At 38.5% G+C, this 129,308-nt stretch overlaps 8 protein-coding genes, 1 long non-coding RNA gene and 3 pseudogenes across 23 annotated transcripts; 11 read left to right on the plus strand and 1 right to left on the minus strand.

Moving 5' to 3' along the window:
* Window positions 1-771, plus strand: part of LOC149118232 (neuropeptide receptor 22-like) — a 1,435-nt pseudogene extending 664 nt beyond the window's left edge.
* Window positions 772-4,723: 3,952 nt separating this feature from the next.
* On the plus strand, window positions 4,724-7,050 carry LOC149118233 (galanin receptor 2a-like). The gene is made up of 2 exons (XM_089292266.1): window positions 4,724-4,794; window positions 5,006-7,050. Exon 2 carries the CDS (start codon window positions 5,154-5,156, stop codon window positions 6,159-6,161), a length of 1,008 nt encoding a protein of 335 aa, XP_089148392.1. The 5' UTR covers window positions 4,724-4,794; window positions 5,006-5,153; the 3' UTR covers window positions 6,162-7,050.
* Window positions 7,051-11,276: 4,226 nt separating this feature from the next.
* LOC149118234 (uncharacterized) lies at window positions 11,277-12,920 on the plus strand. 2 transcript variants are annotated; one of them, XR_016208063.1, is made up of 4 exons: window positions 11,277-11,362; window positions 11,566-12,043; window positions 12,441-12,557; window positions 12,816-12,920. It is a non-coding gene; the product is annotated as an uncharacterized LOC149118234 (long non-coding RNA). The 2 variants fall into 2 exon arrangements; XR_016208062.1 differs by lacking the exons at window positions 11,277-11,362; window positions 11,566-12,043 and adding an exon at window positions 12,057-12,188.
* Window positions 12,921-22,207: 9,287 nt separating this feature from the next.
* Window positions 22,208-23,842, plus strand: LOC149118235 (galanin receptor 2a-like). Its single transcript, XM_089282404.1, has one exon. It carries the CDS (start codon window positions 22,541-22,543, stop codon window positions 23,558-23,560), a length of 1,020 nt encoding a protein of 339 aa, XP_089138530.1. The 5' UTR covers window positions 22,208-22,540; the 3' UTR covers window positions 23,561-23,842.
* Window positions 23,843-38,453: 14,611 nt separating this feature from the next.
* LOC110049110 (galanin receptor 2a-like) lies at window positions 38,454-44,709 on the plus strand (annotated as a pseudogene). The gene is made up of 3 exons (XR_016208065.1): window positions 38,454-38,554; window positions 38,880-39,017; window positions 43,444-44,709. The product of XR_016208065.1 is annotated as a galanin receptor 2a-like (transcript).
* An 11,950-nt stretch (window positions 44,710-56,659) lies between these two features.
* On the plus strand, window positions 56,660-58,044 carry LOC110050296 (QRFP-like peptide receptor). Its single transcript, XM_020756213.2, has one exon. The coding sequence runs from the start codon at window positions 56,848-56,850 to the stop codon at window positions 57,793-57,795; it is 948 nt and encodes a 315-aa protein (XP_020611872.1). The 5' UTR covers window positions 56,660-56,847; the 3' UTR covers window positions 57,796-58,044.
* Window positions 58,045-58,300: 256 nt separating this feature from the next.
* Window positions 58,301-62,162, plus strand: LOC110049243 (QRFP-like peptide receptor; annotated as a pseudogene).
* A 971-nt stretch (window positions 62,163-63,133) lies between these two features.
* LOC110049252 (QRFP-like peptide receptor) lies at window positions 63,134-65,017 on the plus strand. Its single transcript, XM_020755039.2, has one exon. It carries the CDS (start codon window positions 63,195-63,197, stop codon window positions 64,200-64,202), a length of 1,008 nt encoding a protein of 335 aa, XP_020610698.2. The 5' UTR covers window positions 63,134-63,194; the 3' UTR covers window positions 64,203-65,017.
* Window positions 65,018-68,615: 3,598 nt separating this feature from the next.
* On the plus strand, window positions 68,616-70,435 carry LOC110050286 (galanin receptor 2a-like). Its single transcript, XM_020756201.2, has 2 exons — window positions 68,616-68,695; window positions 68,957-70,435. The coding sequence occupies exon 2, from the start codon at window positions 69,168-69,170 to the stop codon at window positions 70,215-70,217; it is 1,050 nt and encodes a 349-aa protein (XP_020611860.1). The 5' UTR covers window positions 68,616-68,695; window positions 68,957-69,167; the 3' UTR covers window positions 70,218-70,435.
* A 2,010-nt stretch (window positions 70,436-72,445) lies between these two features.
* On the minus strand, window positions 72,446-81,598 carry LOC110049651 (heparanase-like). 2 transcript variants are annotated; one of them, XM_089292292.1, is made up of 8 exons: window positions 80,887-81,598; window positions 78,751-78,925; window positions 78,013-78,060; window positions 77,035-77,235; window positions 76,078-76,189; window positions 75,733-75,845; window positions 74,753-74,896; window positions 72,446-72,923 (listed from the first exon to the last, which is right to left on the minus strand). In XM_089292292.1, exons 1-8 carry the CDS (start codon window positions 81,431-81,433, stop codon window positions 72,764-72,766), a joined length of 1,500 nt encoding a protein of 499 aa, XP_089148418.1. In that variant the 5' UTR covers window positions 81,434-81,598; the 3' UTR covers window positions 72,446-72,763. The 2 variants fall into 2 exon arrangements, with proteins under 2 accessions (XP_089148418.1, XP_089148420.1); XM_089292294.1 differs by lacking the exon at window positions 78,751-78,925 and adding an exon at window positions 78,532-78,703 and having other exon boundaries at window positions 80,887-81,597.
* A 3,468-nt stretch (window positions 81,599-85,066) lies between these two features.
* Window positions 85,067-110,448, plus strand: LOC110050078 (substance-K receptor-like). Of its 11 annotated transcripts, none has more exons than XM_089292312.1 (6): window positions 85,067-85,336; window positions 91,239-91,303; window positions 97,453-97,546; window positions 104,626-104,773; window positions 107,573-107,630; window positions 108,543-110,448. In XM_089292312.1, exons 5-6 carry the CDS (start codon window positions 107,597-107,599, stop codon window positions 109,802-109,804), a joined length of 1,296 nt encoding a protein of 431 aa, XP_089148438.1. In that variant the 5' UTR covers window positions 85,067-85,336; window positions 91,239-91,303; window positions 97,453-97,546; window positions 104,626-104,773; window positions 107,573-107,596; the 3' UTR covers window positions 109,805-110,448. The 11 variants fall into 11 exon arrangements, with proteins under 11 accessions (XP_089148438.1, XP_089148452.1, XP_089148446.1 ...); XM_089292320.1 differs by lacking the exon at window positions 85,067-85,336 and adding an exon at window positions 88,002-88,536; XM_089292324.1 differs by lacking the exon at window positions 85,067-85,336 and adding an exon at window positions 88,547-88,778.
* Window positions 110,449-114,243: 3,795 nt separating this feature from the next.
* On the plus strand, window positions 114,244-126,243 carry LOC110050044 (G protein-coupled receptor 83-like). 2 transcript variants are annotated; one of them, XM_089292347.1, is made up of 4 exons: window positions 114,244-114,356; window positions 121,244-121,406; window positions 123,072-123,122; window positions 123,865-126,243. In XM_089292347.1, the coding sequence occupies exons 3-4, from the start codon at window positions 123,089-123,091 to the stop codon at window positions 124,956-124,958; spliced, it is 1,128 nt and encodes a 375-aa protein (XP_089148473.1). In that variant the 5' UTR covers window positions 114,244-114,356; window positions 121,244-121,406; window positions 123,072-123,088; the 3' UTR covers window positions 124,959-126,243. The 2 variants fall into 2 exon arrangements, with proteins under 2 accessions (XP_089148473.1, XP_089148476.1); XM_089292350.1 differs by lacking the exon at window positions 114,244-114,356 and adding an exon at window positions 115,870-116,369.
* The last annotated feature ends 3,065 nt before the right edge of the window (window positions 126,244-129,308 follow it).

Consider the following 129,308-nt stretch of genomic DNA (forward strand, 5'->3'; position numbering starts at 1 on the left):
AGACAGATTTATTATGGTATTCATGCCGTCTGTTTCTTCGTCGTTCCTCTAATTTATATGATTTATGCCCAGAGCACCATTTTTCTCACTTTACGGTCGAACGTTTTTCTAAAGCAAAATGCCTTCTCAACAGCGCATTCTAAACGGCATCTCAAGGCCGCCAAGCCTCTAGTGGCCCTCACTATAGCGTTTGCAATATGTTGGTCACCATTTACAATTGTTCGAACGCTGATTTACTTCCACCTCACTGATGAAGGGTATGTCTGGAGGTTCTCTCAAATATTAATTCTCTCGAACACGGTCTGAGATCCGATACTGTATGGAATTTACGGAGGAAAGCTAAAACCTTTTCTTAAACGTTTGCTCCCTGAGAGGCTTCAGACTACAACACGAGTCGCGAGAGTTACACCGCAGAACAACGACGAGACTAATAAAAACAGCCAGGGGTACCACGTGACATGAGCACGTGACATGAAAAGTCAGTTGATCACATCCGAATTGCCTGTGGCCTTTATGGCAAAACAAGTCCATTGATATGAAAAGTGCCCAAACTCAGATTGAAGTGAAAAGTTTTGCAGGAGGACTCGTTTTGAAACAGAGGCACAAGACAACTCGGAAATGGCGTATTCCTAGAGGAAAGCACTTAAGGTGATTACTCAGTAGTGCATTGCGCATCCCTACTGCGCACGGTTTTCATGTCATTAGCGCGCGCACATGAGCGCATGCGCTTAAAGGAGATTTCCCTCAAACTAAGCTCGACAGCAAAATAAATGCTCGTTTTCTCTTAAACAAGCACGGTGACCCCACTTTTTAATGCATGAATTTAAATTACACGAGGTTATGTACAATATATCTCGATTTGAAAAAAGTTTAAAATTCTGCTTAGAAACATTTTGATTTTAATACCGTAAAGAACAAGTATTTAGGTAGTGCTGGGTATGAGTGCCCGCAGAGAATTCTTAAGTTTGTACTATAATCATAACTCCTGTTTAACTAACGTCGTTTGAAATGTAAGTTCAGGGTCTATTTTGTTTAACTTCTCCAATAAATTAATCCAATAAGTGTTTTTTTCTTTAGAATTTCTAGTGCCCCTGTCTGATAACTAAGGTTAAGCAATGACGACCTCGTTGGTCACAAAGTTGCTACAAAGGCCACCCAAGTTGCGCGAAAACGAGCACGGTGACACTATTTCTTACTGCATTTTTCTGATATACATAACATGATTACCAACTGGATGAAATACGCCTTCTTTTTAACCGTAGTGGAATCACCTTAACATGAAGAGAGGTCGGTTGAATTGCCATTGACAGTGGTTAAACTTAGCTTAGCAATTGTAGTAATTCCCTTTTTGCTATACAACAAAGCGATATGTGTGATTGGATGTTCAGATTATATACACTAAGAAAATAAAATAATAATAACTGCATTAGAACAAAGTAAATAATGTGCTGTTCAGAAAAATTCTCCCTTCAAATGGTTTATTACTATTTTGCATTGTTAAATTTGATCACTTTAGCAACACCCTCAAAAGACATGAAAAAACTCTTACATTTTGGAATTAGGTGATAAAGAACCGTAACATGTTCACTTTAACAAATTAACCTCTCTATCATTAAATTAACAAAATAGTGTTAAAAAAAACAAAAAACAAAAAAACAACCACAACAACAACAACAAAAAAACAAACAGTAAACAACAAAAATCTAAAAGAAAACAAATTACATGCATGTGACATGGAAAATCCCTGGGAGATGATCCAACAATTGACGGAATATTTTTCCTCTTAAAAGGTGAAGATGAACAGTCAAATATTCGTCAGGCAATATATAACTGTATCTTGCATGATTTATTCAACAATATACAGTCAACTCTCGTTATAGTGGACGCGCTCGGGGACGTCGTTATGTTCAGTGTCCTTAACAGCGAGGGTCCGTAAAAGCGGTGTTTGAGATAAAAAGTGCCCTTAACATGCAATAAATAACTTTGACAATGTCTATGAAGTTATCTGAAATCTTTAAGGTGTTAAATGTGTCACTTACGCGAATAAGCAATGCGGTTCTTCAATTTTCGCGCTGAACAACAAAACATAACGGAGTGAACTGAAACTGTAAGTATTAAACAATTCATCAAAAACAATGTCCGCTACCACATTTAGAAATGGTCTTCGCATAACTGCATGTCCGCTGAAATAAAAAAAAAATTGGCCACAAATTATTTTTTACATACTTATGTTATACGAGAAGTACCTGGTGTACGCTTTATCGAGAGTCAAAGCAATAAAATTGTCATTTTGGTACCAAGAAAGTGTCAGTATTTCCGTAACAGCGAGAGTCCGTAATAGAGGGAGTCATTTCCAGTTAAACTTCTATAGCTTTCGCCGGGGATCTGGATATTGTCCGGAATAACGAGAGTCCGTAATAGCGGGGTGTCCGCAAGGCGAGAGTTGACTGTACCAGGAAATGAATGGTTTGCGTTGGTTGGTTTCGAGTCGTTGTTGTTCGATTGTTGATTTGTTGCCCTAGTTTTTCGTTTTTCTTTTTTTCCGGAAGAAAAGCAGCCAAAGTTTAAGTGAATTCACGTGGATACATAACTCGTCTGAAAAGAGTCACCGAAAAAGACCAGGGGAGGGGAGGGTAATAAAATAAGTAAGAGAGCGACAGGTGGTCAACAAAAACAAAAATAGAGCCAAGCGAACAACAAACGAATCCACGTGGTTTGTTTTGTCAACACTTGTCCACTGGGGAGCAATTTATCAGGTGAATTGCGTCAGCCAACCTTCGAACAACTGGGGCCAGACCGACTGTAAAAACGTATTTGAAAAAAAAATATTATAAATTGGATTTGAAAGAATCTAACGAACCGGAGCATACCAACTTGCGATCGAAGAAACGAATTAAGAACAAGAAACCAAAATAACGAGTCAACCGACAAAACAGAAACAAATCCGGGGGGGGGGGTTACTCCCAGAAAAGTTGGGTGGGGGTGTGGGGCACGCTTCCCAAAACCCTTACCCTATTTATTACCAAAATCTGTGATATTCCCTACCCTATTTATGACCTGACCATGAAATCAAAACCCTGTTTCAGACCTGCGTTATAATATGTTCCCTAGTTCAGACCAATGTTAAATTACCGTAAACATAATTTGTGAAGGGCTTTTGTTAGTTTTCTTTTCGATAATGACGAAAAAGTGGCTTGTTCTTAAAAACACACCCATATCAAGGCTAGAGTGCAAAAGCCATACCCTATTTATGACCAAAATGGCCAAAATAGACTAAAATCGATACCCTATTTATGACAAAAACGGCTGAAAAACCATACCCTTTGGGGCCGCACATATCTATATAGCTCATATAAGGGAGTACCACCCTCCTCGGGAAACGAACCAAAGAGTGAAGAAGTGTAGGAAAAAGGAAGACAAGTTTCCACTCATAAACATAAACATAAACATAAACGTCTCTGACTTGAAGACGATGCTTATAGTTCAACAATATGTATGTACTAACACAACACTGGATCGTGAAAGGAAAATTCACAAACTGTCATTTTTTACAACGTACATGTATGTCCTGATGTAGGCTGCAATAAAGAGCCACGAAAGCACGATCAACTCATTTTTCTGCTGTCAAGAGAAAACAATCAGGCTCTTCAGGAGTCACGTCAAGAGAAAATCGATAATTAATCTTTTCAGTTTCATTAATATCACTCCATTTGGCCGAACAAAAGTCACATATTTTGAACAGCTTCAAATTAATTTTTAATTGAGTAAACCTGATGATGCCATCTAAAAAAGAAAATAATTAAACACGTTTTAACAAAGATATTTATCTACGTTGAAAAATTTAATCTTCCGATTGTCAATTGGGCAAAACAAACCATCATACGTGCACAGAATACCTAATGAACACGCAATCGAAATCTCAAATGACTTTTAAACTGAGCTTCAATCAAGATAAATGATCTCGGTAAACTGACTATAAGATGCAAATAATGCGCCTGTCTTCATTAAAGTTGCTCTTTATTTACTCTCTTCTTTACGCAACCAAAACTTTAAACCATCTTGAAATTAAGCTAGAAGAAAATTGACAGCAATACCTGGAGTATTAGTGGAAACAATTTATTTTTTGATTTTACCACGAATCAAAAATTTGGAACCCGTGTTTACTTTTTTTAACACTGGCAGGCCACACGCTCTTTCTAACTCTCTCAGCAATGAAGCCACATAAACAAACTAAAAAAACAGCTGCACGTCTGAGAAACAGATGGAGAAAACAGGGAAACAAAGATACCAAACACTCTCTGTTGAACCTAAATTTACATATGGAATGGTTTCTTTGAAAATCAAGAACCAATAAAATAACAAGCAAATTGGATGAAGTTTTAGTTTATTTTTTGTTTTGTTTGATAATTTAACCGGTCTACCTTATAAGTTGCCTGTAACTGACCTGCTATAACATGTATGTAAATGAACGTCTTTCTAGATGAAAAAATGTTTGGTTCGCAATTATCCCCCAATTTTGCACAACATATGTTCTTTTGCTATAGAATGAGGTTGAACACAGTTGTATTCGTTAAAATACGTATTGTCGATGGTTTGATAATCTGATATCTCGTTCCGTGTAGCTAAAATCTGTGATTCTGAATTCAGGTTTCGAATTTCGCAAGTGTCACAACCGAGTAAGACATCATTCTTTAGAAATGAAAAAGTTATAAATATTTAAGTAGGTGGTTGAAGGCAAAGTTTGACGACGCTCAAAAAATTATTGCCACTGAGACAAGTTTTGATCAAAACTAGGTAAGGGCTTTCACTTCTTTGAGAGAATCCATCAAGTAATCTACTAAAGTTGTAATTAAGAACTTAGATGACAAGCGTTATACTGGTCGAATTCGAAGTATAAATTAATACATCTAGTCCACCGCGAAAAACATGCCAACAACAGATGGAAGCAGAGCTTAATGCTGCACTTGATGCGCTGATGTCTTATTTAAATGTTTGCTTTCGCCAGAAATAACCTTTGAAGAAGCTGACTGAGGAAACAGAAACTGACGTGCCTTGGTTAGACACTGATTAGTGCATACAGGTGTTCCAGGAAAAGAAAGAAAAGTTATCGTCGACAAGGCTTGGAGACTCACGTTAAACTGAAGGAGCGAGTTATGGCAACAAGCGATGGATTTCCAAGAGCGATAGTCGTCTCATTCGTCTTCTTTTACTTTCTGGTGTTCATGTTGTCAACAGTTGGAAACTGTTTGGTTTTGTCGATCTGCTACAGAGCAATAAAGAGAAAAGCCTCTTCACTGAAATGGTTCATCGCCAACTTGGCCATCGCTGACCTCACATTCACGTTTCTGTCCATATTAGACTTCATAACTTTCATATGGACTTGGCTTGGCGGTCAGGTCACTTGCAAGCTACAAAGTTTTGTAATCGAAGCTTGCTACACTGCCTCAATAACGACTCTGGTTGTTATCAGCTTTGAAAGACTCAAGGCTGTGGTTGAACCATTCAGTACAAGAACCAGCGCTCCAGAAGGCGTCTATCGAAAGCTGGCGGGCTTGTGGTTTGTTAGCCTTGTTGTAGCTTCGCCCTTGCTTTATGCCTATCAAGCACATGAAGATAGCACAGGTGGGGTGTCCTGCACAAACATTGGATTAACAGATTTAGGACGACAGATCTATTACAGCATCCATTCCATTTGCTTCTTCCTGGTTCCTCTAATCTATATGATTTATGCTCAGAGGTCCATCTTTGTAACGTTACGCTCTAGCGTTTTTCCGGCGCAAAACATTTTTTCAGCTGCGTGCTCTAAATTACGGCATCAAAAGGCAGCCAAACCTCTAGTAGCCTTAACGGTAGCATTTGTAGGATGTTGGTCACCATTTGTAATTACACGAATGTTGATGTACTTTCAACTCGCAGATGGTGGGTACATCTGGAGAGCATCCCAACTTTTAATTTTTGTGAACACGGCGTTAGATCCAATACTGTACGGAATCTACGGAGAAAACTTGAAGTCGTCTCTTAAACGTTTCTTTAGATGCACGGTTTCTCAGACTTCTGCAACAGTGGGGACTCTCACAGAAGAAAGAATTATGAGGCGAATTGGAAAAAATACATGCAGCTCTACAACGCTAAGAGTTAACAACGATGCTGGCTTACACTGATCTCAGTGATGTTTAAACATAATTTAGCGACCTCACTACGTGTTAGGAATTTCTGATAAGAAGAGTTTATATCCGAAAACAAAGCTCTTCTCAAGCTGACAACCGTAAATACAAAGACATTCTTGCCGCAATCAATAGGTATTACTGTTCTGAAAACAATTTCCGATAGAACACTGATTGTTTAGAATAATAATCAAAGGAGACCTATGGCCAAACTCGTGGATTAGGTAATCTAGAGATGAGACATATTGGTGAACTTGCAATTACTGGTGTATTATTAAATGCTGTTAAAACAAGCCGGGTTTGTACCATGCAAGGTCGCACTTAACTCACAAAGTGCAGGTTTTTTTCGTTAGCTTTTTTCTGCACACATATCACAAAGACATACGTCCAGAATAGCTAGGGGGGCAAAATTGCAGCATAACATGGAGTGGTAAAGGCTAAAGATTCTTGGGTCACAGAGGACACTCCTGTCCAACAAATCATAGAGTACTCTCCCCACTCCCCCCCTTCCCTCACACCCAAATCTTGGTGTTGATCTGCCCGCTGGAAAAATTTGCATGTATTCAAGTCGTACGAGCTCACAAACGTTTTTCATTGCATTTCATTCAAGGTTATAGGTAAGGTTTCTTATGAGACGGCACTTCTTTTCCAATGTGGAACCACTTGTCTCTATATATATTGCACGTAAAATACATCAAAATAAGTAGACTCTTTTGCAAGCATTTTCAGTGTTGATCCGACAAATCTGTCGACCGTAAATATGTGTTCCAACAGTAACAATAACAGCTTTATTGAAGTGTCAATGTATTTAGTATTAACTAATAATTGGGGACAAGCTCACAGGGGGTTTCTTTCCCTTTGTTATCTTTTCAATCAGGAAGCAAAAGTGTAAACAAAAGACAGGGTTAAAATCATTTAAGCTTATCAAAATCAAGTATTTGGGAGTTTCTTTCCAAGTTTATGTGCATTTCACATCCCACTTAGAGTTCAAATCAATGTACTAAAACAAACAAGACAAGTATAGAGACCACAACTATAATCTAAACTTAACTCGATGCTGGTTTAACATGGACATCTCAACATGAAAAACTTAAGTGTTTAAACTGTAAAGCGGTGAACGACGGTCCTGCTTGATTGAACGTTGGATCTCACAGCAGATCTAATCAGCCAAACTTGAAAAGTAAAACGATAATACGTCACTACTGCAAGGTTGAAACAACGTCGTAGAGTTAAAACAATATTTCGGCTGGCCTCAGGTTTAGATGTTACTAAATTATAAAAATGAAATTACAATATTATACAATGGAGCCAATGTTTGCCTTATATTCAGTAGCTGTTTCGTTCATTAAAAGTTGTTCGTTTCACTCATATAAGCTCATTAAGGTCGAGGAATAAGACACATTCTCATCAAAGCTTACCACGTTAGCTTTTCAGGTCACTTTCCAGCAAACAAATGCACATCTCCTGGTCATTTTGAGCGCCTGGACGACTCAAATGCTCCTGAAATTCAGCCTTCAAGTTGGCCATAGTACTAATTCGAACATTCGAAGTCAACTCCACTTCAATTTAGCGAAACACCTAATATTAATTGTCGTGTAAATGCTACAAAATCATCAATATTCGGGCTGGCACGATGCACGCATTGAGTAGTAGGTTCGCACTGACTGCACGGCCACTATTCCAATATGGCTTCGGGCTCGGTTACTATTCCAATATGGCTTCGGGCGCGGTTACTATTCCAACATGGCGTCGGACTCGGGCGCTCTCGTTCGGGCCGACTAATTACGAGCAGTGTCTACACCTCAGTGAGTGAGTGAGTGAGTGAGTGAGTGAGTGAGTGAGTGAGTGAGTGAGTGAGTGAGTGAGTGACACATTTGCATATCGGAGTCCCCGCAACAAACACGTTTCTACGCTTCGCGTATCCACGAGTTTAAAAAAGGACGGTAAGATATTGGACATGAAACTGAAAATACTAGAAGAAGGTTAATACAATATCATAGAAAAATCCCAAATTTCTTCTGAAGAATTCTAAATTTTGGAACAGTGGCCTGCCAAAGCGTGGTTGCGATGCATTCTTTAAGCCACCGTAATAGACACTTGATGTCTCTCGAACAATTATTTCTAGAAAATGAAGTTGATCGTAATTGTTTGGATATGTCTAAATTCACAGGTGAAACAACTTTCTAGCCGTCGTTCATAAAACGGACAACAATGAACAAACTTGGGGTGTATCGGTTACGAGCAAAATTGTTTACTTTGAGGCCGACAACAGACAGGATGAAGTCATACGGACTTGGGATGACGTATTAATTCCTGAATGGCCGCCTTTAAGATCCGCCAGTTTGGTTTTCTCGATGTTTTCACGCGAGCGGAAAACCACCACGCTAATAGTAACAAGATAGATATAACAAAACAATACAAGATGTTGAAATCATCCAAAAATTAAAAACAAATTTGGGAACAGAAGCGTGTTTGCGATGCATTTTTTAAGCCATGAAAATAGACACTTGATGTCTCTTGAACACTTATTTAATTTCTAGAAAAAGAAGATGATCATATTGAATATGTCTAACATAGGTTGGTTAAATTCACAGGCAAAGGAAATTTACAGACGTCGTTTATTAATCGATAGATAACTTTAAAATCAAAAACAGACTAGCTTTTTAAACTCAAAGAATATTCTGAAAGCCACGATGATTAAACTTGGGTGTATGTGTTACGTGCATATATGTTTACTTTCAGACAGACAAGAAGACAAGCTGACAACCGTAAATTCAAACACACTGACCACAATCAATATGTATTTTTACAGAAGACTGATTGTTTGTATTAATAAAAGGCAAGGGAAGATATCGACCATGAAACTGAATTCACCAGGAGAAAGTTAACAAAATATCATAAAAAATATCCCAAATTTCCCCTGAAGAACTACAAATTTGTAGCCTGCAATTTCTCTCAAACAATCGAATGATAAGAAAAGAAGTTGATCATTATTGTTCGAATATGTCTAGCATAAGTTAGGTAAATTCAAAGGTGAGGGAACTTTCTAATCGTCGTTCATAAAAGGGAACTTGACTTTTAACAACCGCTAGAAAAATTTAAACCTAAAAACAGACTAGGCTTTTTTAACTCAAAGAATATTAAAGCCACAATGATTTAATTTGGGTGCGTGTGCTACGTGCAAACATGTTTTACTATGCGGCCGACAACATTGACAGTATGTCGTCATACGGAATTGGAATGACGTCATAATTTCCGATTGGTCTTCGTTGAGATGCAGCATTTTAGATTTCTTGATTTTTTCCATGCGAGTGGAAAACCACCTACGCTAACAGTCACAAGATACATAGAACAAAATAATGCAGGATTTTAAAATGATTTAACAGATGTTACGACTCTTGCAAGAATGTTAAAAATTCCAGAAAAAAGAAAACAAAAGCAATAAATAAAAAACTAATTTGGGTGTGGGGTCGTCACCATCCGAGTGGGATCGTCACGATCCGTCAATATTTAAATAGAAAACGCTAGATCACTCTGGACCAACGATGGCTCGATGTGAAATCTGAATCTAACATTGAAGGCGAAAATATCAGGACACTGTAGTGGGGGACATTTTAGGTACTCGGCTTAACGCGGGGGTACATCTAAAAATTCTGTAAAAGATCGAATTTTTGTTTTTTACTTGAATTTGAATCTTAGGTATTAAAGTTTTATTTTGAGACAAATTTTTGCTACTGTAAGTTCAAAACTCGTTTTTTCAAAACGAATTAGTTTTGCTTTTGAGAAACGATATTTTGAGAAGGATTTGTCCAATTGAGCTGATATTTTCAGGATTTGTTGTTCTAAGTAAGTTTTGTGTTTTAAGCTTAGCACTTTTCCATCCCGTGCATTTTTTCGAAGTTATGAATTGAAATGTATGCTGATCTATGCTGGATTTTCTGTATCAGATTTGACTGGTCATCATTTCATGTGTTTTTAACTTTTCAAAAATCTCTAAGCTTAAAACAGTAAGCTATTTGTCGTCTTTTAAAAATATAAAAATTATTTATTTTGATCAATTCGTGTAGGGGTTATCTTTTCTCAAGTAAGCCCTGGCACTCCCCAGCAGTTGGCAGATTTAATCAGCCGGTGTCAGGGTACAATACAGTTCTAAAGTACAAAACAAATATTCATAATCTTTGGTCTTTAAGCTTTCTAAAAATGTATACTTCGCCATTGTTTGAAATTAAATCTAAATCATGAAAAAAGTTTGAATCGAAAAAATGGTGTGTTCTTAGGTTGATCCCCACCTTAAACTCTTGCCAAAAGAGAACTTTTTCGTAGGTTTTACGCAGGATAAACACAAAAAATGGCAGGCCGAATGCTGTAAAATTCCGGAAGTTACGATCCCCCAAAATGGTGATCCCCTGAAAGTAAAGTCAAATAGTGGTGGCTAATATATCTCGAAAAAGGAGAGTTACTTTTGGTCCCCCGTCCCCCGCCGAGAAAAGCGATACCAAAATTCAATGGTATATAGTCAAGTGAAATTTACGAGCGTTAATTTGATAATGTAATCAAAAGCACTCTACTACAAGGGGAGGTATTGCCTATGCCTCTATCAATGTTAAGTCGGCGAAAGGGGGGTGGGGAAAAGAAGATATTGAGTCGGGATTGATAGTCATTCCTAGCCCTTGGGTAGTGTTTTTAAATGATCTTTCTGTCTCCGGTGAAAGGTTATTTAAATTTTGTGGTGGGTGGGTGGTGGGGGTATTTTCGAACATCGGTCTGGTTGAAAGAGACTAGAACTGAGATTACAGCTGCCGTGATATTGACCCCATCTCTATACTTATTTAATAAGCGAAACACCACTATCGGGCTTGTAGGCCACTATTAATTGGCCTCCTAACCAAATGCAGACTATGGCATAATCAATGGTGGGTTTGTTTATATGGCTTACAATCCTCTGTATCTGTATCTTGTTTTCTGTAGTAATATACACGTGGCACTGGCCCAAAATTTTAAAATGCTAGACTAACTACTAGACACATTGTCCAATTAATCACTAGTGCAAATTTAAAATTCAGTTATTTGACATCAGTTTCAGTTACTTCTATTAGTTCAATTAGTTGTTTTGAAGATGGCGGTTGAAGACCAGCGTAAACGATGTAAAATGCTACTCGTAAAGTGAAACAGCGCTTGCAATTTTGCATCCAAACCAGGTATGCTTTTCATTTTGTCATTAGATTTAAGTTACTTGGAGATTTTTGCGAAAATAACAAAAAATATGTCGTTAATCTTCACGCCATATTCTTGGGATTTAACGTGTTTGTAGTGTTGTGCACGATCTGTGAAAAAAGTGCGCGGGGGTATTTTGATTTGCGATGTGTTGCCATATTTACAGCTGTAATTGATGTGTTCCTAGGTATTGAGATGGCGGATGCTGGTACCCATATAATCAAAATAGCAACTAAGTAATGTAAGTAACTTACATAAATCATCTAAGCCCCTTCAGAAAAAATTATAGCTCTTAGTGAGTCGCTCGATTCATGGTACGGCAGTCCAGGTGGTCGGGAAACCACTTGCGAATCTAACATTAGTTGTTTATTTTCTTTTGAAGGGTTACTATGAGTTCAAAATCAAGGGGCCAGAAGGAACTCCTTTTCATGTCCTTCCTGAAAATTGGAAACAAAGACCCGTTCGCACTTCGTTGTGTTTTGCCAGAAATTAGAGAAATACCCGAGACACTTCTAGACGTGCCACAGTCTGGTATCCAAGAGCGCTAAGCAAAATTACACTTCGAGAGAAGTTGCTGAAAGACAGATAGGCCCGGTGCAATACTTCTTAAACAGGGAACTAAAACACCTTTTGGACTGCCGGAAAATCGGCAATCACATTAAAGGGTAAGTTGCCTATATTTTAGAGTCAATTTCAACAACTCGCGGTCCTGAAATATTTTCCGGAAATGCCGGCCAAACTAGGTCAGTTTTCTGGCACACCAGTCGTTATATAATGAAGCTTATTGTTGGATTTAGCGAGTGAACTATGGTACGAAAACATATTACGTGAATTATAGTTTCTTTTATATGAATCGGTCATTAAAAGCTTTTTCCATATCACCGAATGCACAACAATAGACTACTGATCTACAACTAAAACAATTTTTTTCCGGAAATGCCAAGACTTCCAAGTTTACTGTCACATCTCACGACATAAAGTGCTGCATGTACCCATCCACTGAACGGAGGTGTATCACGAATTAAAGTAAATATACCTGCTATATTTTTGTTGTTGTGCCAGAACCATATCAGGCGAGCCCACAACGAAGATGGAAACGAAATGTACAGCACGGCGGAGGGGATTGAATTAGCAATCGCAGAAATGGAATTAGGCGAGGGATGGGATATGGCCATCGAGGTAAGCTATTCTATCTTCAGTATATCTGGACAGAGAGTCGACAGAGGGAGGGTCGCGAACTGTTTCGATACTGTTATTTCCATTTCATAGTGATGACTCATAGTAGGAGATGTTTCGGTCCTAACCCCGCTTCGCTCATGCAAATTGAACGAAATTCAGTTACAGCTCTCCGCTTGGAATATAGAAGCAACTTGTTCAGTGTCAATTTGTGAACTCAAGATGTATTTACTGTTGGTGTTTCGTTTATATTTTATACAGACTGTTGAACAGCCAGCTTCACCAACTACCAAGAAAATGAAGACTGAGTGAAATTAGAAGCTATCATATTAGTATCAATAAACAACGCTTTTGTGAACAGAATAACTGTTGTCTACCTTCGTGTGTTTTTACTCGGAACAAATATTATACGGTGTCGATCTGAAAATGAAACTTTTCGCAGTAGCTTTTGGACAAAGGCAGTTTTCTTCCATACATCTCTGTTTCTATTCCATAATCCAGTAACCTATTGTGAAGCAAACATACAATTAATTAAATGAAATTGCATTGTGATGTTGTCAAAAAAGTAACTCCTTTCATCGCAGCGCCCCATCGACCGCCATATTGAATTATACACTGTTGCAACCAAATAATGTCACGTGAACGAAAACTTGTGCAGCGATTGGTTAATGGTTTGTTTTGGTCGAGGTTATCAAATCTGATAACGATCCCGGACTGATAGCACCTTCATAACTCTTCATGGAGCTCATGAACCAGAATCACTGTTTAATGATTCGCTGAAGAATTTTTTTAATTTTTTCCTCCTTTATTGAATGTCTTCTTTAAAAGCTATTATTGTATTACAGTTTCTTTTTTATACATGATGTGTGGACTTATTAAACTTATTACATGTAAAGTTTTGTGTATGTCCTTATTAAAATTACTTACAAGATAAATAATCCATAGTTAACCAGAAATGAAGAGTTACTTATCACCACTAATTAAATTACTTGTATGCATTATTTTTATGTATGTTTGTGAATTAAATTACCTACAAGGTAGTTCCATATAGTTGACTAAGAGTAGAGAATTAATTATCGCCACTTAAAGACAATTCTTCGTAGGATTTCCATTTATTACGGAAAGAGATAATTCTACTAGATTTGAAAGCAATATATTTTTCAGTTTCGTATTTGTTTATAAGAATTCTCCTAAAGTGACTAATCGACGGTTTAATATCTTTATGCCTACAACTCCATAAATAGCTCTTACCTAGAATTAGTACATAATTGACCAGATCCATCCCCTCCTTCAAGACTCCTATGACAACGTTACTTAGTAAGAGACATCTGCAACTACTAATATTATTCAAAATGTTGGCAATAACATCCATCCAAAAAGAGTACGAAAAGGGACAAGTAAATAATACATGATTTCTAGTTTCTTTGGTATCTTGACAAAAGGAACAGTTAGGGCTTGGAATATAGCCTGTTTTAAAAAGGATTTCATTGGTAAAAAGAATGGAGTTCAGTACTTTATATTGAAAAGATCTTAAGTAGGGTTCGCTCGTAAAGGCTTCTGAAATACAGTTATCTTCCAAATCTTATTCTTCCTTGGCCCATTTCTTCGGCTTTTCATACTTAAACTTTATCAAAAAGTTATAATAGTCATGGCATTTATAGTTCTCCGGATCAAGAACGACGGTAAACGAAGGTGGATGTGTACGTAGATTCAATGGCACTGCGTGTCTCTATCCTGTCCAGGTCAAGAAATTAAAATTCAAAAACCTTTCTCCTTCAAAAGTGTTAAAGGAGTCAATATTTGTCTTATCATATACCAGATCTTTGGTATGCTTAATACCTTTTGAGAAGTACTGTTTATAAAACACACTTTTACCGTCAATCCTAATTTCTCTGTTATTCCATATAATATATTTACATTCGCCATCACAATCAACAAGGTCTCGTAATTCTGACCACCATAATAACAATTCATGATAGAAATCTGGTAGAATATTTAATTTATCAACAGCATAGTTACAATTAAATACAAATAATCCCCCGTGACTACTTAAGATATCATTAAGATAAAGTTTCCAAAAACTGTTACGGCTATCAAAAATTATTCTTTTTAACCAACTTAACCTTAATGCTTTAACCATGTTTTCATAATCAACCATGTTGATACCGCCAGAATCGTAGGGCGCATAAGTGGAGCGTCTAGTAAACTTATCTTTTCCATTCCATAGGAAATGAAACACCAGAGTATTAAATTCCTTTATAATTTCGGGTGGAGTAGTTAACACAGAACTCGGGTATATCATTTTTGAAAGCAAAAAGGCCTTGATAATCGTTACTTTACCATGGATGGACAGCCCTCTGACTTTCCAAAGTTTAATTACATTTTTGATTTTCTTTAATCTTTGTTTAAAATTCTTATCAACTGACAGCTTGATATCATACGGTATATGAACCCTTAAGAATTTAATACAGGTTTGCCATTTAACTCCGAATGGTTGATCTTCACAACTCTTAAGAGAACCAATCCACATTGCTTCGGTCTTTTTAACATTCAGTTTTAAACCAGAAGCCTTCTCAAACTCTTCAAGTAAACTAAAAAGTGCGTTAGCGGAGTTCAAATCCGATAAAACAGCTGTTGTATCGTCCACAAACTGTAATAGTTTAGTCTCCAAATCATTAATTTCTATCCCTTTGATACTATCTTTATTTCTAATGGCAATAGCTAAAATTTCAACCGCCGTTACAAACAGGTAAGGAGAGAGCGGGTCTCCTTGTCTGACTCAACGCTCTATCTTAAAATAGTGGGAGCACAGACCATTATTTATGACGCAGCTTTGAATATTTTTATAGAAAATATTAACCCATCTTATAAAATATGGTCCAAAATTAAATAGTTCTAGACATTTATTAAGAAAGTCCCATTCTAAGCTATCAAAAGCTTTTTCAAAGTCAATGAAAAATAAAATACCGGGTTTGTTGTTATCTTTTGTATATTGCATTATGCCAATGATTGAGCGAAAATTGTCAAAAAGATTTCGACCTGGGATGTATCCTGACTGATTCTCGTGTATTAAATCCGGCAGCACACGCTTCAGTCTTTCAGCAATAACTTTGGAGGCAATTTTTGCATCAACATTTAGCAGGGAAATTGGTCGCCAGTTTTTAAGATCACAACGGTCTTGATCTTTTTTCTCAATCAGTGTAATTACGGCCTGTCTCTGCGATGGACTTCTCCTTTTATAAAAGACTCATTGAAAGATTCCACTAAAAGTTCTCCAACCGAGTTCCAGAAAGTTCGATACAATTTTATTGGCAATCCATCGTTCCCAGGAGTCTTAAAGTAAAAGAATTCAAGACCTTCGCGCATTCATCTAAGTTAATAACTCCTTCACCAAACTGTCTATAATCTCCTGAAAGTTTTAGTATTAGAAGATCGTCATAATTAAAGGAGGCTTGCATTTTGTTGTGCATAAACACAGTGAGATTTATACAGACCTTCGTAGAACTCCTTTTCAGCATGTAAAATTTCGAAAGGGTCTGAAGTAATAACGCCACTCAGTCGAAGTTTCCGAACGTGTTTCTTAACATGATTTCGTTTCTCCAAGTTAAGAAAATATCTAGAGTTCTTTTCTCTATGTTCATGTCAGCGTGCTCTGGATCTTACAATTATACCTTCCACTTTTTCTTCGTACATTTTTTCCATTCTTTCTTTCAGGACATTTAAAGTCACCAAATTTTCCTGGGATGGATCATTTTGAAAAACTAAATGAGCGTTCTGAAATTGTTCGTTTAGTTGTTGCTCTTCTCTTCGTCTTTGCTTGTATTTATTCATAGAGTATTTTCTAGAATGCTTCTTAACGCTATATTTAACCCAGTCCCGTACTGAGCGGGGATCAGACAGGTCTATTCTACCTTCATGTATCCAGGTAGGATCATACGATATATTTCGTCAACGTACACTTCATCTCTTAATAAAGAGCATTTTAATTTCCATAGTCGGCCCTTAACACCATCACTAACATCTTTAAATTCTATTTTGATTGCCGAGTTATCTGTTTTAATAGATGGTATGATATCGACATCACAAACATTATCTGATACCGAGTTCGAGATAAGCCAGTAATCTAATCTAGACAAAACCGATCTGGTTGACTCCACGTAAAACTACGCTCTGTGGGATTTTTAATACGCCAAATATCATGCAGATCAAGTTCCCATTGTAGACGTTCTATGGCGTTGATTACACTTTGCCCACTTTGTTATCACGATTTGGACCGTATATGTTAACTAAGATAGCTCGTTTACCTTTCAACAGAACTTTGAGTATAATATAACGACCATCTGTGTCCGCGACTATTTCTTCAACGGAGCAATCAAAGTTATTCCGTATTAAAATTGCAATCCTACGAGAGTTATTAGCCCCATGTGAACAAAAGAAGGGAGCGTCCCATTCCCTTTTCCACAATAACTCATTATCTTTCGTGGAATGTGTTTCCTGAAGAAAAATAACATCCGCTTTCTGCTTTCTACATCATGTAAATATTGTTCTTCTTTTACGAAAGTTGCTGATGCCTCTTACATTTAAGGAAATAAATTTACCCACTGCCATTTGTAAATATAAAAAAGAACGAAATATAAAGGCAACAAACTTGAACTGACTACCAGGGGAGACGGAGCTAGAATAAATTTTGTAGGCATGAACTAGAGATGCATTAATTATTGTAGACATGTAGTTAACGCTTTTACTAAGATTTATTATTATTAAGATTCTCTGAAGAATGACACTTGAGCTGAGAAGATATGTACAGTGGAACCCCGTTTATACGGTCACCAATGCGACACAAAAATTTGGCCGTATTAGCGGGGTAGGATCAAATTTCATGACATATTTGAATTGGGTGACGTCTTAACAGATATATTACACTGATTGCACTCCTAAACAACTGTTCTTTAATAGGCATCCGGAATGCAAAAGCAATTTCAAAAAATTGAAAATTCATTCATTTTATGCAATATTGACATCGGAAGGGTGAAAATAAATGTTTTGAGAGGCCGCTTAGGCGGGTGACCATATCAACGAGGTGACCGTAAGGCGGGGCTCACTGTAATTGTTTTGTTTACGCAAAACATTACAGGGTTGTGTTGCAAAGCATTTTTTGCAATCTTTCTTGGGCGAGACCAGAGGACACTGATTTCATCAAAAAGCGCTGCCCATGGTATGAGCTGAGATATTGTTAAAGGAGACAAACGTAGCAATTCGTCATGAAGTAAAAACAATTTACGTTATCTGATTAGCTTTCCTGACGATCACTGAGAACACTGTTTACACAGGAAGAGTCCCCCGATGTGGCAGCAACATAAATTTAAACTGGAACCGGCGAAGAATTTCAGCTCGTCTTTTAAGGGCGGCTTTTACGAATTCCCGTCTTTTATTGAAGAGCTCAGTCACACCAACTATGTAATATATTTGGCTCCCCGAGAGTAGCGAGCCCCAAAGGCCGCCCTATCGAAAGTAATGACGGTCGTTACTTTCGGAGTTGTACGGTGGTAAAAACTAAAACAACAAGAAGCCATTTCTCAGAAAGAAATAGTGTTTCGTTTCCGGAAAGGTATGCAAAGGCTGAGAAAGGCCGGGGGTGAGGGGGATATGTGTTAATGCGCCGCTTTGCACCGCACTGATCTGCTCAGTTGCCAGAGCCTGGGGTTTTTCGTCCAGGTGAGGTTTAGTACTAAACCTAGTGTAAAAGAGAAAGGGCTAATTAATTTAAGTTGACTACACATGTAGCAGTTATTACAGTCAACGCGCTTCGAAATGTATTTACTTGTGGTACTTCACTTTCACTCTACCCTAGATAAGGGGGTCCCTTATATCGGCTATATAGGTATGTCCGGCGTCAGAGTGAGATGTTTTTTCACGACATTTTAGTCAGAAGTAGAGTATCGATTTTGGTCATTTTGGGCTCAAACTGGGTATAGTTTTTGCACTCTAGTCTTGAATTAGGTATGTTTCCTAGAAGCTACTTTTTTCGTCATTATCGATAAGACCAGCAACTAAAGCCATTCACAATACCTTTAACATCTGAACTAGAGAACTACGGCAGGTCTGAAACAGGGTATTAATTTAAGGGTCAGGCAATGGTTAGAGAAATCGAAGACTTTGGTCTTAAATAGAGTAAGTGCTTTGGCAAGCGGACCGCACAGCCCCGCCAAATTTTTCAGAAATTCAAAGTATTGTGTGTGAGGCTAAATAAAGCTAACACGCAAAAGCATTTGACGCATAATTTTTCCATTTCTGTGCCAGACAGTCCTTGATTCGAATGGATGCGGCACTCTACGTTTCGTTGTCAGTGACGCAAAATATTTTTCTCTTCAAAAAGGACGCCTCATATGTGACGACAGTTGTACAATTATTCCTTCACTTTTGCTTGAATATTATGAAGCTAAAATACAAATGCTCTCGGTGTTTTCGTGGAAAGCAGTCCTTGAAATTTCGCGGCATGTCAAAATACAAATTTTCTTATTTTTAAAAGCGCGCTCTAAGAAGTAAAGCTACTGGAATTGTGGCGGAAAATTCGAGAAGTTCAACTAAATCTGGAAAATGTCGACACCTACGATCATGATGAAGAAAACCTCATAAAAAAGCCATATTGTGCCTGTTTTGCAATATATCAACGTCAATTAAATTACAATATGATGAACTAGTTACCTTCCACAATATATCGTATCTGTAGTATCGTCCAAACGCTCCAAGTGCGTGTTCTTTTCCCGTAAACAGCCACAGAAAAGGGGCGGGATTGTTATTCCTGAGAAGTGTTCTGATTGACCAAATTATGTCGCCGTAGTTGTGATCTTAATCACATTTAAATCAAACACGGAAACAGATATCTTCGTTTCTCTAGAATACATCGTTTCAGTAAGACTTAGGAACATTTAAGTCGCCAATTATTTCTACGTGACCTGCATGACATTTTAATTTCCTTTTCTTGCCGTGTCACGAAATAAAATTTAGTTTCGAGAAGTTATTTTTGCTGAACATGTAAACGTTGTGAATTACAAGCGTTTACCCTGATAACATTCATACTCACTATGTCAATAAATCACTCTGAAACGGAAAACAGTACCATTTCTTTGCTGAACTAAACAAAACTAGCTGCTTCTATCGGCTTAAAATATCGCATTGATGGATAAATTGCGTGGTGTGGCGGTGTCTCTACTTCGAAAATATATTTCTTTTTCACTATCACTATCAAGTCCAGTTCGCAGTTTTCTTGTGTAAGATAATACCAAGAAACGAGAGTTTCACTGAAATGTTGCAAATGACATATTTTGTTGCGATGCACCGAGTTTTGGCCGACATTTTGCCGCCGTATTTACATTAACAATTACGAACTTTACTCTGATTGGATATTACAAATCACTATGTAAATAGTTCACCCCTGAACTGGAAACAATACCGTTTCGTTTCTGAGGAAACGAAACAAAAATGACTAAATGTTTTTGAAAAAAGCATTATTTCGATAATTTTTTTTTTCAAATAGCATGGTAATAGGATCGAGTGGAGTCCAGTTCGGTCTGTAATCGTACGAGTGATTACAGTCAAACCAATTGAAGTGTACCCCTCAAGAATACATTGATGAATTGATTATTTGAATACTGAACCCGCTAGTCGTTTCAGGAATGCAATGATGAATTGATTATATGACTACTGAACCGATGCCGAAGTCGAAGGCTGAGGCTGATAACCCTTACGAATCTAATAATAATTTTATTATGTTTTGAACGAAAAAAACAATGAAACTGAAGTCATGTTTTTGCTTCTTCACTGACGGCAAGCAACACAAAGCGCGCGAACGTGACATGATTACCCTTAGAAATCATGCACCGCGGTCATACATGACATGATTACCCGTGACCTTGACATGATTATTGTATAATCTGCAGTTGGATGACGTCACAGGCGCTGATTTCGAAAGCTCACTGTACCCTTTCGGCCAATCAGAAAAGAGATAGTGAGTTCAATGTATAATACAGGTTGTAATCGGAAGGAATTTAAAGAAAATTACGTATCGGTTGAAACTATACTCGTAGTACATAGAAAAAATACCTGACACCTGCCGGAGACGGATCCAAAGAAAAGTCAACGGATGTTCCTGTAAACTGACAAACGCTCATTGCACCACTTTATCACCGGAGACACATGTACAACAGCATTAACATAAACAATAAAACGAGAACCATAACAAGACATAATTTTGATCGCGGACGTGACTACTACAGCAATGGGGCATCCCACTTGAGTAGAGTAATTCCTCTTAATCAAGATAGTTGCTGGTAATAATTTGTTCACCTTCGCTGTCTCTTTTTTGCGTTTAATTTAACTGTGATCTGTCTCAGTCAAAAAATTAATGGCCGCTGTTCGTTTTATTACGCAAATTTTGAGGCGGTGCTTTAAAGCAAATAAACGAATGCTTATCATCCTTCCTTCTAAACGTAAACAAATATACTGTAGATCAGAAGAACCGTAAAAATGAATTAAATTCATTGGATTACACTGGTTTCTTTAAGGGAATTGAAACAAAATATGGCAAGCAGCCGTGGTAGACCAACCATAATAGTTGTTTCATTTCCGTGTTTTATGTTTTTAACTTCTCCATAGCCTGGTCCCAAGCTCAGGATAAAAAAGGACGTGCGTTGTGCGCAATACCTGCGACCCTGCCATGTAAAAAGACCGCATGATACACAGAGAAACGTTACGGCCTTATGTGCAACATAGACACGGAGAGGATTATATTATGTAAGTATGTTTCATGTTTTTACTCCATGGTTTTCTTGTTATCAACACTGAGTGGGGAACTCTTTTGATCTTTATGTCTGCTACAGAGCGTTAAAAAGACGAGGACCTTCGAATGCGTACAAATGGTGCATCGCCGAACTGATATTTACACAATTTTATCCATAATGAACTTGATACATTTTCTCTAGATCTGAATTTGCGGCCACGGGCCCGTTTCTCGAAAGCGCCGGAAACTTTTCGGGACTGCAAAGCCATTTTTACATGTCTAAGTTAATGTGTATCTAAAAACAGAGGGGTGGATATATACACCTGAAACAAAGATACCAAACAGTCTCTGTTGAACCTAATTTTACATGTGGAATGGTTTCTTTGAAAATTAAGAACCAGTAAAATAACAAGCAAATTGGATGCAGTTTTAGTTTATTTTTTGTTTTGTTTGATAATTTAGCCGGTCTACCTTATAAGTTGCCTGTAACTGACCTGCTATAACATGTATGTAAATGACCGTCTTTCTAGATGAAAAAATGTTTGGTTCGCAATTATCAGGCAATTTTGCACAACATATGTTCTTTTGCTATAGAATGAGGTTGAGCACAGTTGTATTCGTTAAAATACGTATTGTCGACGGTTTGATAATCTGATATCTCGTTCCGTGTAGCTAAAATCTGTGATTCTGAATTTAGGTTTCGTATTTCACAAGTGTCACAACCGATTAAGACATCATTCTTTAGAAATGAAAAAGTTATGAATATTTAAGTAGGTGGTTGAAGGCAAAGTTTGACGACGCTCAAAAAATTATTGCTACTGAGACAAGTCTTGATCAAAACCAGGTAAGGACTTTCACTTCTTTGAGAGAATCCATCAAGTAATCTACTAAATTTGTAATTAAGAACTTAGATGACAAGCGTCGCACTGGTCGAATTCGAAGAACTAATTAATACATCTAGTCCACCGCGAAAAACATGGCAACAACAGATGGGAGCAGAGCTTAATGCTGCACTTGATGCGCTGATGTCTTATTTAAATGTTTGCTTTCGCCAGAAATAAGCTTTGAACAAGCTAACTGAGAAAACCGAAACTGACGTGGCTTGGTTAGACACTGATTAGTGCATACAGTTGTTCCAGGAAAAGAAAGGAAAGTTATCGTCGACAAGGTTTGGAGACTCACGTTAAACTGAAGGCGCGACTGAGTTATGGCAACAAGCGATGGATTTCCAAGAGCGACAGTCGTCTCATTCGTCTTCTTTTACTTTCTGGTGTTCATGTTGTCAACAGTCGGAAACTGTTTGGTTTTGTCGATCTGTTACAGAGCAATAAAGAGAAAAGCCTCTTCACTGAAGTGGTTCATCGCCAACTTGGCCATCGCTGACCTCACATTCACGTTTCTGACCACATTAGACTTCATAACTTTCATATGGACTTGGCTTGGCGGTCAGGTCACTTGCAAGCTGCAAAGTTTTCTAATCGAAGCTTGCTACACTGCCTCAATAACGACTCTGGTTGTTATCAGCTTTGAAAGACTCAAGGCTGTGATTGAACCATTCAGTACAAGAACCAGCGCTCCAGAAGGCGTCTATCGAAAGCTGGCGGGCTTGTTGTTTGTTAGCCTTGTTGTAGCTTCGCCTTTGCTTTATGCCTATCAAACACATGAAGATAGCACAGGTGGGGTGTCCTGCACAAACATTGGATTCACAGATTTAGGACGACAGATCTATTACAGCATCCATTCCATTTGCTTCTTCCTGATTCCTCTAATCTATATGATTTATGCCCAGAGGTCCATATTTGTAACGTTACGCTCTAGCGTTTTTCCGGCGCAAAACCTTTTTTCAGCTGCGTGCTCTAAATTACGGCATCGAAAGGCAGCTAAACCTCTAGTGGCCTTAACGGTAGCATTTGTAGGATGTTGGTCACCATTTGTAATTACACGAATGTTGATGTACTTTCAACTCGCAGATGGTGGGTACATCTGGAGAGCATCCCAACTTTTAATTTTTGTGAACACGGCGTCGGATCCAATACTGTACGGAATCTACGGAGAAAACTTGAAGTCGTCTCTTAAACGTTTCTTTAGATGTACAGTTTCTCAGACCTCTGCAGCAGTGGGGACTCTCACAGAAGAAAGAATTATGAGGCGAATTGGAAAAAATACATGCAGCTCTACAACGCTAAGAGTTAACAACGATGCTGGCTTACATCTCAGTGACGTTTAAACATAATTTAGCGACCTCACTACGTGTGGTAGGAATTTCTGATAAGAAGAGTTTATATCCGAAAACAAAGCTCTCCTCAAGCTGACAACCGTAAATATAAAGACATTCTTGCCGCAATCAACAGGTATTCCCGTTCTGAAAATTATTTTCGATGGAACACTGATTGTTTAGAATAATAATCAAAGGAGACCTATGGCCAAACTCGTGGATTAGGTAATCTAGAGATGAAACATATTGGTGAACTTGCAATTACTGGTGTATTATTAAATGCTGTTAAAACAAGCCGGGTTTTGTACCATGCAAGGTCGCACTTAACTCACAAAGTGTAAGCTTTTTTAGTTAACTTTTGTTTGCACATATATCACAAAGACGTACGTTCAGAATAGCTAGGGTGGCAAAATTGCAGCATAACATGGAGTGGTAAAGGCTAAGGGTTCTTGGGTCACAGAGGACACTCCCGCCTAACAAATCATAGAGTACTCTCCCCACTCCCCCCCTTCCCTCACACCCAGATCTTGATGTTGATCTGCCCGCTGGAAAAATTTGCATGTATTCAAGTCGTACGAGCTCACAAACGTTTTTCATTGCATTTCATTCAAGGTTATAGGTAAGGTTTCTTATGAGACAGCACTTCTTTTCTATATATATTGCACGTAAAATACATCAAAATAAGTAGACTCTTTCGCAAGCATTTTCAGTGTCGATCCGACAAATCTGTCGACCATAAATATGTGTTCCAACAGTAATAATAACAGCTTTATTGAAGTGTCAATGTATTTCGTATTAACTAATAATTGGGGACAAGCTCACAGGGGGTTTCTTTCCCTTTGTTATCTTTTCAATCAGGAAGCAAAAGTGTTAACAAAAGACAGGGTAAAAATCATTTAAGCTTATCACAATCAAGTATTTGGGAGTTTCTTTCCAAGTTTATGTGCATTTCACATCCCACTTAGAGTTCAGATCAATGTACTAAAATAAACAAGACAAGTATAGAGACCACAGCTTTAATCTAAACTTAACTCGATGCCCGTTGAACATGGACAACTCAACATGAAAAACTTAAGTGTTTAAACTGTAAAGCGGTGAACGAAGGTCCTCCTTGATTGAACGTTGGATCTCACAGCAGATCTAATCAGCCAAACATTCTCATCAAAGCTTACCACATTAGCTTTTCAGGTCACTTTCCAGCAAACAAATGCACATTTCCTGGTCATTTTGAGCGCCTGGACGACTCAAATGCTCCTGAAATTCAGCCTTCAAGTTGGCCATAGTACTAATTCGAACATTCTAAGTCAACTCCACTTCAATTTAGCGAAACACCTAATATTAATGGTCGTGTAAAAGCTACAAAATCATCAATATTCGGGCTGGCACGATGCACGCATTGAGTAGTAGGCTCGCACTGACTGCACGGTTACTATTCCAATATGGCGTCGGGCTCGGTTACTATTCCAATATGGCTTCGGGCGCGGTTACTATTTCAACATGGCGTCGGACTCGGGCGCTTTTGTTCGGGCCGACTAATTACGAGCAGTGTCTACACCTGAGTGAGTGAGCGAGTGACACATTTGCATATCAGAGTCCCCGCAACAAACACGTTTCTACGCTTCGCGTATCCACGAGTTTAAAAAAGGACGGTAAGATATTGGACATGAAACTGAAAATACTAGAAGAAGGTTAATACAATATCATAAAAAAATCCCAAATTTCTTCTGAGTTCTAAATTTTGGAACAGTGGCCTGCCAAAGCGTGGTTGCGATGCATTCTTTAAGCCACGGAAATAGACACTTGATGTCTCTCAAACAATTATTTCTAGAAAATGAAGTTGATCGTAATTGTTTGGATATGTCCAAATTCACAGGTGAAACAACTTTCTAGCCGTCGTTCATAAAAGGGACAACAATGAATAAACTTGGGGTGTATCGGTTTCGAGCAAAATTGTTTATTTTGAGGCCGACAACAGACAGGATGACGTCATACGGACTTGGGATGACGTCTTAATTCCTGAATGGCCACCTTTAAGATCCGCCAGTTTGGATTCCTCGATGTTTTCACGCGAGCGGAAAACCACCACGCTAATAGTAACAAGATAAATATAACAAAATAATACAAGATGTTGAAATCATCCAAAAATTAAAAACAAATTTGGAAACAGAAGCGTGTTTGCGATGCATTTTTTAAGCCGTGAAAATAGACACTTGATGTCTCTTGAACACTTATTTAATTTCTAGAAAAAGAAGATGATCATATTGAATATGTCTAACATAGGTTGGTTAAATTCACAGGCAAAGGAATTTTACAGATGTCGTTTATTAATCGATAGATAACTTTAAAATCAAAAACAGACTAGGCTTTTTAAACTCAAAGAATATTCTGAAAGCCACGATGATTAAACTTGGGTGTATGTGTTACGTGCATATATGTTTACTTTCAGACAGACAAGAAGACAAGCTGACAACCGTAAATTCAATCACACTGACCACAATCAATATGTATTCTTACAGAAGACTGATTGTTTGTATTAATAAAAGGCAAGTGAAGATATCCACCATGAAACTGAATTTACCAGGAGAAAGTTAACAAAATATCATAAAAAATATCCCAAATTTCCCCTGAAGAACTACGAATTTGTAGCCTGCAATTTCTCTCAAACAATCGAATCATAAGAAAAGAAGTTGATCATTATTGTTCGAATATGTCTAGCATAAGTTAGGTAAATTCAAAGGTGAAGGAACTTTCTAATCGTCGTTCATAAAAGGGAACTCGACTTTTAACAACTGCTAGAAAAATTTAAACCTAAAAACAGACTAGGCTTTTTTAACTCAAAGAATATTAAAGCCACAATGATTTAATTTGGGTGCGTTTGTTACCTGCAAACATGCTTTACTATGCGGCCGACAACATTGACAGGATGTCGTCATACGGAATTGGAATGACGTCATAATTCCCGATTGGTCTTCGTTAAGATGCAGCATTTTAGATTTCTTGATTTTTTCCATGCGAGTGGGAAACCACCTGCGCTAACAGTCACAAGATACATATAACAAAATAATGCAGGATTTTAAAATGATCTAAAAGATGTTACGACTCTTGCAAGAATGTTAAAAATTCCAGAAAAAAGAAAACAAAAGCAATAAATAAAAAAAACTAATTTGGGTGTGGGGTCGTCACCATCCGAGTGGGATCGTCACGATCCGTCAATATTCACTCTGGACCAACGATGGCTCGATGTGAAATCTGAATCTAACATTGAAGGCGAAAATATCAGGACACTGTAGTGGGGGACATTTTAGGTACTCGGCTTAACGCGGGGGTACGTCTAAAAATTCTGTAAAAGATCAAACTTTTGGTTTTTACTGGAATTTGAATCTTAGGTATTAAAGTTTTATTTTGAGAAAAATTTTTGCTACCGTAAGTTCAAAACTCGTTTTTTCAAAACGAATTAGTTTTGCTTTTGAGAAACGATATTTTGAGAAGGATTTGTCCAATTGAGCTGATATTTTCAGGATTTGTTGTTCTAAGTAAGTTTTGTGTTTTAAGCTTAGCACTTTTCCATCCCGTGCATTTTGTCGAAGTTATGAACTGAAACGTATGCTGATCTATGCTGGATTTTCTGTATCAGATTTGACTGGTCATCATTTCTTGTGTTTTTAACTTTTCAAAAATCTCTAAGCTTAAAACAGTAAGCTATTTGTCGTCTTTTAAAAATATAAAAATTATTTATTTTGATCAATTCGTGTAGGAGTTATCTTTTCTCAAGTAAGCCCTGGCACTCCCCAGCAGTTGGCAGATTCAATCAGCCTGTGTCAGGGTGCAATACAGTTCTAAAGTACAAAACAAATATTCATAATCTTTGGTCTTTAAGCTTTCTAAAAATGTATACTTCGCCATTGTTTAAAATTAAATCTAAATCATGAAAAAAGTTTGAATCGAAAAAATGGTGTGTTCTTAGGTTGATCCCCACCTTAAACTCTTGCCAAAAGAGAACTTTTTAGTAGGTTTTACGCAGGATAAACACAAAAAATGGCAGACCGAATGCCGTAAAATTCCGGAAGTTACGATCCCCCAAAATGGTGATCCCCTGAAAGTAAAGTCAAATAGTGGTGGCTAATACATCTCGAAAAAGGAGAGTTACTTTTGGTCCCCCGTCCCCCACCGAGAAAAGCGATACCAAAATTCAATGGTATATAGTCAAGTGAAATTTACGAGCCTTAATTTGATAATGTAATCAAAAGCACTCTACTACAAGGGGAGGTATCGGCTATGCCTCTATCAATGTTAAGCCGGCGGAAGGGGGCTCGGGAAAACACGATATTGAGTCGGGATTGATAGTCATTCTTAGCCCTTGGGTAGTGTTTTTAAATGATCTTTCTGTCTCCGGTGAAAGGTTATTTAAATTTTGTGGTGGGTGGGTGGTGGGGGTATTTTCGAACATCGGTCTGGTTGAAAGAGATTGGAACTGAGATTACAGCTGCCGTGATATTGACCCCATCCCTATACTTGTTTAATAAGCGAAACATCACTATCGGGCTTGTAGGCCACTATCAATTGGCCTACTCTATTCAACAAATACCCATGGCGAGTTACCAAGTTCCACCACCTGAAAATGGTCCCGTTGGATCAAGCGTTTCGAACGATTTCGAAAAGCGACTGGACTCGACCAAAAGGACGGCGAGAGCCAAGTGAATACTTTGATCTATTCAACAAGATGGTGAGTCAGTGGATAATTTCATAACAGATTTGTATTGTCTTGCTGAATACTGCGAATTTGGAACACTAAGAGACGATCTCATCCGAGATAGAATCGTGGTAGGGATAACAGACAAGAAGCTCTCTGAACAACTGCAACTGGATTCCAAGCTGACTTGAGAGAAAGCAATTAATATATAGATTTAGGCCAGCCTAAAAGCGTAGCTCCTGGGCCGCGTTGTTCAGAGTCAAATAACCCAGGAGAAAGGTAGAATTTTGATTTCAGTTTTGTAGCTTTGCGGCGCGGTTCTCTGTATATTGTTTGGCCTTCTGTTTTGAGCTTTAATAATAACTGTATACACAAAACAAAGCAGCCAAAAAACATTTGTATAGAAAAAAAAGTTATAATTCGGTTACCTTTTAATCCTTGGTTAGCGTTAACCGGCTTCCGAACAATCCTGCCCTGTTTTCAACAGGTTAACCTGAGATGAGCCCGCAATCCAATCGAAAACCAGCACTTGGTGAGCGGTCAACTTAAAAAAAACACGCGACCTCGATAAGTTGTAAACTTGAGCCCGCGATATGGTCACGTGATACTGGTCAGCGGATACCTTGTTTTGACAGGTGTCAATTGATCATAACATGGATGTCCAATATCAAAGAAGTACACGGTAAACCAAGACTGCATGTCTCTGTCAACCTATTATTTGGAGTATGGCGGCCATGTTGCGCGACTCCGTCGTCGTCGCCGTCGTGCGTACGCGCCCACGAGCAATACCGCTAGCCATGATGACCATGAGAAAATCAACTCATGGGTTTCCTTTTCTCTCCTATATGAGTATGGGGCTCCGCTTGGCGGCCCTTCGGGCCGCCGGAGCTCCGCTACAAAAACCAGGCAGTCGGAGACAGTTAAAAAGCAGCAAACGTTCCTACAGGAAACCAAATCTGACCCACCACCAGCGCATGTTGATCGTTTGTCCAAAGGAAAGGGAAAAGATTCTAAAGAAGATATGAAGAAGAAAAAGAAACCACCCAAGTTTAAAAATGGGAAGACTCCTGAAGCACAATGTTCAAGGTGCATGGGTCAACTACACCCAAAGAGATTATGTCCAGCCAGAGAATCGAAATGTAACAAGTGCTCCAAAGTAGGACATTGGGCGAAGGCCTGCAGATCTCAATCAGACAAGAGAGTGGGTGAAGTGAATTTTCCTGGGAGGCAAGAAGAAGGAGAGTTCTTCCTAGGTGAACTTACTGAGCTATCTGCTGCCCAAAGAAGTACAGAAGATTCATGGAAAGCTAAAGCTTCATTGAATGGATTGCAAGCAGAATTTAAATGGGATACCGGTGCGGATGTAACAGTAATTCCACCTAGTCTGTATCACAGTTTGCAACCAGTTCCATCACTTAGCAGGACCACCAGGCTACTCATGGGTCTATGTAAACAGAAACTGAGCTGTCTAGGAACTTTCATAGCAGAGTTGCAAGTGCAAGATAAGATTGCTAAGGAGTAAGTGTATGTAATAGAAGATTTGGAGCGACCTTTGCTAGGAAGAAAGCCAGCTGAACTTCTAAAGCTGATAAGCGGACTTGACAGCCTGAGCAGTGATGACTACAAGAGTAAAGTAGCAGACAAATACACCAAGTTGTTCGAAGGACTAGGTGTCATGAAGGACAGTTACCGTATCACACTCAAAGAGGATGCTAAACCTTTCCAAGTGTCAGTTCCAAGGAAAGTACCCTTCCCCTTGTATCAGAAAACAAAAGAAGAGTTAGACAGGATGTTGGAGACAGGAGTCATATCCAGAGTTGACCAACCCACTGATTGGTGCGCTCCCATGGTGGTGACCCCGAAGAGCAATGGCAAGGTCAGGGTCTGCGTCGACCTGAGCAAGCTGAATGAGTACGTCAAGAGGGAGAACTATCCACTTCCAGCAGTAGACACAACTCTCGGAAGATTGGTAGGTTCCAGAGTGTTCTCTAAACTTGACGCCAACTCAGGATTCTGGCAGATAAAGCTAGCGTGGGAATCAAGACCACTGACAACATTCATCACTCCATGGGGCCGTTTCTGTTTCAATGTGTTGCCCTTCGGAATCAGTTCTGGTTCTGAGAAATTCCAGAGGAATATGAGTCAGATCCTCCAGGGATTAGATGGCGTGGAATGCAACATAGATGACGTTTTAGTCCATGGCAAAGATGAGACTGAACACGATCAGAGGTTAGAAGCAGTACTCAAGCGTCTGGTTGAAGCTGGCGTGACACTCAACCTAGACAAATGCCAGTTCAGCACAGACAGAGTCAAGTTCCTTGGACACGTTATAAGCTTCAGTGGAATTGAGGCAGAACCTGAAAAGCTACAAGCAATTGCAGACCTACCGCCACCTCAGAACGTGCAAGAAGTGAGGACATTTCTTGGCATGGTGAACCAACTAAGCAAGTTTTCCGAGTACCTCGCTGACAAGACAAAGAGCATCAGAGACCTTCTTCACAAAGGGAACCAATGGACATGGGGAAGTGACCAACAGAAAGTATTTGAGCAGATCAAATCTGACCTCACACGAGCTCCAGTACTGGCTCTGTACGATCCAAACAAGGAAACCAAAGTGGCAGCTGATGCTTCATCCTTTGGCCTAGGTGGGGTAATTCTTCAACTCCAACCTGACAACTCCTGGCGACCAGTCTCATTCATATCGCGAGCGATGACGCCCACTGAAACCAGATATGCACAAATCGAAAAAGAAGCTCTAGCGCTCACATGGGCATGTGAACGATCCTGGGAGTACATTGTGGGAAAATCAATCTCCGCGGAAACAGACCATAAAGCCCTGGTGCCACTCCTGAGTACTCACACACTGGATCAACTTCCACCAAGAATTCAAAGATTTAGAATGCGACTGTTGAGATTCCACTTCAAGGAGATCAAGCATGTTCCTGGAAAGAAGATGTACATAGCCGATGCGCTTTCAAGACTCCAACCCCGAAGCCAAACAGTGAAGTCAACAATTGACGATGACGAAATGCATGCACACATTGGAAGCGTAATCTCATCACTGCCTGCCTCAGACGCACGATTACAGCAGATCATAGAAGCACAGGAGGAGGATCCTGTCTGCAGGCAGATCAAAGTGTATTGCTGTGAGGGATGGCCTGACAAGTATTCATTAAACGATGCAATGAAACCTTATTGGTCAAGCAGGGGTGAACTGTCTGTGGTGCAGAACATTCTGCTCAAAGCATCCAGGATCGTGATCCCTTCTTCCATGCGCCTTGAGATACTGGATAAGATCCACGAAGGACACCAGGGAATCACTAAGTGTCGTGAGCGGGCCAAAAACTCTCTCTGGTGGCCAGGACTCAGCCTAGAAATCCAGGATCTGGTGCAACAATGCAGAGTTTGCGCTCTTCAAAGGGACAGCAAGCCTGAACCGCTTATCACGACACCCTTACCTGACCGTCCCTGGCAAATCGTAGCCACAGACCTCTTCGAGCTGAAAGGTGTTGACTACCTTATTGTTATAGACTACTTCTCAAGATACGTGGAAGTAGCAGCCATGCAGAAGACTACAAAGTCAAGTGAGGTCATTAGAGCACTTAAGCCGATATTTGCAAGACATGGGATCCCAGAACAAGTGCGATCTGACAATGGTCCTCAGTTTGACAGTGCAGAATTCTCTTACTTTGCTAAGGAATGGGGATTCAAGCATAGCACAAGTAGTCCTCGATTTCCCCAAGCAAATGGAGAAGTTGAGCGTGGAGTTAGAACTGTGAAAAATCTTCTAACAAAGGAAAAAGACCCTGCTAAAGCATTACTAGCCTATCGCTCAACACCACTAGCATGCAAGTTCTCTCCCGCCCAGTTGCTGATGGTAAGGCAGATTAGGAACAGCGTTCCGTTATTCCACACCCAGCTGAACCCACAGTGGCCTGACTTGGATAACCTGCGTGCACGAGAAAGCATGAGCAAATTGAAGCAGGAAACAGTGTTCAACACCACGCACAAAGCCAAGCCCTTGCCTTCAATTGGACCGGGTACTGAAGTTTTCGTCGAGGACCTTCAGCGGTCAGGAAAAGTCATTGAAGCAGCATCAACACCTCGGTCGTATAAAGTTGAAACACCGACCAGCAGGATAAGAAGAAACCGTATTCACTTTACTCCACTGCCAAATCAGCAGGAGCAACATGAGCGACCGACACCAATGGTGAACCAGGTTCCCGCAGAGGACAAAGCGGCAACACCTGTTCGGAAGGACATTCCCGTTACAAAGGGAGACATTCAAGTACCCCCTGTAACACCCATTCTTGCTACTAGGCCTAAGAGAATTATAAAACCATCGCTGAAAGTTAGAGAGAATCTAGGTTTAGTTTGAGATGATGCTGTGTTATAAGATTCCGTATTGTTTGTCAGTCTTCTCATGCTCAGTTCGTTCCCTAGATACTTTTGAACAATGGGGGGCAGATGTTGTGTTAGCTTACATGAAGTATTGTTCAAGTTAGTTACGTGCGAGATGCATGTTAGTTATTAAAGATGGCGTCTTGAAGTAAACACGTGTTGTTCACTGAAGACTATCGTAAGCCCAAATAACTCGACAGTAAGGAGAGACCGGGTCTCCTTGTCTGACTCAACGCTCTATCTTAAAATAGTGGGAGCACAGACCATTATTTATGACGCAGCTTTGAATATTTTTATAGAAAATATTAACCCATCTTATAAAATCTGGTACAAAATTAAATAGTTCTGGACATTTATTAAGAAAGTCCCATTCTAAGCTATCAAAAGCTTTTTCAAAGTCAATGAAAAATAAAATACCGGGTTTGTTGTTATCTTTTGGATATTCCATTATGCCAATGATTGAGCGAATATTGTCACAAAGATTTCAACCTGGGATGTATCCTGACTGATTCTCGTGTATTAAATCCGGCAGCACACGCTTCAGTCTTTCAGCAATAACTTTCAATAACAATTTTTGCATCAAAATTTAGCAGGGAAATTAGTCGCCAGTTTTTAAGATCACAACGGTCTTGATCTTTTTTCTCAATCAGTGTAATTACGGCCTGTCGCTGCGATGTACTCACTTCTCCTTTTATAAAAGACTCATTGAAAGATTCCACTAAAAGTTCTCCAACCGAGTTCCAGAAAGTTCGATACAATTTTATTGGCAATCCATCGTTCCCAGGAGTCTTAAAGTAAAAGAATTCAAGACCTTCGCGCATTCATCTAAGTTAATAACTCCTTCACCAAACTGTCTATAATCTCCTGAAAGTTTTAGTATTAGAAGATCGTCATAATTAAAGGAGGCTTGCATTTGTTGTGCATAAACACAGTGAGATTTATACAGACCTTCGTAGAACTCCTTTTCAGCATGTAAAATTTCGAAAGGGTCTGAAGTAATAACGCCACTCAGTCGAAGTTTCCGAACGTGTTTCTTAACATGATTTCGTTTCTCCAAGTTAAGAAAATATCTAGAGTTCTTTTCTCTATGTTCATGCCAGCGTGCTCTGGATCTTACAATTATACCTTCCACTTTTTCTTCGTACATTTTTTCCATTCTTTCTTTCAGGACATTTAAAGTCACCAAATTTTCCTGGGATGGATCATTTTGAAAAACTAAATGAGCGTTCTGAAATTGTTCGTTTAGTTGTTGCCCTTCTCTTCGTCTTTGCTTGTATTTATTCATAGAGTATTTTCTAGAATGCTTCTTAACGCTATATTTAACTCAGTCCCGTACTGAGCGGGGATCAGACAGGTCTATTCTACCTTCATGTATCCAGGTAGGATCATACGATATATTTCGTCAACGTACACTTCATCTCTTCATAAAGAGCATTTTAATTTCCATAGTCGGCCCTTAACACCATCACTAACATCCTTAAATTCTATTTTGATTGCCGAGTTATCTGTTTTAATAGATGGTATGATATCGACATCACAAACATTATCTGATACCGAGTTCGAGATAAGCCAGTAATCTAATCTAGACAAAACCGATCTGGTTGACTCCACGTAAAACTACGCTCTGTGGGATTTTTAATACGCCAAATATCATGCAGATCAAGTTCCCATTGTAGACGTTCTATGGCGTTGATTACACTTTGCCCACTTTGTTATCACGATTTGGACCGTATATGTTAACTAAGATAGCTCGTTTACCTTTCAACAGAACTTTGAGTATAATATAACGACCATCTGTGTCCGCGACTATTTCTTCAACGGAGCAATCAAAGTTATTCCGTATTAAAATTGCAATCCCACGAGAGTTATTAGCCTCAAGTGAACAAAAGAAGGGAGCGTGCCATTCCCTTTTCCACAATAACTCATTATCTTTCGTGGAATGTGTTTCCTGAAGAAAAATAACATCCGCTTTCTGCTTTCTACATCATGTAAATATTGTTCTTCTTTTACGAAAGTTGCTGATGCCTCTTACATTTAAGGAAATAAATTTACCCACTACCATTTGTAAATATAAAAAAGAACGAAATATAAAGGCAACAAACTTGAACTGACTACCAGGGGAGACGGAGCTAGAATAAATTTTGTAGGCATGAACTAGAGATGCATTAATTATTGTAGACATATAGTTAACGCTTTTATTAAGATTTATTATTATTAAGATTCTCTGAAGAATGACACTTGAGTTGAGAAGATATGTACAGTGGAACCCCGTTTATACGGTCACCAATGTGACACAAAAATTTGGCCGTATTAGCGGGGTAGGATCAAATTTCATGACATATTTGAATTGGGTGACGTCTTAACAGATATATTACACTGATTGCACTTCTAAACAACTGTTCTTTAATAGGCATCCGGAATGCAAAAGCAATTTCAAAAAATTGAAAATTCATTCATTTTATGCAATATTGACATCGGAAGGGTGAAAATAAATGTTTTGAGAGGCCGCTTAAGCGGGTGACCATATCAACGAGGTGACCGTAAGGCGGGGCTCACTGTAATTGTTTTGTTTACGCAAAACATTACAGGGTTGTGTTGCAAAGCATTTTTTGCAATCTTTCTTGGGCGAGACCAGAGGACACTGATTTCATCAAAAAGCGCTGCCCATGGTGGGGAGTTTCGTGTAAATTTGAGTGGAAACGTTTGCCCGCGGTAAGGGAATTTGACAACAAAATATTGTAAAATGTCAAATCCCCGCTCTATGCTGGAAATTTGTTTCTTCAAATCAAAATGAAAGACTCGACCAGCGCACTGAGATATTGTTAAAGGAGACAAACGTAGCAATTCGTCATGAAGTAAAAACAATTTACGTTATCTGATTAGCTTTCCTGACGATCACTGAGAACACTGTTTACACAGGAAGAGTCCCCCGATGTGGCAGCAACATAAATTTAAACTGGAACCGGCGAAGAATTTCAGCTCGTCTTTTAAGGGCGGCTTTTACGAATTCCCGTCTTTTATTGAAGAGCTCAGTCACACCAACTATGTAATATATTTGGCTCCCCGAGAGTAGCGAGCCCCAAAGGCCGCCCTATCGAAAGTAACGACGATCGTTACTTTCGGAGTTGTACGGTGGTAAAAACTAAAACAACAAGAAGCCATTTCTCAGAAAGAAGTAGCGTTTCGTTTCCGGAAAGGTATGCAAAGGCTGAGAAAGGCCGGGGGTGAGGGGATATGTGTTAATGCGCCGCTTTGCACCGCACTGATCTGCTCAGTTGCCAGAGCCTGGGGTTTTTCGTCCAGGTGAGGTTTAGTACTAAACCTAGTGTAAAAGAGAAAGGGCTAATTAATTTAAGTTGACTACACATGTAGCAGTTATTACAGTCAACGCGCTTCGAAATGTATTTACTTGTGATACTTCACTTTGACTCTACCCTAGATAAGGGGGTCCCTTATATCGGCTATATAGGTATGTCCGGCGTCAGAGTGAGATGTTTTTTCACGACATTTTAGTCAGAAGTAGAGTATCGATTTTGATCATTTTGGGCTCAAACTGGGTATAGTTTTTGCACTCTAGTCTTGAATTAGGTATGTTTCTTAGAAGCTACTTTTTTCGTCATTATCGATAAGACCAGCAACTAAAGCCATTCACAATACCTTTAACATCTGAACTAGAGAACTACGGCAGGTCTGAAACAGGGTATTAATTTAAGGGTCAGGCAATGGTTAGAGAAATCGAAGACTTTGGTCTTAAATAGGGTAAGTACTTTGGTAAGCGGACCGCACAGCCCCGCCAAATTTTTCAGAAATTCAAAGTATTGTGTGTGAGGCTAAATAAAGCTAACAGGCAAAAGCATTTGACGCATAATTTTTCCATTTCTGTGCCAGACAGTCCTTGATTCGAATGGATGCGGCACTCTACGTTTCGTTGTCAGTGACGCAGTATATTTTTCTTTTCAAAAAGGACGCCTCATGTGTGACGACAGTTGTGCAATTATTCCTCCACTTTTGCTTGAATATTATGAAGCTAAAATACAAATGCTATCGGTGTTTTCATGGAAACCAGCTCTTGAAATGCCGCGGTATGTCGAAATACAAATTTTCTTATTTTTAAAAGCGCGCTCTAAGAAGTAAAGCTACTGGAATTGTGGCGGAAAATTCGAGAAATTCAACTAAATCTGGAAAATGTCGACACTTACGATATGAAGAAAACCTCATAAAAAAGCCATATTGTGCCTATTTTGCAATATAATAAAGTTAATTAAATTACAATATGATGAACTAGTTACCTTCCACAATATATCGCATCTGTAGTATCGTCCAAACGCTCCAAGTGCGTGTTCTTTTCCCGTAAACAGCCACAGAAAAGGGGCGGGATTGTTATTCATGACAAGTGTTCTGATTGACCAAATTATGTCGCCGTAGTTGTGATCTTAATCACATTTAAATCAAGCACGGAAACAGATATCTTCGATTCTCTAGAATACATCGTTTCAGTAAGACTTAGGAACATTTAAGTCGCCAATTATTTCTACCGTGACCTGCATGACATTTTAATTTCCTTTTCTTGCCGTGTCACGAAATAAAATTTAGTTTCGAGAAGTTATTTTCGCTGAACATGTAAACGTTGTGAATTACAAGCGTTTACCCTGATAACATTCATACTCACTATGTCAATAAATCACTCTGAAACGGAAAACAGTACCATTTCTTTGCGGAACTAAACAAAACTAACTGCTTCCATCGGCTTGAAATATCGCATTGATGGATAAATTGCGTGGTGTGGCGGTGTCTCTACTTCGAAAATATATTTCTTTTTCACTATCACTATCAAGTCCAGTTCGCAGTTTTCTTGTGTATGGTAATACCAAGAAACGAGAGTTTCACTGAAATGTTGCAAATGACATATTTTGTTGCGATACACCGAGTTTTGGCCGACATTTTGCCGCCGTATTTACATTAACAATTACGAACTTTACTCTGATTGGATATTACAAATCACTATGTAAATAGTTCACCCCTGAACTGGAAACAATACCGTTTCGTTTCTGAGGAAACGAAACAAAAATGACTAAATGTTTTTGAAAAAAGCATTATTCCGATAATTTTTTTTTTCAAATAGCATGGTAATAGGATCGAGTGGAGTCCAGTTCGGTCTGTAATCGTACGAATGATTACAGTCAAACCAATTGAAGTGTACCCCTCAAGAATACATTGATGAATTGATTATTTGAATACTGAACCCGCTAGTCGTTTCAGGAATACAATAATGAATTGATTATATGACTACTGAACCGATGCCGAAGTCGGAGGCTGAGGCTGATAACCCTTACGAATCTAATAATAATTTTATTATATTTTGAACGAAAAAAACAATGAAACTGAAGTCATGTTTTTGCTTCTTCACTGACGGCAAGCAACACAAAGCGCGCGAACGTGACATGATTACCCTTAGAAATCATGCACCGCGGTCATACATGACATGATTACCCGTGACCTTGACATGATTATTGTATAATCTGCAGCTGGATGACGTCACAGGCGCTGATTTCGAAAGCTCACTGTACCCTTTCGGCCAATCAGAAAAGAGATAGTGAGTTCAATGTATAATAAAGGTTGTAATCGGAAGGAATTTAAAGAAAATTACGTATCGGTTGAAACTATACTTGTAGTACATAGAAAAAATACCTGACACCTGCCGGAGACGGATCCAAAGAAAAGTCAACGGATGTTCCTGTAAACTGACAAACGCTCATTGCACCACTTTATCACCGGAGACACATGTACAACAGCATTAACATAAACAATAAAACGAGAACTATAACAAGACATAATTTTGATCGCGGACGTGACTACTACAGCAATGGGGCATCCCACTTGAGTAGAGTAATTCCTCTTAATCAAGATAGTTGCTGGTAATAATTTGTTCACCTTCGCTGTCTCTTTTTTGCGTTTAATTTAACTGTGATCTGTCTCAGTCAAAAAATTAATGGCCGCTGTTCGTTTTATTATGCAAATTTTGAGGCGGTGCTTTAAAGCAAATAAACGAATGCTTATCATCCTTCCTTCTAAACGTAAACAAATATACTGTAGATCAGAAGAACCGTAAAAATGAATTAAATTCATTGGATTACACTGGTTTCTTTAAGGGAATTGAAACAAAATATGGCAAGCAGCCGTGGTAGACCAACCATAATAGTTGTTTCATTTCCGTGTTTTATGTTTTTAACTTCTCCATAGCCTGGTCCCTAGCTCAGGATAAAAAAGGAGGTGCGTTGTGCGCAGTACCTGCGACCCTGCCATGTAAAAAAACCGCATGATACACAGAGAAACGTTACGGCCTTATGTGCAACTTAGACACGGAGAGGATTATATAATGTAAGTATGTTTCATGTTTTTACTCCATGATTTTCTTGTAATCAACACTGAGTGGGGAACTCTTTTGATCTTTATGTCTGCTACAGAGCGTTAAAAAGACGAGGACCTTCGAATGCGTACAAATGGTGCATCGCCGAACTGATATTTACACAATTTTATCCATAATGAACTTGATACATTTTCTCTAGATCTGAATTTGCGGCCACGGGCCCGTTTCTCGAAAGCGCCGGAAACTTTTCGGGACTGCAAAGCCATTTTTACATGTCTAAGTTAATGTGTATCTAAAAACAGAGGGGTGGATATATACACCTGAAACTTCTTGTTTGAAGGTACCCTCTGTTCGTATCATGTTAAGAGGATGTGAATGAAACCGCTCTGTAATCATAAGCCTTTAGAGTTTGCTAAGGATTTCCAGGTGCTACGGATTTTCGAGAAACGGCCGTTATGAAACCTGAGAATTTCTCCCCCGATGAGAGTTAATAGTTAACAACGTTACTAGCCTGCGAACAGGCTCCCGGCGAGGGCGGAAAAAAATTTTGGCGAGCGCGAAACAGAAGAATTCGGAGAGCAAAGCGATCGTGGCGGGGACGGCGTTACTCGAAACCTGAGACGTAATCGGAGCGTCATAATTACAAAGCGGCTGACGAGATAATATGGTGCGGTTAGGCAGTAGTACGGCGGCTAGCCTGCGTAGCAGGCGTATAAAGTGGAGGGGTGGGGGGGGGGGGGGGGGGTGGGGGAGAAGGAACAGAATTCGGGGAAAAAAACGGAGTGGAAATGTCCTCGAAATCTCTTCCCCTCCTCCACCCCATCCCCTTTATACGCCTGCTACGCAGGTTATACGGCAGCAGATAGTGAAGATCGCTTCCGGTGACGGCATGACGCGCGTACCAGTACGGCTTTCCCGCCTTAGCCTTGCTTTCTACTACGGGAAAGTGCCTGGTTTCACCTACTCTTCACTACGTGCATACAAGCCCGCTGTTCACATCTCATTTTAACGCTTTTTATCACTGTTTGAACAGCCTAGTTTGAAGATAAAGTTCTCAATCATAAAAATCAGTTCTAACTTAGATCATTGTTTCTTTGTCATTCGTACAGGAAACAATTCAGTCATATTAGTGTCGGGCCGAATAGCCGTAGATAAGAAAGCTTCGTATGTTCTAATCTGAGATATAATTGTTTATTACTGTTCAAAATGTATTTTATTATAATCGAAAGTTTTGTATTTTCGGGCTTATCACGTAATCGTTGTACGAACAACCTGTCCGTGTTGAAATCGAGCTTTTTTACATGAGAATTTATATTTGTTTTGTGGTTGGAATTACAGGCGGTTCTATCAAGTTCTTAAAGGCAAATCTGAGTTCTGGGAGGTGTAAGACGGTTACAGGAGAAGGAAATCATTGTCATTAATCAAGCCTTTTTCATATGAAAGTAGAATAATCTCTGGTTTCCTTGAATATAGTCATTTTTGTAAAGACACGTAGAGACTGCACATACCGTTGCCGTACAGCAAAATCTTAATCAGTTGAGTTTGGCGGGTAAAACACCGTTGTCAGCCTAGTCCCTCACGGCCAAAGTAGTCGTAGTAGCACCTCGACGTATCGTATCTTAAAGTCCCTAATATTCGGAAATGTAAACTGCCTTCGCTTCATTCAAATCCCTTCTAAACGACTCAAAAAGACACAGGGACACAGGTAAATAACTACATTTATTTTTATTGTTGATAAAGCGTTCGGGTCCCCTGTGCAATTTGGGATAAATTAATCCACTTCTAACCAATCAGAAGCCAGTATTTACCGATAGAAGTTTTCTCCAGTAACAATAATATTTAAGACGAAATCCGATAGAAAATCGAACAATTTCAGGTTTGTGGACAAAAATCTGGTACCAGAATAATTTAAAGTATTTTACAGCTATTTTCACATTTTCTTAAAGCTAAATACATAAATAATTGCCTGAAATAACATCGAAAACAATTTCCCATGGGAATGAGAGAAAATAAATTTCAAAGTTCAGAGAACTTGTGCAAACACAGGCACAATTTCATCATCAGTTCATTTCACCAGTACTTTCAAGTGTTTGCTATGAAGTTCAAGATTCGTTTTCGACGTTTGGTGTCGCTAGAAATGAATTTTTTGTTTTGGGAAGATATTTAAAACAGTCGTACAGAAGTTTGCAATGCGAAGTAAATAATCTTGGTACTAGGTTTTTGTCCACTTGTTACTCGAACTTCTGGTGGATTCCGTCTTAAAATCTTTAAATTAGTAAATCAAGAACTTACTACTTGTGGCTTAACTGCAGAATACCCTGCCATTCATTACTGCGCATTTCTCGTCCTAACTTGCATTTACAAAGTAGCAGGTTGACTTAGAACGGAGCTTTCCTATAAGGTCAAAATTTAAAAGCATATCGTTGGTGAAGTATGCTTCATTCCCGGTCAAAGGATTCTATTAAAAACAACAAAAAATATATATCTGTCTCTATTTTTAACGGTTATAATCATCAAGTCATCAGACTGTATCAGAATAAAAATTGCAATTTATTTTCATATTTGTTTTCAGCTATATTATAAAGGTAAAGGCTAATTAAAGTACGTAAAAAGTGGCGTAAACTTTGTCTATTTGCACAGGATTCACTATCAGGAGGCGATTTGCATGATGGCGTCAACTGACTACAAGTACCAGAATCCTTTTCCTCACACCTATTAGCGAATTGAACACCACTGTGGTTTACAAATTTAAACAATAAAGGAGAAACGAAATGTGTTGGTATATGTTGAACCGATATGTTATCATGTGATGGTGAATATTAACAGTTTTTTCTGGTGAAATTTCCCTTTGAAATATTTATTCGCAACCGGCTTTATTGCGGAACACGGTGGGCAAACGACTGAGAAAAGACACACAACCAGGATACCCCGGACTGGATTTGTTGTTTTAATTAAATTGGGCATAATGATCTGGTGAGTCTAGAATTTCACCAGTACAGATAAGTACAGACTGGCTTAAAAGACGAAACTGTCACAAAAACTAGAAGAATTACATGTGCAAATTGGATTTGAAAGGGTCTAAGGAACTAGAACATACCAACCAGCGAACGAAGAAACGAATTAAGAACAAGAAAAAAAATAACGAGTCAACCGACAAAACGGCAACGAACCCAAGAGTGAAGAAGTGTAGGAAAAAGACAACACAAAGACAAGTTTCAACTCATAAACAAACGTTACGGACAGAACAACACTGCAGAATAGTATAGCAAGGGAAAAGAAGATCGTGATAGGAAAATACACAAACTGTCATTTTTTACAACGTACATGTATGTCCTGATGTAGGCTGCAATAAAGAGCTACGAAAGCACGATCAACTCATTTTTCTGCTGTCAAGAGGAAAAAAATCAGGCTTTTCAGGAGTCACGTCAAGAGAAAATCGGTAATTGATCTTTTCAGTTTCATTGATATCACTCCATTTAGCCCAACAAAAGTCGTATATTTTGAGCAGTTTCAAATCAATTTTTTATTGAGTAACCCTGATGATGCCATCTTTAAAAGAAAAGAATTAAACACGGTCTAATAAAGATATTTCTCTATTTTTTCTAACACGAAAATTTATTCTTCCGATTGCCAATTGGGCAAGAAGACGAACTATCATACGAGCACGGAATACTAATGAACACGTAATCGAAGTCTCACATGATTTTTTATGTGATCTTCAATCAAGATAAATGATCTGGGTAAACTGACTATAGGGTGTAAATAGCACGCTTGTCTTCTTTAAAGTGCTCTTTATTTACTCTCTTCTATACCCAACCAAAACTTTAAATCATCTTGAAATTAAGCCGGAAGAAAATTGCAAACAATACCTGGAGTGTTCGTGAAAACAATTTATTTTTTGATATATTTTACCAAGAAATAAAAATTTGGAATCCCTGTTTCCTTTTTTTTAAGAATTGCAGGAAAACACACTCTTTCTAACTCTCAGAAGTGACATAAGCAAAGTAAAATCTGACTGTTAAACAGCTGTATGCCTGAGAAACAGAGGAAAAAAAACAGGAAAACAAAGATAGCAAACACTCCCCATTGAACCTAAATTTGCATGTGGAGTGTTTTCTTTGAAAATTATGAACCAATAAAATAACAATCAAATTGGATGAAATTTTACTTCACGTTTTGTTTTGTTTGATAATTTCGCAGGTCTACCTCAACTTTATAAGTTGCCTGTAATTGACCTGCTATATCATGTATGTAAATCTCAATGACCAGTCTTTCTAAAGGAGAAATTTATGGTTCGTAATTATCAGACAATTTTGCACAATATGTATTCTTTGGCCACAATGAGGTTGAACCCAGTTATATTCGTCAAAATTAGTACTGCAGCTTGATGCTGCACTTGCTGTTCTCATGTTTTATTTAAATGTTTGCTTTCGCCAGAGATAGCCTTTGAACAAGCTGACCAGAAACTGACGTGACTTGGTTAGACACTGATTAGTGTATACAGGTATTCCAGGAAAACAAAGGAAAGTTATCGTCGACAAGGTTTGAAAACACATGTTAAACTGAAGAAGCGAGTTATGGCAACAAGCAATGGATTTCCAAGAGCGATAGTCGTCTCATTCGTCTTCTTTTACTTTCTGGTGTTCATGTTGTCAACAGTCGGAAACTGTTTGGTTTTGTCGATCTGTTACAGAGCAATAAAGAGAAAAGCCTCTTCACTGAAATGGTTCATCGCCAACTTGGCCATCGCTGACCTCACATTCACGTTTCTGTCCATATTAGACTTCATAACTTTCATATGGACTTGGCTTGGCGGTCAGGTCACTTGCAAGCTGCAAAGTTTTCTAATCGAAGCTTGCTACACTGCCTCAATAATGACTCTGGTTGTTATCAGCTTTGAAAGACTCAAGGCTGTGATTGAACCATTCAGTACAAGAACCAGAGCTCCAGAAGGCGTCTATCGAAAGCTGGCGGGCTTGTGGTTTGTTAGCCTTGTTGCAGCTTCGCCCTTGCTTTATGCCAGTCAAGCACATGAAGATAGCACAGGTGGGGTGTCCTGCTCAAACATTGGATTCACAGATTTAGGACGACAGATCTGTTACAGCATCCATTCCATTTGCTTCTTCCTGGTTCCTCTAATCTATATGATTTATGCTCAGAGGTCCATCTTTGTAACGTTACGCTCTAGCGTTTTTCCGGCGCAAAACTGTTCTTCAGCTGCGTGCTCTAAATTACGGCATCGAAAGGCAGCCAAACCTCTAGTGGCCGTGACAGTAGCATTTGTAGGATGTTGGTCACCATTTATAATCACACGATTGCTGCTGTACTTTCAACTCACAGATGATGGGTACATCTGGAGAGCATCCCAACTTTTAATTTTTGTGAACACGGCGTTGGATCCAATACTGTACGGAATCTACGGAGAAAACTTGAAGTCGTCTCTTAAACGGTTCCTTACATGCACAGTTCTTCAGACCTCTGCAGCAGTGGGGACTCCAACAGACGAAAGAATTATGAGGCGAGTTGGAAACAATACATGTAGGCCCTACGACGCCAAGAGTTAACAACGATGCTGGATTTCATCTCAGTGACGTTTAAACATAATTTAGCGACCTCACTACGTGTGGTCGGAATTTCTGATCAAATGAGTTTATATCTGAAAACGAAACATACTAATCACAATAAATATGTATTCCTATAGAAGACTGATTGTTTGTATTAAAACAGGCAAGGGAAGATATCGACCATGAAACTGAATTTATCAGGAGAAAGTTAACACAATATCATAAAAAAATATCCCAACTTTTCCCTGAAGAACTACAAATTTGTGAACAGTATCCTGCCAAAAAGTGGTTGCGATGCATTCAAAAAGGCACAGAAATAGACACTTGATGTGTCGCAAACAATTGTTTGAATCAATGTTGAATCATAAGAAAAGAAGTTGGTGATCATTATTTTTTGAATATGTCTAAAATAGGTTAGTTAAATTCAAAGGTGAGGGAACTCTGTAAACGTCGTTCATAAATGGGAAATTGATTTTTAACAACCGTTAGAAAACTTTAAACCTAAAAACAGACTAGGCTTTTTTAACTTACGTATTAAAACAAAACCTGTTGAATTTTCATCAATTAAGAGGCTGTCTCTGTAAGAACCGACCACTGATTTTACTTCGAAAATTCGATTCTTCTCATAAGCTGGGATTTCGAAGCCCTTACCTAGTCAATCACTAAAATGAGTTTTATTTCATTAAAAATTCGAACTGAAGTCTTCTAGGATTGATTGGAGTTCGGTCCGCTCGACACAAGTTTCATGCCCGCCGAAACTGGAAAAATAGCACATATTGCCGGCGCTCTAAAAAAAAAATAATATTCGCTCAAAAGTCCCAATTCTTTTTTTCAACTATAGATATATCATAGCAGTTTGTTTAGCCATGTTGCAATTATAATTCAATGTTGTTCCTTCAACGGTTAAAAGAAGATTTTCTACCCGTTAAATCGAGTTTTGAACCAAACGCGAAAATAGCTCTACTTTGAAGGCACGTTTTAAAAATGTGGCACCTGTTTAAAACTGCTGAACTATATGAATAGAAAGTATAAATGTCCCTTAAGTTAAAACAATAATTAAATTGGTCTGTCCACTAGGTTTTCAATTGCAACATGGCTAAACAAACTGCTATGATATATCTATAGTTGAGAAAAAGAATTGGGACTTTTGAGCGAATATTATTTTTTTTAGAGCGCCGGCAATATGTGCTATTTTTCCAGTTTCGGCGGGCATGAAACTTGTGTCGAGCGGACCGAACTTCAGTCAATCCTAGAAAACTTCAATTGGAATTTTTAATGAAATAAAACTCATTCTAGTGATTGACTAGGTAAGGGCTTTGAAATCCCAGCTTATGAGAAGAATCGAATTTTCGAAGTAAAATCAGTGGTCGGTTCTTACAGAGACAGCCTCTTAAAGGTAACGTGCTAACAGGAGCTTTTCTTGAAAACTGAAAATTCTGTAGTCATTTTCAACAGGAACGTATTAAAAGGATCGAGCGCTTGTTTCTTCAAATCAAAATGAAAGACTCGACCAGCGCACTGAGGTATTGTTACAGCAGTCAAACGTAGCAATTCGTCATGAAGTAAAAACAATTTACGGTATCTGATTAGCTTTCCTGACGACCACTGTCAACATTGTTTACACACGAAGAGTACTAGTCCACCCATGTGGCAGCAACATAAATTTAATCTGGAACGAAGAATTTCATTTCATTTAGGGGCGGCTTAAATTACGAATTCCCGTCTCAGTTATTTCGTCTGAAGAGCTCAGTCACATCAACTCTATCTAATATATTAGGACCGAGTAAAGTGCAATTCGGTCTGTAATCGTACGAGTGATTAACAAAATCGGAAGACCGGGAAGAGGGAGTCCGATTTGTTAATCACGAGTATGATTACGAAAAGATTTGGACGACACGATGTTCTGCTGACAATTAGTCATAACCATTACAAATTCCTAAAAAAACAAAAACTTTCACCTGAAAAAGGCTTTTTATATGAAAAATAGCTTGAAAAACAATTACAGTTTGAAGGGTAAGTTGTTGTTGCTATAGTGATTGTAATCAATGTGGTGACTGGTGGATTTAGCTGAGACCACAACTGTCCGATTACAGCCAACTGTCCGATTACAACTTTGCAGGTTAATTAGTGCAAAATACAGCAGTTTATATTAATTATGCACCAATCACATTTGAGAAAATTGTAATGGTTATGATTAAGGTTGTACTCGGAGGGAATTTAAAAATTTCGTATCGGTTGAAACTATATACGTAGTAGATAAAAAATATACCTGACACCTGCCGGAGACGGATCCAAAGAAAAGTCAACGGATGTCCTTGTAAACTGACAAACGCTCATTGCACCACTTTATTACCGGACACACATGTACAACAACATTAACATAAACAATAAAACGAGAGCCATAACAAGACATAACTTTAAATTTTGATCGCGGACGTGAGTACTACGGCAATGGGGTATTCCACTTGAGAAGAGAAATTCCTCTTAATCAAGCTTTTCTATCATCTTCTTAACGTAAACAAATACTGTAGATCAGAAGAACCGTAAAATGTATTGAATGCATTACATTATACTGGTGTCTTTACGGAGAATACGAAAATGGTCTATTAGACCATTTTTGTATTCTCGGTTTTGGACTGGTCAAAAAGAGATCATTTGCATTTGAAAAGACTCCCCGCATTGGCCTCAGTTGTAAGTTAGTTCCGGTCCAATATCGAGAAGACTGAGAATACGAAAATGGTCTATTTAAACAAAATATGGCTAGCAGCCGTGGAAGACCAACCATAACAGTTGTTTCATTTCCGTGTTTCTTTTTTTAACTCCGCCATTGCCTGGCCCCAAGCTCATTATGCAAAAGGAGGTGCAAAATTTCATTGACTAACTTTAGAAAGCAACAAAGTCAACAGAGTTTTCTAACTTTCCCAGAAACAACGAGCAAGGGATAAGTTGACAACAGGAACTGCTTCGTGCAAACGTTCTCGCGACTGTTAAGTAAGATACAAAATATGTCGTAGCATGTTGATGTTTACAAACGACCTATGCAGAAGGCAAACAAACCCGACGAACGGAAGTGACTTAAAAAAGAACGTTTTATTTGACTAACAATGGAGTAATCCAAGCTTTCTAGAGCTGTCTTATCACTGTTGACAAACTTTTCTCGAGAATTCAGGATAGCCAATCAAATCATGGCATTACGAAAAAAGCTTGAGTTGTCATTAAAAGTAACTGTTACCGCAACAAAAGTACAATTTTTTCATTAAAAACAGGAAAATGCAAAAAATGACAAACATGCCAGTCAAAATAAGGTTTCCCCGACAAGATCAAGTTCCTTAAGCTATCCTACCAACTTGCACCAAGTTGTTCCCAGATAAAGATCAAAAATGTGACCAAGTTTGGAGTCCATTGCTTCGATATTTTCATTCGTGTAAAGTTGATGGTCACCTGAGAAGTCCCGAGGCTGAATAGAGTTAGCGTCTGGTTACCAAAAACGCCAGTGAGTAGGTTTAAATTGTAGAGGCTATATATGTAAATGGTAGTTTAATCAACATTCGTAGATGTGTAAAAAATAGATTGTATTTGTTTTTTAAATCTACTCGTTTACCTGCAAATATAAAAAAAATATGCGCTACCGATGCAAGGTACCGAAATTTTTATCGTCAGCCATAGTTCCTTATTAACCGATCAGTACATATAAACTGTCGCAGAAACAAAACGCAATTTTTTGCACCAACGTAAATTGCAGAACTAGTATTCTCGCCCACTCGCTAACGTCGGGGCAATGGTTATTACAAGAATTGTCGACTCCCTTCTTCCATTTAGAAAATTCGGTAAGAATTTCATTCAAAGGACACGAATATTGCGTAAACGCTTGGTCAATACCTTCAAGATCAGGTGTCGTTGGTAGACGCTATGTAAATGATAGTTTAATCAGCTTTCGTAGATGTGTCAAAAATCGATTGTAGTTGTTTTTCAAGTCTACCCGTTTACCTGCAAATATCAAAAAAATATGCTCTACCGATCGAAGGCACCGACATTTTTTATCGTCAGCCATAATTCCTTATTAACGGATCAGTACATATACACCTTTTGCTGTTCATTTACAGAAAATAAACATTCATTTGTGTCCAAATTTCTTTCTTTATGGTGAATAAACTCTCATTAACACCAATATGACCTTCATTTGAGCGTAAGGAACGTTCAAGAATAACATTTACATATGTATTAACATTCAAAGTCATCAAAAGATAAACAATACCTTCATTTGACACTCATTGACTGTAAATGTATTTTCATTTTGGTTGAAATAAAATTCGTTGTCTCGAAACGACAATCATTTACACTTTAGGACAATCAGTTTTCAACAAAAGACTTTCAATAACACAATTTGCATGAGAACTCACAATCAATTGCATTATTATGCAACCATATCCATGAAGGTAACAATCTTTGGTGCGGTAAGACAAACATTACCGTGTTCTCACCAAACGTTAAGAGAAAACAATCGTTCATTCGCGCAGGTCTTTTGAATAGAGATATCTCGCCCAATTTTCCTCGAAATTTTGATTATAGAACAAGGGACCATATGTACTTTTTTAAAAACATATTGTCACAATCCTCCCCTTCCAGATATATGTAAATTCGGCCACTTATGAAACTTTTTGCGCACAACTCAGAGGGCGCACTACGTGTACATGTACAGTATACGTGTGTTATAGTGACAGTTAGATTTCTCCAGAAATGCCACGAAGAAATAGAATCCCATTTGAACACCGCAAAAGGATAGTCAGGGCCTTTGAAGATGTCAAAAGAGACGAAGCAAGACGTCAGGGAATTGCTCTGTGAAATTATCGCACGCAGCTGTTGCAGCAAGCTCTACAACGAAATATTGGTACCATTACGGCAGCTAAATGTGGACAGTGGTTTCGTTTCATGCAAACGTATTTGCCACGATGCCTCAATAGTGAGGCAATTGAAGGATAAATCGTTCAGCGAATTTGATATTCTATCTTTCAAAAATAAATGTTATTGTGGCTGTAATGTTTGTCTCGCCGCATTAAAGATTGTTACCTTCATGGATATGGTTGCCTAATAATGCAGTTGAATGTTAGTTCTCATGCCAATTGTGTTATTGAAAGTCTTTTGTTGAAAACTGATTGTCCTAAAGTGTAAATGATTGTCGTTTCGCGACAACGAATTTTTTTTCGACCAAAATGAAAATACCTTTACAGTCAATGAATGTCAAATGAAGGTATTGTTTTTCTTTTGATGATTTTGAATGTTAATGCATATGTAAATGTTATTCTTGAACGTTCCTTACGCGCAAATGAAGGTCATATTGGTGTTAATGAGAGTTTATTGACCATAAAGAAAGAAATTTGGACACAAATGAATGTTTATTTTCTGTAAATGAACAGCAAAAGGTGTGAACTGTCGCGGAAACAAAACGCAATTTTTGCACCAACGTAAATTGAAGCCTTTATCAAGAAAACTAGTATTCTCGCCCACTCACTTACGTCGGTGCAATGGTTATTGCTAGAAAATTCGGTAGAATTCCATTCAAAGGACACGAATATTGCATAAACGATCAGGTGTCGTTGGTATATTGAAAGTTTGAGTTTTAAAGTTTGAGTTTAAAAAGTAAATGGTAAACCGGCGAAGTCAACAAAAATAGAACCGCGCAATTAGGTAACAGGAGATTTAGGATTATATCAGTTTCCTAGCGGTTTTCATCAACACTTGTTTCAATAAATAGTTGAGGATTAGGCAACGTTTTGGCTTTTGGAACAAAACATCAGAAAATCCAGAGTTTTGTCACATGGTGGATATTATCGTTGGTAAGGGACCGTTCATTTTTACGAGGGAGGGGGGGCTGGTGGGATTTGGGAAGCACCATTTGAAAATCGCATGATCCCCCCCTCAGCTTACCAATTTTTTCACATGGCCCCCCCTTATAGCGGTCATTTTTTGGGATGACCCCCCCTAAAAGAAAATTAAACAAACAATTCCTAGATTTCAACTTTTTTAATATTTCTCTATAATCCCCCTACTTCACGTTATTGTGCTCACTATGAAGACAATATTTACAATCCCTATACTACAGAGAGCTGTTGTTTTAAAAAACAAATCAAAAGAAAGAGAAGTCAATTTCGGATCTCCTAGTTATGGCTCGCCCTGAGCGTGTGGCATTTGGCCTCTCATTGGCATCGTCCTCATCTGAATTAATGAATGCAAGAATGACGTCACCTGAGTCATCTTCTCCCCCAGAGTCAATGGCATCACTGTCATACTCATCATTGTCACTTTCATCCATTTCACTGCTGTCAGCACTTGCTCTGTTGTCATTTTGTGTCAATGTCCTGGCATTTCTCAATGTTGGTTGGCCAGCTCTGAGAGGACTCTTCTGCTGCAAGCATGAATGTCTTACAATTGCCTTTACTTTCTCACTCTTGCTGCTTTTCAAATGCTGCTTCAGCCCGTGGTGGTTCAAGTACTTGTTTAGTTCTGGAACACGTAGCCTTTTAAGCTTGGTTAGATCTTCGCACAACTCAGGCCAAGGATAATCCTCATATGATTTATCTTTTGCGTCCCTACTTAACTTTGCCTTTTCTTCTGCTCTCTTTTTCCTTTTAAATTCCAGCACTTCAAGATGCTGAAGATAATCCACCACAAACTTTGATTTAACAATAAACTTATCTGCAAATAGAGCAACGCTCTCTGGGTGAGAGCACAGAGCAATGGTGGAAAAGTTGAATGTCATATTGAAAGATGTAAAGGAACACGATTCCACACTCTTTCAGTCCAATGGGCTTGCTTTAAAGCAGGGCGAAGAATTTGCCCACAGTTTTAATGTAAAACAGATCAAATGTATAGAAGCTAAGTTGACGAAGGTCACCCAGGACATGGAAGCACTAGAAAATAAGAAGAGCAATTATAACAGCATATTCAAGGGCATACTCAAACAGCACATCAACAAAAGGAGAAGGAAAAAAGAAAACCGCAGAAAGTCAAATGAAAGAAAGAGGAAGCGGACTGAAAACAAGGTCCAACGAGTTTATGGAATCTGTGTTGGAAACCCGCTAGGAAATGATCTTCCACAATGCCTTGTGTACCCTCCTAGAACGGCCGTCCCGGAAGAGTGTATTAAAGTTGAGGATGTTGCCACGTCGTTATTTAGAAGAGATGGGCCATACATCGCACAGCTCTTGGAAGGGAATTATTTCACCAATGCTGCAAGAAGCAGAATCACCACCAACCTTGAGCAGGAAGTCAGAGATTATGTTTACACCTTCATGTACCCTGAAGAGTACACCCTGACGGAAAGCATTGCTGCTTCTTACAGCATTGGTGAAAGAGACTCCCATAGCAGCACAAACGGCGACGAAGAACTCGACGACAGCAAAGATGAAGATGAGTGCCAGTGAAAGTTGCATTCGAAACTAACAGTGTTAAATACTTCTTTTCAGTAGCTACAAATGCTTTTTGTCGCCAAACGTTTTTTTAAAGCAGAAGGAAAGTTTGTAATAAATTTGTATCCTGCCTTCTATGTTTATTCTATAGCAATTTTTTTGATATTCAAACATTATGCCATTTTAAAGTTTTACTAAAATATTTCACGCGACCCCCCCTTTTTCCCTTATTTTTTTGGGATGGCCCCCCCTCGAAAGCCATTTTTTTCGCATGCCCCCCCCCCAAATCCCACCAGCCCCCCCTACCTTATAAAAAATGAACGATCCCTAAGGGGATTTTTTCTGTATTTGGTATATATTTTCTTATTTAACTTTATATCAGAAGAACGCGACAAAATTAAAAATACAGGATAGGAAATCGGTCTGTTTGAGAAACAATTAGGGATTAATTGTGCGCGTGAACAGATCGGACTTTTCAGTAATTTCCACAAGTGGCTGCCACAGCCCGCACAAGTGGAAATTGTTTTATTGCTTCGAGAAAAAAGATTGACTTCCTTTTAATAATACTACAACCGGAATTACAAGCTACTTCTTCGTTAGCCCACGTACCTGTAGAGTCAAGTTTCGGTTGGTTTTTTCGTGTTTTTGTTTAACATCTATTTGTTCGGCTATCGATACAATTTGGAATAAATTGATCCGCTTCTAACCAATCAGAAGCCAGTATTTACCGGTAGAAGCACGTGTTGGTATATGTTGAGCCGATACGTAATTATATGATGGAGAATATTTACAGCTTTTTCTGGTGAAATGCGCCTTTGAAATATTTATTCGTAACCGGCTTTACCCCGGACTGGATTTGTTGTTTAAAATTAAATTGGGCATAATGATTTGGTGAGTCTAGAATTTTACTAGTATCCAAATTCTGCAAAACAAGAACCAGCTTAATTTCTAAAGACAACTAGACTGGATCATAATACTCACTCGACAGATATCGTCAAATATGGTAATAAGTGACAGTTTTTCGACTTTCGCTGTGGTCACATTTAGCTTATTTTATGGCGCTGTTTTTGTCTTGTCGACCATTGGTAATGCATGCGGGTACAAGCGTTGTACTAATAAGTAATTTGTTTATGAGGAAATCAAATCAACGGTACAGGAAGGCTGCAAAGACACTCGCCGCTTTAACTATAGCAATTGTGTTATGTTGGTCTCCTTTTATGATCACCCGACTAATTTATTTTCACATGGTTTCTCCTGGAGTTGTCTGGAAAGCCTCTCAACTTTTTATTTTTCTCAATGCCGCACTGGATCCGTTGTTATATGGCTCTTTCGGTAGAAATCTGAAGTCTTCATTGCGAAGAGTTTTCTTTCGCAAGAACTATATATCATGTTATCATCATGATCGAAGTGTCGCCAGAATACAGCTTAATTAAAAATAAGCTTTATTCGGTAAATGCACTAACAATGCGACAGAAACAACAGTAAAACTTCATGAGAGCTCTCATAGCATGCTTTAATTGCAGAGTTAATCTTCAGTGATCAATCGCTGTCCATAAGCATAGTCTGACCTCTATGTAGCCAGTGCTACGTAGCCAGGGTCTACATTGTGAAGAGTGCTATTCTGACAAGAGAACGTTACATTGCTGACAGAACAGAACTATACAAGTGAATATATGAAAGACCATATATTTGAATTGCGGAGAAAGATATGAAGACCTGGTTGATCATGAAAGTTATAATCACAACTTCACAGCTGCTTTTAAAGTTGTGAATATAACTGCCATGATCAATCACGTCTTCAAAACATCACTATGTTGAGGTACACTCAGCAAACTGCGTGGTAAACTCCCTAGTGAGGAAAGTCTATAAACATGTTTTTGAACTTTGGAGACACAACTGGGGTAGTTGCAATAAACAACTATATACACTCTGCGAAATTATTCCAGCATTTTGAATGGTTCTTAATTTTGATCAATAGACTATTTTACAGTTGTCTGCTCTATGACCTGGCCTTCGGATGGCAGCGAGGCTGGCGTTGACCTTGTTTTGATACAGACCTCACTGCTTTTGTTGCGTAAAACAAGTTGTTCTGATGCTAACTAGGCGCATTTACATGACAAAAGCAGTGAGGTCTGTATCAAAACAAGGTCAACTCCAGCCTCGCTGCCATCCAAAGGCCAGGTCACTGAGCAGACAACTGTAAAATGGCCTATTGGAAGACAAACACATAGATGACGTCATTGATATTCTTCTTTGCTGCGATCCTTTGGGATGATCTGGATCATTTTTTTAACAGTTGTTATATGAATAACTGCATTGCCTATCGAGGAGCCGTCATTTGGAACCTCCTTTCACCTGTTGCAAATGGCAGAGGAATCAAAGCCTTCATAAAGAAGGCTTGGCAAAAAGAAGGCTTGGCAGTCCACAGAACTTAAGCTTTTCAGCCGAGTCGCCTTTTGTCATGCAACAAATAGACTCAGATTTTTTTTATTGTTAATATATACTGATCGGGGAGGTACGGGTGGGAAGGGAGTGGAATATGAACTAAATAGATTAGGGGGGGGGGGGGCGGGAGAAAGGGACGGTAAAAAGAAGATTTGCTAATTGTGGATAGAAGGTTTAATTGTATGATTTTTAGAACATATTTTTGAATTAATTGTAATAGTAGGTTATTTTTTCTTCTATTTTAGTGTACGGCCCCATAAGCTTATAGCTTTAATCTCACCGTGGATAAATAAAGTCTTGAGTTTTTTTTGATCAGGATCAATGATCCAAGATCGTTGTGCATCAAAGGAACCGATGAGTCTACGCTTGGCAAGGATTTAATGGTTCCTTTGAAGCATCATGATCCGGTGATCTTGCAACTCTTGAATCAATGATCCTGCTCCGAATCAACCCAAAGGAACGAACCCTTACAGAAGCATTTGAATAGCTGAAGGTGACCATTTCTCTTTCGTATTCGGCATATAAACGTACGGAAATATCGCTTAAAACAAAAATTTAAAAATGCACCTGTAGCTTTCAATGCAAAATGTTTACAAATGCAGTGGACAAAATGAAATCCAAATTGTCGACAGTAATTGCTGTTTGCTTCAAAATACATCTTTATTTAGTAACAAGTGCGTATAGTATCAGATCAACTTATAGCTTGCTGACGTTACTAAATAATAAAAAGATCTGTAGGTATTGTTTTTCAGCTGTTATGAATAATCCATCGTCTAAACTGGCCGGTCAGGATTATTTTTGAATAAGTAAATTGCATGTTTTTATTGCTCTCTCTTTCTTGTCGATTCCAGATGTACAACTTTGTAATTGTAGGTTAAGCGAATCTTTTTTCAGTTTTTTTTTTAGGTTTCGTGAATCTGTTTTGGGTGAGAGGAAAGCATAATATTTTCTTGGAGGTTTGAAAATCAAAGACTCGCTGGACCGCTTGTATTTAACCTTGTCTTTTCCTTTCCGCTTGACGTAAGTTGTTTTCAAAAGGCAGTGCAAAATTACGGCCAGTTGCATACATGGGAATTGGCCGTAACGAACATTACAAGTGTGTTCGATTCATTTATTAATTTAGAGGAAAAATCCTTGATAGAACTAACTTTTTATACATAACAAATGTGCTTTGTCTTGTCTGGAGACCATATCATGGTAAATTAAAGTTTGCTTAGTGATTGATATAAAGCCCCTTTCAGATGAATGATTTAATAAACCTGTGCTATACCACTGTGTTTGAAAATTTTACTTCTTTCCTTTGCAAGCTGTATTTAGTCGAGGTGAGTTCAAGATGTTGTTGAACCATTTATATTATGCAGTCAATCGCAGAGTGCGTTATACGAAGCCGTTATACTAAGCTCAGTGCACCCACTCAGGAAAGTAATACAAAAAATATTACTTATAACTGTTTTACTAGCGACAAAGAGGGAAAAAATCATGGTACGAAACCATCATTTTTCCGCTCTCTCGCTGACTTCGAATCACAGTTGTTGAGTTCTATGCGCGTCTGTCATCAAGAAAGCATTATTGGCGTTAAGTAAACAAGAGACAAGGTGTCATTTTTAAACAAAAAAGTAAAAATTCACAATAATGAGCACTTTGAGGATCACTTCATACTGAATTTTGGGTGCCAGCTACCTTATCGTTTTGAAAACAAAAAAGTCAGTCAAGTGGATATCCAACAACATACTAAGAATATACTTAAACTCAATGAACTCTTCCCAAATAGTTGTGTTCAAGAACATCGATGTCGCTGAAGGCTTGGTGCAATGAATGTTCATTAGACATCGGGGGGCAAGAAAGTTTTAAATTCAATTTAAAATAAAAAAGTTGCTTCTTTAAAGACGTAACAAAGACTTCTCCTGAAGACCGTCTCCGAGACGCCTTTTTGTCAAAAATAAATTAAGAGTGCTATGTGAGGCCAAATGAAAGTCTTATGAAAATAAAATAAGCTTGCGGATGTCAAGATCAACGTAAAGCTGACAAAGAGTAAATGAAAAAGCGAGAAATAATAAAAAGTTCAAGACTGTTTGTAAAGAAAACAGGAAAAATGTACATTAAACCGTGAAACCAGAAGTCGCTCCCACAACTGTTGATAATTCTTACGCTATTTGGATTTCCGGTCAATCTTAGTGAGTAGATATCATTATTTTGTTTTCTTTTTCTGAAGACAAAGCATGCAGGACACCCCTGAGATAATCAGTCGAACGAGAACGAAGTGAAATCAATACAGTTTGCGGAATGAAATGAACTGTTGACATTTGTGCTAGTATATTAGAATATGATATTAGCTACGGTCGAAATCTTAAACGGGAAACAAGAACCTTCATCACATACAGAAATCAAGGAGGAAAATTATTGAATCATAACCAAGATTATTGGCGATGGCAATCAGTGACAATTTTTCTACTCTCATCGTGGTTTTGTTCGCTGCGTTTTACACCACTGTTTTTATTTTATCGACCGCTGGAAATACATGGATTCTGGTAACCTGTTATAAGACTTTGAAACGAAGACACTTTCCGTTTATGTGGTTATTAGCTACCCTAGCGTCTGCGGATCTCTCCTTTACACTTCTTACAGTTTTCAACTTTGTCGGCTATTTTCATCAATGGGTAGGCGGCAACAGCTCTTGTAAACTACAGGGATTCCTTCTTGAGGCGAGCTACACAGCTTCAATCATCACACTAGTGATTATAAGTTACCAAAGGCGAAAAGCTCTCACAGATCCTTTTAACGCTAGAACAAGAATTTGGCCACTCAAGGAATACACAAAACTAGTCATAATTTGGGGTTTGAGCTTAGCCGTCTGTTCGCCTTTGTTGCGCATTTACTACGTGGGGACGAGCAAGAACGATGAAGTGGTTTGCATTACAAAAGCGAGGGGAGACACAATTCCAAAAATATACTACAGTTTGCATACGACTTTTTTCTTTGCTATTCCATTGCTGTACATTATTCTAACGCAATGCCGTATTTTTCATACTCTCCGAAGAAGCGTTGTACCAATAAGTAATTTGTTTATGAAGAGATCAAATCAACGGCACAGGAAGGCTGCAAAGACACTCCTCGCTTTAACTATAGCGTTTGTGTTATGTTGGTCTCCTTTTATGATCACTCGAACACTAATTTATTTTCACATGGCTTCTCCTGGACTCGTCTGGAGAGCGTCTCAACTTTTAATTTTTCTCAATGCCGCTCTGGATCCGCTGTTATACGGTTTTTTCGGTGGAAATCTGAAGTCTTCATTGCGAAGAGCCCTCCTCCGCAAGAATTATATTTTATGTTATCATCGACGCGTCGACAGAGTTCAGACAACCTCGTTTGGGTAGACTGCATTCGGTAAATGCACTGACAGTGTGACCGCAACAACAGCAAAACTTCATGAAGGCTCTCTCATGAGCTTTAAGCTTGCGCTTTAATAGCAGAATTAATTTTTTAACCATTGCCTTCCATAAGGAAAGCCTCACCTCTATGGTGCTGCATTTTGTGGTCAACTATTAAATTGCATGCAGGTTGCAGTGCACGTCAAGTTGTTCCTAGTAAATCTGAAGCAAGCAGGATATATGCAACGCCTAAGATGAAGTTCAAAAAAAAAAAAAAAAAAAAAAAAGTCGGCGATAACACTTCCTCTAAAAAGACATCTTTAATTACACTGGGCATCAATATCAACGCCACAGTAAAGCAGGATTTCCATAGCAACAGAAGACACGTTCTCTCGAGGCGGCAATCAAGACACTTTCTATCATTTTGCGAATGGTTCTTACACTGTGGATACAGCTACGCTAAAACAATTGACTGCACTTTACTTTCATAAGCATAAAAAGGTATTAAAATTTCCAATGTCAACAAGGGCTTAGACCAGGTGTTAAAAGTGAAGGAAAACCTAATATTTATTTCTGAGGAGTTCTCCCTTAATTGAGTACAGATGCTTTTGGAAAAACAATAGTAATTAAATTTCGAGCTGACCAACGTAAGGAAAGATACAGCAAAAGGTTCTGTAACTCATTAGGCCAAGAGTATTCACATGAATACCCCCTGAGAGAAATCTTTTCAAATGAAATAGCTTATCACACCAGGTAAAATGAAAACTTAGACTAGGCAAAATCTGCATGTTTAGGTGATTTCAGTTTGGCCTAAATCCCATCGGCAAAGCTAATTTCGTGTACTTTAATTACCTTGCTGGTGCTTTCGCTCGACATGAGTAAAACTTAACCTCGTTGGGTAGTGGATTTTATTTTTTTTTTCTAGTACTAAAGAATCATTGTTAAGGTAAATCAATCCACGGTGCTACTGACAACATAAAGTTCTGCCTTCATTTCAGTGTTAGATGTTATTCGATACGATTCATTGCAAGCTGGCATTTGCATTTTACACATGCAGTTAAAAGTAAATACTAACGCAACATAAGTGCAATTAAGGAAAGCAGGAAAGCTGTTCAGAGGAAAAACCAACAGTTTTTTTTTGGAATTACTTTCTTTTACCGGCTCTCATTCCTCTTGGCCAATAGCTAACGCTTAAGTTCAAATACTCTCCAAATTTTTCTTTCTATTGAAAGAAAAGCCCTGTAACATTACAACAAGGTGAAAAATATTTGCGGAAAATGAGAAAGAACAGAAGCGGCTTCAGTACATGTAAATAATCTTCAAACATCGGGAGACATTTGAACATTTAAAAACTTGAGAAGCAGTTCAGTCGTCGTCGACAAGAAATGGCTCTGGAGGACGGAAGTTTTACGCCAAATGTGAAAAAAAAAAAACGCGATTGCAACATTACAACAAGGTGAAAAATATTTGTGATCAGAAGCGGGTTCAGTAAATAATCTTCAAACATCGGGAGACATTTGAACATTTGAAAACTTGAGAAGCAGTTCAGCCGCCGACAAGAAATGGTACTGAGAAGCAATTCAGCCGTCGACAAGAAATGGCACTGAAGCACTGAAGTTTTACGACAAATGCAAAAAAAAAAAAAAAAAAAAACGTGACTGCAACATTATAACAAGGTGAAAAATATTTGTGATCAGAAGCGGGTTCAGTAAATAATCTTCAAACATTGGGAGACATTTCAACATTTGAAAACTTGGGTTGTGTCCTGGTGTACCGGTACACAGAGGGAATAACCATTGTACTCCATTCTTTACGAACCTTTGTTTAGCTGCTGAATATTGTTGGATCTTTTGTATCGGTTCTTGTGAACCGGTACACGAGGACAGAACCAAAACTTGAGAGGCAGTTCAGGCCGTCGACAAGAAATGGTACTGAAGGACTGAAGTTTTACTACAACTGAAATGCAAAAAAAAAGGGTCTGCAACATTACAACAAGGTGAAAAATATTTGTTATCAGAACCGGGTTCAGTAAATAATCTTCAAACATCGGGAGACACTTCAACTTTTGAAAACTTGAGAAGCAGTTGAGCCGTCGACAAGAAATGGCACTGAAGGACTGAAGTTTTACGCCAAATGTAAAAAATACAAACATTTATAGATCAACTTTTATTTCAACTCGGATTTACAAGGTAGCCAATATCTCCAAGAAAATCTTATGTCTTATTCTAATTAACCAAGAAAAAAATTAACATAGATAGGAATTTGTAATAGATATTCTGTATGCACGGTCGAAGATGGCAGCCGTTGACAGTTCTTCTCCACTTATGCTTGTTTTCTTCTGTATATTTTATACCACTGTTTTCATCTTGTCAACCTTTGGTAATACATGGGTCATGTCAACTTGCTTCAAGACACTGAGGCAAAGATATTCTCCATTTAAATGTTTGGTGGCAAATTTAGCGTCTGCGGATCTTTTGTTTACTTTACTCACACTTCTAAACGCAATTAGCTATTTGTGGCGTTGGGTTGGAGGTGACATCACTTGTAAAGTTCAAGGATTCCTTATTGAAGCTACCTATACAACTTCGATCACCACACTTGTGGTGATAAGCTGTCAAAGACTGAAGGCCATTACGGATCCTTTCAACTCAAGGATTAGGGCATGGCCAAGCAGAGATCACTATAAACCATTTATCATCTGGGGCCTTTGCTTAACCGTCTGTTTACCTCTACTGCACATTTACCGCGTCGAAACGTACGAAAACGGCGACGTACTTTGTAGTAATGCTACATGGGGAACACCCGGTCGACAAATTTACTACAGTCTGCACACAATATTCTTCTTTGCTATTCCCTTGTTTTATATGATTTTTACACAATTTCAAATTCGGCGTGCCCTGTATTCCAGAGTTAAAGTTTTGCCAATGGGGAACTCGTTTATTATGAACCATAATCGACGACACAAGAAGGTTGCGAGGACACTTGCCGCTTTAACCATAGCGTTTGTGCTATGCTGGTCTCCGTTTATGATCACTCGAACTCTCATTTATTTTCACATGGCTTCTTTTAATTTCATTTGGACATCTTCTCAGCTCTTGATTTGTCTCAATGCCGCGTTAGATCCCATATTGTATGGGATTTTACGGTGAAAATCTTAAGCCTTCATTACGAGGAATTCCGTTCCAAATATCTGTGACCAGTGTCGCTGGCACTCCAAATAGGATCAAAACTGTACATAAAACCGACCTGCTTGTTTGGTATAGCACTTGGGTTATTCAAAATAACATTAAAATTAGCATAGTGTGAAAATACATGAACGTATCTTGGTCCACAACACTGAATACCGCAAAACTTGAGGTGATATTTTGCGCCAGCAAAACGCTGATGAAGGACAGTCGCATTAGAATGAGAATAGTAGGATTTGTTATCTTCATCGAAGTCAACGAACGTTGCTAACTACATTTAACACAGTTCAGATTATGAACGATGTTACATACGCTAAAATAAGAAGTTGCAAAATTTTTATTCTGACTTATATTTATTGGAAAGAGGAGGTTTTACAGAACCTGAAAGTTTTTCAGTTTTGATGGTTGACATTTTATACAGCTGGCAACAACATACTTGCGAAATAGAGTTAACGAAAAATAATAGAGGCAATTACCGCGTCAAAGCATTCTGATTTGGAAACTTACATTACGGTTTAAGAGCCAGCAACACATATGGTTTGTTTTTGAATGCTAGGGGAACGAGGTTCAAAAAAGACTGCTATCAGATGAAGAAAACAAGCGCTTACCCAGCAAGAAAAAAAAAAAGACACTGTGAATGTAATTAACTTAAGTTTGACATTTCTTTTTGTTCTTTCACTTGAGGGTTACTGATCTGTTTCAGTCCTCCTACAGGGTAATTGTGTATCCTTAAGAAAACGCCAATTTTGAGGATTTTTCCAGCTGAGTTTATTTGAGTTGCAAAATAACTTAAACATAAAGCTACCATTTATGATAAGTCGGCAGTTATCGTTAATGTTAAGTCCGCAGTTATCACGTTTTACTGATTGCATATGGTTGGTGCTTTATATAAGCCTGTGATTGGATAACATAATGTTTTCATTAACACATTTGCAGAGAGGTGCAGAAGACTATTGAGGATGTGCACATGCTGTTTTCTTAGTATGTGCTGACGAAATGGACTTTCAATACTGTATAGAATTCAAAGAATAAGTATAAAAGGAGGAAACAGCATAAAAGCACAGTTAAGTCGAGTGATATCAGATTGTTTCCCGGAGAAATAAGTATGAGACCAACTCGCATTTATCTACCTAATAGATAAACTGCTCTGGCTGTTTTCAAGGATAATAAATATGCACGATTAAACTATCCAAAGTTTTGATCGTTTTGATTCTATTTCCCTTGTAAAGAAAAGGACATGATGAAAATGTCCAAAGTTTGGATCGCTTACTTGAAAAAAAAGGACTTTTTTTTTCTCGCCAAACCTTAAGGACAAATTTAATTCAGGTAGTTTTAAACTGAAATTTAAAAACCTCAATGTTAATACAGCTGTCCCCGAGAATAAAGCAATATTCAAATTGCCAAATTTAGTATAGTCTTTGAAGAATGGAATAACAGGTAAGTTAATAACTTGTTTTCATCCGGCCAAAGAAATTTAAAGAACTCATAGGTAGCAATTTAAAATTACCTTTTTGCGATAGTACTTTCATACCTTCCGGACGAGATTGCTGGTAAGTAAATTTCTCTCAAACATTTGCACAAAATGGTCAAATTAGTTAAATTGAAGATCTATTTGAAAGGCGACATGAATATTTTGAATTAGGCGAATCGCGTACGGCGGCCAGTCAAGGGTCAATGGCCACAGATATGCAAACTCACCTATCACGATTTACTGGAACACCTTATTTAGGAACAAAACGTTTATGCTGAATAATTTTAATTATAATTATGATATATCCAGTCTAAAAATAAACTCAGCGAGGAACTATCGTTTTCTTTATGAATTTGTGGACCCAGCTGCACGGTCGAAACTTACCTAAAAACAGACAAAGGCTTATTAACTTTTAAAACTGGACTTGTCGGTGGCATAAACGAGACCTTCGATCTCCTCAGGGTAAAAGAAATCAGTTGATGTGACTTCAGGAACGTTACGACGTTGTCCTTGATCTATGCTAGCAAGACAGGCATCGAATTGTACGATATTCCACTTATATTTTCTTTGTTTATAGCTGGAGAAAGGGGGATTCTTCCGCAGTTTATCACCAACTCTGCGAAAGTGAAATCATCCAAAACCACAAATAAAGATATAGACAGACCGACTGATTAAAAATTCAATGCACGTAATCATTTTCTGTTCTTGGGAAGAAAGAAAAGCAGATATCAGAGATTGGGCGAAAAATTATGGCAACAAGTGACGGGTTTCCTATAGCAATAGTTGCAACATTCACGTGTGTTTACTTCTTGGTGTTCTTGCTATCAATCGCGGGGAACTCATTCGTCCTTTGTCTATGTTTCAAATTAAAAAGACCACCATGTTCGCTGAAATGGTTCATCGCTAACTTGGCTGTTGCAGACCTGGCATTTACCACCCTGAGCATATTGAATCTGATCAACTTTTTATGGACCTGGATTGGCGGTCAATTCTCCTGTAAAGCACAAAGTTTTGTTATCGAAACGTGCTACACCACTTCAATAATGACTCTTGTTCTTATAAGCTTCGAGCGCCTCCAGGCCGTGGTCGAGCCCTTCAGTGTAAGATTCATTACCACAGAAGGCGCGCATCGCAAGCTGATCGCCATGTGGATAAGCAGCATCATTATCGCCTCGCCATTGCTATATGCCTATCAAGCTCAAGTGGATGCCAGTGGTACGGTGTTCTGCACAAACATCAAATTCGGAGACATGGGACGACAGATTTATTACAGTATCCATGCAGTTTGTTTCTTCATCTTTCCTCTAATCTACATGATTTATGCCCAGTGGAACATTTTTCTATCGTTGCGCTCGGGCGTCTTTCCAACACAAAACTCCCTTGAAACAGGGTGCACCGTCCAACGCCATCACAAAGTGGCGAGGATTTTAGCCGCCTTAACGGTGGCGTTTGCAATTTGCTGGTCACCATTTGTGGTGGTGCGAACGCTGATGTATTTTCACCTCACCGATGGTGGTTACATCTGGAGGGCGTCCCAACTTTTAATTCTCTTGAACACGGCCTTAGATCCCATACTGTACGGAATCTACGGGGCAAATTTCAAACGGTATCTTCTGGGTTTATTCAAGTGTACGAATTTTCAACCATCCACACGGAAGGAGACTTTTGGCAGAGAAAAACGAAAGAGGCAAAGAACAGACATCGTACATGTAGAACAAGTTTACGATTTAAATGTCTTGGAACTGGTTGACAAATGATCAAGTACAAGAGGCAAGACATCACCAAAGATGGAAGAACGCATCTGACTACAAACAACGAGAAGAGAGTTAAAATACGACGAGTAGCAGAGTATTTTGGACGAACTTCGAGGTGCACGTGTTTAAAAATCTGGTCACGGACACGGTCTTGAGTACCTAAGTACAAGAAGATGCAATTTATATACCGAGAATACACGGTCATGGTTGCTGAAAATACTAGGCCCTTTTTTTCGATATTAGCAACCGATGAAGATATTATAAGGAGATGAAAATGATAGTAACCATTCGCCACTTGAGGTGATGTCTACTGTTAACAGGCTTTCTGTTTTCTCGAAGATCGTCGAAGGCGCGAGCAAACTCGAATAGTAACTTCGCGGGATTGAACGAGCGCAAAAGTGGGAATGGGTCGCTCGCCTTTAAAAAGAAAAATAAGAGGAAAAAAGGAACGACGGTGGACAGATTAGGTGCTTTCTGAAATTACTACTAATAGGTGAATGCGTTTTCGTTGTCAGAGTTGTTGCTCAGCTTTCAAAAGCTGAGCAACAACTCTGGTATTGCTGCTGGTATTGGTGAACCCCAATCAGGGTTCATGATTGAAGATAGGTTCAAAGAGAAACCATATCTTATAACATTCACAATCAGCGAAGCTTGAGTAATTATCTGTTGTTAATTAAAATGAGAAAATCACTTCAGCGTTACCAAAGAATTAGCCATTTAACGAGCTGCATGTCTCAAAAGAATTGATCACCTATAAATGAGAATGGCTCAATTAAACTGTGTATAAATAATACCAATAAAATAGAATTTATGTCTGACAGTTTACGTTTAAATGCTTTTTTCAGATTTCGTATTTTTTGTGTCTCTATTTCAAAACGGGTCCTCGTGCAAAACCTTTCGTATGAAAAAGAGTTTGATTCACAAGAAAATGAACCTCAAACACAATTCCATATCAATCGTTTTCGCACGAAGACTCGTTCTGACACAGAGGCAAAAGCCAACTCGGAAATGGCCTATTTACCTTCATGTGGATTTTAATATTTTGTTTCACTTTTAGATTGCCGCCTAGTTTTGGAGTTTGTTTTCTTTACTATTTTGCTAATTTGGTTTTGAACTCTGATTCCGGTTTTTTCTCACACTTTTTTTCACAGCGTGCTCCGCAGCAAAATTTTAAGACTGAGGCCCCATATAATATGTTCTCGGGTACCCGAGACAACCCTCTGGCCGAGGTAACTTTTAGCTTATTTTTTTGCAAAATTTAACCAACCGTTTACATTAGGATCGCGAACCCGTCTCGGGGGGCAAGACAACTCGGGTGGGCGAGTTGTCTCGTCTCGGCAGGTAGGGTAACCCTGGCGAGCGGGTCAAATTTTTTTTTTTCATATAAACGCTTTGGCTCGCCTGACCGGGACAACTCTCAGCGTGGCGAGTGTCACGTAATGCCTAGATGGGGATTTAAAGCAGAAATTCGTATCAAAGAAGTGAAAATGAACTCGGCAAAACCCACTGTGATCGAATGACCGAGGGAAACTCGACGAAAGAGGGATATTTGCACATTTGATTATTCAATATGGGTTTTGAATAATCATGCAGGGTCAACTGTGACCCGGCATACAGACACTACGTTTTCACATATAAACGCTAGCTAAAGTTGCCTCGGGGGAAGGGTTGTCTCGGGTACCCGAGACCATATAACTGGGGCCTGAGAGAACCATCCCCCAGGGAGGAAAAGACAAAAGAAAACAACGAGAATCGAAATGATGTTGTGTTTCCGGGTAACGCAGACGCACGGAGTTCAGGCACGTTTGGGCTACATATCTTGGTAGCTAGAATTGAAAAGCTGTTAGCATAAAGAGGTGTTGTCTTTGATTCATTTAAGATAGAATTGATATTATAGCTGGATTACTAGTTTGCGCCCAATGATTGCAGTGGATTTCCTCGTTTGCTTAGCTGAAAGATGCCTCTGTCGATTACTTTCACACGGTCAGACTGTATATAATCGTGAGCACTGCTACATGCAGAACCACATCCTTACAGGCTTGTTGTCACTCGACATTTTCAAATAAAACACATAAATTACTCGGATTAAATCGGCTCTTTTGTTATGATTACATGATTAAGATTTTACTTTTCTACTAGGAAAAACCCGACAAAACCTTTGATGACCCTTTGAAGATAAAATTCACCATTTTGAAACAAACTTCATAAATTGCTCAGAACACATTGGCTTTATTATTTTGATTATGCCATTAAGATTTACTTTTCTACTAGGAAAAATCGGACAAAACCTTTGTTGTCCCTTTGAAGTTAAAACTTCCAATTTTCAGATGGATAACCACGAAATACATAAATATAGAAAACTGTCTCAATGAACCCAAGAACACTCTGGACCCGAACTCACTTAAACGTGAACTATAACCTTCTGGAATGATCCATTTCTCCTGAAATGTTCTAATCTTAATATATTGTAATAATGCACAATTTAATTATTTCTACATAGACGTTTCTGGAATCTCAAGGTGTATCTTAACCTATAACAGCGTGAGTTTTGTCCGTAGGAAAGCTCTGAAAATGTAATGAAGCTTAGTGCTGTAAACCGAGTAGTAATGAAATAAACCAGTTTGTTAAATTGCTGTAACCGACTATCCATAGTTCTGTCGAGAAACAATCCTGCTTTACTCGACGCTCGCAGCAATGATCATGATTACGTCTTTTCTACAAGCGAAAAGCCAAGCAAAGCCCTTGTTGTCCCACTCAGTCCCACTCAACTCACCATTTCCAAATAGACCCCACACGAAATCCATAAATTAGTCAAAAACATTGGTTTTATGATTATGATTATGTCATTTTTACTTTTCCACCACGAAAAAAGAAAACATTTGTAAGCGCAGACATAATCATTATAAGAACTTGATCCATCATTTTCTTATGATTATTGCGTATACAGGTATTATTATTTCGAACTCCACGGCACTCATAATTAAGTAGTTTCTAGACGTTTCCACTAAGGCATAAAGCGACCTACTGCAACGGAGTTACGTTTTTGAAAGCTTGTATTTATCTTTACGATGCTCGTGTCGCAAGTGAGGTCCAAACCTAAATAGAAAACAAAAATGACCAATTTCAACCTGTGATTCTCTTTAGTTGAATTACCAGCAGTGGTTTGCGAGTTTCCTCAAGCTTCAAGGAAAGTAAATTATTTTAAGTGCTTTTGTTTACAATTAATCTTCAAGTTTGTAAGTACAGTTGTGACAACACCTGCCTCCAAATAAACACTGTGCCGCCCTTGTTGCGAAAATAGAGTCTGTGCCATAAAACGTAAAATACATTTTGTCATTAGTTTTAAACAATAAAAATCCCATTTCTTTGAGACTCAAGCCGTTGAGATTGTTGAAACAGCACATAGATTTTCATTACGAAGACAAAAGGTCAATCACAGAATGTAGTCAGCTTTCGTCACTAGTATAATTTACTACTTCAAAATTTAATTACAATTTTACCCTACCTGGTAATGCCTTAAATGATTTTATACATTTTTTTTTTAAATAAAACCTTCTATATTTTAAGTCAAACCACGAATTTGACCCACTTGAATGACAACGAGATGAACTCCAAACTCTGAAATCTCGATTGATTTTTCTTATGTTATTTTTATTATTTTCTACCACACGCTTGAGAAAAGTGGTTCATTGGAGAAACCTGTTATTGCATTCGTACGTTCACCGCAAATACGGTTAAGTTGTTGATCATTTAATCCGAGGAAAGATAAGACGTAAACGAAAACAAAACAAGCTGAAGGAAAAAAAAACCCTTCAAGAAATATGAGAACAATTGTGAAGAGCCCAAAGACAAATTGGGACATCTTGCGCACAAAGATTTGAAAACAAAAGAAAAAAAAATTTAACAGTAAACTTAAGAGTTATATAGTTATCTGCACGATTAATAAAGTTCCAACGAAGATATAAACATACAACGCCAATTTAAATTATTCATTCATAAAACCCTGAACGGTCTTTAATTATTTAGCTTGCAGTCTGGGTTATTTTGGATATTACGGAATCAGTTAAATCGATTGAAATATGATAACACGGCATTTCAAATATAAGTAGCGCGGAAGGAAAGGAAGAAGGGCGGAAAGTAGAGAACACATAAGGTTAAGGGACGTCGACAAAATGGCGGTCCAAACAGTGCGTCTGAAAAACGAAGTTGTATCACACACTGACAATTTCTCTGCCGTTTCTCACTGAGATGTTACTCGCTATTGGCGCGCTTTGAGTAAGTTAACAGCCGTAATCGAGCATTACATATTCAGGGTTTCTTATTGAGGAGCGGGGAGGAGTGGCGGGGGGTGGGGGGAGGGGTCTGACTGCACAAAATTAAAAAAAGAAAAGAAATTCAGCACAACAAAGGCATAATTACAAACATTAGTCACTAGCTTTTCGTGCGAGTGCTAGAAAGCTCCTACGTGGGCCGGTATGTAACAGTTTTCTTTCGAGGTAAGAACAAAGACTATAAAAACAAATCGTTTTTCTTGCCGTCTTTTTAATCAATTTGCAGCTGATACCAAATTCAAGTAAACAATGACCGAAATTTCAATTAGCGGAAAAAATGAGGTGACATGTTAAATGGAAATTCCCGAAGTGATTTACGACTCCTTTTTTTTCTTTTCTTGGCTTCCCCTTGATATAAATCCGTACTCGAGTCTGATTTTCTACGGACGTGCAAAATTGCTCACTTGTTTACTCATCTTGTTGGAGAATAAAGACGGGATCAACGCAGAGAAAGACACTAAAGCTGGAATATGAAGACTGGATCGCTGAAATAGACAGTTCGATTCACATCTTAACGAAGGCTTGACACAGAAAACGAATCACAAGTGGCAAATACCTCAATGAAGAAAATCTTGAAGCAAAGTACAAGAATCAACTGAAACAGGGAAAATCAGTCATTCAACATATATTATCGACAATGACAACAGACGACAATATCTCTCCACTTATGGTTATTATCTTTTGCGTATTTTACAGCGCTGTTTTCATTGTATCTATCGTTGGCAATATATGGGTCTTGGTTACTTGTTACAAGAGTCGTAAGAGAAACCATGATTTTCCTCTGATGTGGTTAGTCACAAATTTAGCGTCTGCGGATCTCTTGTTTACTTTTTTATCACTTTTCAACGTTGTCAGCTTTCTGTGGCGCTGGGTTGGAGGCGACGCCACTTGCAAACTTCAAGGATTCCTCATCGAAACAAGCTACACAACTTCAATCACTACACTGGTGATTATAAGCTATCAAAGATTGAAGGCTATCACAGATCCCTTCAGTGCTAGAGTAGGAAGCTGGCCAAATAGGGAATACATGAAAATCGTTGTCATTTGGGTTTCTTGTTTAGCCATCTGTTCACCTTTGGCGCACATTTATCGCGTCGAAACGAACGAAGACGGTAGAACTGTTTGCGCCAATACAACATGGGGAACTACCGGCCGACAAGTATACTACAGCCTTCACGCAATATTCTTCTTCGTCCTTCCGTTGCTGTATATGATTCTTACGCAGAGAAATATTTTTCGAGCGCTTCATACGAGAGTTTTACCAATAAGCGACTCGGTTATTGTGACATCAAATAATCGACAAAAAAAAGTTGCGAGGACACTTGTCGCATTAACCACAGCGTTTGCGTTATGTTGGTCCCCGTTTATGATCACACGGACATTACTTTATTTTTACTTGGTCTCCCCTGGACTTATCTGGAGAGCGTCTCAACTGTTGATCTTCCTTAATACCGCGGTAGATCCGTTACTTTACGGGTTTTATGGTGGAGAATTGAAGTCTAAACTGCGAAAAGTTTTCAGGTGCACCTACTGGAACAGAGTCGAATCAGATGCTAGTAGTGCAATGACGTTGGAACGATCACAGAGGTCATTAGGATTGCACCAAACACACGCAACCTCTAAGAGATCACACAGGGAAATCAAAGTCATATCACAACAAAATATTAAAAATCGATTATCTTTCTAAAGAAAACTTGAAATGTGCTCTCATTTCCGACTTTTATCATGATAAAATTGACCATCACAACCTTTGCCAGAACTTCACATTTCGCAATTATGATAAATGTACCTTCCACATACGTATGTTGTTAACACGTATAACCAAAGACTGTGCTTCAATATCATAGTTTATCTTATGAGTTAAAGTAGTAGTAGTTTTTGATAGGTGTCGATGTTTTGGTTCTGCGAGTAAATACCAAAAAGATAAAGAAATAAATAGTTCGGATTCGGGATTTAAACCTTCGGTATATTTAAACTGTTAAAATAAATGTGTATTTTCCGTCTTAACTGTCAATTCTCGACCCAACTATCTAGCTTTAAAATCACTCTAATTTGCATGATAGTGACATGAATAATGCCTTTTGTCTCTCTTTCAATTCGAAGCATCCTGTCTACAAAACAAATGCCAAATGCAATAGAAAAGATAACCATTCATATTTAATACGACTCCTGATGTGTGGTGGATTTATGTGCCAGTTAGAACTGACAAATTTGGAAGAAAACGAACACAAATCTAATAAATCAACACATACGTGTAGGAAACAAAAATATATGTAGATGTATTGATACATAAATTAGGTTTTGCCAGCCAAATCATAGCTAATTATATACCCTTATAAGGCTCGAAAACTCAGCTGTGATATATAGATGCTGCAGATAAGGGAACAGTAATTACTACAGAATGGTACCCATGATAACGAAGATGATAAACAAAAATTCGTGCAAGGTTTGTGTTCAATCGCGACGAAACGAACCAACTGGCGTTCAATAAGGCAAGGAAAAACTGATTTCAATAACCGTTTATATTTCTACTAAAATAAATGTTTATTACACGTTTAAGACCACGACACAAGTCGTGTTATAAATAGTTGTCATTGAACACTTAGAATGATAAATTCAATTATTATTTTCATTATATTTTTATTTACCTTACTTGTAGTTGTGTTTTCAAAAGCAGCATTCTGAGGTTTGAGCTTTATTTACCGTAAAAGAATCAGTTACGAGATGGAGAATAAAAATTAACAAACAAACAAACAAAAAATATTTACATGCTTGCCGTGAAGGAGAACGAGGAGGATATTTAGGTGGCTGATCTCATTTTTACAGTTTATAAAAGATCTAGTGGCTCTGACGTTAGCTGGAAGGCTTTTCAAACAAGTGCGCCCCGCTGTAGCAGAAACAACGTTTCACATAAGTACAGGGCTCGGGCTTAGCTAATTTGTTTTCCATTGTTTCTACGCCCATTGTCCATCTGAAGTGTTTAAAAACAAAAGGCCTTTCAAGTAATCCGGAGTCTGATCATTCATAGTTTTAAACATCAATTTCAATTTTTTTTCCCCTTCTGATATAGAGATTAGCCATCCTAGCTTCCCGCGCAGGGCGGTAGTGCTAGAATGGTAATCAGACTGGGCGATTTTGTAGTCCCACACAGAACAGCAATAATAGCTCTATAATAGCAATATAGCTGTATCTTCACATTTGCACGGCCTAAACCTTTTAAGTGAATCTATACCAGAGGAGATAACCTTAGCAATCTCATAAACATGTTTAGACCACGACAGATAGTATTGGCGTCGATCCCGATGCTTATATCGTCGACGAACATTCGTAGTAAAGCTTTACTCGAGCTTTAAGAATCTTATGGTCAATGATGACGTCGAAAGCCTTTTTTAAATCTATAAATATTACACTATTTATAAGACTGTCATCTATATTGACAGCTAGAGCAACTGTTAGAAGCCTCAGGCAAGGACGTAAGTGTTCTATTAAGTGGTCTAAAGCCGGAATGACAGTTGGATAAAAGATCGTTGTCATAAGATACTTGTAAAATTGATCGTAAATTGGAGGAACAATCGAGATTGGCCGGTAGTTATAAACGTCTTGTCTTTTGCCCTTTCTGAAAATTGGCGTCACTCTAGCTAGCTTCCAGTCAGTTGGAACAATACCAGAGGAAATAGACTAATTGAACAAGAATGCCAGAGATGGTGCCAGAATACCTGCCGCCATTTTTTAAGCATCTTGGATGGCAAATTATCTACACCTCTCGCTTTCTTGACTCCTAGTTTATCAAGTAGTTTTCGGACTTCATTAGAGCTACAACTGTAAAACGAGAAAGTAAAAATTAGGGAAAGGGCTAGTTGAAATTTTTCGACACTATGTTTAAATGACATCTTGAAAGAAAGCGGTAGATAAAAATGAATGAAAATAATTTTTAATGCTGACTTGTTTACGCGGAGATATATTCAATTAAAGAATAGTATGCACAGTTTTCTATAATGTACATAAAACAGCTGCGTCTTTCAAGCCACTAAAGAGCAGGGTTAAATTCCTATCTGCCGTTAACAATTGGACATTTTGTTTCTTTATTTCTTTTTTTTTACCAAAACGTACAAAAAAGGTCAATGCTTTTACGCTATTATTTTTTAAATTGGGACATTTGCATTTCACTCCACAAAAAGACTTCATTAGTTATGTTTCGAAAATACATCTTTAAGTAATGAGATGATTTTATGATTAACCACAAGCACTCGCAGAGGCTTCTGGGATGACATAAAATCCAAATGTCAGAGGTGGCAGAATAAGAGGATCGTATCCCGGCACACTCTTCGGCACGAGGTCTGGGAGGGTGCGGTCATCCACTAGTTTGAGGACTTTTCCATTCAGTCTGACTGTCCTGTTATAAAAACAAGGATTTAGGTCTTGATTTCGTTTTGACGATAAAATGAGAAACACCACAAGTCACTGTGTCTAAACCATGCCCATAGAACATTATGTTAAAAAAATGTTGAATGTTTATAGTGGTCGATGCACTTAGCTACAGCTAGCTGGTTCACAGCCATGCCACTTAAGTTGAAAGAAAAAAAAAAAAAATCCCAACTGACGGTAGGTAGACCAGTTGGTTATTTACAAGCATGTCCGCGGAGATAAACGAGGGTTTACCGAGAAACAACTCCAGCATAATGATCAGAGGGGGACTTGAACCCGCGACCTCTGGATTTCAATTCCGGCGCCCTAACCACTCGGCCACGCTGCCTCACATTATCAACTTATCAACTTAGCGTTAAGTATGAGCCATCTTTTGGCATGTTTCTAAAGGTTCTTCAGTGCTCCAAATCTCTCAGAGTGCTTGCCGGCGGAAGTGATACAATAGACAGTTAATAGAGAACTCGCTAGACGTTTGGTATGATACGCGATGCACGCCATTGATTAACAATTAGATTATTCGTTCGGCCTCATCAACTATCAACACATAGAAATGGAGAACGAAGAATCAAATTGTTTTAGTAGAATTCTAACAGACATTTCCATTAAATGACAATTTCCACTTATTTCTCTACGTTGTATTAAACGGCTTCCAGTTTACCAGTATGTAAAATCGCGCGTACTGAATTGTCGTTTAAAATTTGCAGATAAGTACTTGCGCATCATTTTCTTTAGCAATTTCGAGAATTTAACGTCAACAACTCGTGAGGGTCCTTTTTCGAGTCTTTTTAGCAATTTTATTATCTATATGTTTCTAAACGTTCCTCCGAAAATTCGGAAAAACCAGAAAACGTCGCCATTTCATAGACGACGTTAAGTCATCACACACTAATGGCTGATAGTGTACGATGGCTCAGCCAATCAGATTGTAGTATTAGCATTAGTATACGAGTAGAATCTGCTATTTTAGAAGCCTTGGACATTTCATTTAATGCTTCACTAGAACCTCTAGTGCTACTTTAACCTCTTACGAATCGGGCGTGAGGTCGGGGCAGTACGGACCGAGCGCCGAGAGGTCCGTACAAAACAAACCGAAAGTCAATGTTCTACAGTACGGCTCGGGCTCGCTACTGCAGGTTAGTAAGTAGTTTATTATAATGGCAATCGGGCGGCCATGTTTGCTAATGAATTTTTCAGCTTTCGAAACAAAAAACATACATGGCTGATGACCGTTTCTATACCAACGGTCCGTACGGCAAAATCCCGACCAAGAAAGAACCAATCAGGAGTTTGGATTAACCTAAGGACTACCTTGCCATATAATAATGAAGGTTAATAACTGGATAATTCATAATGATTCTTATATGATCCTAGGACTGACCTCAGTCATAGTGAGATGCAAATATCAGCTTTGAACTCGACCGACAACTTTCAACAGATGGTACATTTTATGGTCAGTAAAAATGGCAAACATGATGCACTTGCTTTTATATTAAAGGAGCTCAGTCACGGTATTTTGAGTTATTTTGGCCACGTACAAAATTACCTTTAAATTGAAGGAAACCTGAAAACAGCAGTTTACTAAGATAGGAAAACGACAAAGAGATAATAATAAACCACAAATAAAGAAGGATGGTTAACGATGGAGAAGATTAACATGGATTACAAACGACGAAGTTGGAAAAAATCAGGCAAGATCCGGAAAGCGTGACGTAGCTCCTTTAACTAATCTAGTAATACATCTCACGCAACTGAGTTCAGCGAGTTGCGTTTCAATTCCATTTACATCATTGTACTTACTTTGACGTGAGGTCACCGTTCTCCGGAGTTAAAAGGTATTCATCAACATCTTTTCCTTTGAGGTCGTCACTGAGTTTTAGGACAACTGGGTCACGTGGGTGAGTATTAAGAACAAGAAGCGTGATAGAACCCATTGGGTAATGTCTGAAAAAGGTTCAAAGGCTTTTATCATCCACTACGTCAATTGTTACACTTCATCTACATGTACACCATGCGAAATATTACATTGATATGCAACTTATTTACCTTACAAGTAGACATGCAATTTATGCATAGAAATAACGACAGTGGATTTATTTCATATATTTTTGTTTAAATACTATTGTACGTTAATATTTAGTAATGATAACATCGCAAGTAAAGTAAGTATAATTGCACGTAAGTATGTTACGGTATATTGTAAGAGCAGTGTGGTATTGTTAATTAGCAGGCAATGTCAGTATTGTAAGTAGTTTTAGCCTTGTAAGCAATGTTGTTATTGTACTGTAAGTAATGTTAGTATTGTAAATAAAATGTGTAAATCAATTGTAAAAAAATAAAACCCTTTCTAGTTAAACAAAACACCGGCTTTCAGCTTTTAGCATGGTCATTACCTTTTCAGAAAGTTAGATGTATTTTTCTTTATCTGGAGTCATATGAGCTATTATATTTATTATAATAATAAAGAAATAAATTATATGAGCCATTATACCATGCTCTAAAAATATGATAAGCGTACGCGAAATTTCTTGGGGGTGTTTTTAAAACAATTATTCCACTCGTGCTTGTTGGATACGAGATGATTATAGCCAACTCGACTCGGCGCTATGCGCCTCGTTGGCCATATACCATCTCATATGGACTTATGTCCCAGCCGGACCGAACAACGTGGGATTGTAATATTTTTTCGGTTGAATTGAAGCTCCATTAAGAGAGTGCAATGTATTTGATAAGAGTATCTTCCCTTAGAACTACCAAAACATACAATACATGTACAATACCTGCTTGAACAATGGGCGTAAACTCGAGTTGTCCGGTTCTCTTCTGTTTCACCTTTCACATCCAAGACTTTTACTCCCACAAGCCGCTTGTACAACAAAGAAAGCCAGTAGTCCTAGACGAAATATCAGCAACACTTTGCAGTACGTTCCAGTTGCAATATCAGTTTCTCAGTTCGGAACCTAATGCTACAGCTGTATGTAACACTTGATAATGGTAGCTTAAGTTTTCAATTGACTACCCACGTGTAATAACTAGTCCCTTGAGGCCTTTTCTCGTTTAACAAAATGGCAATATATTGTAACTCATTTGCTAGCTCTAGTTTTATAAGTCAACGAAGTACATACTGGGTTTGGCTCCAGATTAGTATCTAGTAAAGCATAATTTCCAGCCACAAATGTCTGTCGTATGACAACATCGTGATTAAGCCGAGCTGCAAGTCCTAACTTGTCCAGCCACCTTCAAAACAAAATGAAAAAGTAAATCACTCAGTAATAATCATTCATTGAAATAGTGTCAGCATAATTAGTTCCTGACCTTCAGGATATTTTCTGCATCCTCTAGTTCTTCTTTAGCCTCATACGCAGACGCTCTTTAGGCCCGTCACGCAATCTTCCTCCCTCACGTGGGGGGAGGAAGATTACGTGACGATCTCAAAAAAGCGTCTGCTTGGGAGGTTGGCTCTTCTTATGAGAGACGTAATGGCCTAATAGTTAGCGTGATGTAGTTTGGATCAAGTGGTCAAGGGGCTCAAACCCTGACTGGGGTCATTATGTTCTGTTCGTGGGCCTTACATTATACTCTAACGCCGCGTCTCTTCACCCTGGTCAGGAAGTTATGGGCAAACTGTTGGGACAACCTGAAAAAATTGCCGGGGTTCATCTGCAGTGGACTAGCACCCCATCCAGGCAGAGAAGAGGGAAGGAGTAGAAAAAGTACTATATTCTCTTCATGCGTCTTTGATGTATGCCACTTGGCTGCTCTAGACTGCCGGGAGGTATTTTCTATTAGGGTCAGACGAGTGTTTAGCCGTGAACACCAACACAAAAGGGCGATACGACCAATCACATCTCGTCCCAATCTCTTATAGTGTGAAATGTCCTGCCTCATTTCGAGAAAAAAACAGACTGCCAACAGTCCAGGCTCCTCCGGATTGGTATAGACTTTATTATTTTTATTAATTTCTACACTTTTGTAGTTGGACATCTTATGTTCAAGGTGAAGCCCGTTATGTTGCCATCCTACAAAATTACAATTCTCCCATGTAACTGAGTGTGTATTTTAATCGTTACTAATCAACTTACATGAAGCCTGCAACATATCTGTCAGACAATCCAGGTGCACCTCCTCCATAAGCACTGCTAGTCTCACCCAACCATCGAGAACAGCCTGGGTCTACCTTAGACAGTATAGCATTGGCTGCATTCACTTCATGCAGGAAATAGTCCAGGACATCTGGGCTGTAAAAATCTTTCTCAGTGCAGGTTCGTCCATCAACATAATACCTATAAAATGTTTTATAGTATACTATAAGTATACCCATTTAAAGTTCTAGCCTCCGAGTTAGGGGCGCTGCTCATCTACAATAAATGCAGCTATGAGCATTTCTGTATTTGAAAGATGTAATACAATTGTACATGTACAATCATTTACAATAAACAACCTCACTGACAAGCACAGGGCAAAAAGGTGTAACACAAGCCAGTCTAGAAAAAGTCATCTCTGGCCTTACACATCATCACTGACCATGATGATATCCAGTTTAATAATGGTGTGCAGAATTCAGAATATTCATCGACACCTTTTCTGACAAAGAGTGGTATGATAAAATGAAAAAGTAGTATGATAAAATGTCCGTTGATCGAGTTAAGTTCAGTCAGACAGGAATATTTTTGTACTTAATCTTTACATCAAGACTTCAAGCCAACTATTTCCCCATCTGGTCTTAAGGCCTTAAGAACAAATTATGTTCTCAGCTTCTATCTGAGTTCAAGTGGACACCTTATCAAAAAAAATGAATGCGGCTGACTTGGAGTCCCTGAGGATATTCTTCACAACACATCCCATTGCAAAAAGTGAAAATTCTGACCCATACAAATGGAAAACAGCCATTTATGCTAACAACAGTACTTACAATGCACAATTTTTATTGACCATTTAATCAACAACACTGCTCAGTTAAACTTGTGGCAAATTCCTTGACTCTTGTCTGATTTGGGATTTCCCTGAACAGTTATTAAATTCCCCAGCTTTTCCCTGATCCTGGAAAAAATGAAACTTACTGGTGCCATGTTACTGCATCTATGACATCCTTGGCATGTGAAACAAAGCTAGTCAGGAAAGAAAAAAAAATGTACTTAATTGGTATGTAATTACTGGTAATGTTGTGTAATTGCATGTTTAGTTAACCAATAGGGTTTTCTAGACTGTACCACTAAAATGTTCTTGAAAAGCTGTAGCGATATGGATCACTCCACCTACAGTTTCTATAATCACTTGTACATTCTGTCCTTCTCATCAATACATATACTGGTTTCATGTTACAGCAAGCCAGATACATGTACAGTTTGAACATAAGGTGTCAATAAGGAATTCTACCTGGACACTCATGAGCCTCAATCATCAACACATGAGAAATTTCATAAATTATGGTCAAGCAGCTAATCTGGTGGTGGTTTGAGATCCTTCCCTAATCTTGAACACTGAGACAACGTCAAATACAATTACAGACTGTAACTCAATGCACGTAAACACAAAATACTTGAATCAAGCCGATCAACCTAAATTGACAAAAACTGTACCTCTCAAAAAAGTTGGCTGACTTGGCATGATTTGATACTGTTGTTACATCAGGGCCAACAAGATAATTTCCAAATTGAGGGCTGCTCTGCAGAATTGCTCTTAAAGTATGAAAGTCTTCTGCAAGTTCCTCTGGAGAAACTGACTTACCGAAATCAACAAAAAGATTTGGTTCTGAAGAAAGAAGAAAATTGAAAAGGTAGAATTTAGCTATGGATTACCTCTCCAAGAAGGTTGCAGCTTTGCGATGATTTAAAATTCTAGTTACATCAGGACCAACAAGAAAGTGTCCAAACTGAGGACTGCTTTGGAGAATAGACCTTAAAGTTTGAAAGTCTTTAGCAAGTTGCTCTGGAGAAACTGACTTATTAAAATGATCCATAAAATGGTTTGGTTCTAAAGGGAGAATAAAACAAACAAAAATAAGTATTGCCCACTGTAAAACAGATAGAATGGTACATTTACAGCACCTTTCAATGACTCACATTTTTTAACTTTGCAAATTACTGAAAGGTGCAGTAACACTATGCCCCCACCCCTGTGAAAAAAAGGCAATAAGAGTGAAATATTGCTATGTGGGTCCATTCTTTCACTTACTAAAAGTTAAGGAAAGTTTAGAAAATTTTCAATTGGATTTTTGGCAGATTATAATTATTAAATAAGTATGAGGTTGAGATAATACTGAATTAACCAAACCTAAAATTCTACTCATGTACTAATGCAAATAGTGCAATCTGATTGACAAGATGCAAGCTACGGCACATGTACACTATCAGGCATTGGTGTGCAATGGCGGGAGGTAGCCTATGAAATGGCGACATTTACTTGTTTTTCCAAAGTTTTGGAGGAACACTTAGAAACAAATTGATACTTAAATTCCTAAGAAGTCTAAAAGAAGAACATTGGTGGTTTGCTGATGTTAATAATCGAAAATCATTGTCATGTAAAGGAAATTGCAGTGAGAATTATATGTAAACAATCAGATTATTTGCCCTCGTTCTCTATGAAGTAACAGTTGATTCAGCCTTTGACCTCATTAACTATCACCTAAATAACATCAAGAGGGAATAAATTATAAATCTAATTGTCAACTAAAATTATTTCTTACTTATGTCCAAGTCCACTTATACTATTTAACTCAGATCAAGTCCTCCTTTGGTCAGCATGATACTGTAAATACTGTGGCTGAAAGTCTCTTTAAGGTTACTAAAAAGGGTTCAAAAATTTGGACCTCTTGTGGTCAGTGACCAGCTGCCATGAGGAACAAACGACATGTAACTAGGCTTCACATGTCACTTATGGGGGGTTACTCTAACAATGAAAAGGAAGTTTGTTCCATAGTGAAGTGCATTTTATTTTGTACCAGTTTGCAACATCTACAAACTAGAGTTCTGACTGTTTTTAAGTGTTTGTACACATGTATACTGTGTTAACATTACCATTCTTTAGAGTTAACTGTAAACATGCTAACCCAAGCACATCCAGGTTTCTCATAATGCTATTAAGGCTAACTGTAGCCCCAGAAAGGAGAAGTGGGTAATCTCATACATGATCTATATGGGTATGTGCTGCTGTGAAGGGTATGGTTTTTTTTAGTCTGGGATAGGGTATAGAGATCTGACAGTTTTGGGCTAAAATCAGGTATCAAAAAAATTAATCCAGAACAGGGTTCTTAATGCAGAGTTCTATAATAGAAATTGAAACTCAGAAAGGGTATAGATGTTAATATCGGTTTACACCTTTTGCTGTTCATTTACAGAAAATATCCATTCATTTGAGTCCAAATTTGTTTCACTATGGTCAATATACTCTCATTAACACCAATGAACATGACCTTCATTTGCACGTAAGGAAGTGCATTCAAGAATAACACTTGCATATGTATTAACATTCAAATTCATCAAAAGATAAATAATACCTTCCTTTGACAATCACTGGCTGTAAATGTATTTTCATTTTTGTCAAAAAAAAATTCATTGTCAGGAAACGATAATCATGTACACTTTTGGGCAATCCTTTTCCAACAAAAGACTTTCAATAACACAATTTGCACGAGCACTCACAATCAATTGCATTATTATACAACCATATCCATGAAGGTGACAATTTTGGACTACAGGGCTGTGCGATAGTGACAAAATTTCCTCATGTAAAAATAGCTAGACTGGCATATGGAAGGGATTTTTGATACCTAGTCTAGAATAGGGTTGCAAAATCAAGCTGATCATGGTCCAGAATAGGAAAGGGGTCTCAGTGTTGCAGTGGCTCACCCCTACCCAAAGATTTGCAGAGTAGTTCCCCCCTCCCCCGGGTCTGTAGCACATTGCTACTGTCTGTAGCCCACTTGCATTTCTTACCATTTCCAAGCTCCCATCCAAAATTATAGCCATGTTCAGCAACATATTGCATTATTTCTTTGGGGTTGCTTGCATCCCAAGAGCCATCTTGTGTCCTTAGAAGCACATTCAACCCAAACATGACATCCCAACCTGCTTTGGAGGATAACAAGTGAATCTTGTCCAAATCTTGATGGGTGATTGTAAAATTACTAAAATTCTTGGGCTTTTGGAGCCCTTGGGAATCATCATAGATCAGAAAATCCCCAGCCGTTCCACCAATGCGGAGAAATGCTGGAGAAAGTCCCCTGGCAAGGTTAAACAATCTCTCGGAAGTGAAATTCACGTGAGGCCAGTGATGCCTCATAATGTTAGAGTCGATCGCAACGGAGAGAAACTTTTCACTGACGGTAAACACGGAACGATCCAAATTTATCGAAACATTCTGTGCGACGTAGTTGTCCTTGCTAAAACCGACGTAATGGGATTGCAAGAGTACTGGATATCCACAAAATAACATCATCAAAACGATTAATGAACCCGCAAATATGTTTACTTGGGGAGCCATGTTCACAATTCCGAAATATCACTTGGTAGTATCTTGAGGTCGCTAATACTCGCCGCTGTCTTTCGGTTTCGGGTCAATGACAGTGCAATGAACAAAAACGTGTAAAGACATGCACGACTCAGGTTCTAGCGCATAATGCATGCGCGTTTTTCGCTAGGCGTTCCATGTAAATTAAGGTTCTCCCCAGTCCAACCCCTATGCACAGGAATCTCAAGCAACTGGTTCACATTTAAAAACGGCAAGTCTGATGAGTCTTTGAAAATGAGTTTAATTTACACGAAGTGTATGACAATTCAATGAAGTTGTCTTAATTAATAGCTGCTGTTTTCTACAACGTTTCTCTTTCCATCAGGTTTCCGGCCACGGTTCTGACTTCATGACTTCATAGGGTTCATCCGGTAAAAAAAGATATTCAAGATCATCCGAAGGCATTTGTCTTGAAGACAGGAAGTCTCTTTTCTCCATTCTCCAGGTCTTGCACCAGGACTGCTTTGAATCTAACCTTTGTTGATCGGTGCAGCTCGCTACTCCTTCGCACCTTCGACAACTGATTAATGGGATGAACTTCTGTGTTTTCCATAACTTACACTGAAGCTCCACTAAATGATGAATAACGAATGATAAAAATATCTGCTCATCATTGTCTGCTAATTGGAGCTTCAGTAGTTGTTTTCTTACCAGCACAAGTGTTCGTCTTCAAGTTGGGGTGTTGGTTAATTTTCTTGTTAAGTTGCTGATATATTGTTTGGGAACGTTTTGTAGTGGATGTAAAGAGAAAAAACATCAACAATAACAACAACTAAAACTCAAATGAACCCTTAGAAGTTAAATGTCACCAGATATATGCCATATGCCATAGTGGCTATCAGTAAATCGTATATTCTACAAGTATACCAGCATAAGTTTTATTTTTCCAAAAAAATATATATACCACACGAGGAGATCAAAACACGATCATCTGAACCTATTTGTATATGATTTAACAGCATTTTTTTTTTTTTACAACAAGCTTTTTGGATATTATGTCGAGATTCTTTGATGCCAATGTGAGTAAGTGGCAATGTTTAAAATAAGTCAAATTAAAGTACAAAGCCTTGCGCAAAATTGGATATTGAATTTGAACTTTTTTGTTTGGTTCTAGGTGTTATCTACTCTATTTGAAATTTGCAATTATTGTTTACTCGAGAACTTGCCTCACCCATTCAGTTCTGACAGAAACATGATGGGTCTAATGATAGTTATAGAATATAGATGTAATAGGACAATGAACTTCAGTTAAAAATGGGCATTTAATTGCAGGGGAAAAAGGGGCCCGATTCACCCACGCTCCGATGCATGACCCCTCAATTTTCGCTACTTATGTTCGCACAATTAAGGAACCACAAGTACAGGACGTGATTGATGATCATGAAATGAAATCCCTGACTAATAGACTAATTGCACTGAAATTGAAACTTGTCAGATTTGCACGAAGCATTTTGTTTGAAAAGTAATTAAGCCGAAGGACCTGTCTTCAAGAAATAAGAAGGTAAGCGGTTAAACTATGATTTTTTAAAAGGCACGATACGGTGACCGATGAGAAAATAGGCTACCGGCTTTTCATCGTGGGTCGACCGTTCAAAAACTACACAGTCTAGGTCAACCCGGAAACCGACGTAAAGAGAGACAGGGTTCAAATTAAGAATTTAAAATTATCTTAAAAATCTATTCTAAATCCTTTGTATTTAAACAAAAATGTCTGCACTTATAACTATTCCAGTAATTTGGACAAAAGAGCTCGAAATAGCTACGCCGGGAAAACAAATTCGCCAGGTAAAAACATCGAATTCAATGATAGTTTAATTGTACGAGTGCCACTGGCTCAAATTATAAACTCAGAGTCACACATAATGACCGTTTCATTTTCTTACATCATTTTTCACGGAAACAAGAAACGTCAAGTTTGCCAATGTATTTGCTTTAGGCGGCAAGGTAAAAATTGGAGTTTTTTAACCGTCATGACAAAATAAACAAAGGATGAAAAGAGATTGTCAAGGAATTGTCAAACGTCTTCAATGAAAAGCTTTTAAATTTGAAAGGGATGTTGAAGACTTAAAAAATTTCACTTGGTCGAGGCGTCCTGCTGCTGACAATAATCTCTTAAAGGTAACTCTTCCAACAGCCCTGCGTTAATCACTGCATTGAGTTAACGCCGTTCAACACCAGCGAGTTCAAAACTTTGGCAGGAGGGCTGTGTGAAGTTAGAGACCGCGTTTAAATTGTCCATTTTGATATTTCCTCGTATAAACCCACTTCGAATTCGTAAAGCCACAGAAGAAATATTCTCTACTTGAGTGTCTTTATGTGCATGTTGTTTAAAATTTGAGATGTTTCCGTTAAATTGATCGCTCCATCTGGTAACTCTTCGTATAAACCACTTCATAAAGCCACTGAAGATCGAATCTGGATGCTCAAATTCCAGCTCAACTCGGCGAAGTTTTCATTCTGTACTTGAGTGTCTGGGTGTACTTGTTGTTTAAAATTCAAGTTACTTCCGGTGGAAATTCAGGGCTCAAAGGAGATAACAACTATTAAGAAAGCTCTTCATCCTTTATAGTGACATTTCAGCTTTACATCAGCACGTATTGAATAGGAATTCGAAGAGATATAGAGGAGTCAGAAGAGGATGAAGAGGAAGGATTAAGAAGACGAAAAGAAAAGAGGCAGGAACTTCGCAGGAACACTGCGACTGGATAGGCGTAATACCATAAGTAAGTCAGTCATTTCTTTGATCTGCTAAAACTAATAGCTGACAAATGCAACATCACTTAAGCCAAAAAAAATCTCAATGAAATGGTTGATAAGCCGCTAATTGTACCACACACCAGATGGGATGGAAGGGAGGGGGGGGGGGGGGGGGGGTTAGAGTTTCTTATATATACAGGTAGGCTGGCTACATAGCATGTGCGTATGTGTGGTGGCAAATGGCAAAGTCATGCATGGTTCTACAACACATTTTAACTGATTTATCGGTATTTATCGGTATTTTTGCATCATAGCTTTAAGTGACGCAAGACAATTCTCTTTTCTTACATACCTGCAATTATCCGGAAACTGATAATACTCCATCAATCTTATTTTACACTAATAATTTCTCCACCGCACGGGGTTGTTATCGCGTTTAACGGCTTAAAATTTTGATGACCGGATGTTTAAAACATGTTCCTGTTTTAACAGCAGCAAAGATATCTGTGACGTCAAAGATAGTTGTTAGCGTGCCGAGCAGAGATCTCTTGGCTGGTGAAGACGCCCCTTTACATTGTCGATGATTACTTTTTTTGTAACTCATGCAAAACGAGATTAAAAGTCATTGCGAATTAGCGCACTTTTCTTAATGGCCACTGTGATTGACAAGCATTTTACATTTGGGCTGGGTTTTGTTTGTTTTGTTGTATTTGATTAAAAGCACTTACAAGCACCTGTAATTTACCTGAAATAACAGCTATCTTTAACAACCACGTACTTATAAGACTCAGTGTTAACGATCTCCGACCAATCAGTATTGCGTTAAATTCAATGTAAAAGCTGGCCTATCGTGTAATAACAAATTTCGTGACATACTTGACATTTCGTGCAAAAACCAATTTTTAACTTGACCCAGTTTAAGCGACACTAACAGTCTCCGCATGACAGATTCCAGGACAAACGTAGTTTATTTGAACGTCTTCATTGCTTTCAAAGGAATCAACGTGTTCGTCTTTCCTTGCCATAAAGAGCTCCCGCTGAAGCGGTTAATACAGGGACCGTATCTACGTAAGTTAGCTACTGAACACGAATCTGCATAAGCTGTAAGCCCAAGAAGACAGAGAAGACAGAAAGCTCAAAGCTGTCCTCAGTTAACTGTGGCAGCCTGAATTATAAACGGTGAGTTAATGGTAATTACTTGTAGAATAGTAATTTTGAATGGACACCAGCAAATCTCACCCAGTATTTCCCTCGAAGCAATTCAAAATGTAGCTTGCTGCCAGTGAGGGATAAAGTAGGATGGATTCCAGAAGGAAATACGCCAGTTAACAGCGCTCGATTGGAGTTTGAGGTCATTTTTTACAGAGCGTAAACAAGATTAGATATCACACGCCAACAAAACTACTTCCATCGGAGTTTACCTTTATTGCCTGCAGTAATGTATATGCCTTTATCGCGATTTTTCATAAAGTATTCAGTGTTGTTTAATGAAAGAAATGCAAACTAATTTGACAATTCAGTTCACTTCTTCTTAAAAAATCCAAAATGGGCGCACAGGTTTGAAGAACAGGTTGTTTGAAAGAATTCAAAAGCTTACGAGAACCAATGCTGTAGGCGAGGGTGTAGGTATATTAAGTTCTTTCGAATTGCCCAAAACTTACTCGAGTGGTTGTCATAACAGTTTGCGCCCGTTTCCTTTTTGTCTTATAAACTAAAGCCAACAACATGAAATGATACGTCAAAACTGTCACACGAAACCAATCAAAGCTCGCATTATATGATTAAAATTTTGTCAAAACAATGGCACATGCCAATTTTCGTGAAGAGGGAATTCAAAACGCCGACTTATTATACTTTTTGTCTCACCTTCAAGTGAGTTAAGGCAGCTGACGCGTTATATTTTCTTGGCTTTCTTGGCTCACTCTCTAGCTAGGCGGAGGATTCAAGCTCAAGCAAGGCCAATGTATTACTTTGTTGTCTCACTTTAAAGAGGAATTCGAAAGTACAACCTCCTGTGTGAACATTTTCCAACCCAAACTATTTAATTAAGTTACAGCGGGAGCCATAATCGGGGACGGAGACCGTAAGCGCGCGCCATTTCTAGTATTGGGGTTGTCCCCATGATATGGGACAATAATTCTATTTTTAGAACAAATTGCGCCATCGCCTGCGGCACACGCGCGTACATGCTGCGAGGATTTTTGTGGATGTCGCGCGGGGGAAATGGCGTCCGAAATTCCCGAAATGTTTCATGTTTTTAGCCCACAACTCAACGCGTTTACGTCTGTTGGAATTTTTCTTAAGTATTTTCGTCGTAAGCTGCTCCAGTTTGAGTGAAGTAAGACAGTGTCGAATTTAGGTATGTTCCGCGTTAAGCTTATATATATCGCTGACCAAGTTGTGTTCCGACGGATGCTTCTTTTTTCATGAGCTGTACATTACTCCACTTTAAATTTCACATATGTCGAAGATTAACAGCTTTTCCATTACACAGCAAAAAACTAGCTGGATATATTTTGATATAGCAGAGCTTCAGGACATCATAGTTTCCTAGCTCCTCTTGCCACACGCTTGCGAGGAATTTAATTGCCAGTCTATCGCGACTGAAAAGTAAAACAAAATAATTGCTAGTTTGGTCAGTTTGAGGTTCGCCTGAATTGTAAGCAACGCTTGATGTTTCATCAAGGCCCAAAAACGTTACCTCCGTAGATACTGCTCAGTTTTATTCGCGTAAAAATCCAGTAAATTCTCTGTTGTCGATGAATGAGAGCGCCCGTCGATGTGTGTTTTGTACAGTCAGTAAACATGACAAATTGCACTTCCGCCGCACTTTCGTGTGAAAGCGTACATCGAACTCAAACAATAACTCTATAGTTTTTAAATATGTTTAAGATTGATAAATGTTTGAGAACGTATTAAAAGCTAAGCTGAAAATATGTGAATAAAGCAGAAATAATCAGCAAAGTTACGATGACACTTTCTTTAATCAACTTCGAATAACGATTTCGATTTTTGTTGATCGAGTTATCAAAACTCCTTGTCTATTTTCATTTTCGCAGTGTAAAACTTCACTATGCTTATGTTGCCTTTTTTGCGTTCGTGAAATTTGTTGCAGCATCTCAACACAAAAGATAACTAAAGAAATCTTTGTCAAGATTTGTTGACAATTGAAAACACCGACTCGGACTTGAAAGTGCACGAGCTGCACTATGCAAATGATCTAATTGTACGCGTCAGACTTTCCTTTCAAAAACTTTTGCAAACTCACCAAACAAGCAGAAACAATAAGAAACCATCAAAACAGGTTTTGGTTATGATTAACCATTGTCTGAGAAACTCACGAATTAACTCGATACCCTGAGTAGAGAGTTTTCTTGCTATACTCGTAAGTCAGAACAAACGCAAAAACATACGCGTAAGCGTACAACTAGCGCGAGCAGATCTTATTATTCATTCCCAGCGCGAGATTGAAGTCTTGTTTTCGACCCTGAAAAACCCACCTTTTCCATTAGCTCAGAGCATAAAACTACATATAAGCGCCCTCGTTCGTATTCCCTGCCTTATTCCCTGCCATCGCTGTGAAAAATATGCAAGATAATCTCTCAAGGTGTCTCAACTCTCACCATTTGATCACGCAACGCGACGACATCCCCGCGAGAGCCCCCGACATGTGCGTGGATCCGCGCGGATATATGACGTCAGGATGGCGCAATTTGTTCTAAAAATAGAAAAATTGTCCCATATCATAGGCGCACGCGGATCCCAAGGCTTACGGTCTCCGTCCCCGATTATGGCTCCTAGTTACAGACGACACGTACGCTTCATATATATCGCGAACGTTGATTGCGTGACGATTTTTTTTTTAATCAAAGCAATAACACATGGCAACTTTCTAGCAAGGAGGAATTCGAAACGCCGACTTATTGCTTTTTTTGTCTCACCCCCAGTGAGTTAAGGCAGCCGACGCATTACTTTTTCTTGTCTTTCTTGGCTCACTCTCTAGCTAGGCGGAGGATTCAGGCTTAATTAAAGGCCAGTGCATTACTTTCTTGTCTGACTTTCAAGTGAGATTTGACTTGTACTTTCGAATTCCTTGCTTACAAGTTCCTGTGTGAACGTAAACTGTCACATCCTCCAACCCAAACTATATATAGCGCGCGCGTTGATTACCAGTTTTGTGCGTTGATTGTATGACGACATGTACATTTTTTATCAAAACAATGACACATGCCAACCTTCTAGGAGGAATTCGAAAGGCCAACTTTCGCTCAAGTGAGTTAAGGCCGCTGACGTATTACTTTTTCTTGGCTCACTCCCGAGCTAGGCGGAAGATTCAAGCCCAATTTAAGGCCAGCACATTACTTTCGTGCCTCACTCAAGTAAGTTTTAACTTGTACTTTCGTATTCCTTGTTTTAAAAAACAGAGAATTCGAAAGTACAAGTTCCTTTGTGGATTTCTGGTAGAACTTAATTAAGTTTGACGTATCTGCTACTCATAACAGGTCAAATAACGTCTGAGATCATTACTTTCTAAGAGCCGTTACTTTCAGGAACTACGAAATTTTCTCGCTAGTTTCGATAGCGAGGGGAGGGGGCGCTATTTAACTTTGGAAGCTTCAAGGTATAGTATTTATCTTAGACGTATTACCAGCTAAGTGCGTAAGATTGTCACCATTATCCCCTTAAGTTGGGGAAAAAACTGGCTTTAGTCGCTCTTGAACAGGAAGGGAACTAGATACACCACCTTTGGCGAAGCTCGCGAGATTTTCCATGTATATTTGTCTATTAAGAATCGACTCGTGTTGTAATGTAATGGACACATCAGAGAGGTCATATGATAGTCGCGACAACAGCTGCATGCACTGTCTGTCGGTGGCAATAATCCCGGTGGACCGACAATAGATTATCTTGCATGTAAAAGTACACCTCAATATATCTGATCTGTTCTAGATTATGTTATGTGCGTTATTAAAATGCCATTTAATCTGCAATAAAATGACACTCAAAGACATGCCCACGCTCTGTAGAATGTATATAATGTCATTTCAATTGAGGTGCATTGTATGAGTACAGCTTTTTTGCGAGGTTAATTTAAGGGTAGTACGACACAGATGAAATGTCACCAATTTGCGAAATTTCCCATTGAGATTGAGACTTTGGACCGCTAGACGCACATTTCACAGGCAAGTAGTTTGATATTTGATGAAAGATTACAACTACGTTTATTTAACAATCGACATTCACAGTACAGTGTTCGTGTAGTTGTTCAACGATAGGAAAACTAGAATTGCATAGTGCCATGATTAATGATTTATGTACAGAGATGCAAAAATCACTGTTTTGCCGATCAAGGCTCGTTTTAGTTTGCATCCAAAAGGGTGCCTGAGATATCGGAACTCGCAGAGTTTGCACATAAATTCTTTTTATTATTTCCTATGTTAATAACCGTAAAGCGGCTTCAGGGCAAGCGTTAAATGAGCTCAGTCACAGTATTTTGAGTTATTTTGGCCACGTACAAATTGACCTTTCAATTGAAGAAAACCTGAAAATAACAGTTTACTAAGATAGCAATACACCAAAGAGATAATAATAAACCATAGAGGAACAAGGATGGTTAAGGATTGTTAAGAGACTAATAGTTGCGTGACCGTGACATGTTGTGTTACCCGAGTTACCAGTTGACATGTAATACGAGATTTTGTATTTTGAGCCTTTTGTTTTGTTCTGTCGTATTATCGAGATCGTGTTGTAAGAAAGTATTCGCATACCGTCATCGCGAGGAGAATAAACGTACAAGTTGGACCCGTTTCAGTTACTTCGTTGTTTGTTTTGTTATATTACGATTGGTACCGTCAACCGATTATAATAAGGATGGAGAAGATTAATTCGGATTACAAACGATCAAACTTGAGAAATTTAGGCTAAATTTTTCAAGATTCACAAACCATGACGCAGCTTCTTTAAGGAGTTACAGTAGACTCCTCACTACGTTCCAGGCTCTTTCCGTAAAAATTGATGTTTTACGGCTCAGTCCAAAACCTCCGTGCTTAGTAGGTTTACATAGCTGGAATTTGAAAATATTTAGCTCTTTTATTCCCAGAGTTAAATGAAGCCCTGCATGATTTTTAAGGGTGCGTTTCTTTAAGAAAATCCAAGATTGGATTCTTAAATCCGAAAACGGCCTTCTTTTCTAAACAGATTAATCCGAGCTAGGTCTCTCGGATGATGGTGCGTCAAAGGAACCGCAGAATCCACTCTGGGCAAGGATTCTTCGGTTCCTTTGATGCACCATGATCCGAGTGATCTTGGATTGATCTGTTTAGTAAAGAAACGCAAAATCCGTTTTCTGATTTAAGAATCCAATCTTAGTTTTTCTTAAAGAAACGTATCCTAAGTTTGTGGTTGAAACAAGAGTGTGCAACCATTCTAATGAAATCTTGTAAACAGACAATTTCATCGGTTGTCGCTGTTTATTTTGAATGTACTTTTTTTTTGTAAGAATATAATTAATAAGAATATCGAGGCTGAAATTTGCGAAATTATATATGAGAATACTTCAAGAATAAACCCGAGGCAAAGATTTTAAAAAGACTTTAATTTTGTTTGCTGAAAATTATGTAAATACAATACAATTATATGTTTTAGCTAGACCTTATAAAAATTCTTCCTTTCCCTAAACGACGAAACTAGCCTAGAAAAAGAAAAAAACGCAAACTCGGCAAGTCGTATGTTCGATGCTAATAACATTTCTGCAGGAAGTTATCAGTTGTGTAATATCAGGGTTTATTGCCTGCAAAATTACTTTAACGCCATCAAAGTCACGATAGAACAGAAAATTTGACGTTTTGTCGGCATAGTCCAATATACTTTTAACTAAGCTAAGAATATTCACATGATTTTCAGCCTAACATCGGCAGAAAATTCTAAATTGAATATTCAGCACTAGCTGGAAAAAAACCCGATATTCGTATCCTGGGAAACTTGGAAATAGAGCAGCATTTGGACGTTTCGGGTTAACGTACGGGCGAACTTTCATTAATAGTTAATGTTTCATCGAACAAATCATTTCTTCTCTCCGTAGACTTTATTGCACATTCAACCGGAATAACGATCACTTAAACGACAGACGCCCACGTCAGACACCAGGTAACTAACAAGTGAATTTACATCCTGTTTATACCGACATCTTTAGTTTTCACTTAGAAAAATTAAGCAAAGTCGAATCCAACGTAAAATTCAATTTGATTTAATACACCATTTCGGCTGGCCACTGCCCGAACCTTCTTCAGGTTTGGAGAAAATGTCCGCCTCTTCACTTTAACATTATGATAAAATGGCATGACATGAACGTGGCCCTACCGTATTTAGGCAGTGATTACTGATGATTTAGCCGTACTACCTTAGAATCTTTCTTCAAATTGTTAAGTCGGCCGAGATCTGCAGTAGTGGTCAAACATAAATCTGATTATGAATTACAACTAAGAAATTGAAAAAGTTTTCATCAGTGCTCCTGATCAGCACTGAAATATCCTAATGTGATGTTATCAAGTTATTTATCGTTCCTAATGAATCTGGAATGCCGGGGAATGTACTCAGGCTAAAGTAATTTTAAGTGCTGAATGTACCTCCGGTTGCCGCGAATGATTTTGTTTAGTCAAATAAATATACTATATTAAAAAATTGTAATCTTAACAGATCTATAAGAGATGGAGCATGTGATGATAAGCGTCCAACACAACGATGACACAAGCCAGATTTGAATCTCGTTAACCGATGATCTGATTCACTCAGCAGGATCTCGTTACATCTGTAAGGCTCCATCCAAACTACGCCTGAGAAATTTGAAAACGCGGCTGTATTTCTACGGGTACGCCGTAACGGAGCTTTTAGAACGACGCTCTTCAAACCGGAGAAATTTGAAAACGCCGGCTTTTCGTTTTCGTGTGGACAGACAACATTTTGAAAACGGAGCTTTTCGAAAACGATGGGAGCACGACAATCATTTGATTTCCCTAACCGAGTTCTCCTCAACTAACAAATCCAAAATAACCGGTGATTGTTGCGTTTTCAAATTCCTCCTACGTAGTGTGGACGGGGCCTAAATCTGTAACAGCCACTCTCCTCTTGGACTTCTTAATTTCAATTCTGTAATTGTATTTTAGGGAATGCATCTAAACCATTTTTTTAAATTCTGGATCATTGGATAATGCAATTCGAGAGTTTTCATTGGCTTAGCAATCATGAGTTATGAGCCATTATACGTACGCGTGATTTTTGGGGCCTCTTTTATTTTTATTTTAGTTTCGTTTTCAATATTTCGGGGAAGTGGGGGGGGGGGGGGGGGGACGTTCTCAATAAAACAATTATTCTACTCGAGTTTGTTGGACACGAGCTGATTATAGCCCACGCGCTCGTGGAATAATTGTTAAATAGCCTCCAGAGTCCTTTATTTGTCCGTCAAAATATTTCATTGAAAGTACCTAATTCACAAATAAAGGACTTGCCTAATAAGACAACTTTAACCAGACTGAATACAAGATTAACAAGAATGTTGTTGGAAAATTAGTAGACATTTTCATAAAAGATATATAAGCCTAAGTTTTAAATATGCTGTGGGAGCGGAATATATCGCTATGAATTGAAAGGACTCTAAGCATCCACGGAAACACCCACGTTCGACTCGCATGTAATTTCCACAGCTAAAGTTTCAGTTTCTCGTTCTCCTTATAATCCATTCGTGTGTTGCCGTAGTCTAAAATTCATACGCTACAACCGGGTTCTTTCTTGAAGGTCTGTTTTGGAAGGTGAAAGCCTTCCTTGGTGCATGGTATTCTTAATCAAAGGACGTTTGAGCACGTATAGTCTGATTTGTGGCACCAAGCTGTTCGATCTGTTTCGGGATGCTATTCGCTTTTGTCATCAGTCCAGTTTCTAACATAAGCATCTACATCGAAACATGTGGTTAATTCCTTCCGTTTTGCTGAAAATACAGCAGCTTACCAACAGTACGATTGGTACATTGGGCAATTTATTTTACTCGAATGGAGCAGCTGCCTCGGATCTCTGTCTTTTATATTTACCGCTACACAATTATTATTTTAAAAAATTAAGAAAAAGATGCGTCAATGGTATAGCCCAAGACACGATACACGAAGCTAACAACTTGGTTTAGTCTCAACAGGCAACCATTTGGTTCTACGATGTTCGTTCCTAAAGTACATGTGTTTTGTGTGCAGTTACTATTTAATGAACATTTTGCAACATGGTCAGATTTTCAGAACTATTTCATTTATTTCGATTACTTTAGCTTTTCATATGCGGATGATAACTAATTTCTACAAACAGAAATCAATAATTTGTAATCGTATAAATTGTGTTTTCTTTAATTTCCATAAACATTTAAAAATGTGCACTGCATAAGTATTCACAAACTCAGTGACGATTAAATTAACTACCGCGGAGGAACGAAAATAGAGAGCGCGAAGGTAACGCCGTTTGTCTCGTATGCTGGTTGAAATACGCATCATAAATCTGTAGTTCCTAAGCAGAACAAAAGATGAGGCCAAGCTGATCATGAAACGTAGAATCAATTTTAAAAATCTGTAATAATCGTAAGCTTAAAAAGGACTTCCGTCAAATTCATAAGATGATTGAAGAAGCCCTAGCCAAAGCCATAGCCGAAAAACACAGCACATACATACAAAGGTAGGAGGTTGGCTTAGTTGAAATTTTTACTAGAAGGAAACTTTTTGGCCATAGTTGTAATCAATTTGGCTTTACAGACATGGTATATAGGTTGACGTGCAAAATATTTCTTGAAATCTGTTATTAGACAAATTGCTACTTTGCGAAGCAATACCCGGACTTTTTCAATTTAGTAGGTGGGAGCTCTGAGCAAACAAGAAGTTTGATTTTAAATGACACGTTTTTCCACTGCGGATTTAAATTGCCTTTACTATGTTTTCCGAGTATTCTTGCTCACAAATTTGAGCGTCTGATCTATTCGGACTAATAAATTAAGTGCTTAGTTTGATTTTCACTATTTTTATAACAGAAACTTCGAATTGACCACATTTCTCAGTAAACTGATCTATGAGAAACCTGAACCACTCGGTGAAAAACAAATTCGAAGTCCATCACGCGAAACGAAGGTCGTGAATTGATTCGTAGGTTATTTGTGGAAACACTGAACGTTTCTATTTATTTGTTTTGTCGAATAAATTCAGTATGATATATTACTAAATATCTTAAACACGATTTTTTTTAACAGATAAGCCCGAAAATTGCCATGACAAAGGTGACATTTATATAACACTGAGCGTTTATGTGAGAATTCTGATTTTACAAAAACATGATCATTCCTGAAAATGCATTTTTTTGGGGGGTGAAACAAGCCATTAGTTTCTATTAAGCTAAACAGCCCTTTCTTTCCGGTCAAATTGGACAATTTTACAATTTCGACGAGTTTTGTTCGTAACCTAATTTTTTTTTAATAAAATAGCACTTTACGTTATTCATGAGATGTGCACTGTTGCATAATTAAATCACCTTCTGCAAGAAATAAATTTATACCAGAACCAAAGCTATAATTTTGAGTGAATTAGTGATCAACATCTATGAAAGCATGCAAATTAGACAGCCTTAGCAACTACTTTGCTGCCATCCGTTGTTATGCATATGTATTTGAACCTGTCGTAACCACATAGGCGCGCACGCTTAGTACTGTCCGTGGTGAGAATCCCATTGACATTGTTTTTTTTTATGAGCTTGGTAAAGGGATCTTTGCCTCGATTGATAATTCGCGTCGTAAACTTCCATTACTTGTGTGCATTTAGCTAAAATGTGAAAACTTGTCAATGGTAAATACTCAAGAAGAGAATAATGCACCTTCAGTATGTAAACACTATATGAAAGATTTCATTAGCTAAATGACCAGCTCAGGTTCATATTTACCGCCCTCATTGATTTTTGCCGCTTATAGCTACCACTGCCCCGAAATACACGCACAAAAAAAAAACAACAACAACACCAAAAAATTCGCAAGAAAGCCGGTTTGATTTTTTGTCACTAAATGCATAATTGATTATTATAAGTTCTAAAGATGTGATCACTAAATTGATTGTGGGGAATCGTTTAAATGCAAAAAAGTAAAATTAAGTCATTTTATATACCCGTCTTATCATTGCAATGCCGATTGTCGTTTAAGGCTCTGGATTCTATCACTTGAATGTATTAAAAAAACACACAGACACATTTAACGAGAAGGTTTAAAAAAAGCGTCTCTGTACTGGTGTGAGATTTCTTCGGATGTCAACAACTAAAATAAACATCGCTAAGCTCTTATGTTCTCTTTTTCCATCTTTTTTTCTTTTTGTTCCTGACTAATTATAACTTTTTTTATTTGGTAGTAAGGCCTTCAAAAATTCTTGTTTAGGATATATATATATACCTGCACAAAATCTTGCATGCAATGGAAACACAAGACACAAGATATTTTCACGACTTGACACAATTTGTACGCATGCGCACAGCCAATTTTTAGCTGTGCAGCCCAGCTGAATAATCCTGCTTGTTAAAACCAGTCAGTGCGGATGTTTTGGTAAATCTCTAGATCCCTTGAGGAATCAATCGAAATCATGTCGTACTAACTACGACAAAATCCTTTAGCAGAAGTACATTCTCAGTTATGAGTTCAAGCAAAATTCAACATATTAAATTTCAGTAGAGCCGCTTATATGACTCCAATTTCCTTTTGGCAATTTCCAATCATTTCCATTAGGACAAGGCTGTCAGGGTTCCATTCTGGCTGAACAAAAACTTTGCCTTATAAAAGCGTGAAATAACACAAAACGACGTGAACGTTTAGTAATGTTTTCCCTATATGTTTCCGTAACCAAGAAACGTCCCTTCTTTGTCCATCCAAGCTGTCTTCGGTTACCTCTCCAAAAGCAAGTCAAAGTACAAAAAAATTTATGTGATAATGTAGAAGCAATAATGTGTGAAAGAAAAACTGTTGGCTTGTAAAACATCCTTGTCGATAATATAGCCTTTGCGTGTCAACATTTTGTTATACCTGCCACGCCATAACTTGTTCGTTTAGTAGTTACGTTTTATTAATGTTGGTGACGTAAATCACTGACACTATAGGGATGGAATAAAGGCTAGATTGTTAATATATAAAACGGTCGTGAGCGAGCACAAAATTCTGATGTTTCTCGTTTGAAAGTCAAATCATGGCAACGTTTACAGCATTGATTGATCGTGACTAACATTAGAAGGCGTAAAAGGCAATAACATTTCCAAATAATATCACACTGAAAAGGGTGAGTTGATCGCAAACATCCTGTGTTGAAATATTATTCAATGAATATTGAAGAAGGCTTTCCGTTTGTCAAAGTAGTTAGTTTGACAAATACTCTGTTTGAATGCATTAAGGTACTTTACGAATGACGATTGATATTTGGCGATTACGACGAGTTCAATCCTTACTAAATTCATGTGACTTGTTCCAAACATTTCGCCTTGGTCATTTATGCCATATTTAATTTCAAGTGTAATTCCAAGATTGTGAGGCGAAACCGAAGCAAAGGGGATTTATGTTTTGTGCTACCACGCATGTATTCTGAAAAACTGGAAGGGAAATACGATTAAGACGCACAAAAAAGCCTTTTATACTTCAAAAGCCGACATTAAGCCCTTTAACTTGTTTTTGGCAAATTGGTATTTCGTACCTGATTATTTGCTTTATTTGTCAAGTCAAGCCAAAATAAGCAAAAATTAATAAATCTTCCGGAGGATCTTTCCCTTGCTAATGACAGCAAATGACCTTGTGTCGTGCGGGCTAAAACGTAAAGTGGCTAAGTACAAATAAAATCACTGCCTCTAGAATGCATTCAAATGTGGCTGTCAACTATTATACAATTTTTAATCTGTTTCTTACGAAATTGTTGTCTCGTATGGCCAAGAAGGTTCAGAAAATATCCGGCACGTTTGAATTAATGAAACACATTCTGTTGAGCTCCTAAGGCTGAGGAAGTATAAGTAAGAAGAAAGATTCACGCAAATTTTTCTACCAGCTCATGAGTAAATTTATGACAAGCTAAAATTATGTAAAAAAGGATGTCCTTCAGCGTAACTAACTAAACCGACTGTTCTATTTCTTATTCTTCTTCAGCTGTCATTTTTAGGCCATTTGGTAATTAGGAAAAAAAAGCTTTAGACATTTTATTTCAAAATTTTGTGTAATAAAATTTGCATATACTTAAAATTAAACTTTATCCTTTATCTCTTTCCAGGCGACACAATTAAATTTCATCTCGTGGCTTTTTTCTGAGGAGTGGCTCAGTGTGTGGTGAATTGTGTGAGGACAAAAATCCAATAACGAAAGAGGTAGGACACTTTTTGTATTAAATCAATGTAAAACCAGCTTGCAAGGAATATCAAGTACAGTAAATTACTTAAATTGGTATTAAATTTTCCATGGTCTCGATCTAACAGCAAAAAATCTAGTCTTGTACGAGTTTTTTAAAGGATAACAATGATGTTATGATTTCGGTAAGAGTTCCATTTCTTGAATGTCCATGTTTGATCGTATTGTTTGTCTTTTTTTCCATTGATTGTGATGCATGAATGGATACTAACCTGTTCCAAAAAGGCGTGCGTAATTTTGATTTCCTTTTAGAAATGAATCAGTTTTGATAAACATCACATCATTGTTGAATTTTTTCTACCAGTTCGGGTTGTGGCAGATAATCGCTGAAAGTGATCGTCACCTTTAATTTTTGTCTTTTACTTTCGCCCTTGTTTAGAACTATCATTGTTTTTCATCCAAAATATTTCTAAAATGGCAGGTATACAAGGCTAAAAACTAGAAAAGAAAAATTACTATAAAGCCGAACGTTTTCCACTTATTCCCATCATCAGGCGCATTAAAGATTTGAAAAGATTTAAAATAAACAAGGTCTGAATGTCTTCCTTTCCGAATTTGCACTTTGTTTAAGATCGCTACATTCTTTCGTGAAAGCGTATTTAATAAGTAGACATCGAAAAAAAAAAATGGTACAGGTTTTTTCTGATTACTTTGACGGGTAAAGTATTTTGTGGGTGAATTTTAATTAATTTTCCTTCAACGAGGATTTTTGCCAACACTGTTGATTTTCAGCACTTTTAGCATTCATACAAAATAACAAAATAACCTAAAATTGTAAATAACTGGTTTAACTTAAACATGGCTAACAACACGATTTGGTTCTCTACTGTCACTGTTTATTTCCTGTTTCTAATTTCTTGCGAGGTTAATTTTTTGTTTTTTTTGTCTATAGTCATTAATAGAAGGCACGGAAAGTCGGAATTTGCCAATCACTTTCAGGATTAAATAAGTTCAAAGAAAAATACGAAGAGAATTCAATCGCTTCCATGTCTGAAAGCACCAAGGAGCACGCAAAGGAAAGTCTTATGCAAATGACCAGGGCGCAACAGACCAACCGGCTAGTCGTGCGACTCTCATGGTTTCAGGCTGAACAAGCGAGCATTCGATCACATTTGTTATCGCTGGAAAAAAACATTTGATCATCCTTGAAAGGGCACTTACCACAATTCAAAAGTGTGATAATTATCGGGAAATTAAAGTGATTTGAAGCCAGAGAACTCCGCCAATAGAAGCATTAAAAAGAGAACAGAAAGTAAACGACAACGAAAAGTTGACAAAAGATGTTCTCGACTATGTTTTTAAATTTTAAGAAGTGACACTTTGAAAGAAAAGATTTGGGTGGTCGCTAGAAATAGAAATTCTTGAATACCGGGCGGTGTCGTTTCTTAACCAGACTGGCACTCACTCAAGTCAGGAATGAAAATTTTCTCGTTATAGGCGCCAAAAAGATTTCATCGTAGATGAACATAGCTTTGGGCGATCTTTTATTGAATTACCAATGTTAAAGCATGCTAAGCTTAACATGAGGACGTACACAAGGCTACATATTTCTTGGTCAAAATAGAGATTTTATTTCTCACGTTGATGGACAGGACTGCATCTTAAAGAATACTCACGGTGTAAACTATAGATTAGACACAGTCAAACTGACACAAAGCGATTCAAATTGTTTCTAGCCCCAGTCTAGGTTTTCAACCTATTGCCAACTTCCAAAAATCAGACTATAGATATCTTGCAACTTTAATTTTTATTTGGAACATTTGTGCTAAAAATGCATTCAAGTCGCTCAGTCTCGGCCATTAATAAGTGTCAAGAAGGAATATAGGATGATTGTGACTCGCCATGAATAATTAAAGTCTTGCATTATACTGTAAAAATCAAAAGCTATCAAACTCATCGCCTTCAGTTGCTCAATTGAGATACTTGAGATGCGTCATGCGTTCATCAGCCGGTTTACTTCTCAGTTGTCAACTTAAGGTCAATTAACAACAACAACAACAACAACAACAACAACAACAACAACAACCATTTATTTGTACTCACAATTTATAAAATAATTACAGTAAACATTAAATTAGTATAGAGTACTGCCTGCCCAAAATAACCATAAGGGCTAAAAAGAATGGGCAGAAAATTAATTGAAACGCTGCTATGATATTAGGTGATTTTTGCTCAATGTAGAAAATGTTCTTCAAACCAAAGAAACTGTCATAAAGGCAGTAGTTTAACCTGTTGAAACGAAGAGACACGAATGGTTAAGATTAGAAGGGATTGAGATGGATAAAGAAAGGCGAATTGGAAGAAAATAAAGTACACTACTATTTGTGACGCAGCCCTATTAAATAAAGCTACCGCTATGTCGCTATGTTCTAAATTTACAACAGGCATAATTTTTATCAATTGCCTTGTTTACGCCAACGCGCACGTCGTCTTATGGTTGAAGTGGAACTCTTAGCTTATTGGCGCGCGCCGCCTCTTTGGGAATTCTCTGAGCACTTAACTGTCCCGTGAAATAATTGCTTTTAATTTGTTATGCACGGCGGTACGCTTGTGCATCTATTAGCCTTTTGTTTTCAAAGCGAAGCCACAGAAAACACAGGTGACTTCGGGCAACTGTTTTATCGAATTCGCACGTAACAACCGAAACTCCAACCAATGAGTGAATATGTCACATTTATGGTGGTTGACGTAAATGTCCAGATTTCAATTTAGATTTCTTCTGACTGGCATCATAAACTTGTGATCAGTGAATCAGGCGAAACCAATTGGAGTGAACAGAAACTCGCTCCGTAGCAGAGCTTGAACGAAGTAAGGTAAGGTCAGTATTTATTTCCTCGCAATCTTCTACAAATTGTTTCCACTTAAAAAAGCCGTTATATTGTTTATACAGTATATTGTTCATTCGGTTATTACTCAGTAATTTAGTATTACTGACAATCTTTCTATGTAAACGTTATATTGGGTTACGAACAGAGTAGCAGAGAGGAAAACTTTTAGTCGATCGTCGACTGCGAGAATTAATATGTAACTCTCTTTTCTTTCGTAAATTTGATTCATTCCAAACAGACTTCCTCTGACATAAGTGATCTGTAGATATATTTTCATCTCCTTATGAAAAAAGATAGAGGCCTTTTTCATTTAATTTATCCTTCATCTGTATTAGCATTCTGTTAAAAACCGATTATACGTTTTAGCCAGATCGAGGAAAATATAGTTCTCCTAGAAGTCTGATGAAATTTGCATTGAACTCCCTTAAAGCTCTTTCTGTAACTAAGACACGTTTTACCAATTGTTCATGCACTTTGCAAGCTAAGGGATTTATTTTACATTTTAAATCGCTGCATTATCGGTGCAAGCAGATTCAAAGACAGAATGCCAAATCTCGTTCTCCAAACAAAAGACATAGTCGTTTTTGTTATATCACATTTCCAAGCTCAATTAAAGTTGAACGCAAATCAATAGGGCTTAATGAATACAAAATAACAACTGTAAAGGGCTTCCGCCGTGATTTTACAAACAGGGATAGGCTTTGATTATAGTTATTCTGCCTTAGGTTATGTCTTTGGGCAATTAAAAAATATTTTCAAGCCTAATAAACAATTGGAAAGCGCAACATAGCTTTAGTTCGTAAAACAGTCGATCATTTCGCACTCGCGATAAAAAACGTTTATCGATAAAATCTTGCCGCATAACCTTGCTAGAAATGAAATGCTATAACGTGATTCGGTGATATGATATTAATTTCACGTTTGTTCCGGCTCCCATTAGGGGCTCGAAGAAACAGTCAAAATAAATGAAATTATACTTATGACTGTTAATAAACAAGGAGTTTTTGTTTCTCCTTCTGTTTCTTTGTACCTGTAGGCCCAGTAAAATACTTCGTCTCGGTCTATCCGACCAATATTCATAAGTTTATAAGCCCACGGCAATACCGAATCACGTATGAATGTCGTCTTAAGTAGATTCAAGTCACGTTATGTAAACCTTTCCAAGCAATTATATTTATCAGTAGGGTAACAAGCAGACTGGTGACTAGTGCAAATCTGACTATGTCTTGACCTATGTTTCTGATTTCTGCCAAAAAAGATATTTTACAGTCAAATGTACTTTCAATTCCCAGGAATCATACCGTAATCATTTCTTATCTCGGTTTTTTATTTGTGAAAATGTCGTTGAAATGAGATAATTGTTAAATTTCTCTCTCTCCTTTCATATTACTTAATAAAGGCTACCAGCTATAAATGCTCTTAACTGTATTTAGCCAAGTAGGGGGCGGAAGGGACTTTAAGTACCTGCGGTGATTACAATCTTTTCTCTCTTAAACAGCTTTCAAGCATTGTGATCGTCAAACCTTGAATGAATTTGCCTAAAATATTTCACATGACGTAACGTTTCTATGGAAACCATGTTTCAAAAGTGGGTGCTTTTCAGAAATTTATTGATTTTTAAACCCTCAGTCTAGTACGAATCTGGATTTTATGACGATTTTATTCTGTATTCTCTTTTCATCTTTTCATATCTGGTATCCTTATTCATTTGTTTTTACTGTGTAAACGAGCTATTTTGATTTATTTGAAAACGTTTTGAAATCCAAGCAGTGGAGGACATTTTGAAATATGTGATGTCATTTGTCGTAATCTGACGTCATGGTTGACACCTGATTATCACTAAAAAATGAAAGTTTGGACGCTTCACGTAAGTTTGATTACTAATGAGTTCACAATTCTTTGAGATACATGCATGGATATGAGGAGGCACAAAAAAGAGTCCTTACCTCCCGCTCAGCGAAAGAAAAAACGACCCAGAATAAATAAGATTGATCAAATTCAGGTTCAAAGTCTGTAACGCAAATCATCGAGAAGAGTTAACTCAACTCTTAGCACCAAATATTGATCTAAGTTGAGGCTATTGGACACGAGCACAGGCAGGGCCCATTGTCTTTTGTTCCTTGGCCAAACACGGACCTAACTGTCAGAGTGCCCCAAAACCAGCATAAATTGGCACCGGCAAAAGGCTGGGGTCGCCAGACCTGACGAAATTCTGGGGGAGACGAGCTTTGCACTACGTGTACTATGTAGAAATTAACCTACTGTAGTCGCTTGATGTAACAACAACCACAACAAAAACAACAACGGAAACGAAACAAAAAAAAAAAAAAAAAAAAGAAACAGGATTTTACTCCGGCAGTGTAGGTGGTTCAAGTAGGACGCTATTTTACCTTACCTAATTACCATTCCAGTTCTATATTACAGAATACTTCCGACTGAGACGTCTTTACAACATAGCTTACACAAAAAAGTAATCTTAAAGTATCTCTTGTGAAAGGTTTATTTACGAGTTGGGGCGGTAGTAGTTGGATGATTATTGAAGCCAAAAACCACAGTGGAAACGGCAAATTAGTCAGTCGGTAAAGCAATGGCTTTATTTAACAAATTCGACTAGGTCTGCACCTGCGTTACATATACAAACCAGAACGTTTTTTGCAGGTCATCCCGGCACGCAACAACATTAAATAGCTGATTTGATATTGCACTGAGCTACATTTGCGTCAGAACGTGAACCACAACGGCTGAGGAACTACACAGTGCGTTTACAGTAATCAGTTCTAAGATAACTGACACCATGCAGTGACCAAAAAAATTAACAGATATGAATTAGGAGATTCTTAAAGAAGATATAAAAGTGTTATATTTTACCAACTCTGTCATCAGCGCTGTAGTTAACTTTGTACTTATCCACTGTGATCTGCTAGTAATGGCTGGAGAGCGTGCAAAGCACCAAAAAGTACGTAATTGATGAAAAAGCTTGTTATGTGGAAGCGTTAATATAACTTTACTATTTCCAGCGACTATTTCTTTTAGTACATTTGCGATTTTGTGGTAAAACCCTTATTAAATTCTTGCTAAATTTAGGATAGTGCTTATAAATTTCAGCCTGGCGATGTCGCTAAAATTTCTAAGAATCAAAGAAATCGCATAATTAATGGTCGCTTAATTTTGCAATAGCCGAAAAGCCGCTAAATTTAGTCGCCAATCCTCCGTACTAAGGACGTGATTGCCTTAAAGTTTTTTTTTGACTGCTTTTCTTCCCGTTCTATACTTATGTTGTTTGGAAAATGTGAAGATGTCACTGACATGCACTTGTAAAACGTCCAACTTTAACTTTAATCACGGTAATCAAAATCGCGAAGCTCCTCTCCGTGTTTATCTGTTTAAAATCGTCAGTTTTTAGGTCATCTCTAGCTGCTCTACTGTCACTTTGGTAAAAACAAGGCTCGATAAATTCAACAATGGCGTAGCAGCGTCCAGCAAAAGAATTAAGCTATGGCTGATTCGTGATATTTTTAGTAAACAATCAGCGCAAAACTGTGTTTATCACACGTACAAAAGATAGAGACAATGAAATAAAAAGTTGTATTTATATAAGGCAGATGTGACAATTGAAATTATCGCTAAAGCTCTCTATGTTCTGCTTTAAAAACGCGGCTTTACATTATTTCAAACTTGCCTATTGGTTCATTAAACATCTCTTGGCTTAACTTCGATGGCGCCAATTGAAAAGATATGTTGAATTTTCACCTTTTTTACGAGTTACAAGGCGATTTGCGTCAAAAAACCCAATTAAAGACCATCTCTGGCAAACTAAATATGATCGGAATTGTTCCGTTTAGTTTCAAAAACCTTTCTTTTATAAATTAAACACCGGACACGATATTGCAACCTGGTGACAGCTGTTGGCCATATCTGTTTACTTTTTATCTGTAATTTTGTACATATTCATCACGTTAAAAGCAATAAAACGTCCAAAACTCAGCAACAAAGTACCCGTCGACATCCAGCGGTGCTTTCAACAGAATAGCGTATTTTTCTGCGGCTCTTTTTGAACGCTAAGTTAGTACTTGATGAAACGTTTCCATTTCCATTCCTAAATTTCTCCATTTGCAACATTTTGTCTTAGTTTGAATACTTGGTCACATGTCTGCCAATGTCAATTTACCGCTAATGTAACGACATCACGTATTGTGTTATCTTGTTTCCAGATTTGTTAGTCCGCGTGAAACAAATCACGGTACATCGGGGTGATAAGCGCACCGCACTCGGTTCGGATATTAAACACTCGTCGAAGACCGGATTGTGAAAAATCAGTTTCAGAAGATTCAACGCTCAAGAAGACTAAACCGCGACTAGGTAAGTGCTATAGAAGCAAAGGTTCCGTAATAAATACGTTTAAAACTGTCTTGGGGGTTAGTAGAGGTTGAATTAGTCATTTATTCATATTTCCGCTCTCAGAAAAAAAAAGAGATATAAAAAGAGTACAACTCCGATTCCATGCAGCAGCGTCTGCATTTTAAACCTGGGTCGCTCTGGTTTTCAAGTGACACGCAGCTAGGCAGTTAGGAAAGCAGGAGGAAATTTGCCCTTCTTTATTTGGCTCGGGGGCATCAACCACCAGTACATTATTGCGTGTATACGGCGACTCCGATTAACATTATTTGCCGACGAGAAATGTTCCGTGATCGAAGAGGCGGTAATAAACTCAAAATGAAGCAAATATTACGTTATTCCTTTTTCGACCAGGTTTCGTTGTTCTTTGTTATCAAACAAACTGCTTTTTGTGCTGCAACAGATATTTTAAGATTGCTAGGAGATAAATGCCATTAGAGTAATATATCAACTAACGTAGTGGCGCCAGAGAGAGATCCATTAGTACATACGGACAAATAAATCTGTTCAATACTTACTAAAAACGTCCCGTTTTTAATTTCTCTCAAATTGTCTAGCACTGACCCTTTCGCAAACGTGACTTTCGTTCAAACAAAATATCCCTGTCAACCTCTGAAAAAGTGCCGTCTTCCGCTTCATGTGAGCGATGTTTTTAGCGGCGTCGGGGTTCAGTGAAGATTTTTTTTATTTTGGCACGGAAAAACAGGCTCGAAATAGCAGTAATTCTAACCGAATAATCTTCCTTCACTTTTGACAGACTTCTCAAAAACACGATTCTCGCGTCTTCAGAGAAAACAATGAAATTTAAACATAGTTCCTACGAATTCAGAACAATGTACACGGTATGATTTTCTACTAGATAATTTAATCCGTTTTAATGCTCGTTATTTTTGTTACCCAATTTTAGTTATGATGTTTTTCAGGGTTTTATTGTGCAACAGTCGAACAGGAAGACAACAATCTAAGAGTTAAATTGCTCGTGATTTTTCCTTGTTTGCACTGCTGATGGTTAAATTTATTTGTTTACCAATTGCTTCTCTTGCTCTTGTCTTCTCGTGACCATTCCATATTACCCGTCTTTAGCCAGTAAACTATCTACTTCTTAGGTTATTTATTGGCTTACCTTCAATTTTTCCTTTCGTTTATTTTTCTGTTCGGGTTCATGAAGCCTTAAGTTAAGTTATCACAGACAAATTGTAAGTTAGTTACAGCTAAGCAATATAAACATTTCAGGAATTGCGTTTTCACGTTTAATCACACTGAACAGAAGCGGGTGTTTGTTCAAAGCTATCGCAAGGGTTTATCTGTAAACAAAACCCCATTAAGGCCAACCTCTCTTTATCCTATGCTACACATTGTGTCAAACCACGACTCTAGCTGCTTGAGGAGCGTTGATCGACTAGCGATTCTTTATTTCATGGCAAAAAAAAAAAAAAAAAAAAAAACATAACAACAACAGCAGGCGAGTAGAACAAAAAACAATCTTCAAAAAGTGGATAGTTCAGTTCTTCATCGCCAAAATTCTTAACTTGACACATTCATATTTCTAGCCAGCGGTTTGGAAAAAAAAATAGCTGACTTCTTACAGGTAACTAGTTCTTTTCGCGTCTCAGTGGAGAACACCCGATGAAATTATATTGATTCCTAGTCTGATTGATTTCAAGCGCTTTTTACTTGCCACAAGTATCCAGTATAAATCACATTTTCATCATTTCATGATTTTGTTTTACTGCGCTTCGCAATCGGTTTAACGTTTTGGGCCACTTTCTCAATCAAGTTAGGTAGCGTCTAGATTAAGCCGCAGGAATTTGAAAACGAAGCATTCTTTCTACCGTTAGGCCGACTGTCCAAACTAGTCGGTCACGAAAACAGAGCTTTCAAAAAATGCTTTTGAACGAAAAGTAATTTGAAAACGCCGGCTTCTCATTTTCGCGTGGACGGAAAGTATTTTGAAAACGGAGCTTTTCGGAAACGATGACGTCACGATAATCATGATATTTCCCTGACCGTGGTTTTCCTCAAAACACAAATTCAAAATGGCCGGTCATTGTTGCGTTTTTGAAATTTCTCCGGCGTAGTGTGGACGGAAAACAATTGATACATTTTCAGAGTGAAACCTTTTTCAAATTCCTCGGCGTAGTGTGCACGTGGTCTAAAACCAAAATCGATCGCAACTCGCTCGCACGCGTCTTCCCGCGCTTTGCGTCGGTTACATGTGTTTGTCTCGAGCTTTGATTGGTTCACGATTGTCTGTATCCTTTGTGATTGCCTAGAATGAATGCTTTGGTTTTGATTATACGACACTCAATTGAATACCTTATGAAGCCACAGCACAGAATACTTATGAAGCCACAGCACGAGTTTTTGTATTGCTTTTAGATATATGGTCACGGCTTTCGCCAGAATAACAGCAACAAGAATTTGAGGTACATGTTGCATGGAGTCGTAAATCACAAGAGATTAACTTGCGCCAAAGAGAAAAATCGCGATAAACAATATGGGCTAACCCCTAGTATAGTGAGGCAAAATATCTTGTTCCTCGTTAAATTAACCCTAGAATTCTCGAAAGTTAAGTCAGTTAGAGGAGGCCAAAACAACTTTAGATCTGTTCTTACTTTAGTTAGGTACAAAGAAAAAGACGTTTCGGTTGGACCTGAGGGTTTTAACTGCCACTGGTACGGCAGGCACAGATGCCGTATGTAAGACTAAAGTTGATCACAGCCCAGTAACCTTCTATTTACTTTTTCTTTTTCTTTTTCACAGAGGACCTGAAAACGTACAATAAAAATGTTCAACAATTCCAATGGAACAGTGGCAAATGGTAAGGATAATGTACTTCAGGCTTGAGCTTTTGCTGTTTAAGGTATCGATACCAGGCTCCTGTCAATCTCCTTGTCAGAGTTCACTATCCTTCTGGTTGGCACCAAGATTCGGAGCCTCTGTGCGAGCCAGCACTAGAACAGCGGTTGCTCTCGCTGCGTATGTTCAGAACCACTCATGCGCACAATACTTTCGGCGCAAGGATTTTCTGATTCCGCTTTTTGTTTTCGCCCAGAGGGCAGGGTGTTCAGTCACCGCTGACCGTCATGTAACGCGCGAACTCTGGGAAGGAGTTTGGGTCCCTGTAATCCACTTCATCAAAACAGCTCTGTGCTCGTACATTAGCTGCTTCTAGATCCATGTTGCCCTACGAACAGCCGAGAAAAATTGATACAAATAGTGAATTTGAAGGAGATACAAACCGGCATTGGCTCCTAGCTTAGATCATTAAGTGTTTTGCATACCTCCCAACTCAAAAAATAGAAAACAAAACCACGGAACAAAATGATTTGCTTGACGCCAGCTGACAAACAAATTTGCGTCGTTTCAAAGTGCACGATCTGATCACGTGCGAGACGAAAGTTTAAGTTGTTGTTTTCCTAAAGAGTTTTGTTTCCCCTTGGGAATTAGCGAGTTTTGACCCGCGACACGCGACATGTTCTCCTCCAATCGGAAAACGTATCTGAGTTGCGAGGTATAGCAAAACTGCTTAAAGCCCTGTTGACCTCAAGATCAATACAGAAAACTCGCTATTATTGTTCTTGCAAAGGGCAGTTTAGGTCGACTTCTTAATACTAAAATGTGAACAGTTTTATGATTTTTTAATTATTTGCAAGAACTGTTGATGGGCAGGCTGTCAATGAACCCTTCATATTAAAGATGAAACAATATACTTTTTTGATTTCTTTCTCAGCAACAAACTCCACTGTTGCTCCACCGTCACAGTCCTTTATTCCTGTGAGTATCAAGATCGGCATGACGACAGCATATGTAGTGATTTTTATTATTGCTCTATTCGGCAATACCTTTGGCTTGTTCGTGGTGTTGAAGAAGTCCTCTCGATCTACCAGCGTCACGAATCTGTTCATCGCGAACATGGCCGTTGCAGATCTCCTTTTAACTTTCACAGTTATGCCGTTCCAAGTGAGCTTCTACTACCGTGGAACCGCCTGGATTGGAGGAATACTGGGTGACATAACATGCAAGGCTTTATTTTACCTCATCCCAGTTTCAATAGCGGCGACTGTTTTAACAATGATGCTCATTTCATTCGATAGGTTTTATGCGATATTCTATCCTTTAAGAGAAAAGATCTTCCGAAAGCCGAAAATCTTGTCATGCACCATCTGGATCCTGTCTTTTGTGTTGATGTTGCCATATCCTATGTTGTTTCAAGTTCGGTTTAATTCAGATCTAAACGTGGATCAATGTATACAAGTTTGGCCCTGGGAAGATCCAAACGATACAACCCATGCGGAAACTTATCGCGTCCTCAAGATCTTCCACAGCACCGTTTTCGTTCTACTTTACGCACTGCCACTTTCTATAACTATTGTCATCTACTTCTTAATTTGCCGGAAACTATGGCTTCGGAAAATCCCTGGAAACCTAACAGATGGTAATCGCGCCGCGGCTGAAAAATCGAAACGCAAAGTTGTGCGACTGCTGGTCGTCATTGTCGTGATATTTGCATTGTGTTGGTTCCCGAACTATGTCAATCACTACTTTTGGTTCGTACGACCTGATCTATATCTAAAGGGCATGTTACCCCTTGAAGTGGAATTCTTCAACATCTGGATAGGACATGCAAACAGCGCAATAAACCCATGTGTCTATATCCTGCTTAATGCTAAGTTTCGCAAGGAACTTGTCGTGATGCTTGCTTGTTGCCCTTGTCTTCGGGATTACAGCGAAAAGTTGTCTCGTTTCTTGTCCTCAAACAATGACTGCAATGATAACAGTTTTACAACAGGCGGCACCATGTGGAAAATGATGTCTTTTGGTCGAGTTACAGCGTACACCTTACCGTGTAGCCCCACGGGAAATGAAAGAGGACGCACGAATCTCTCTCTGTCGTGGATGAGTGTCAGAGAAAATGGTCCGAAGGAGGAAAAACAGAGTGATAATGCAACGTTTACCACCGCTGACACGGGAGCAGAAACACCCTCAGCTTAGTGACGCGTCGCGCGTTCACCCTTTAACTGCAAGGATAGTTGTTTCTGCGCATTACAGAACAGTTTCCGTCATGCTTTTCAAGAGATAGAGAGGCGTGGCACAGATTTCAAAAAGCTGAGTAGTCGATTCGACAATTGGTTCATGTTTTCACTTCCAACTTGGAACACTATTCCGGAATGGCCCATGCATGACAACTGGTTGATACACAGTGTACTCCTCTTTCCGCCTTTTGAACCTTACTAACCGCTACAGTTTCAATAGGCCAACATTTACGTACTGTATAGGTTTCCTGTCTTAGAAACATCCAGAAAATAGACGTTTGGACATTTGAGTAGTCGGACACATGATCAGAAACGAATTCTGTAGACCATGAACGGAGGATACTCGAGTAAAATATCGAGCCGAGAGATACTATCAGTACATATAAATTATGTATCATCGGAAAATATGTATACGAATCATTCTGTCACATTTCAAAGAACTGTACTGTAGGCAATAAGGTAAGAAATTATTCTAGCCCTGTCCACATATCTCGCGTATAGCCTGCCTCAAAGGGAACAAAGTTTTTGGCAGACTGCATACCCTTTGAGTTTAATTGTCGTAGTTTTCATAATTGCAATCGGAGTACAGTTGGACTCCGCTAATTCGAACTCGGTTTTTTCGAATTCCCCGTAATTTCGAACTCAAAGCCATTTCCCTTGGATTTGCCTTTCAGTCATTTACTATCGACTATTTCGAACTATTTTTCGTTTCCCCCGAGAGTTCGAAATAGCGGGGTTCAACGTTACTGGAATTCACTTAATATTGACAGATTTTGTTTTCCTATACAGTTGAACCCAGCTATTCAAACTCGGATATTTCCCTTGGATTTGCCCTTCAGTCATTTACTATCGGGTATTTCGAACTATTTTTCGTTTCCTCTGAGAGTTCGAAATACCTGGCTTCAACTGTATTTAGTATCAGGGAGTTGGGGGGTTAAAGGGGGAGGGGAGAGAGAGAGTGTGTGTGTGTGTGTGTGTGGGGGGGGGGGGGGGGGGTAGGAAACCCTTATCCTAAGAGGCCAGACAGCACTACACCACTGAAATAAGCTATACTCGCAAATGGATAATATTAATATTCATATTATTATTAATTTTGCCACAAGCACTTCAATTGACGAGCCTCTTAAATTAAGATGTAAATTAAACAAACTCTCAGAACAGTAGAGTATATGCGAATGAATTTTTTCTTGATCAAAACTGATTCTGACATGTACATACTTCTACATATTATGTACATACTTTACAGCGGATAAATTCTGTCAGCAACACCGCGATATGATATGTTTAGTCATGTTAGCAATGTATAAAATGACTTTCAAATCAAAGAAAATCTCATAGTAATTAACTCCATGGTCAAGTGTGGACCAAGATGAAAAAAAAAACCAGTTAGTTAATAAGTGAGCACCAGTAAAAACTAAAAGGAATGAATGGGTCGAAATTGGAAGACTGGGCCAGGACACAGTTAAGAACGCGAAGAATTGGGAGTGTGCCCAAGAGGAGGCATTCACTCCATTCACTATATCTTAACTGAAACCAACAACAGGACCGTTGATTTAGCCAGATTAAATTAGGACATCGCAGGGTTCATTAAGATGCCCCTTATAAATATTTTACGAAATAGTGAGTTAAATAAACGGATGTAAGTTACAACCTTTTAGTGAATTTAAGAAATTATGTTTCATGGAGTGGCTTCTGAGTCATAAATCACCCGTCGTCTATTAGCGAGGATAACGTCCAAATAATGATGAGTTAATGTGGTTTCTTCCTGTCTCCGAAACTGTAAAATATTGATAATGTAAGATAATGTAACTTATTATTAACTGTGAATAATAAAGAAGTATGATAAGGTGCATAAAAGATTTGAAGTTTGTTTTATAACGCAGTGTCGATTCTGATTGGCTAAAGAACTATGTTTTATGACAATGCAAAATAGGTCAGGAAAGAGCGTTAAATCAGTTCCCCTCCCTCCCAATATTTTCTTTCCCTTTCCTGGGCACTCGTCATTGTGCCTCACCACTACACCGTAGGAGGCTTTGTTCCCTCTCCAAGGATTACCGTAAATCCTCGAATAAGCGCCCCCCCCCCCCCTCGAATAAGCTCCCCCTTCGAATAAAAGCCCCTCCCATCGACCAAAATTTAAAATAAGCGCCCCCCCCTCGAATAAACGCCCCTCCCCTCCCCCTATTTTGTGGACGAGTAATGAGAGAGAAAAGAATGTATAGGTTTCGTCTTGTAGTATTAGATTTGAACATTGTTTCAGTTTGTGACCGCGTGAATTCCTAATGGTGCCGCGATTTAAACTTTAGGATCAGCTTTTTATGTCGATGAACAGCTTATGTTGTTGTTTAAGTGCTGATGATGCATTAAAAAAATGATCATGTGAGGCCACGATCTGGGAAAATTAAATAAGCGCCCCTCCCCCACCCCCCTCGATTAAGCGTTCCCCTCGAATAAGCGCCCCCGTCCAGTTCTCCTAAATTTGAAATAAGCGTCCCTGGCGCTAATTGGAAGATTTACGGTACACCGGTTAGGGCTAGGCTCCCCTGGTTTTTGAATCCAATATAGCCCGGGAGCAATCAATGTTGTGCGCTCACGTGCTAAAATATAAGAGCTGCACTGCAAGATTTTATTTTAGTGAAAAAAAAACCCCTCCTGTTTAGACAAGCTGCTGTTGATTCAAAAACTGTTCGGCGTTAGGCGTTGTTTTGGAACGGAACGCTCAACGGACCAGGTATTCGATGCCGCCATCTTGGATGATAGAGGTACTTCCTCTGCAAATCTTTCCTCGCCCCAACCCTATGGCGGCCTACTGCAAAACTGTTCACTCTCGCGTCAATAATATGCCTGCACTGCGGGCTAACTGATGTCCAATGGTGTTTTAAAGAACAATTTCGTGGAGTAAAGGTAATGATAATGCACCACTGACAGGTAAGGTAACTTATAAACATAACACCAGAAGATCTAACGATCTCAATGACCTGAATAACAAACATGTTAAGCACATTTTTCCGAGTACATTCGAACCTGTATATAACGGCCACCCTCAGGACTTGAGAAACTGGCCGCTTAACTGTACAAGTGGCCGCTTAACACAGAGTCACTAAAAATACTCACTAGGCGTGGGCTAAGGATATGGTACTGTACTTCAGCACATTGCGAACATCTTGAAAGCGTTGACGATACTAAAAGGCCGATTATCAGCTTACAGCAGCTTTCAGAGTAAATGTTATTTCTTTATAGTGATGATGGATCGCATTTTAAACACGCTATAATACAGCGTAAAATGACACGTGGCTTAGTTTCCGTTCAAGGTGGCCGCTTAATACAGTTAAAAATAACAAAGAAAGACAAAACATAGGACTGCTACAGGGTGGCCGCGGCCGCTTAATAGAGGTGGTCGCTTAATACAGGTAACAAATACAGCGTTTGTATGAGCGAAAAATTGGGACTTTGAAAACTGGCCGCTTAATAGAGGGTGGCCCCTTAATACAGGGCCGTTATATACAGGTTGGACTGTGTAAGCAAAAAGCAATCGATAACAAAAATAACGTAAACGTGCGTTGAGAGTAAGCTTGAAAACAGCTATTTGATTTCGTGTCTTTCATCCTGCCCCCCTGTAGATCACCAGTAGCATCTCTCTAGTAGTCCGTCGAGCGTGACGTAAAAGGAAACGTGATAGAGAGAGCGTGAGAGAGCCAACCTCGTGCCCAGGGTCCGAGGTAGAGAGAGGACCCTGGTAACGAGGTTGTGAGAGAGCTTGGAGAAATGGCCTCCCGAGATGCCTCTCGCGTGATGGCGAGAGCTTTCGTGTCACGCAAGACGGAACTAAGAGGAAACAGGTGCTGCTCGCTGTGTAGCGCTCAAATGCGCGGTTACTCAAAAGTGTGAAACGGGAAGACATAAAAGGTCTTTTGATTACTAATATACTCAAAATATCTAGAGCTTAGAGACCAACTGATGGCCGTTGACACAAACAGATCTGGGCTTTTATTAATTGACCTCTGCAATTTGAGCATTTTAGAAATTCCATCCACAGCAAGTTAGGATAATCTCTAGCTAAGCAATAACGGATAGCAGTGGAAAAATAAAGCTTTCCATTTGCATATCCATCTATACTAATTAATTTTACTTTATTCCCTTGAAATTTAGTGTCCTCGCTTTATAATGCTATCATTAACCACTGATCTTTCCAGCTCCCTTAAAGAAAAGGGGAATTTTCCCTCATCAATTCTAGATTTCAGATTTTTAAATTTTGGTTTGGTATATGCTCCCTTTACATTCAAATTTAGACGAAAAGAGAGTCTGTCGTCTGGCAAGGGGTGAAAGACCTTAGGTATTATCGGATCAACTTTCACTTCCCTCGTAACCAATTAACGTAAACAAACAGAGAATCCGAACAATGCGGAGTTTTATCTTTATTAGGGCTTTTTAATGCAAATTGCTTTGTAAACGTTATCAGTTCCCTACAGTGCTGTTGTTTCGCGTCTTTAAAGCCATCGTATATGCTCCCGGTAAGTAATAACTGTGTTCATGCCATCTTTGTAGATTTCGATTCCACGTTGGCTTGCTTGACTCGCCGAAGTCGTCGTCTAATTATGCTGTCTCTTGGCTTAGATCAAGAGAAAATGAGGTCTTAGATACTATACTTAATGGTGCATATCAGTCATATTAGGTACAGCCATTCCATACATCTTTCTTTTAACATGGTTCTGATTGCAAACAAATGCATCGATTACCAGATATAAGAAGTGACGACGGCGACACCGAGGACGACGCATGGCAAAAATTGAATTCATACTGCTGCCTTCGAATTTCGCAATTACCTATAGTTCTGTTTAGTGCGCTTTAAAATCATGCTCTAGCCCAGCATATAATGACAGCTTTCAGTTCCAAAGCTAAAGACACAACGTGAACTACGACGGGTTCCTGACTACGCAGAACCTGGCCATCTGACATTGTTTTTTCGTAGGGGAAAGCTAAGAAATGTACAAAGATTTATAACGGAACGTGCATTGCCATTCTATTTGTTGATGTTTTCGTTGGCGTCGCTTTACCCTGCTAGTATTGGTTTCTTTCTGGCAAGTCTTTTAGCATCTGCGACGTCGTTCGCGTCTCTTGCATTTCGCGTAGTCGGGTTTCTCACTTCCCCGAAAAATTCGTACACGTTAAAAGACTTGCGAGAAAGAAACCTCTGCTAGCAGGGTAGCGTCGCCTTCGTGGTTTACTTAATCTACCTTATAGTCAAGCACACGTGGATGCACGGAAAATGATTCCACCTCCCCCGTAAGCAGTTGATAGAGAGTAAAATTACGCGTTGCGAACAATAGTACATTGTTTAATGGTGCAGCGTAATCCCGATTCCTTGGACCCTCGATTCTTCGAACCAAAAATCGTCTACGTCCCTTCATTCGAACACTGTAATTTTACCGCCGATTTCTCGAACTATCCGATTTTTTAAACGTACGAAAAATCCGGATTCCACTCACTATCTTTCCTTTCACTAGGAATCCGCGCTCTATTTGATCTTCGGGAGAATCAGTCTCTCCTGAATGACCTGAATGTAAACCTATTCATACCGGAGTTTTTCAGATATCAGAGTGTACGTACAAGTAACAGATTCCTAAGATTGCTGGGTAAGATTCCAACCAACTCTGAACGAACAAATTTGCTGATAAAATATAGCTAGCTTAAATTTTGCCTAATTCGAAATAACTTGAGACAGGTGTTATCTCGATAGATACTTATCCCTCTTCAGACTGGGCTTTTGTCAGTCTGATGGATCGGGGGGTGGGGGAGGGGAAACTTTAAGGGCCTTACCCTGTAACTTGTCTGCGTGAGCAGTAAGGATGCGCACAAACAAGTAGCGCGAACGTCTTGAAGTCCTTGAAGTGCCACTAACCCCAAAACTTTTTTTCGCTTCTATAAATTTACTTTTTCTCCTAATCACCACTTCGAAAAAATTATCGTTGTAGCTATTTTCGTTAATTTTCCATGAATTTTTTAAGTTTGTACATTTACCCTTTTCCATGTTCACGACCGAGGAATAGCGGAGAATGGGACGAGTTGGCTTTTGACGTCACTTCGGGAATAACAATATTTTGTTTCTGAGAAGAATGTATGCGAACATGCGATAGTGTGTGTCAAAAATCGTTGCAGAATGCAAGGAAGATATGTTGTTGGAGGCTGCAGCAATACAGGATGCGCAGAATAGAGTATTCCTCTTCATTGAATACCTCTATCTCGATGAAACTCTACCAGAAACGAGAAAAAGACCAAAGAAGTGGGCTGATCTGTGCAAAGCCGGCGAGCCATTGAAGATTTCTTCGATCTCGGGTTCGCCGCTACTGTAAAAACCTAGAGGTTTTCATGGTCTGTATATTCTTCTCTATCTCTAGTGGAAAGATTGAAATTGTCAAGGTACTGCATAAGACACGAATTTGGGATAAGCTGGAAGCCATTTGACTATTTCGAGCACAAACGATCCTCCGAGTCCCAGACGAAACTATAGGTGACGAAATTACACGGTAAATTAAACGCATCGCGTTTTGAAATAGAGACTTGTCTAAATAACAGTGAAGTAGAAACGTATATATTTAACTGAAAGTATACTGAACCTCTTTTCAAGATCTTGTCAAAGGATTTTCGATGATTTCACTAGTACGGAATATGCAAATTTGCGTAGCTTGTGTTCCTACGCAGTAATTGAATATGCATATACTACGGTCGGTCGACAATAACGAAGCGAAAAGTTACCTCACCATCGAACATTGTTGGCCGACATCTGTGCTTATCTCTTATGTTAAAAATATTTTCAATCATTGATCTGGAGAAGTAGGCAGGAGTGGAGTGCGACTGCATCGCATTTTAACTTGTATTTCGGGGGAAATTAATATTTGAATGAAAAAGTGTTTTGACACTCCGAAATTTGCACGTTCCGTAAAGTCAAATTACCAACTCTTCGTGTTCATTGACATCTTTGTAACTCTTTAAGAGCTGTAAGCTAACTCTTCGGCCATTGTTTGTACCTTTATAACCCAAATGGATCGGCAAATTGTCGATCCCGGCCTAAATATAATTATACAACGCGGCGATCTCGACTGGCGACCCGCACTTCGAAATGGAAAAAAATATGTACTTCGCAGCCGTCCAAATCGTAGCTAGACTCCGAATTGTAATGCTAGATGATACAGTTCTTTCACTTAAAGTTCTTGTCCAGTTTTGATATAATATGAATCACAAATAACCCGAAAATGTTTTGACTGTCCTCGAAGCTCAGTCAAAAGTCTCTTGAGTGTTTTAGCCCGGTTCCCGAAGTGACGTCACTGGTAGCCCGACCCAGATCTCACTTTGCGCGGTCGTGAACATAGAAATTACAGGTTTAAACGCCTGTAGAAACGCAGGGATTTTATCAATCGAGATAATTTTTTCGCTGAAGTAATCAGGGAAACTATTAGATTTTATTAGACGAAAAAAATTTTTGGGGTTAGTGGCACTTTAATATGCATAGGATAGGACTAGATCAAGAGATCGATTGTGATCCTGACTAGATCAATCATGGGCCGGTGACAGAATCTAACTCTTCGAACGAGACTTTTCTTGTAGTTCCTCTTTCTAGATCAAATAACAACTTTAACGCAAAGCAACCAAGGGTCAAGTGGTGACAGATTAAGGAAGAGTATTAGCTTTTTTATCTGGAGGACTATGAAATGTTTGTGTTAATGTTTACTTCCCTAAAGTATACTCAATAAGACGCAGCAGAAAATCTTTGCGAAAAAAAAACTTAACTGACAAGTTGATGGACGATTTACCCGACGGTAATATACTACTAATCTGTGCAAAATAATTTTTTTCGACGGTTTGGAAAGGACTACACAACTTTTAGATAAAACGAACAGTCACAAAATCACATCACGCGATCGATTGACTTTGGAGTTCAAAGTACCTGTAGGGGTTTAGTCGGAATAATTAAAGTGATGCACATGACCAAACGGAAAAAATAATGAAAAGAGGAGACCGGGGACTAGACGACGACAAAAAGGTCAATGAAGAAGCCCACGGATATGCTTTAACTAAAATTCAGTATTCTTGTGCAGGCTTTAAAACTCGAAGAAGGTACGTTGCAGTTTTTTTTCCCGACCATCGCTCCTTTTCATATAAAAGTCCTTGCAGATTACCACCTCACATCTCTATTTTTATAGGAATATTGTTTACTCGGCCGAGGCTGAATATTTTATTTTTCTGCTGATTCTTGGATGAATCAGATCACAACACGATATTATTATCATTGCCGTGGCCGACCGAGAATCCTCGAGGACCAGGTTTTTGGAAATTCAATAATTCTGTGTTGGAGGACAAGGAATACACAACCAAAATTCTAGAATTATATATATCCTCAGCTTCGCGAAAAATATCATTATTTAAATGACCAACAGCTGTTTTGGGAACTGATTAAAATGGAAATAAGAAGCACAACCATTTCGTTCTCTAAAGGAAAAGCACAGGCGATTCGTGAGCATGAAGTGGAGATCAAACAACAATTCGATGAGCTGGATAAAATCTGAATCTGCAATAGCCAGAACCTTGATAACATTGACGAAATTCTTAAACAATATGATGACCTCAAAAAGGAACTCCGACATCAATATGATAATAAAGGCAAGCTGCAATCTTCAGGTCTAAGTGCCGCTGGGTAGAAGAGGGAGAAAAGCTACAAAATTTTTTTTAAAATTTTAGAAAAAAGGAACTATAATAGAAAAACCATAAACGAAATTAAATTAGAAAATGATGAAACAACTACTGATGAAATACAAATTCTGTCAATGATCCAAATATATTATAGTAATTTGTACAATTCTCAAACAAGAGATGCACAGGTCAGCTTTGAAATATTTACCGAAAGCATGGAAATTCCTAAATTAGACGATGCAGAAAGAGATGCTTTAGACGGTCCCTTGACTTACGAAGAATGTCGAAAATCATTGGAGACATTTAAAAACGGAAAATCACCAGGCGAAGACGGTTTTACCGTACCATTTTATAAGCATTTCTTTGATCTTGTAGGAGCAGATCTATTAGCAAGCCTGAATGGAGCATATGAGCATGGGAGGTTATCGGTCTGTCGGCGTAGGGGCATAATTACGCTTTTACCGAAAGACGACGCTAAATTAATTCTTTTACAGAATTGGCGACCCATCAATTTACTTAACGTGGATTATAAAATTGTATCATAAGCCTTCGCAAGGCGAATTGAGCCAATGCTGTCAAAACTCGTACATCCGGACCAAACGGGCTTCATAAAAGGAAGATATATTGGAGAAAATGTAAGATTAATAAGTGATATTATGGAGCAAACTCAGGTGAACAACACTCCAGATATATTAATATCAGTTGATTTTAAGAAAGCTTTTGACTCCCTGGAACAGTCTTGTATTCAAAGTGCTCTCAAAAAATTAATTTTGGTGACTGCTTAAGAAAATGGATCGAGATCTTCTACATGGACATAGAAAGCCCAGCTTTGAACAACGGTTTTGCAACGGACTGGTTTAAGCCCTCTAGAGGAGTTACACAAGGATGCCCACTCTCGCCTTATCTGTTTATCCTGACAGCAGAAATACTATCAAACAAAATAACGCAAAACTCAATCATAAAAGGAATCAGAATTTTTGGCTCAAAGATCAAACTTAAAGCCATTTGTAGACGAGCCAACGTATTCTGTGCTGAAGTGGCTTCTGTTGAACAAGCCCTGGAAACTATGAGCGCTTTTGGGAATTTCTCTGGATAGGTGCTTAACGTAGAGAAAACAAAAACATTCTGGAATAATAATAATAAAAGAATAATAGAATAATAGAACCAAACCGCTAGGGGTGAAATGGATGAATACTCCCACAAAATTATTAGGAATCTATGTCTCCTATGACGAAAAAGGTAATAACCAGATGAACTTTAATTTGAAATTACAAAAACGGCAGACAAATTTAGACATTTGGAAATCGAGGGGATTAACACTCTATAGAATAGCACTAATAATTAAATCGATCTCTGGGGTTGTCTAACTTAATATACTCAATTTCAAATGTTAAGGTCCCTACGGAAATAGTGCCAATGGTAAAAGATAAAATGTTTCGTTTCCTTTGGAAAAATAAGAAGGACAAAATAAAACGGACTAGTATGTACCAAGACCTTTCCACGGGATGCTTTCGGATGGTTGACATCGAACTTACGATAAAATCGCTCAGACTTACATGAATGAAAAGACTTCTCTTTAGAGGTAACTGCACTTGTAAAGTAGTACCGGACTATTTTTTTAACAAACACGGAGGCATCAATTTCCTGCTTCGATGTAACTACGATGCCAAATATTCAGTAAGGCACATTCTAGAATCAATTATAAATACAAAGTTGAAAATGTGTAAATTAACACTCTTAGATTATAGCGCACGGCATTTCTATTTTCGAATGTATTGTTTCTGGATGGTGTTTGGAGCCAGCCTGCAGGCATTCAAACCTGATATTCTTCTAAAAAAGGGGGTATACTAAGTTGAAAAATTGAAAACCACGAAAATTTACGCTTTTGCCGGGAAAGTTGTGCGACTGAACTTTTATCGCGAATCTTTCCGACTTTAAACGTAAAATGCAATTCAGTTCCTTGTTGAAGCTTTTGAGCTTGCCACCTTTGAAGAAAATCTTAAAAGCTCTCTAGTGTCTTATCTCTACACAGGCAGGATTTCGATCTTAAAACAATCTTTTCCTTCAAAGAAAGTAATATGATTGTTTTATTTTCGTATAAGCAGCGCCGCTCTAAAACCGGTTGCAAATTTGAAAAATTTGTCTGACAACGTGAAGTTATGGGAACCTCTTTTTCAGTATAAATGATAGTCGTTGAAGGAAATAGTTAACCATTTCTCTGAGAATGTCTCACCTTATGTTAGCAAGAACTGACGAAGACCAAGTTGAGTGGCCTTGTTCTCTAATAATTAGTAACACTACTCAGCTAAGCCATTGGTCATCAGCAGCTATGTTGAGGGCTTCGATTTTTTGAATTTTTAATTGTCGCTGTGTTAATGTAAAACCTGTCTACTGAACAAATCACACTGAATTACAGGAGGAGTCGATCAGTCTATCGAGGCAGAATGCCTGACCCACTTCAACATACTCAAAAATGATATAATATATTGGCTGTGTATATTATACTCAGAAATCAAAAGAATCATTAAAAGAGAACGGTGGCTATAGATGTAGCCTTTGTTTTGCATTCAATTATAGGTTTAAAAGTCCATATGTCAATATGTCAGGTAATGTGGCATCACGTGAATATGATCTATACATTTACTGATCCTGGGCAAGAGCCAATTAGAAAGGAAATTGTGTCTCAATTTTATTTTGATAATTCTCATTGCAGATCCAAACACGGCTTGCTTTAGTCTCACACACAGCCTCACCACTGGCTAGTTTAATCCAGAAGTGACACACTGAGAACAGCTGTATTGGAAAAGAATCGAAGATGTCAACTTGTATGGTTAAAGTTAAATTAATTCCACTGTGAAGAATAGCGTTATTCGAAGGTGAGTGTCCTTTGAACTGGGTTCGCCAAAGCGTTCAGTCATCGCCAGTGTTAACGTAACTGAAGGTAGCTTTAGGACTGTTTTAAATAGGGGAAGAATGAGTTGGGAGTTGTTTTTGATACAAATATCAACTGCTAACGTCACATCTAAATACTACTATGACTTCGTTATCACGGAATCCCTGAGAAAGACATAACGATGAAAATTTGTTTTTTTTCAAAAATTACAGCTAGCTGCAGGCGTCGGCTACTCAATATGAATCGAGGCATATTATCTATTTGTAACCAATATCTATTTCATAATACCATTTCTCGGTTTGTGTTCACGGCTCTCAGCTGCTCTCACGTTAAAACATTGCGAGTGAATATGTATCAATGATCGTAGGCATCATCACAAGCCCACCAAAAATGAATCAGTTCGCAACTTAGTGGAAGCCTTCTTTTTGCCTTTTAGACAGTCTCAAAATCTCCCTCGATCAGATTTTTGATAGGCTCATTTTCGAAGCCCTTTTTGCACAATAAGGCAAATACAAAGTGAAAGAAGTAAAATAAATAAACGCTCTCGGCTATGGCCATTTGAATTAAACAAAATATTACACTCAAAGACAGATATAAATGATCAATCGTCCGTCTGGTTAAATTCGATGTTGATGAAATTCAAAAGTGTGCGATTGATTCTCCACATCTCTTGTTCAAAAATCGATGGAAAATAAATTTGGAGATGGTTGAATGGATCGCATGCAAATACATTACCACAGTTACAAATTGTTAATTTTTAGTTGTTTGTATATGACAATAGAAGTAACTGACCTTCTTTGCGTGGTTCAAAAGAAGTACGAAGACATTTCGCGAAATGTGAATTGCAAGTTTGAAAAGTTAACTTACAAGATCAGTCTAGTTTCTTACACGAGGTCCACACGGTTTGATTGAACGCGCCATAAATCAGTGCCTTTCTTTGCCTCTTCAAAACCTAATTGGAGCTGTTGTTGCCATATTGCGAAAATATTAGTAGACTTTCTTTTTTGGCAAGTTGATGGATGGCCGGAGATGCTGGCGAGGACCATAAACTTGCAAGAATATTTCCCAATATGGACCAAACAAGATAAAATCTTATTATGGTTCTTTTGAAATTCTGCTGTACCTGTGATCCGTTCCCAAATATGATAGGAAATTTGCAATGTTTTGAGCTTATTGTTACTGCGGTCTGTGCCAGTTTGCGTTTGTTGGAGAGTCACGTTCGAGGACTGTTTTGTATCATCAAACTGAACTCATCTGGACGCTGTGAAAAGTGTGGATGAGTATTTTATAAACGCGATTGTTCTGTAGAAAAGGAGGATTAAAGACAGAGTGAAATATATAAACTTATCATTTCATGGCCTTTGAAGCAGACGTGCTTCAAAATTGGTCATTTGGCCCAGCCATTTGTTATTATGAAATTAAAGGGATTGATTAATATTGTTTCGTTTTATGTTTTTACTACGAATTCACTAGAGAATTATCGGCGGAAACTCTCTTTGTATGCTGAGGCAATGGAATAATTGAACTACGCTACCTGTACACTACGTTGCCCCAAAGATGCTTACTGTAAAATCAAATTCGCGTGTTTTAAACGTTCCCATATAAAATTAATTGTTTATGTAACCCCTCCTCACTTTGAATCCCGCAGGATCCTAGTCATCCTAGATGCCAGCTCTTGCAAGCATGAAAAACACAAATGGTAACAACGTTCTTACTAGTTATAGCTCTTTCATTACGAAGTCTGCAATTAGGTATAAACTTTTTGTGGTGCTTTGTTTGTAATTTGGCAGCATACGTAAAGGAAATCCTATGTTAATGATATATTCTATCATCTGTACCTGTCTGCTTAATTATGTATTGATATTAATGCATAAGTAGGACTAACATTTCAGGACAAAATGCAAGCGCTTTGTATTCTTAGTAGCTTTTCAATTAAAAGCCAGACTACGACTGATTTTCTCTATCGTTTTAGTGATTCTGCTATTCTTGACATGAGCAGCATGCGCAAAGCGCTTTAAAGTTTCTTTTCTCAAATTAACCAGCCAGGATGAGCATGAGTAAGGAAACTTTTTGAAAATTGCACAACAATGGCAAACGTTTTTCGAACAGAGTTGATTCGAGTACACTGGTACTGATCAATTTTACGAAAAGAAGCGAATGTAAACTAGGACGTTTCGAAGTCATCTTGACTCCGCCATTATCAAGTAGAGAAAAGATAATAACGGTCGAGATGTTAATTTATAGTGTGAAAGGTGTAAGAATATATTAAAGTGTAACACCGCTTAATCCTGGTAAAAGTTCTTAGGTGCTAACAGTTAAATATGTGGAATAGAATTAAATGAACACTTTCGCACGAATTGAGTCCACCTGCAGTTTACTTTCGCTTATATTTGTAATCAATTGTATTTCTAAATGTTTGATAAATTTTCCTCTTCGCTTAGGAACAAGTGTTACACAGGGACCAAACTCCACCCTTTCGAACTCCTTCAATCTAACGGAGATGAAGATTGGCATGACATCAGCATATGCAGTGATTTTCATCATTGCACTGTTTGGCAACTCCTTTGGTTTGTTCCTAGTGTTTAAGAGGTCTTCGTCCAGCAGAGTCACAAACTTATTTATCGCCAATATGGCCGTTGCAGACCTGCTATTGACATTGACGCTGATGCCCTATCAGGTTGTCTTTTTTTACCGTGGAGCTGTTTGGCCGGGAGGAGCAATGGGTACTGTCACGTGCAAAGCTTTGTTATACGTTATGCCCGTTTCTATAGCAGCGACGGTTCTAACGATGTTGATTATTTCGATTGACAGATTTTACGTGGTATTCTATCCCCTAAGAGGCAAGCTATTTCGAAAGCCAAGATTCCTGCCCGCAATCATTTGGATTCTATCACTAGTGTTGATGATTCCCTATGCTTTCTACTCTGAGGTTGACTTTGACAAAAGGCATAACGCATACCTTTGTTTGCATTTTTCGTCCGGGGCAGATCCCTATGTAGTCAGGATCTTCCATATTTGTCTCTTCGTCCTGCTGTACGCACTCCCCCTATTCATCATGGCAGTCCTTTACGTGCTAATTTGTCGCAAATTGTGGCTTCGTAAAATCCCAGGAAATTTATCAAGTAGCAATCGAGCCGTTATGGAAATGTCTAAGCGCAAAGTTGTGCGACTGCTGGCCATTATTGTCGTGGTGTTTGCGCTGTGCTGGTTTCCAACATACGTCAATCACTACTTGTGGTTCGTGCGACCAACACAGGGACAACAATTACCACTTGGAGTTCAGTTCGTTTTCCTATGGTTAGCACATGCAAACAGTGCCATAAATCCGTGTCTCTATATCTTGCTAAATGATAGTTTTCGAAGGGAGCTGATATCTACCCTTGCCTGTTGTGTTCGTTTTGGATGTTTCAATTGCCAACCGGCTTGCCGAAATATGTTCTGCCTTGGGCAATTTAAACGGAAACAAAGTGCACGAGACAAGAAGCTCTTCATGCTAACGGAGCGCAGCCACCGTCAATCATTAGAAGAAAGCTGAAAAAAGACGGACGCGACGTCTCGTTGTGGACTTGTCAGACGTTTAGATGTAAAGATTATTGTGGGATAACACGACCCTTACGATAGCAACATAGAGCATTATGCCAGCACAATCCTTCAGTACACGTCGTAGAATTGCCGCTACAATCGATGAGCAAAAAGACTTTATTTGAAGACAATAATTGAAACTATCCTAAAAAAAGTACACAATCCCCTAACATCCTAATCAATGTAGGTTCCGATATAATATACCCCGCTCAATTTATTTTAGTAAAGGAATTCAATAGGAAGAATGGGTAATAGGAGGAACGGGCAATGGAAGTAAATGACAATCTAATAGGGCGGCAAATGGTTCTTCAAAAACGGTGGGTCTTGCAAATTTAAAATTTTTGTTGAATTTCACGGATTCATCCCGCAGTCTCGGTTTTTGACGTTATGTGCGTCTAGCAGTTTTGACGCAGTTTTCATGAAGCTGTCTCGAATGCTAGGCAGTGCTAAGAAAGTCTTGAAGTCCTGAGTTTTTTGTTTGGTTTTACAAATGACATCTGAATTAGAACGCCTTACCGTCTGAACGTCTCATAGCCTACGAACTCAGACGGAAATTAAATAGATCTACGTTCGATGGCTAAACGTCTCGTGGTTGCATTTAAAGTACTTTGAAACCTCGGTCTCGCAGTTAAAAAAGTCCAAATGTCTCGGGCTCGCAAAGAAAACGCCATTCTTACCTTCTCAGCGTAAAGTCTCGTATTTACTATTCACATCCCCTTACAATCAATGCTGCATATTGAATCTATGGTTGAAGAAATCAAGTGAAGAAAGTCTCTTTCAACATGGCGGAATTCTCGAAAATCCACCTAACACGAATTTGGTTATACCTCCGGGTCTATTGTTCAACCCTCCCCCTTCCGGGGGAGGGGGAAGGGGCAGTTTAGGGGTCATTGTTCTCTTTTCCCTTCCAAAATGTGCATGGGTATTCGCTTGTTTCCGCAGTTTTCCCTGACTTGTTCCCTGCTTTACTACTTTGCTCACCCTTTGCCTTTTTTGCACAGTTCTCTAGTTGAAATTGACCATGCTCCCTTGTTCCTATAAACCCCCGGAAAACCCTCTTCAAGTAGCCAATCAAATTCGTTCCTGTTCATCCAAAATTTGACCCTACCGGAGGGCTGTTGTAACGGAATTGAATCAAACCTGTTTTTTCTTAGGCCATCGTAGCTTAACACGCAGACTTGTAACACGCAGACTGCGGTGATAAACACGACAATAAAACGCTTTGTTGGCAAACAAAACTTAATTGTTAGACTGTATTACAACCTCGTTCCCAGGCTTTCTCTTTTTCTCATGAGCCCGAATAAACTCTGCTCAATCGCAACTGAAATTTACGGACTATTTTGGAAACGGCGGGTAATCCCCATTGTCGTGAAAAATAGTATTGTTGTTCAGCGTGACAGGCTACAATTCACCAAGATTACAGTTCACTAATATTCACGTGAATTCAGTTCTCCTGTCAAAGTGGTATAATTCATCACCTCAAATAACATACCGCTCAACGTTTCTTCTAAACTATGATGTAGCCATCGGTTTGCCTCCAAGATTTTCAATTTAATTTATACACCGTGCACTTGTATCACGAGCCATTTTCTTTTGTCTTGGACACACATATATAACGGGGGTTCTGGGACAACTATTATTTTCTAGAATCTCGGCTCTTCGAGTAGTGAGGGTGTCACAAGAGGCCCCGGTATCTGTACATGTGAGGGTTTGGAATCCCGTAACTGAAGCTTTTAGGAATGTATCCGGAACCCGCGGGGGCCTGTGTCCCAGAATTATTTTCTATTTGAAAAGATATGTTGCCTTGGTATAAACAGCATAATGGCTGCTTCAAGATTCTCATCTGACGTGCTGGAACTGTTCTATGGATCAATTCCGGAAAAGAAAACGAAAGACAAAAGAGGCCTCTCGAGCCTGTAAGGGTTAAGAGTGGCATGGATTTTGAATTGCTTAGAAATAATTTTAATGAATGGCTTCGTGTATGGAAAATGACTGTTCCAGAACGTTGTCTGTACAAAGCCGATGTTCTGAAATTTGCGGCAGATTTACTGATTTGATTTAAAATGAAATCACCAGCTTGGCGAGTGTCAAACACAATTTGGGCTTATTGTTAAGTTTTCAATCATCAGAAACAATGAAACACAATACATGGAACAGTATGTCAAACAGAGGATCCTCTAATTAACAACATGCAGAAACAATAAAGCGATGACAAACGACGCCTGCAACCGCTTCATTGATCAAGTGAAAGGTGAAAGAGACGCATGGTCGCAAAGAGGTTCAGGCTGGGCGAGAGGAGGTATTTTGGCTGCATTTGTTAATGTTGCTCGATACGAATCATTTCGTAAAGGAAGCTATTTTACTCTCCCAAAAAAGTTGCAAAATAAGAAAGCAAGACATGTAATTAACATCCAAAACAGAGACAAGCAGTGTCTGAGATGGGCGATTCGTGCTGCTCTTTTCCTAGCAGAAAAAGGAAGAAAAGGTGGAAAGGACTAGAGCTAGCAGTTACCCAATAGAAGATGGTCTTAATTTCACAGGCATCGACAAATTGATAAACTCGAGAAGAAAAATCCAAATCTTGCAATCAATGTGTTTGGCTGGGTAAAATGACCATGTTACTCTTCACAAAATCTGCGAAAAAGACAACACTATTCCACGAATAAACTTGATGCTTATCCAGAGAGGTGAAAATAAGCACTACAGCTATGTGAAAAGGCTTACCGCTCCCTTGTATGATCAAAACAGGCATAATGAGAGTAAACATTTCTGTGAACATTGTTTGCATGGGTACACAACAAAGGATCTACTTGAAAGGCACAAACCTGAATGCAAAGGTCTGTTGAAAGGCCAACAAGAACAGAGCTTTCAAAAGAGGGAGAGAGCAAGGTGTCTTTCGAAAACATATCATAAGCAGATGAAAGCGCCTTTCGTAACATACGCTGACTTCGAGTCTTTGTTAAGAAAGATTCACGGCTGCGATCTGCCAAAAATCAAGAAGAAAGTTTTACCGTAAAAACAGAGATGTATGAGGCATGCGGGTTTACTTATACATATTCGTAAGAATTTTCGGCCCTGTTAATTACAGAGGAGAAGACGCAGTTTATGTGTTTTTAAAAAAATGTATTTTAAGGGATGAGGCAGCAATCTGGGCGGGTTTGGCAAACAAAAAACCGCTCTTGATGGCACCTTAAGAGTGGGGAAAACACAAAAATGAACACTGGTAGATATTGTGGCTAAAGCCACAACAGATGGTATTACGAGGCAATCCGAAAAATAAACTTCATTGGCCCACAAAGAGAAAGAAAAGTAAGAGATGAAATAGACCAATGGATTGCAAATAACCAGGAATGTTTGTTCTGCGCCGAGCCTTTGTTGCTGCAAAACCGCAAAGACTCAGTGAAGAACCATTGTCACATTACAGGAAAATACTACGGGGCCGTGCATAATGAATGTAACTTTAAGCTCAGATTGAATGCAAAAAAAGGCGCCAATACCGGTTGTATTTCATAACTTGAAAGGCTATGATGGGCACCTTTTGATGCAGGCAATGCCGACAGTGCATGGAGAAATAAAACGCGTACCAAACAACACGGAAGAGTACGTTTCATTCTCTGTGGGAAATCTTAGAGTCATCGATAATGAGAATTTCTTGCTTAGCAGTCTGGATTCTCTTGTAAAAGGCAGTGACCCCAAGTCTTTCAAAATAAGAGAGAAAAGATACAAAAACGAAGAAAACAGAAGGCGGCTCTTAAAGAAGGGAATTTACCCGTACGAATACATGGATTCTTTTGAAGGTTTAGTGAGACGAAGCTACCTGCAAAAGAGGCGTTTTACTCAAAGCTGAATGACAAGAGCATTACCGAAGAAGAGTATAAGCACGCGCAGAAAGTTTGGGAAATATTCGGCTGCAAAAACCTTGGTGACTATCACGATTTGTACGTAACCACAGACGTGATGCTGTTAGCTGATGTTTTCTAAAACTTTAGAAAGGTATGTATGGAAAAATAAGGGCTGCATCCGGCGCATTATTACAGTTTCCCGGGCTTGAGCTGAGATGCTCCTCTAAAAAGACAGGCGTGGAGCTTTAGCTCTTGACAGATAAGGACATGCACCGTTTCATCGAGGAATGAGAGGAGGCATCTCAGTGGTGAGCAAACGCTATGCAAAGGCGAACAACCCGCGGGTTGAAGGATATGACCCGAGCAAACCAACAAATTACATAACTTACTCAGACGCGAATAACGGCCTTTAAGCCTGGGTGATGAGCTTGCCACTGCCAAAAAGCGGTTTCAAGTGGAAG

This window comes from Orbicella faveolata, unplaced genomic scaffold (genome assembly GCF_042242905.1).
Source record: "Orbicella faveolata isolate gen_17 unplaced genomic scaffold, um_ofav_v1 contig_1, whole genome shotgun sequence".
Classification (NCBI taxonomy): domain Eukaryota; kingdom Metazoa; phylum Cnidaria; class Anthozoa; order Scleractinia; family Merulinidae; genus Orbicella; species Orbicella faveolata.

Excerpts from the sequence above, each read along its gene's own strand:
- LOC149118233 (XM_089292266.1), top strand. The coding sequence starts at position 5,154 with ATGGCAACAAGCGATGGATTTCCAAGAGCGATAGTCGTCTCATTCGTC.
- LOC110050078 (XM_089292312.1), top strand. The coding sequence starts at position 107,597 with ATGTTCAACAATTCCAATGGAACAGTGGCAAATG. Across the intron at positions 107,631-108,542 it reads CAATGGAACAGTGGCAAATG|CAACAAACTCCACTGTTGCT; the intron begins GTAAGGATAATG and ends TTTCTTTCTCAG.
- LOC110050286 (XM_020756201.2), top strand. The coding sequence starts at position 69,168 with ATGACAACAGACGACAATATCTCTCCACTTATGGTTATTATCTTTTGC.
- LOC149118235 (XM_089282404.1), top strand. The coding sequence starts at position 22,541 with ATGGCAACAAGCGATGGATTTCCAAGAGCGACAGTCGTCTCATTCGTC.
- LOC110049651 (XM_089292292.1), bottom strand. The coding sequence starts at position 81,433 with ATGGCTCCCCAAGTAAACATATTTGCGGGTTCATTAATCGTTTTGATG. Across the intron at positions 77,236-78,012 it reads GATGCAGTAACATGGCACCA|GTATTATGTTGATGGACGAA; the intron begins GTAAGTTTCATT and ends AACATTTTATAG. Across the intron at positions 72,924-74,752 it reads AACGGTGACCTCACGTCAAA|GACAGTCAGACTGAATGGAA; the intron begins GTAAGTACAATG and ends TTTTTATAACAG.
- LOC110049252 (XM_020755039.2), top strand. The coding sequence starts at position 63,195 with ATGGCAACAAGTGACGGGTTTCCTATAGCAATAGTTGCAACATTCACG.
- LOC110050296 (XM_020756213.2), top strand. The coding sequence starts at position 56,848 with ATGGCAATCAGTGACAATTTTTCTACTCTCATCGTGGTTTTGTTCGCT.
- LOC110050044 (XM_089292347.1), top strand. The coding sequence starts at position 123,089 with ATGCCAGCTCTTGCAAGCATGAAAAACACAAATG. Across the intron at positions 123,123-123,864 it reads AAGCATGAAAAACACAAATG|GAACAAGTGTTACACAGGGA; the intron begins GTAACAACGTTC and ends CTCTTCGCTTAG.